The sequence below is a fragment of the Solea senegalensis genome, linkage group LG16 (genome assembly GCF_019176455.1).
Source record: "Solea senegalensis isolate Sse05_10M linkage group LG16, IFAPA_SoseM_1, whole genome shotgun sequence".
Classification (NCBI taxonomy): Eukaryota; Metazoa; Chordata; class Actinopteri; order Pleuronectiformes; family Soleidae; genus Solea; species Solea senegalensis.
The window spans coordinates 19,227,428-19,371,606 of record NC_058036.1 but is presented as its reverse complement, the minus strand read 5'-3'; the positions used below and the strand labels follow the sequence as shown (position 1 = coordinate 19,371,606).

At 43.1% G+C, this 144,179-nt stretch overlaps 6 protein-coding genes across 8 annotated transcripts in view; 3 read left to right on the top strand and 3 right to left on the bottom strand.

Annotated features, from left to right (window-relative positions):
* Window positions 1–35,179: 35,179 nt before the first annotated feature.
* On the bottom strand, window positions 35,180–37,869 carry foxa2 (forkhead box A2). Its single transcript, XM_044047030.1, has 2 exons — window positions 37,555–37,869; window positions 35,180–36,881 (listed from the first exon to the last, which is right to left on the bottom strand). The coding sequence occupies exons 1-2, from the start codon at window positions 37,624–37,626 to the stop codon at window positions 35,670–35,672; spliced, it is 1,284 nt and encodes a 427-aa protein (XP_043902965.1). The 5' UTR covers window positions 37,627–37,869; the 3' UTR covers window positions 35,180–35,669.
* Window positions 37,870–46,977: 9,108 nt separating this feature from the next.
* prkd3 (protein kinase D3) lies at window positions 46,978–81,657 on the bottom strand. 2 transcript variants are annotated; one of them, XM_044047819.1, is made up of 19 exons: window positions 81,361–81,657; window positions 79,546–80,161; window positions 65,078–65,216; window positions 61,167–61,298; window positions 60,900–61,057; window positions 59,942–60,134; window positions 59,089–59,166; window positions 58,784–58,970; window positions 58,241–58,364; window positions 57,949–58,026; window positions 53,748–54,024; window positions 53,183–53,235; window positions 52,797–52,869; window positions 52,613–52,719; window positions 51,798–51,959; window positions 50,358–50,456; window positions 50,009–50,276; window positions 49,369–49,454; window positions 46,978–48,525 (listed from the first exon to the last, which is right to left on the bottom strand). In XM_044047819.1, exons 2-19 carry the CDS (start codon window positions 79,816–79,818, stop codon window positions 48,352–48,354), a joined length of 2,661 nt encoding a protein of 886 aa, XP_043903754.1. In that variant the 5' UTR covers window positions 79,819–80,161; window positions 81,361–81,657; the 3' UTR covers window positions 46,978–48,351. The 2 variants fall into 2 exon arrangements, with proteins under 2 accessions (XP_043903754.1, XP_043903755.1); XM_044047820.1 differs by having other exon boundaries at window positions 59,942–60,131.
* Window positions 81,658–83,312: 1,655 nt separating this feature from the next.
* mocs3 (molybdenum cofactor synthesis 3) lies at window positions 83,313–89,629 on the bottom strand. 2 transcript variants are annotated; one of them, XM_044046765.1, is made up of 13 exons: window positions 89,394–89,629; window positions 88,094–88,229; window positions 87,917–88,009; window positions 87,176–87,296; window positions 86,536–86,610; window positions 86,337–86,454; window positions 86,147–86,255; window positions 86,000–86,062; window positions 85,086–85,249; window positions 84,956–85,003; window positions 84,310–84,406; window positions 84,114–84,221; window positions 83,313–83,567 (listed from the first exon to the last, which is right to left on the bottom strand). In XM_044046765.1, exons 1-13 carry the CDS (start codon window positions 89,490–89,492, stop codon window positions 83,410–83,412), a joined length of 1,389 nt encoding a protein of 462 aa, XP_043902700.1. In that variant the 5' UTR covers window positions 89,493–89,629; the 3' UTR covers window positions 83,313–83,409. The 2 variants fall into 2 exon arrangements, with proteins under 2 accessions (XP_043902700.1, XP_043902701.1); XM_044046766.1 differs by having other exon boundaries at window positions 88,094–88,226.
* Window positions 89,630–90,905: 1,276 nt separating this feature from the next.
* On the top strand, window positions 90,906–97,194 carry qpct (glutaminyl-peptide cyclotransferase). The gene is made up of 7 exons (XM_044046874.1): window positions 90,906–91,097; window positions 92,667–92,813; window positions 93,024–93,305; window positions 94,634–94,801; window positions 95,132–95,231; window positions 96,306–96,422; window positions 96,525–97,194. The coding sequence occupies exons 1-7, from the start codon at window positions 90,963–90,965 to the stop codon at window positions 96,719–96,721; spliced, it is 1,146 nt and encodes a 381-aa protein (XP_043902809.1). The 5' UTR covers window positions 90,906–90,962; the 3' UTR covers window positions 96,722–97,194.
* Window positions 97,195–99,618: 2,424 nt separating this feature from the next.
* Window positions 99,619–130,394, top strand: LOC122782750 (connector enhancer of kinase suppressor of ras 3-like). Its single transcript, XM_044047252.1, has 13 exons — window positions 99,619–99,904; window positions 113,824–113,987; window positions 118,854–119,056; window positions 120,364–120,451; window positions 123,739–123,780; window positions 125,351–125,470; window positions 125,632–125,691; window positions 126,827–126,895; window positions 126,999–127,145; window positions 128,320–128,444; window positions 128,978–129,165; window positions 129,246–129,332; window positions 129,886–130,394. The coding sequence occupies exons 1-13, from the start codon at window positions 99,853–99,855 to the stop codon at window positions 130,179–130,181; spliced, it is 1,641 nt and encodes a 546-aa protein (XP_043903187.1). The 5' UTR covers window positions 99,619–99,852; the 3' UTR covers window positions 130,182–130,394.
* A 7,792-nt stretch (window positions 130,395–138,186) lies between these two features.
* ipcef1 (interaction protein for cytohesin exchange factors 1) overlaps window positions 138,187–144,179 on the top strand; it is a 6,358-nt gene continuing 365 nt past the window's right edge. The window contains exons 1-11 of the mRNA XM_044047253.1: window positions 138,187–138,375; window positions 139,322–139,375; window positions 139,819–139,858; window positions 140,287–140,456; window positions 141,497–141,570; window positions 141,749–141,820; window positions 141,910–141,974; window positions 142,073–142,197; window positions 142,303–142,669; window positions 143,165–143,355; window positions 143,433–144,179. The exon at window positions 143,433–144,179 is cut by the window's right edge and continues 365 nt beyond it. Of these exons, the coding sequence (XP_043903188.1) occupies window positions 139,352–139,375; window positions 139,819–139,858; window positions 140,287–140,456; window positions 141,497–141,570; window positions 141,749–141,820; window positions 141,910–141,974; window positions 142,073–142,197; window positions 142,303–142,669; window positions 143,165–143,355; window positions 143,433–143,633 (1,329 nt within the window). The 5' untranslated portion in view covers window positions 138,187–138,375; window positions 139,322–139,351 and the 3' untranslated portion in view covers window positions 143,634–144,179. The remainder of the gene's footprint in view (window positions 138,376–139,321; window positions 139,376–139,818; window positions 139,859–140,286; window positions 140,457–141,496; window positions 141,571–141,748; window positions 141,821–141,909; window positions 141,975–142,072; window positions 142,198–142,302; window positions 142,670–143,164; window positions 143,356–143,432) is intronic.

The following is a 144,179-nucleotide window of genomic DNA, read 5'->3' as shown; positions in this document are numbered from 1 at the left end:
ACAGACAAACATTCCTGATCACACATAGTGAATCAATAATAGAACGTGTGATTTGTGTTGTTGGTGTTTTCCTGCCTCTGTTTCTTGTCCCCTTGCGTTATTATTATTAATAGATATGTGGGTATAATCCAGTGCCCCGCGCATGACCTAGCAGTTGCAACACTACATGCCAGAATCTGACCTCATCCAAAACCGTGACACTTGATTAATGGGCTCTGAGGTGAACCCTGTGTGTCTGTCCCAGGTCAGTCTTTTTGTGCTGATCCTTGAAGGGAGTGGTCAAGTTGTCCCCAGTAAATTGATGGTGCTTCCAGGAAGGAGGGAGGTAAAATAAGTGCCACACAGAGAGACTTGCTAAACCTCTTTATATATGGGTTTTCTTGCTGACTCCCTGTCTCTCCAACACGCACACACACACGCACACACACACACACACACACACACACACACACACACACACACACACACTCTCTGGAACAAAGAGAAACCACTCTCAGTTGTCAGTCACAGTTTGAGTTTACCTTGATAACTTTGGCATACTGTCAAACTTTAATCTATAATAGGCGTGTTTGCAGAGCAAAGAATCCCTAAGAATGATCTATTTGCTCATTTCTTAGGTCTTGTTTAAATAAATGCATTACATAAACTCTTTCTGTATTTGTTTGTAAACATCAGGAGATGACGTCCTGAGCAAATTTACTCGTGTGTGTGTGTGTGTGTGTGTGTGTGGTCACGCGGCTGCTGAAGTAGCTTCAATTCATAACAGCCAGGGACTTGCATGCACATTGCCATTTGAAGATTTCCCTCAGACTTGGTTTTTCATCAAATGTGAGATGCTTTTGCAAACACTGTGGAGCAGCTTGCTGCAGGGTTTTGAAAAAAAATCACGCATATCTACAACAGCTAGATAGGAAAATATCGATATATAAAAAATGCTCACCATTTATCAAAGGCAGAACACAATTTGAAGAAGAATTCCAATCTGACCTTTTTCACAGCATCTGCTGTCAGAAGGGAAACACACTCCACAGCGTGTGCCATTGTGCATCACAGCGGCTTTTGCAGCCTCACACTGCAGACCCCTTTTTTTTTTTTCTTTTTGGAAATCGGTAAAAATGTGAAATGCTCCGTCATGCTCGGCGTGTTAAACATCCCATGAACAGACTTGCAACCTGCCCTGCCCGCCTGTCTGGTTCCCTGTCTGTACTGCACCTCAGGAGACGGGGATTAGAGGCCTTGGAGGACTGACTGTATGGATGGTGTATGAATAACTTGGAGAGAGGTGACAGACGGGACAGATCGTGTCTCATCACCAATAAAGCCTCGGGGCTCCCATAGGGGACCAGTGCATCACACAGAGAGCTACATAAAGGGCCGCCGCAGACGAAGGCCTGGTCAAGGCCTAAGCTATAGAAGCCCTGACATCTGGCTTTCTTCTATGCTTCACCGCCAACCTGCTACCCCAGTCTGGCAGCTATATGCTTCATTATTGTGCCTTAATACGCTTTTGAACCGCGTTCAAATTTCACTCCCCGATATGTGTTTTTATTGCCAATATCGCTTTCTTTAATATGAGATTGCTGCCGTTAGATATACGGCAAGACGTACCGGCGTATAGCACATGACGCTCGCGGCGCCATTATATGGCCCGTTTATGTACAAAATGTGCAATGTGTGTTGCGTTTTGGCCAACAAACTGTAAAGATGAAATTATGATGAAACAATAAAGGCAGGCTCAATCATTTTGAGGGGAAGATACACAGCAGGTGGTATGAAAATCTCTGACAGAACCCCTGATTTGTGCAGAATTGCGTTGCTTAAAGGATATGGCCACCAGATGCCCATTTGGATGAAAATCTAGGTTTCAGTCTAATCTGTCAATTTTGGAAGCCAAAAACGTGTCAGCTTTGTGAGCGATGCAAGAAACTTTGGTTGTGAACACCGTTCCAAAGCACTTTTTTTACTTTACTAGATTTCAAACTGTCAGGCATGTGTTTACAATTTTATGATTACAATTATATTTTATTAATCTTATTTACAAATATCAAGCCATACCATTTTTTTCTTCTTTTTTGTTCCCTCAGAGTAGATGGGTGTCTTTGTGCTGGGTGCACAGGACCTCAGCAGTCCTCGGAACATAGCCATAGATGGCAGTGTTTTGCCACTCAGCTCTGGGGCTATGAAGAAAATAAATATTGTTTGAGTGAAATACTTTATATTTTGGGTGGTTTTATTTAAGATTTTACAAGCCTGGTCTTAATGGTCTAAAATGGTAATCAGGAATTTTCCTGAATTAATAAAATGCTTAATAACTGAAAAAGCAGATTTTTCCTGTTCTAAATTACACATATTATACCTTTTTTTTATATATATATACTTAAGCCATATATAATTGTGTGGCCTCTAGTAGAAAGGTCAACTGATTTCCAAGATTTATTTATCAATGGAGGGAAATATCATTTTTAATTTAGCTTTTTGTTTATTTTTGACATTTATATTTGCTCTAACAAATTTTATGATAAATTAAGTGTTCATTAACACGGTTCCATATCATTTAATTTGTTGCAATCAAATAGAACATATTACTTTATAATAACCACTGACTATGTAGAAACCAAATGAGGATTAAATGAGGTGAAAATGAGGATTCACTAATCAATTAAATCACCCTGATATTATTCTTTTATTTGTCAAGTTATTGAAGAATTGTTGACAAGTTCTCCCGGAGCAGTCGCGTTCAAACAGAACATTTCCTTGGTCTTTTGCTCCAACTGGGCCAAGGTCGGGTTTTATATTGGACTGAAATCATAAATTGACACTTGAGATAAACAGAATGTTTACTCTCCCCATGTGAGCTGAGGCTGATATGTAAATGCAGCCTTATTCTTTCATCAAATTTGCATTTACCCTCTTAACCAAACACTACAGGGCTCCAATTCAAACACCACTAATGATGGCTGCCCCTTTATGACCGATTGCCATATCGGTGAAAAAGGGAAAGAGCAATTTAGCCCCGGAATGAAAGGAGTAAAGCATAGTAGCTATCTGTGAGCGGCTGACAATAATTGGATCAACTTTGCACAGAAATGGATGTGTTTTGATGCTCGAGTGGCTGACTGGCAATCGGCTGCCTTTTCGCCTATTTATCATTCCCCTTTTATCTGCTGCTGCCAGACCTTTCCACAGCCTCCCATTCCAGGGCCGGCTAATCAAACAACTTTTTAATAAGACTAAACAGCATCTCCTCCACCACCGGAGAACAGAGCCGGGCTTCACAGCACAGGGAGGAGAATCTTGGAATGAATATCAATTAACAACGCTGACATGCTGTTTCATTTGCGACGGGAAGTTTGACACAGTATCAAGAAGATTCCGCTGACTTTGTTTGCTGCTTTCAGATCTGTCAGACAAGCTGTGCTCCACAAGGCCACAGCATTGTGCACATTAGGCCACTCACTTCTCATCAGCAAAAATAAAGAGACGCCACAGTGCTCGGATGGACTTGACTGTTGTGTTGGACGTCTTCCAGAGCTGCAGCAGAATTCACACCTTTCTGCTGCAACGACTCAGCCACTGACGCTTGAATGCATTTGCCTTTCCTTTACATTCCCAACATAGTAATTGTATTACCGAAGATTTGAAGTGCTTCATTGACAGTATGGTCACTTTTTACCCCTCACTATAGTCGCTAATCTGTGCTGGACTCATGGCTGCTTGGCAACGTGGACGGATGACATGACAGTCAAGGTGGTGACAAAAACGCAAGCCCGGGCCTGGTTTCCCTCCTTGTCCCAGGATAAAATTGATGCCTCGCGGCTCCACTGCAAGTTCACCAGCTGCTCCTTGTCCATGCCGCTATAGAGAAGTTAACAAGCTCAAAAGAAGACGAAGAAAAAAAAGTGACAAAATGCAACAAAGGGCAGCAGGGAAGAACGGCGCCTAGCAGGGCTGTCTTTTTAGGGAAGATCTCCCTCTTGGTCCCCTATACCACCAAAGGGAGGGCAAGGCAGAAAAGAGGGACCTTGGTTCTGGCCCTTGCTAGGTAACTGAGGGTCTTATGTTTGGAATGCGTCGCTCTGCTCTTGTGATATCCCACCCTGCGAGTCCTGTGGCCATAGGTCACACAATTTGTCTTTGTTCCCAATGCCTCAATTATGTATTTCCTTTTTGATTTAAAAAATAAAAGAAGCAAAAGAGAAGGGGTGAGGGGGGGAAAAAAAGATGGTGGTGCCCTTGGATGAGAACAACAAACTCACATTTTGAGTGTGTCTGTCAAATTGCTATCTAATTGTTGCAGGGCTGCAGGGGGAGCTGATATCTGCTTTTCTCTCGCCGCCGGCTGCCGGCCCTGCCGTTCACAAAGCCCGGGGATGCCACACACATTCTGTTTGTTCTACATGAGCAAACAGATTGTAAACTGGCTGATAATTTTTGTACTGACAATGTCATTTACGGCTGTCAGCCTTTTGTCTGCTCTGTTTGCTTTATTCAAATATGAACCGAGTGGACCTCCCCTCCACTGCTCACTTCTGCATTAAAATCACATCAATTCTCTTCCATTTTGTCTTATCTGAAATTCATTGGAGGCAATCACTTGCTTGAATGCCCTGCCGTTGCCATGGAGACCGAAGGTCCCGTGTGGACTTCAGAAGGATTAGGAACTTGTAAGATTTAAGTCTTGAAGTACACAGTTGCTTTGTTGCGTCTTCCTTTGATTTGATGGAGAAGAATTTGCCTTTTCTAACTTTGGACCGAGATGAAATAAATCTCTCTATCTATTAGCATCCTCCGACAGGATTGATAAATATTCATCTGCGCCTCCTTGAACTGATTTATCTCTGAATTTGCCAATTTCTATTTGAGGAAAAAAAAAAAAAAAGGCACTCATATAGTTATTTGCCTGACCCTGATCTTCATTCATGAGGCTAGGGGGGGGATCCCAGCAGCACATCAGTGAGAAAATGACATTTTATTCCTACACTGCTCTGCTTCATTTGACGAGCAGCCATGTTTGTGATGAAACTGCGAGCATGTCCATGTGGCGTGCAGAGCCTGGATGCTCCAGTGACGCTTCTGTGCCCCGGCAAAAGTCAATAACTCAGCAAAAAAAAAAGCAGGGGTGCTCGCTCAATGGGTGCTGGCCTCCCGGGGTGTCCCGCGCCACTCCTGAGGCATCCCCCCCCCACCACCTTCCACCCTTTGTTCGCCAAGGTCAGGGCACAAAGTGCTGAGTTTTTCACATCAAACTGTCTGGCTGGAAGCGGCTGCAGATGCTACTGTTTTTGTGTTTGGTTTTGTCTCCTCGTTCCGTCTCTTTCTCTCTCCCCTGCGTCTTGTCAGCGCTGGCTGCCAGGGCCGCTTGGCGTGTGAGGTTTTTAAAAAAGCTGAAAAAACGTGGCCCGTGAAAGAGGGAGTTGAGGCCTTGGCTCCTGCCACCTCATGAATCGGTTTTCCCTTTTTTTTTGTTTTTTTTTCTTCGCCTATACAGCCAAAAGTACAAAGTAAACAGTCTGAAGTAAATGGATTCATTTTTAGTTGCGCCAGGCAGTTTGTGCACAACAGAGAGCTGCTTCTTTTTGTCCCCCTTCACCATCAATGCTAACATTTATTAGGCTACCCTTCATTGTCGGCCATGACGGGCGTTTTTCAGAACTTAATGCATTCCAAATATTTTCTCCACTTTCTCACAAAGGCTGAGAACAAAAGGAATCTTTTGAATAGTTTGTACATTTTAACTAACAAAAGGAGCTGTCTGGATCAAAACACTGAATAATGTTCCTAAAATATGCCGTCGACGTATGGAGGCATTTGCATCTTATTTCCTTAATGGATTGCACCGTGCGCACAGGCCAGCTCGGTGTTTGATGAGACAGCCGGGAGAATAGTGAGGGTGTCTGGATGCTATATCATTCTCCACATAAACCCTCACTGAAAGCATTTCACGTGTTGGGGACGACTGTGTTTTATTTCTTTCTTTCACAGTGTAAAAAGGATTGCACTTTGACATATAATACGATTTATTATTCAATCTGTCTTCCAGCGCCGACACTTCAGCGATATGTCAATCACTTTTTAGTGCCACTTCAACATTCTGTGAAATTTGAGAGGTAAACAAAAGTTGTCTCTGCTGGCGCGGCGTCACCTGGAGCATCTAAACAATCAATGCACATTTGCAACTTGGTATTTACTCGGTGTTGACATCAATGGCAGCCCTTTAAATTAAGGTCATTTTGTCAGATATTGCATGACATTATCACGTGGCATTTTGAAAGGATAACTAGAAGCTGAATTTAAAATAAAGGCACTTATTTCATACGATAATCCTCTCAAATGTTTGGGTTTTTTTTTTTTTCAACATTAAGTTTCCAAAAAAAAAGAATGCATATGTTTATATGATTTACTTGCATATAAAAAAAAAATCATTCCCACTTTGGAGGAACACATTGAGTACAACAGCAGACAAGGCAAACATCCAGCTACTTGCCAAAGCTTTAATTGCACATTTCCTGTATTTAAAGCCAGGTAGTAAGTTTACATCACTTGTTTTGTCATTAACAAGACATTTTAGCCTTGAACATTGCAGATCTCACAAGGCTTCGCCTCTGGAAAGGGTTTTGTCAGAGTCTTGCTGCTGCCTGTCGAGTCACTATTTCATCTATGGAGAGAGGATTATTCTCAAATACCAGCCCCTGTTTGAACAAAAGGAGCTGATGATGGCAAATTAGGCTCGGGCTTTTTCACTGTTGGGAAAAAGAAGAGAAAACTCTAAAGTCTAACATGGTGGTCTCCATTTATTCATAATGATATATTCATCTGCAGTTTACATGATCACAGAAGGCGAACGATCAAAGTCACAGTAATGGAGAGTTAAACCTGTGTTTTAATCAATGGATCATTGCACCGTGAATAAGCCTTTTACTGAGTTAAAAGCTCCAAAGTAGACGTGATAAAACAGCATATGTTACACTTTGGTCAAGGACACATCTCAGTGGTTTCGTTGACAGTCTTTATTGTGCCAAGAGGGAATGGGAAATCAATGGAACTGACCTGTCCAAGCCAGTGTACCTATAGGCTGACTGAGGTCACTGTCAGGAAAGATCTGGCTCAGCAGAGTAAACAGAAAACTTTGAAAGGTCCTCAGGGACATTTCCAACTAAATGGAGATATGGCACATCAATATTGCACACGGAGAGCCGTTTTTAATTTCCTTCACAGGGAACTGGGACAGAGAGAAAAAAAAAAGTTCTGTATAAAAGCAGAGCATGCACAAGTAGATCAAAGATAAAGATCTGACAATGTGTCGAGTCTGATCAGCTTTATCTCCTCTGTCTTACAGCCCTGTGCGGCTGCGGCCGCCGCTGCCACTAGCTGCTGCACAGTTGGGCGCGCTATTGATCTCATTGTGGCTAAAGACACTTCATGTACCCTGAAAGGCCGCTACACAAAGCGGTGACATTGATAGGGCCACACTGAGGTGGGTCTTTTTGTTCTTGCCTGTGTGTGGGAGCCGGACTAAGGATGGGGGTGGGGACAGAGCCTTGTGCTGACCCACACAGGACAACATGTAAAAAGTTCAACAAACGTAGGAGCTGCTATAGAGGACTTTAACTGAACTAGTTTAACTTTAAATTTTGAATTGTCTCAGCTTGGGACAATGACAAATTCACTTTATTTGTTTTTTGGCGGAAACAAGTCAACATTGGGGAAAAAACGGCGTCAAATTCTATATTTTGAAAAATGTAAATGTCGTCCAAATGATATAATCGCGCCCATTGACACAGAACGACTGAAGAAATGCCAAGTTCGACTCTTACAGTGTCAGTAATGTTTGTACATTTTGTTAGCTCTAAAGGGTTAAACCTTTCTTTGTACACTGTCTGAAAGGGAAAGTCAGTTTGCAAAGCAATGGCTGTTGACAGGGCTGCACAAGTAGTCTGCATGTAGCCACATGAGACTGCTGCCTGCACATCTGGCCTTTATTTTCGTAGCTAAGGAGTATCTAAACAGTGCTAAATTCGAAAGCGGCTTTGTTGTTTTAGGCCCAGGTGGAAGGGATGTTAGTTGCACCACAAGGAATTCTCATCACACGCTGATTTCGGTCTTCGGCGCATTCCTTGCCAAACTGATCACTGTCATTAGTGTGCACTTGCTCTTGCTCTTTTTTTTTTTCTTTTTTTTTTTATCTAAAAGGAGTCCATTTTGATGGGATTAGCCATTACTAGGAGCCTTGTTATAGCAGACTTAGTTTATCCAAGTGTAGGAGCCGTATTGTGCTGTTGTGAAAGAGCCATGGCCACCCACATTTCTGGAGTTGCAGGGGATGACTCTGCAGGCAAGGCGTGACTGATGCGTCTCCCAGAGGAGAACATCAACTTCCGAAAGGAAAGTGGGTAATTGATTTGGTGCTTTGTTAATCGCTGCTGGCTAATTGGGCATGCCGTGAGTGGCAAAATCAACATACACATAAGTACAGAATGGGTTTGCACAAGTCGAAACTACCGGGAGAACGCAGCGAGTGTGCCTTTTCCTAGTCATAATGGATCAAGTGATAAAGTTGTTGTTTATCCTGTTGCTGGAGCAGTGAGACGGTGCACTGCGATGGCTGACCACTGGCCTCTTGCCAAAAGCAGGTCTTTTTGTGTTGGTCATTGTAAAGGGTGATAATGCACATTTTAATCCTGAAATTAATTCAACACTGTCTCATTCAGCTTGATAATTTTGGGCCGTAGCTCTGGGCCATTCACTCACTCAGCCTTTCAGCATTTCAATGCCATCCTCTACTGTTTACAAGGCTCTGACATTTCACTTCAGCGGCACATAGGGTGTCCCTAATTAGATCATAATGCTGATCTGCTGTCCTGATTAGCATTGAATGGACTTTGATCAGCGTGTATTATCAGATTACTGTGATAGCCCACCTTTGGATTAAGACAAGGTTCACGCTCATTGTGCTGTCTTGCTGGGAAGAAAGAAGGGGGTGTGGGTCGGCTGAGGATTAAGCCCGAAGCCTCCTTTGTATGCGGGCAATACCACTTTATCAGGGAGGGCTGTGTCAAGCCACGGGGTCCGGCAAAGAGAAGGGGATGCGGGCTGCCCTTTCAGGGGACGTGGTCTTCTGTATCTTGGCCTCCCCTCCAGGCCTCGGCCTCCCTTTGTAGACGCCCAGTGACCAGCAAGGCACACAAGGTATGACAAATCGCAGTGTGGCCTGTTTACCCAGGGAAATAATCGCTAATTTTGGAATAATCATGCCTCCTGCTGACCAAGACTAATTGAACGGTGGTATGCCATGGAGGTGCCGGGGCCATCTTTGCATCACGTCCGCCTTGTCAGTGGTGTTTGGCCAGGCAGCACAGAGTGATTGATCCCCAGGGCCAGAACACGCTATTGAGCTCTGAACATAGAGAGGCGGAGAAGGAAGACAGGAACATAATTAGTCATGAATATGCCTCCATGCCCCTGCTGTGATGATCCTGAGATTTTAGGATTGAGGAATGTTGGATTACCCATCACTGCTATTTGGACAAGCTGGCTGCATTGTGGCGTTCAGGGAAAGTCTGAAGGAAAGATATGACCCAGCCTAACCCTTTCTCCAAAACCAAATTTCATATATATAGATCACCTTTTCATAACCATTGAGAGCACTTGCATTTTTTTTCATTACGATGTGATGCTTCAATCTTACTGACAGCTTTGGGAAAGAGAGAGACCATCCCTTGCCAATAAATGGGTCATTGCTTTTGACATTTCTCACAGCATGAGCCATTTTGAAAACCAGCCCCCCCACAAAAATATCTACGAGTTCAGACTCAAAGAGAGAGGATTTAAGACCTTTCATTCCTTCATTCAGCTGATAGACAAGGTATCATTTCATCTCCTCGGTTATTTTTTACCGTCCAGCTCATTCACTGAAACTGAAAGGGAAGCTTTGAGTGAAGTAATGGAAAATTTCAATCCATCTTTTCTCACTCACCCTTCCCTTTTTTTTTTAGACACAGCTTAATGCCACAAAAGAAGCTGATGCGTGTGTTTCATGCTTTGTTTGGTATTTTTGAAAGACGGGGGGGAAAAAATCCCTCAATGTCTGGATTATTGAAAAGGAGAGAACGGAGCATCTCACCTGCAAAGTACATATCAACTACATTTCAAAAAGAGAAATGGACTTTTTTTTTAAATGCATTTATCTATATGATGCACTGAAAGTGAAATATTCTGGATTAGCACAATTATTGTAACACATGCACATACATAGGATTACAGAGGCATAGGGAAACTGAATGGCTGATATCAAGGTTCCCATCTGCTGTCGGATCAATATTTTGTGCAAGCCTTGTAGGCCTGTCTGTTTACCCTAGGCATCTGTGCCTAGCATACCAACCCAGTGCAATGTTTGAGCATGTGACTGTGTAATAATGGCAGATAGAGGAACTAATAGCCACTGCAATATCTGTAGCTTGACCCAGTGTGCCTCTCCCTAATTGATCTATAGATTAACATCAGACACATCAGTCAGGGGTTAACCTTTTCTGTTAGCTGCACTGTCTTTGCTGTGGATTATCAAGCAATTGGATGGGCTGACAGGAAGAAAGCCCGTCCACAGTCATCATTTTAATGTGTTTTTCGAGGTGGGGTGCAAGGAAAGCGGCAGAAACGCCATAATAACCACAATAAAGAAAAAGCTCTCTTGATATTACGTGTTCTCTGAAGGACAGAATCTGTATCTATGCACAATCTTCCCTCCCGACTTTGAGTAATCTCCTTCAGTAATCTTCCTCTCACAAAGTATCCGTTTCACCAGTATGGACTCGCTGAGGTCAGGCCAGTTCAGCCCTGATCAGCCCCACAGTTCTCCCGGCCTATATGTACACTCGGTTCGGCTATGTAAACTTTGACATGTGGGTGTCAATCTTGCCCATATTTACCGTGGGCTTTATCAGACCATGATTAGTTTCCCGAGCAAATTTGGAGGTAAAAAAGAAAAACACCACGAGCAGTGCGTAAGCCAACACTGCGTGTGCCACTGTTGGACACTGCATATTTACAAGGGTCCTGCTTGTTTTGCTAAGGCTTTCTCTGTAGGTACATGTCAACTGAGGGCTTTTGGAAGAAGCAGGGGTTTATCAACAAGCAAGCAAGGAAGGAAGGGTATGTGGTGCACACCGTCCACCCCGGCAGGTCCATGTCTTTAGCTGTGCTGTGTGACAGCTGTATGATTTCAGTGAAGCCTCAATATCATCAGCGAGTTTGTCCAGCACTGAAACAAACAAGAAGAGGGACTTGAGGAAGTTCATAATGCACTCAACAGAAAAGGAGACGGGTCTATATTAAAACAAGCCAGATGGGATTATTTCCATTTATTGCATTAGGAAAACAACGGCGAAGAACATCCTAAGATTGAACTTGATAGGATTATATTTGTAGACACTGGTCAATGACATACGAGGGCCCTAAGTGTTTGCCTCAAACAAATGGTCCCCACTAAACGTGTACTCAAGCCAGAGTAAATTTGATTGTGGTGAATGGCGAGAGGAGGGGTGGCCTGGCCATTCCTGTAAACACTGGAGAAAGAGAAACATTTGCTATTACGCGGATAAAGCAAAGATGATAATGGCATGCAAATGTTGGCAGATGCAACGGGAGCAGTTTGCTTTTACAGACCTTGAAGAGTCCTCGCAGAATAATGACACCGGTGGACGCTCGGTGGTGAAGCGAGAGAGTTTGATGTGTGTTTTGCAGGGAATAAAATCTTTTTGAAAGCCTGTCATTTTGATCCACATTGGCAGGTAAGTGTGCAGTCCTTGACCTCAGTGGCGTTACAGTATTATGTGCTGAACCTAATCCAGAGTCAACTTCTGTATCCGTGTACAATCCCATAACCATTGACACGGATCTTAACAAAAGTTATTAATGTTGAAGTTGGACTCCCTCACTCCCATGTTACCATCTGGTCTAGACCAATCCGGGCTCCACAGTGCGCGCTGTCACGGTAACCGAGGGAACGCTCGGTCTCTGTTTAATAAACGTAGTCGGACCGGAGTGAGGGTCCCATATTGACCACTCAAGAAGAGATTAAACGCCGGTGACATTTCCGAGGTGGAATTTGCAATTTCCACAAATATGAGGGCGTCCTCGAGCCCGGCATGACAGCACATAAAATCAATACAAATAACCTGAATCCCTAATACCTTGATCCCTGTTAGTGGAGGGATGCATTACAACTAAGACACTGGGAAGTGGAAGACACAGCCCTCCATAACATCCCTCCCCCCCCCCTCGCTGCCACCGCCGGGCTCTCTGCTGATTCCTATCGACTGTCTCCAGGCCAAACACAGACGCAATAACAATTAGGTGGGACTGGCCCAATTCTCTCACACATACACACACAAGTCAGAACCGCTCACGCAACATATTACATATCTGAAAAATGGGACACAAAGACGGTCATATATCAGATTTTATTGTTTATTTACATACACGAGTGTAAGGAAAGGTGACTGGCAGCCATTAGAAAGTATTACATGCCACACAACATGGTTCACAAAGCCAGCATAAACATTCCTATTCACATTCAGACTGTGGAAAAGAGATATCTTTGGGAACACATTGGCCACACCCGTTGTGAGTCATCACACCAAGCGGGATTAGCGGGCTTACCCCAGACTTAGCCGAGGGGAGACGCAGAATAGAAAAAGAGCCCTCCTTCTTTATAACCTTTTTTTTCTGTCTGTTGCAAAAGCCAAAATTGGGGGGGGATTTGACGTCGGTGTACAGGAGCTACTGGGCATGCAGGTTCTGGCTGCCACTGGAACTGGGGAGTTTTTTTATTCTCTAAGCCTTCACAGAAGGGCAGGTGAGGAAAGGCAGGTGGCTCTTTTACTGCTTTGAGAGCAGTTGGCTCCTCTTCAAAGCAGGCACCTGTAAATGTCGCACCACTTTGAGTCTACACGCGGAGCACTTAGAAACAAAGGGATACAACTGCAAGGCGCTGGAGTTGGGGATTTTTGTTCCCCCTTATCAAGCGCGTTGATGTCAGATCACTCACAAGTCTATTCTGCGCGACTGAAAATGTTGTTCGGCGTCGGCTAACGGACTCAGCTGTGCTGTTTCATTTCCTGCTGATTGTGATGTGGCTTCATTACCTCTCTATAGAGGTGATAACAGTGCACCTGCTGTTTCTGCTTCCTGCCTCTGACCACAACGAGGCAAGCCCCTCCCAGTCATGTACCTACAGGTGGCAGCGGAGCCAATGGTCCTGCAGCCGCTCCACATAATGCACACATTTAAGAGCAAATTGCTCTTATCGTGACTGTTTTGTTGATTGTTTCGTTAGCATTTAGGCCGGGAAATAATTCAATTTAAATACCATGATGATGAAAATGTTAGATATACACTGATTAAGTGGTTCCTGTAATTTTTAATCTGCTTTGTGATGGAGGATAAATTATTTAAAAAAATGTAATTCATTAAGTTTGTAGGTGTAATTGTTTTGAGGTTTTTTTGTAATGTTTAAGCATGGTACAAGCACATAATTACTTTGAATGTACTGTATTACCTTATATACAAGAAATATTTCACTAGTTAACAAGCCTCTCTGCCCTTAAATAAGTTAAAACTCACAGTTAAGTTTCTTTAATGATCTGACATTTATCAACTGATGAGTTATTTTGTTTTATTTTGCATAAGGCCTTAAATTAAGAGTTTATCCATGAATTGTGCCTCACTTGCCATGGAAAAAATCAGTTTTTACAGTTTTAATGTCTTGTGTGGCTCGGCAGGGAGATTTCCAAAGCCTAAAACAACCACGACATCACATTTAAAAGCTTATTTACTGGAGACTTAGATTCTCTGATGCATGCTTCACTTTCCCCTCGACAACGGGAAGTGAAAGTTTCCCTTTATGCAAATATCTTCTATATAGATCGTGTCACTTGAGCCACTTTGTAAAAGTTTATTTTTCAATAGGTTTTTAGGAATGGCAGAACCTTTATTGATATAATTCTTCGAAGTATACCATACAGATGCTTACTTTGCATTTTACTGCCCATAAATCATCCCTTACAGACAATAATAACAGCAGATATACTGAAAATCACACAAAGTACCTTTTTATTTAAGCATATTTTAAAGCAAAATAAAAGTCTAAAACTTGCTTTGACGCATCTGAAATTAAAATGAATACAAATTTATTAATATTTAAAAAGGGCCATGGCTAACTTGACACGCAAACACACGACCCCTGCACTTTCAGTCGCAGTCCTTCCTCTTCCCCTTGTGCACTTTTCGCTCACGTGTGCAGTGAACGCCACATATTTATGTGAGTTGTTTCTTTTTCCCCTCGCTCGCCGAGATGAGGGATCACTGATGGATGTGAGAATCTGATGCCGGCCTCTAAAGCTCTGCTGTCAGGAGGGCATTACTGCTCCGTCTTGTGCAGCAGGACAGTTGGAATCCTTCTGCACTGATATCTTAATCTGCATCTTTCAGGAGTGCAACCCCCCTGATGAAGTGGTCACTAGTGAGGGAGGGAGGGAGGGGTTGGCAGGCAGTCCAGGTGACCCGTGACGTTCCCTCGCAGGTAAACCTGCGGTAAATAACATGCCTGGACACAGAGTCTCCTCACTCCTCCCTCAGAGTGTTTGCCGGAGAGGAGATTTTAAAAGCTGTGCCTCCGTTAAAGCCACCATCATCATTACACTAAGAGGTTGAACTGTGGTGGTGTAATGTGTGTGCAGAGTTACCCTGTCTGTTTGAAGGGCCCTCAGCAGAAGTGTGTCTGCTGTTGACACTCCCCATTTAATATTGTTTGAATTTTTCATCAAGATCCCCGGCCCTGTTACAAGAGCCTTTTGTTTTCCAACTTGTTTGTACATTCTTTGTATGAGTGCATGTGTGTTTGCAGAGGAATTTTAGACATTTATTTAGCTTGACATTTATTTAGCTTGCCGCTAACTTACTATGGCTTCACATGTGTCTGCACACGCTCTTATGTCAGTTATTGAAGTAGTTTTACTACAGTTTTTTTTTCTTTTTTCCTGGTCTGTGGTGGTGTAATGGGGTGGGGGATTCCTGGCCCTGGCCCTGGACTGGACATCCAGCTGCAGACATCCCTTTTCCCCTCTCCTATCTTTTGTGCAGGAGACCCTGACGCAGGCTTGAATGCGGGTCACCGCAGGTTACTGACAAAGCTGAGTTAAAAAGGGGGTTTTGTGTGTGTGCGTCTGAAAGCAGTGCACGCGATTAAAAATAGCCTGCCCCTCCTGTCAATGCGTCGTCATTAAAAACAGCTGGGCCGGGCTCCTGTCTGCATTCACCCACGTGAAAGTTGATTCTCTCTTTGTGCCGCTATCTTGTCACAACTCCCCCTTTACTGCCGCCCTTTGTTGGCTGCTTTGTGCGAGCGCCATCACGGAGGCAAAGTCAGCCTCATAAAAAGAGTTCATTTTGGATTCACTGGCCTCCGATGAACACTGGGAACTTTCTTTTTTGTGCCTTCATCCATAAATTGCTGCTCACTCACTGGTCCCTGTCAGTCTGTCTCAAAAGATTCTTTATGGGGCATTTCCTACTCCTTCCCCTTAGACACGTTTTGTCAGTTCACCCATGTAGGTAATCGGCTGAATCACACACTGTTGATTTTGACGCTGCCAGGATACAACAACAATTGAGCCACAATGGCGACACGTACGATCCGCTAATTTTTTTTTTTTTTGTACATGCAAATGCGGCGGCGAGATGTTTTTATTTGCGCTGACAGCAACAGATTTAGTTTAATCAACGTCTATCTCAGCGGGCTGTCAGATGAGCTTGTGCGTCCGTGAGTGTGTTTTTATTTTGCTGTCAGTTATGACACATTAGAGCTTTTGTTGGCTTTAGGATGAGTCCTCTGAGTCTGCAGGTAAAAGTAAACACGCAGGATCCCACCCATGAAGCAGTCGTCGGCTTCAATGAATCAGCTCTACCTGGGCAACGACGCTTCGGGGGTTAATGGAGGAGGAGGAGGAGGCGGATGGTCTCTGTGTAAGGCACAGCCTCCTCTGTGAGACATGAGGCTTTCAGGAAGCTCTCCTTCACCCGGCTTGTCATTTTAACCACCCGTTATTGTTCCCCCACTCGTCCTCCCTCTCCCCTGGGCCCTCTCCTCCTCACACCGTCCGTGGCCTTTTCTGATGCCAAGAGAACACACACACAAGCAAGCAGCGACATGCAGCCTCACATCGACACACTCTCATAAAGAGCGACACAGAACAATCACACACAATCAGAAAGACTCTAAAGGGCTTTTTCTTATCTTATCAGCATTGTCATCGCTCTATCATCCACAACAGCCAATCCTCTTGTCTGATTTGACCAGTGACTTAAAAAAAAGAGGCACTTTTATAGTCGGTGTGGAATAACCTGCACTTAAATAACAGAATAATTATATCCATTAAAGTTACAAGTACAAACAATATATCCACTGTGTCTCTGCATGCATGTGTATTTTAACTATATATTGTATATTTAGGCCTTACTTAAATAATAATACAGCTGTAGTCTGGTAATTTGTATAATAATTGCTAATATTTTTGATTATAATGTATTTTATTAATAATATTCACAAAGTGCAGTATAATCCCACATCCTTTGTAAGCATCTTTAATGCACTGCACCATCGATGTGGACATTATAGAGTGTTACCAACTCATCCTGCTCATTTTCTCCGTCATGTCGCTGCTCTTTTGTTCCGTCTCTCTGTCTGGTCTCTGCTGTTGTGTTGTTGATGGAAAGGATTGTCTGGTTTTATTAATATGACAGGTGAGCCTGCCCAGCTGCTACCTGTGCTCGTGTGTGTGTGTGTGTGTGCCAAAAAACAGCAGCTGTCTCATACACGCAACGCACACATGGTCTCACATGAACCCGTTCACACAGGCATTATTGTGGCATATAGAGTTTTATTATATAGTATAATTTGTTCACAGGATCCTGTGATGTTTTTCAGGCGGCTGGAGAGCAACAGCTGGACAGATGCTCACCATCACTTGGAGCCATATTTGTGCGTTATTACCCTCATATATTACCACGTTGTTTACTTCCTGGGCTGCAAATCACCAATGTAATTTCACCGCCCCGCTGAGATGGCCATAGCGTCCCCTGCTCTTGTATATACACTTTATGATTTGACTCATATGTTGGGGTTCAATACATCCATATTGACTCAGGTAATTGAACACGAGGGACACAGTCTGTAATCATAAAGGAGGCGGTGAATGGAACACAAGCTTCTGCAGGCTGTTCGATGGTCGATGTGCTTTCGGTTGTGAGTGAGAGGCCGGGTCGGGCTTTACGTCTGTCACTGGGCTGCACCTCAGGCGTGACGGTGGCGGCGCAGAGGTCTTCCACCTGAGCAGACTGTGTCGCTCCATTACCTGAGTCCACCACCACCACCACCACCACCCTGTGCACCAGTGTTTCTTTGTATGAGAAAACTATTTAATGATTTTGAATATCTGCGAGCAACACCTGCTCTTTGCGTTGATCCCTCTCTGCTTCCTGTCAAATGAAATGGACTAGTTTTTTGGGTTCTATTATCAACCCTCACAAGTCAATCAATATAATAAAGCAGCCTTTTAATTAAACACAGGTATATTGCTTCTTTTTTTTGTACTGAACATTTTAAAGAAGGCAAAGACAAACACTGCATTTTTTTATTTTTTGACATATACAAACAAAACATAATACATACATTTTTAGTAATAATTCATCATCAACTTTGCATTAAAGCAGCTAAAGGTGCAGTTTGTATAATTCTGAAGCTGACTTTAAATATATCGCATTTCAAATTGCAGTAATTGCCAGAACAATTAAAATTCGTAATTGTAATATCTACAAAATCTGCAGGATTGCGATAGATGTATAGCTGCTTTTTTGAATCTCATCTCATGGGTTAATGTTACACTAACAATTTGGGAACACAACAACTCTCTGTCCTAAATACCTCACACCAGATAAGAGGGGCAAATTTCACAAAGGCTGGAAACAGACCTTGTTCTCTCTGCTTTACATTGAGCTGAAAGGTCATGATGGCATTACTGATCACCGACACCAAAGCAAAATCCTGTCTGCTGTACTGAACCTTTCATTTATAATCTGGCTTTAGGACATTGAAAATATTCCGGGGATATCAGGAAATTTGTTTGGCCATAAATTCTGGGGAAGATTTTTAACTTTTTATTCTATTCTATTTCATTCTAAAACTGTGGTGCTGAGACTTGTGATATCACTGTATCAGTCTTTTTACTTTAGTCCAACCAGAGGCTTGGTGCTCCACGTTGTAGCTGCATGCTTGGATGAGACCTTAGGTTCTGGTGGTGTAGAAACAAAGGTGTGGTGTCATTTCAAACCACAGAAGATCAGTTTAAATCACAGTCTGCACAAGGCTGAAGGTTAGCGGCTCCACCGTCTACTGCAAGTCAATTTTAATCAGTCATGAGATGAGAGAGGCAACTTTAAAACGCCGTTCTCTTTCACCTTTGATTGTGAATCTTTGATTTTCTGTTGCTTTGTGAGACATCAAGGTATTTAAAGTCTCATACAGTACACTGAGTGTCAAGCTGGAAACGACAAATCCTTTGAATAGAGGCCATCTCTGTTTCTTGATCAGCTGACCTTTAAAGACAGTAGGCAGAATAAGCACAAGTCTCCTCCCCCTTCGAGGAGGCGGTGCCTCATGAAGTACATTTTCCATAGACGGGAATATTTCTCCTTTGTAGGTGTGGGCCTGTCAAAAGACAAGAGGTTAATGCGGTGCATTGCCGCTTAAAGGACACTTTTCACTGTGCTTTTCAAAATTTTACCATTGTGCCTGTGCAGATCAAACGGGCCCTTTCAACATGTCGCAGTGTTCCGGCGAGCTTTCATGTCTTACCTCATTACTGGAAAACTTCTCTTTGACTGAGCCGAGGTCTGAGCGGAGTTTGTTCGGACAATGGGGCCGGACGACTTTCAGCGCAACACAATGAGGAGGCAACAAAGATGTTGTCTCCAATCCCTCTCGAGATGCCGGGCCCCCACACTTTACTGTGGCCAACAGGCATGTGAATTACAGTAAGACCCCTAAAAGTGAGGATTTGTAACTCCTCTGATAAGACTCAGCTCACGACCAGCAGCGGCTAAATCCCTGCAGGGAACCAGCGGCAGAACAGGAGATGAGCTCCTCAGAATACATCTGTGCCATTTTAAAGCCCCTTTGATAGACTGAGGAGGAATGAGTGTAAGGCAGGGGTACGTTCAACTTTAAAATATGCTAATTTTAGGGAAAAATATTTATAAGGCTGTTGAAGTGAAAATCTTTTTTTGAAATGACACACCTTTTTTTTTTTTATAATAATAAAGAGAATGTTTTATTTATGCAATTTCCACAAAGTTTCAAAGTTGTTTTTCTTTTTTTCACAAAGTCCCAGCATTTCATGCCAGGGCACCAATACTTTTTCCAATCATTTTTTTTGGGAAATAGAGCAAACAAAACCCTGAGTGAATCCTTGAGTATACACACCCTTCTCTGACTCTGACTCTCTCTGTGGAAGCTGCTTCTGACCTTCTTCTTTCACCAGGTTTCCCTCCCTCTCTCTCGCTCTCGCACAGACACCATTCTTCTCCCCTTCAGTATCTACATACTTGTGCTGCACTCTCTCACACTCTTTAATTCTGTTGCTCACTTTTTACGACTTCATTTCCTCTCCTGTTGATTTTAAATTGTTTGTTTTAAAACATTTTACCGTCCGTCTCGCGATAACTGCTTTACAAGGCTGAGATAATTGCACAGTGTGAGACACAATATAAATATTTGAGTAACCTATTCTTATGACCTGGTGCAAGTAGAAAATTGAAAATGAAATAAATTGCGTCCTGTTGTGAAATTTCCACCCTGATAATTTTCCTTTCACAGGAGCAAGCGCGACGACAAGAGCCGAGCTTTTGTCCCCGTTATCGCGCGCCGTTCATTTGTCTCCCAGACGGAAAGCCATGTTAAGATAACGCCATCCTATCATCTGATTTGTCTTATCAAAGTTGAGCGACAAAAGCTCCGCGGTCACTCTGAATAATCTGTCAGACTGGATGAAAAGGTTAAACGCTCCACACACGCCGCCCCTGTAAAGTTTGGGGTCAAAATACTGCAGGAAATCAACGGCGCGTTGCACGTACACAATTTATTTGACACTTCCAAGTCGTCTCACCACGTTGGGCTCATGCTCAAGTCCTGTATTATTTCTTACGGCCTCCTCTCGGCATTTCAAGTGCAAGAGTGTGCAACCCTTACACAGCGTTTGACACCAGGGTCAGTGGAATTGCCCCACTTGAACTAAAAAAAGACATTTAGTTTGGTTTGGAAAGTGAAAACCAGAACACCATTAATTTGTTTGCTCTCCCACTAGTCATGACCACAGCAGATGCCATCACCTCAAAGAAGTGGTCGGCCGTCCTCACGTTTTATTTGTTTGTTTCTGTGGAGTGTGTGTGTGTGTGTGTGAAGCCGTGGAGAGCGAAGCTGGAGCGGACGCTGGCCTCGCGGTGGGGGACGCGGGGACCGGGGAGAACGCTATATGGAGCTAGCAAACAAGTTAGCTTGTGTCAGAGAAGGGGGGAGGGTTGGGAGGATGGTGGTGGTGTTGGGAGGGGTGGGGATTCATTTAGCCAGGCATAGCTGCTCTTGTTTGTGGTTGTCCCTGACAGCGTCGGCAACGCTGCTCCAAAGCACCTGTGTTTGCTCACTAGCTTTCCCCCAATCTGCTCGAAAAATGCTGTGAGCATGTCACATGGTGGCCAGATAGCCCGGGCACCATGGGAATACAAAAGCCGGGGCTTTTAGAACAGTTAATCATTAATGGAGGTCTCGCTTTTGTTCCCATTCAGCTCCACGCTGACAGAGGCTTTGATATTACATATGGAAGACAGGTTAGACGTAGATATGGCCAAGTACAGCGACAGGAAAGTGCTTTTAGGTCACTTGACACACGCCGATGAGAGAAGACGGTAAGCAGCAGCAGCGGCAGCGGCGGTGGAAAAGTGTCCTGAACACGAACGCCGTGTGCATCTGTGGACAGAGAGAACACACGGGTCAATTTTATACAGCAGTCCATGAACTTTTATGAGTTTTACAATGTAATTGCGACGGCGTTATTGACCGGTAGGAGTGACTTTTCCAAGTATCAGTAAATGATCAATAGTAGAGATCAATAAGAGTGCTGACACTACCACAAACCAAAGAAAACACATTCACAACGACAACATTGTCACTGACGGGCAGGTTGGCAATAAACGGGGACGAGTCTTCCATGGGACGAGTCTTCCATGGGACAGGAGGCCAATGTATATGCATCACAATTAATTACCATGCACTAATCTCAGTTTGCTATCCATCTTGAACTGTCAATGAAAAGTCTCATTTCATGCCCATCAAAGTGGGCTTTAGAGAGGGGGGGGGTGCAATGCATGAACTTGCTTTCATAAAGCAGCACCCTATTTATCTTAAGGGGAGATTAGGTTTACATAGCCGCATTCTTATTAAGCACTAAAAGGGTCAGAGACAAACTCTTATCTCCCGTTTACCTCAGCATGCCAATGGTTCTTTATTGAAAGTTAGTCTCAACCCCACCCTCACTCACCCCCCAGTGCTAATAATACTGTATGGGACTTGGAGAGGACGGGGGGGGGACCACAAACATTTACGGCTGAAAATGCAGCACAAGAGCAGGCAAAGTGGCCACTCAACTCAGGATGCTTGGTGCGCCAGGAGTCAATCATTAACGGAGCACTTTTAGTGATACGCTCTCCCCGCTCGCAGTCCAAGTCAAAAGATAAATGAAGGTTGTGTTTTCGGGGGAACAAGAAAGGCTCCAACTTAGGTGCTTTGGCAAACACTCCGACCCACACGTAGGTTTCTTTGGAGATGTTTGTTGTCGGTGCTCGTGTGAGAGTTTCACTCGGACAATGTGTTCTCAAGCTGGGCTAACAATGGTGAAGTGACTCCGCTCTGTGTTTGCATTCACGTCTTCCTGGATTCTGTTCAATTCCATTTCATTTGTAATTTCACCGATTCATAACGTACATTATCATTATCTCACCTTTCTGCCCTTTAATGTTGTGGCCCCTTATGTTTGTTTTATCCCGTCTTGTGGTTTAATGAGTGGACTTTTAACTCGACATTTCAAGCATCAGCATAAGCACGACTCGTTCTCTGTGTATTTCCATGTAGCGTGATGGAGATTAATAACATTTCATGCCCTCATTGTCATGTATGAGCGTCACACGGCCATAAATCTTTATTTTCCTTATGTGCAGTTTGACTTCTCGACAGTGTGTTTATTTGCTAACCCTGGTCACCGACGATAAGGGCCACTGGTGTCCCCAAACTGTGGCTCGCAATCTCTCTTTGTGACAGCAGGCCCATGTTTTCTACCAACACATTTGCACAATAAGAGGGAAAAATGAAGGACAAAACATAGGTGCTAATAAATCCTCTGTCTCTGCTATAAGGAAATAAATTAAGTTGAGCGGAGTCAAAGGATGGGTTTAACAAGTGTATGCTTCAAACAAAAGTTCCTGTTTCAGGAGTGGAGGTGCACGGGTGATGGATGGCTCGGCAAACATAGCTGACATACCTGCCCAATGCCATGGGCCGGTCACAACCCAAGACTGAGAGGGACATTGTGTGAGTGTCTGTGTGTGTGTGTGTTGCTCTTTTGCAGTTATTCCTCTTCCCTACGAGGCTTCATCTCCCTCCTCTCCTCCACTCAGGCCGTGGGGATCACTTCAGTCAGCAGAGCCCTGTTTGACAGAGACACAGCCTCCCATATAAATCCCCTCGTCCTATTTATTTGATGTGCAGTTCTACTAGGACGCCTTCGATCCGTCCTCAGGGAGCCCGCATCTCAAAACACTCAAATAGTCTGGGTGCGGCGATAAGCCCGGGGCTGGAATTATACTCCCAAATTCCCAAATCCTTATAGAACGACGGTGCACTGCATTTGAAGACACATGGACAGAGAGAAAGCTGCCATAGATGGGTGAATGACTGCAATTTCTATTGTTTTTATTTCATGTGTTGCATGTAAAACATACATGGGGGAGGTCATTTTTTTTCCATGAGTGCAGTTTGAAACGGGTCAGTGCAGTCTGCTGGATGAGTGGGAGACCTTTATGAGAAACACCCAAGAATGTTTAGTTAACTCGCCTGTCACATTCAAGCATGTGTGTCAAAGGTGTTTACAGGGTGTTGACGTTCACACACTGGCAGAGAGGTAATGTGAGTGTGAGCGGTGTGAGCGGTGTGAGCGGTGCGACCGCGGTCCGAGCTGCGGCCTGAAAACGTCCAACACAGTCAATATGGAGCAACATTGTCTTGGGTCAAAATTAACTATTTACTTTTTTAATTGTCTAATTTTACAATAATTGCAAAAATAATTTTAGCTGAAAAACTAAAATATGTGCTATTAAAAATAATGTACATGTAAATAATATACTATTAGAAAGAGTATATTTTAATGTTTTCCTATTTTGTTATTTCAAATATATTATAATACTAAATAAAAAACAGTGTTAATACACATTTTTAATTGTAGTTTTATTTATTTATTTTGCCTGTGAAATCATTTTCAAAATGTATAGTTTTAATTGTAGTTATTGATAATTATATAATTGAAAAACAGAGCTTTTTTTTCTTCCATAATTAAATAAAATCCCCTTTCACTGTTTATCTTTCTCATTACTGTTTTACGTGGTTTTTATGTGAATTCATTTTTATTTATTTTTTTGTGGTTGTAGTAAACGAACAAAATATAATGACTCTGATCATAAATTTCACGATGGAGTCACACGTTATACCACTGATAAAATTAGCTTGATAGTGTGTGGTTTCATTTCCCTTTATGCGGCGGCAATAAAACACAATTATCCAGTCGTATATCCACTCGTTGCAACGGCGAGCAAACATAAGATTTGTAAATAAAAATGTTCACCCAAGCAAAACAGCTGCAATTTTTTTTAACACATTGTGCCTTTGATGTCCTATCATCTGATTTCCACTCATTAAAAATTGTATTTTTTATATAAAGATTATGAAAATGTCATCACATGTTCTAAATTTGGAGAAAATCTGTTAATATAATTATTTAGAATGTGGAAAAGAATATACAGGTATAACAGCATTTTGATTTTCATCATTTTTTTTTTTTTTTAAATACATGTATTTTTGATATTCATTGCACCACAAATGCCAAGAACCACATCAGTCACCTCACAAGAGGTTGTCCTTTGTAGGGCAAGAGGATAAGCACAAGTCTGTCTGTCTGTCTGTCCGTACACGTGACCACCCACTGAGAATGTGGAACATGAAGTGCACATGTCTAACTTCCCACTTGCAGCTTTATACGGACCTACAGGTGACAAAACACCTCGCAGTGCCTGTGCGTCCAGTGACCTCAAGTCACATCGAATTGAGACTCAGCAGCTGAACCACACAGCTAGAAGAAGAAGAAGAAGAAGAAGAAGAAGTCTACAGGTATCACTCAAACCACCTTTGTTGAAGGTAATTGGAGGAGTGTTGTAAGTTTCCTATGACTCACGCAGCTCTTTTCTCCACCCATGAATGCTGGCCGCAGTGAACTAAAACAAAAAAAAAAAAAGTCCTCTCAACTCATAAATTACACAGCCACGGACAACCTTAAGCAGTGTTGAAATGCTTCGAACACAGCTTTATTTCAGCTTTAGTGGAGCGTGACGCTGAGAGCACCACCCCACAAGGAGCTCGGCTCTCACAGGCACAAATAAGACGGCTATTTATCTCGCCATACCTGAGGTCTGACATGCAGGCGAAACGCTGATGGTGCACCAAAGGCGGATGTGAAAACAAGCACTTACTGTTTCCTAAAGATGTTGCTCTTTGGGGTATTGCTTCCATACCTTTGTGTGTGTGTGAACATTGGGCCCATGTGAATAAAAGTCTCATCTTTAAATGAATTTAAAAAATTCTGCCCCCCCCCAAACAAAAGGGCTGTCCTTCCTGGGGCCTGTCTTGGCACAGCCACTGGCACTTTGAAATGTGATCTGACAGATTAAGAGCTTAGCTATTACAATAAACCACTGTGGAATCATCACGGGTTATGTTTTCACTGTGGTGGAAAAAGAACAGTTTTTGCTGTCATTTCTTTGAGTGTGAAAGCGGCTTTTAACACAGGATTGTTACTCTCTATGTACACATTACAGCTTTTATTTAAAATATTTATGTATATACACATATATATACATATGTGTGTGTTTGTGAATGTATATAAAGTGGTTATATATGTGAAAGTAAGAAAATGCTGATGTAATTATTCCCTAATTTGAAGGGTGTTTTTTTTTCTCCACACCATCATATTTCATTGTTTTTATTCATTACCATTTATTTCTCATATATCATCATAGTCATACATATTATTATTATTATTATTATTATTATTATTCTCTTTGAATGATTTATTCTATCATTGTAGAAATCATCCTCAGTCTGACCACCCAGGGGGTCCCTGACACCACAACCTTTGCAGAGGGGGATGGGTGTGTGTGTGTGTGTGTGTTTGGGCAAGTGTCTGCTCACATGCATAAATATGCTCCTACATCTTATGTGTATTGATCCTCCTGTGACATCCCACTAGTCTTGTTTGTTTGTTTGTCTGTTTCAGACACATTTGCCATTGTTATTTTATTCCCTTCAGACCCCAACGGGGAAGCTACGCTTCTTCCACTTCCTGCCACGCAGACAACATGACAACATGTAGTGACTGTGAATACGCATTCGACAGCGAGGACCGCTCAAAGTAAATGCAAACACAAACCAACAAACCAAAACAAAAGAGCACAATATGGATCTCTCTCTGTCGCTTTCTCTGTGCGCCAGAGCCACTACACTTGCTGTGTTTGCCCTCTCTTCTGGCTGGAGTTGCCATTAGGTCATATAATGACCGCATCTCATTTCTCTCTCAAGAGCCCTCAGCAGCGCTCTGCCTTTGGCTGGAAAAGTGCATCTTTGTCGGGCTCTCCACACTATTAATTCCTCTTAAACACACTTTGATATTCCTCAAATTTCCAACCCCAAACTCCTCCTTATTTCCGGCTCTAAAAATGGACAATTCTGTGTCAACTCGGGCAAAAAAAACACACTTGGGTTTCGTTATCGCGCTGTGTGCTTGACTTGTGCTGCCTCCTCTAAGAAGAGAAGAGGGGTCAGCCATTATTCCCCCTCCCCGCCCCCCCCGGTTGCCACCCTGCCTTTTATGGCATAGTGGATGCGATTCAATCCCTAAACGAGTGCACATGCTAAGGTGAACGGAGATACACGTGCGATAACCCGTTCAATTAGACAACGCCGTCATGGCGGGCAGAATGTGGACAGATAAATGACCATACAGTATGGTGTACAATGGGAATTAAAAGTATAGGGCAGCTGGGCTCTTATCTGGCCGGGGAAGAAGAAACCAGGCAACAAAGGGAGGCCTAAGACTAAGAGGCTTGATGCATGGGAAAGCCATGGGCCGGCCATTGTGGCTGCCCTTCTGCTGAGCAAATAGTCCAAACTGTTCATTCCCCATCTCCCATTCTCTCGCCGGTACATTGTTTGTGTCCTTGCATTTCATTCTGACTGGGGAAGATTGCTCTCAGGGCCAGTGAGCAAACAGTCCAGAAAAGAGCCAGCTATCTCCTGCCGTTCCCAGGAGAACTAGCATTTTTATTTCAGCTCCAAGCTGTCAAAGGATTGGAGAGTTTATGTCAGGATCCTGAATTAATTGCTTTAAGCCTCGGGGCCGACGCCGGCGTTTTTATCACCAAATGTTCGGTAAAATGTTTCCTAGCAAATTATGCACCCCCGTCACCCCCGCCCCGCCATTGCCTCGCCTCAGTCGCCAAACATTTGGTATTGGATACATGCAGGATGAGTTTGTGCAACACAAATGACGTGTTAAGTTGTTGTGACAGCACAATGGTATGAATAGTGATGGGCTATAGCGCGGCTGTCAAGGATTTGGTGCAATGAAGGCAAACAGCAAACTTTTGTGTGTGTACGTGTGTGTTGTGTTGGGGTTGTGTTTTTTTTTCCTCCCTGACAGTAGGTGCACGAGCCAAGCTTGGCAATAAAATGAGTAAGCTTACAGATGCCTCAATAAACCATAGCTGTTCAGACATTTGGTGGACGGAACTTCAAAAGGCTCCAAAGTGTCCTCTGAACCGCCAAAGTGACGCCGGAGCACACATCGCTCAATGCCACTGCTTACCGCTAACTGTTTACTTAATGAAAGTCATCATTTTAACCCTAACTATCTTGAAGCTATCAAAAAAACAAAGTAGCACAGTTGAAACTGTTAATGTTTGGACGCTCACACGCTTTTTAATCCTCTGTATCAATCATAAATATCCCTGTTATCCTTTGCAGATTTTTCTTTTTTTCTTTTTGCAGGGAGGGGTTAAGAAAAATGACTAATAATAAATATTATCATACTGGCATATCTGCACGTTTCTGTTTTCGTTCTCTGCGACGCTTTCATTTTCAGGCCAACAACGAGACAGGAGGGGGCGGTCTAACAACAGTCCCCGTCGCTCACACATCAATAACTGAACCTGGAGCCGCCATCTGGACTTTGCTTTTCTCTACTCAAACGCATGCGATTGGATCGCGCGCCGTTGTATTTGCATGTGAAAAGCTTTAGTGATATTCCACCATGAAGGATGACGCCGTGCTATTTGTGTAAACAAGCCCTTCAACAGACTACCTGTCATTCAAGGTGGTTTTTCTCGATAGGTAATATGTCTCACAATTCTTCTCCCGTCACAGTTTTGCATACGAACGTGAGTCAGTGTGACATTTGCATCGATGCATGAACACAACGGTCGCCGACACTTTGACCTCAACGCGGCGGTCGGTTGAAACAAGTCTGAGCGGTTAACTGCGGCCCCCGCTGTGACGACGCTCACCTATCACTCTTCACTCTCTCCTTCTGGTGGCCACTTTAAACACAAGTGTCTCCCAGCTCTGACCAATAAATATGTCAGTTGACTTCTTAATCTGGAAGGATATGAAGTGGCAAACGCCACGATGCCTCTGTCAGCGACAAGCAGGCGAGGGTTAAATAGTGTGCATCAGGGGACTACTCTGCAGTGTGGAAATCAGAGGCGCGTCATCCTTCACCGTAATCTGGTCAACAGCCCTATAGACACCTTCCAGCTTCCCTCGATCCTCCAGCCGAGCATCAGCCTTTCCATTATAAATAGCACGGCCATTTATATGGGATTAAATTGGGGATTAATTTGATTCAAGTCAGGGTATGGGAATTCATTAGTGGGCTGAAAGTGGCAGTATACATGGGGAGAATTTAATTTGAATCCCCCCAAGGGAAACACTATGGGGGCGCTGGGGGCTGCGTTGAAATGGAGGTCTTAAAGACAAGGGGGTGTATTGTTCCTCTCTTTAGATTCGGAGACTCGTAAAGGTGGCGTTTTATTGCTGTTGATGGGATGTTATCAAATCAAGAGCAGCGGTGTTATTGGATGAGAGCATCCTGAAGTAGAGCAGACAGACCAGAGAGAGTTGGGTTTATCTTTAAAGGGGGGGGGGAGAGGAAGGCTTACCCTCACATCTGGCCTCGTCTATCTGCATGGATCAGGATGAGTTCCTGACACTCGCAAGCAAAGACTGAGGAAGTAAAGGCACGCTTTTCACGCCCATTTGGCTCGCACTCGTACGGTATTGAAATGAGCACATTATTTGAATGTCAGTGATTCTCATGAATGTTGAAATGGCATATCTGTGCCGCCCGCCATTTCCGACAAGCTGTGCAGTGTAAAGTCAGGGCATTAAATTCAGCTCGGTCACAGATTACAGAATTCACCCCTGCACAACACCGTCCTGGCATTCACTAAATTGGACAAGTCCCATTGTACGATAGCCTATCACCGCACATATATCTGTATAGGAGAACATATGCAGGACAAAATATTCCGCAGTTTGTTATTCCGAGGACAGCGCTGGGGGCACCGGGCTTGTTTGCCTTTGCTGGGAGAGGAGATTGGATTGGGGGTTTAAATGAATCGCTGGCGCGCCACGTTTATAGGTTTCATTAACTTTTAATGAGTTGGGTGTCCTTCGCTGGGATTGGCTGGCAAAGCTTTGCCTTTACTTCCTGGAACTGCGGCTGAGGGGGAAGTGAGGACGTTTTCGCAGTGTGTTGGCTTCCATGTTGTGGCCATGTGCTGCTGAATGTGCAAATGGGTCAGAGAGAAAAAAAAAAAAAAAAGGCGGTGAAGTGTGTGGTACTATTCCAAAAGCAGAAAACCCCCAGATATCCATCAGCACTGGCAACTGGTGAATCTAAAAACCTGGGGGTGTTGAGCCTCAAGGGGAATAAAGAAAACTTGGAACATCAATCCCAGTCAAACAGGCTTCCCTTTACCACAGCTGACTGACATATCACTTTATGGCTGCTTTGCCAACAAGGTTTGATCTCAACGACGGGCATGAGACCCACTGGGAAATGCCTGAGGAATTACCAAGAAGGAGGGCTTGAAACACGAGTGTGTGCATCCACACAAACATTACCTGACTTCATGTTTTGAGTATCTTTAATCTCCACTCAATATAGTATCTTTCTACCTGGCTGAGTCCACGTATATGGAAGCGGCTTCTTCACGCTCCATGTTTCTCCTTGAGAATCTAATCTCCCTCTCGTCCTCCGAGTCTCGCTTCAGCTGTTTGTGACAGAAAGACAGCTTTTTTGATTTCCATCTCCGTCGCACTAATATATGGAGAGTTCCTCATCAGACATTTACATGATCTCCATGGCCCTTGATTGGTGTCTCCTCCTTCATTAAACCCCCAGTCCGCCAAGTAGGTTGGAGGCCTTTTTTCCTTCCATTTGCACAGTGCCAGACCTGTGTTGCAATACTTTACAAGGATAAACACTGGCCATCCATCCACTTCCAGGCATATAAAAGCAGCAGGGTAGTGAGAGGCACCCGTGCTGGCCTGAATAGATTGCCTTTAGGTCAGTGCACATCCCACCAGCTGCTGCCTCACCAGTACTCAATGGGTATTGTTGATGGACCGCTCTCTTTCTCTCGCTCTCCCTCTCTTAGGACATGAAGGAGTCCTGCACTGGAATGTCACATGGTCGTGTCAGAAGAGTTGCAGACACATCACAGCCATTGGCCGCATTCTCACCCTGTCCATCCTGCACATCCTTCTCTCTCACTCCTCTGAACCTGCGAGGCCCTTGTGCGGCCGTTCACTTTCTTATTAACAGCCACGTCACTTGCTGTAAAACTCTTCAGAACAGTTCATTTGTCATCTTTAGTAAAGATGAAATATTGTTAAAAATATAGGAGGAAGGAGTCCTATTTTTCTGCGAATGAGTGCAAAGGAGAGTATGTGTTTGTGACTGTGATGCACTTCTGTAAATCCCTCATTACACTGTGAAAGATTAGGACTCTTTGTTTAAAAAAAAAACACTCTCTACCTTCATAAGAGTCAACAGACTAACAATTAGACATGAACTGCAGTGTCTAAAATTGGGAATGCAAAATTCCCAAATGGTTAGCCTGCAACTTCAATTTGAAACAAAACAAAAAATATGAATTCAAAATGACTTTTATATGAAATGAAAGAAAGTGTTAGTATTTTCCTAATCATGCGTTCAACTTTTCAAAGATAATGTTGCAGTGCAAGATACAATATATCGATTTCTATCATTCTAATCATTTATATTGACTGAAATTTAAATTTAAGGTCAAATAAATGCACGCCTACACATATTTACATCCTCGAGTGGAGATTTCTGATGGTTTGATTATAACTGTTTATCATTTGTATAAATGACAATTGAATTATGGTCTGGACTGACCGTTTTTGATGTTGTCCAGGCTGCTTTGAAAACTTTAAATGTGTTATTTATTTTGTGCCTCAATTTACTCTCACAATGGTGCACATTTACCAGTAATAAATGCACTGACGATTTGTGAAAGATGTATAGAAACCAAAATTGTCCTTCATATAGTAGCCTTAAATAACAGACTTGTTATTTTAAATACTGTCATAAATTCAAACGGATTTCAATTGGAATCAAACGTTAATATCAACAGACATGTGGAGGTGTGTGTTTTCCCCTCACACACTTCTGTGCCTTAATAAAAAAAGAAGAAGAAGAAGAAGAGAAGCAATAACACCCTGACAGATTTATTGAGTGAACAAGTGCGAATAAAATGGGAGACACATACGGCAGAGGTGGACGGATGGACGGACAGACGGGAGGACGGAGCGTCTCTCACCGGGACGGGGCCTCCTGCTGAGAAACCATGGGTGGCTTTTGAGTTTTGACTTTGTGGTCCCTTTAATATACTGAGGGACGGCAGTTTGCCTTGCTAAGATATGGGATTAGGAGTATTTCTGGTGAAAGGGGAGTTAAAACGGGCTAGTGTGGACGGTCCCTCCCCTGCAAAAGGCTGAGACAGAATTACAGCTTGTTGGACCGGTGTCCCGCTGTCGCCTTGGAGACAGATCTACTTGGGTGTTCCAGTGCGCGGGCTGCAGCGCTCGCTGCAGAGCCTATAGGTGCAGCAGCAGAGAAAGAGACAGAGAGAGAGAGAGAGACACCCTGCGCCACACAGCACCGCGTCTGAATCCCTGCACTGACTTTACACCTGATTTAATAACATGCAGACAGATGAGCCGAGCGCTTTATTAGATGCAGGCCCCGATGACCACACTGTTCTACACTCATGTGCAGGGCTGCCGCAAATGGAATATTCCACATACAACTATTTTTGTTTTTTTTTTCTTACATCTCTTTGATGCGTAAAACTAATGGCGCCCGCGTGCGCCACTCAATCCAGCTGACGCCCATGGGTGGATGCGCGTATGGCTTATACTGTACTGAGTCACTCATTGAACAATGAGGCCCAAACCCGTCTTGCCATTAAAATGCATTGCTGTAGGTACAATTTCTCACTCGGGAGATTTGAGGACAATTATTTAAAGGCATGGACAAGAAAAAGGGGGGCGGCAAATCACTTATTAGATTGGATTAAATTATTAAGGCCTAACAAATAAAAAAAGGATTAGTAGATTTTTATACAGGCTTTAATATTATTTCATGTCCAACAAAGCCAGGTTATTTTTAGGTATAATAAAAAAATTTCAGCCAAAATCCAGAGGTGTTTGTGCCAATGCTCAGTCCGTGTGTGTGTGTGTGTGTGTGAGAGAGAGAGAGAGAAAGCGCACTGACAGCCAGGCCTTAATCAAGAAACATGCAAATGCGCGCACAGAAGAAATGCAGAGAAATCAGGTTAGCGCGGCTAAAAGGGGATCAACAGGCTGGACGGTCCTTTTATTCCGTTGCTATAATAATAATAATATTATTATTATTATTATTATTATTATTATTATTATTATTATTATTGTTGTTGTTGTTGTTGTTGTTGTTAATATTATTATTACGATTATAACATTATATTACAGTATATATTATTATAACCATAATAACACCATCATTATAGTGTATTTATACTACTACTAATAATAATACCACATTAATACGAATATACATTAATATATTATCATATTAAAAATAATTTGAAGGGGTACAAATAATTCAAATTTTTAAAAGTTGTCAATCAACATTAGTATTCTAGCTGCTTTAAATATGAACAAGGGAAAAAAACATATGAAATATTTAAAAAAGCATAAAATTAGTGGTTTAAAAGGGCCATTTAAAATGTTTTTATAATATAAAATGTTATATTTCAAAGCATCAGCTGCAGCAATGATGATATCGATCCGCCGCATGTACTGCAAAAAAATCCATCTCAAGAAGTCTCATATTTCACTGAGCAAGTTAACACACGCGCTGTAGTTTCTCGCGTAGAATTGCATGTTCGCATTTTCTTCATACTGATGAAATGTTGGTGCTTTAATTTAGTTGGTTTTTTTTTGCATCCTCTGCATAAAATAAAATCGATCATTTTCTTTTTTATTATTATTATTATTATTATTATTATTATTTTCACCTTCTCGTGCAGTGCAGCAAAATCACTCAACTCAAAGAGACACAAAGAAAGAAAGAAAGAAAAACTTCAGTCACAATCAAGCCGCAGATCTCGTCGTGCAGCTTTGCGCCACCCTGTCGTAAAAAATCCAATACGTTTCCTTTCTCTCATGAATTTAGGATATCAGCAGCCTCTGCCCCCCCTTTCCACGTCCACTGCACCCCCTCCTCCTCATCCGCGTCCCACAGAGAGCATCTCATGCAGCAGTATAACACATATCCAAGTTATTTTTCTATTTAAAAAGAAAAAGGAGAAGATAATGAAGATGATATAGAAATTAAATGCTTCATACCTGTGCAAAAATAGCCGGTGCTTGTTGCTGGCAAGCCACACAGGAGCCCATTGTAGAGGCTCGCCGTCTGCCTTCTGCAAAGGGCTCCAGACATCACGGCATTTATTTGAGCTCAAACTCTGTCACTGTTGACTTTAGCACAAAGCAAAGATTTCACTGCCCCGCTAGTTAAAAAAAAATGATTATTTTACAGAGATATCGATCAGTGTGCTATAAAAAAAATCAGCTTAGCATTATATGTCTAAAAATGAATAGAACGAAATTTAATGTCTGTGTAAATTTACAGAGTCGCTGCTGCGTCCTATTCAAAGTTTACACTTGTGCAATTCTGTGTGTGTGTGTGTGTGTATGCGTGCGTGCGTGTGTGTGTGTGTGTGTGTACTCTCCCTATATGTGGGCATAGCCTCCACTCCATTGTTTACTGGCTTTGTTTATTCGCAGATCACGCTGTTTAAAGTGCGATCTGTAAAGAGGGTCTGGAGAATAAACGCACACTTTAGGCCGCTACGTGTTCAGAAGGCGAAGGGTGTCATGTGGTGCTGCGAGAGGTGCAGGGAAAAAATGTGCACCACACTCTCCTGGCCTTGGATGTGAGCTCAGCGGGGGAGAACACAGGCAAGAGGAGGAGGAGGAGATGGAGGTGGAGGAGGAAGGTTTGGGGGTGTCCTGATTCATGTGGAAGACAACTACAGCCTATCTTATCTAACAAGAGGGGAGGGCCCGACTACTTTTAAAATAGGCGGCAGACAATGGAGCCCCAGATTGTGGGGATAGAAGTTAGAGCAGCACATTGAAGGCGGCTCTGTTCCCAAATCAGCCTCCTTTTGCAGCAGCCATTCTCCTGCACCACGGGAGCCTGTTTTATGTGACAATGACACTTAATCTTAGTCACTGATCTAAACTGCTGTGTGTGTGTGTGTGTGTGTGCGTGTGTGTAGTCTCACTTATTAACTTTATTGTATATGTGCATGCGCGCATTAAAATGGTTGATGATTAAAAAAAACGTTATTATGACACTAAATGATATGCATAATATCATATATGTGTATGCATTTATGTTAGGTGTCATTTGTATTTACCTCTTGTTTATTTTTATGTTTCTCAGTTCCAAAAGTGTTGGATAAACTTCCCCTTCTATATAATCTATCACTATATATTTGGGATTAATAGAGTGCATAGATTTTATTTGCACTTTATTGGGTTTTTTTTATACTTCTGAATATTCCATTTCTTTCTTCTCGACCACAACAATTTCCAAAGATATGACAGAGAGTGACTGGATGTGCTGGATAAACTTTTCCCCCCCTGTAACTATATATCCCACATTTATGTTTGGGATTAATGGAGAGTGTGTTGGTTTCTGGCTTTTGTTGACATGTTCAGAATTGACAAACTGAGAGCATTGTGCTCAGTGTTGTCCAACAAATCTATTAATCCGTGCTGAAAATATGCGCCTTGTCAAAACAGCACACAGCAACACTGATGGCCAGAATTTAAAAGAAAACAATAATCCTTCTGAGACAGTCAGGCATCTTCCTGCTTGTATGTGGTGGCTGCATGTGTGTTAATGTTGTTTGTTACATTATGCATGTCTTTTCTGTTAGTATGGGTTATTATGCATGTTGTAAAATAAGCTGCTCTTCAAAAATAGTCGTTGTTATTCATTATAAACGAATTCAATTTAGTATTAATGTGAAATATCTCTGCTTACAATGATATGTTGTTATATTCGATTAACAGCCAGTTTTTTATTATAATAATAATAAGAATGGTCGAACACTCATATTCAGGAAACAAAACCAATAACACTTTAATATAGATTCTGTTCTTGTCACTACAAGAATACACATATACAAGCCATAAATAGGAATCACACAAATGATTGAAGAAATCCTGCGAGGCATCATTTAAATTCATGTCGGAATCCTTGATATGCAGATGGAGGCTATTTATTTTTACAGCAAGTTTTCTGTTTGTCTTTGGGTCCATTCCTGAAGCCTGACCTCTGAACAGATCTCGTCACATTATCATCATTATCATTTTTTTGTCTTTAATTATTATCATCATCATCATCATCATCATCATCATTATCATCATTATCATCAACAACCCTTTCTGAAAAATAATTAAGCTACTAACAAACTCGACAACTAAAAACGGTGGGAAACATCAAAAAAATATCTGAAATACATATTGTACACAAACTCTATATTTTTGTTTTTTTTTATACAAATGTACAAATTGAAAGGGCAGGAAAATCCACATCTGGGTCAGTTTATGTGGAGTTCATGATCGGCCTGGAATACACGCCTTGGTAGTAAGATGAGTCAGGTATGGATGAGGAATCCAGAGCGGCTTTCCCCGCCATGGAGCCCATGGAAAAAGCCCCGGCCATCGGGGAGCCGTAGCCGGAGTAATGCATCACCTGCTCGTAAGTCTTAAGGTCCATTTTGTGATGCTGCTGTTCCGACGACATGAGGTTATTAATGGAGAAAGGGTGGTTAAAGGAGTAGTGGTGCTCCGGCTTCAGGTGCGCGTCGTGCGCAAGGACCGAGTGATGCTGCGACATGAGGTGCTGCCCCTGCGACACCGGCGAGGCGGCGGCGGCAGCGGCGGCGGCTGCAGCAGCAGCAGCAGCAGCGTGCTCCGGGCTCAGCGCCTGGCTCGTCTTCATGTCCGACAGAGAGCGCTTGTGGTCGCTGGAGGAGTGGTTGGAGTGCGGGGACTCGTTGCCGTTGCAGCTCTCGGAGCTGCTGTTGGAGGAGCCGCCGTCTCCCCCCTTGCTGCGTCCGCCCTCCTTCACCATCTTCTTGTCGCACTTGAAGCGCTTCTGCCTCCTCAGGTAGCAGCCGTTCTCGAACATGTTCCCGGAGTCCGGGTGCAGAGTCCAAAAGGAGCCTTTGCCGGGTTTATCCGGCGACCTGGGCACTTTGACGAAACAGTCATTGAAGGACAAAGAGTGGCGAATGGAGTTCTGCCAGCGCTGCTGGTTCTGACGGTAAAAAGGGAAGAGGTCCATTATCCACTGGTAGATCTCGGCCAGTGTCAGCATCTTACTGGGAGACTGCTGGATGGCCATGGTGATGAGGGAGATGTAGGAGTACGGGGGTTTGGCGTGTGTGTAGCTCCTGCGGTAGGTCTTTGGGTCTCTGGACCTGTTGATGTTCGACTGTCCGTAAATGGGGCTCATGGCGTTCATGGTGTTGTAGGATGTCAGCGCGTTCATGGACGCGGGCTGCGCGGTCATGGGGCTCATGCTCGGGCTCAGCGCTGCGCTCATGGCCGTCATGCCCGCGCCCATGCCGTTCATGGCTCCGGTGCCGGGCGACATGCCGGTCATGGAGGGACTCATGCCCGTGTTGACGTAGGACATGTTCATGGAGTTGGCCGTCATGTTGGCGCTGGTGCTCATGCCGGGCATGCTCATGTATGTGTTCATAGAATTCATTCCCAGGCCTGTGTTCATGTTTCCAACCGCGGTGTAACACTGTCAGTGAGCGGGGGAAAGAAAGACACTCATGAGTTTCATGGGACACAAGCACATGAAAGAAAAACACACATCCTTATTTTTCTTTAACCCAAAAACACATTATTTATCTTATAATTAACGCATTTAATGCGCAAAAAATGCATTTACATAAAATAGAATCAGAATTAAAACAACCCAATTCTATAGAGCGAGTTCAATAATCCGCTGCACAAATAATAAGAAAGTACATAGTTGATGAAAATGTTGACACTTGACACAAAAAAAAGTGACTGCAGCGCAAATATTTAAATCACATCCGCACCAAAAAGCAAACAGCGCGGGTGTTTGTAGAGTGGAGACGCCGCCCAGCAGGGAATTATAATAATAATCCTGTTTCGAAAATATACTTTTTGGATTCACGAAATTATAATCCGACATAATAATAATACTACTAATAATGATAATAATAATAATAATAAAAGGCGCCCCCTCCTCCCTCCTCCCCTCTTACATGTCAAGCAACTTTGTTAGGATAGCGCGCTGCGTGGAGATGGGGGAGGATTTGGAGGCGCCTCAAGTCAATATTTGATCACAAAGTTAATATTATCTCAGGGCTAATATTGAGTTGTATAAAATGGGATCGGCTTTAGACGAGGGGGGAAAAATATATCTATATATTTAAGGTACCCACCTCGGGCTCTGCGTAGTAGGTGCTCCAGTCGGTGTGTTCGTGTCCTTCCATTTTAACTGCTCCAAGCATCATGGAGGACTTTCTACAAAGCGTGTCCCAGCTGAGGAAAAGCCAAAAGTCTCCCCAATAGCAGGTGACTGGGGACCACTGGGTGCGCGTGGGTCGTCGGCGTGTCCCGTCGTCGAGGACTGGTGCATGTGTGTCTTCCTGCAGCCCAGCAGTGAGACGCGTCTGTCAGTGACTAGAGTTCAAATGACGCTCCGAGCTGCCTGTTAGCGCTGTGATATAGCTCTGTGCGCCAGGCAAGCCTCCAATCCCTACTTCTACGCCTTGGGCCCTATTTGAATAATCTCCTCGCACCTAGATGTGAGACTCCTCAAGCTTCCCCCTCCACCCACCACCACCTCATCCCCCACCCACCACCACCACCTCCCCAATTGTACACCTTCGCTGTCTGAAAAGAACAGTTTCATATGAAAAGCGTCATTATAAACTCATCGTATTGTGTTTTTTTTTTGTTTTTTAAAGGAGAGCCATAAAAGGAATGTGTGTCGCTCCTCCACGGCGTGGCTTCTCATCACGCGCATCCTCACCAAATATGATTAGTCCATTTCATCTGAGCTTAAAAAAAAATCATACATTTTTTTATTATATTATTTGAATTTATAGTCTGGAATTATATAATACACATGTTTTTACTGTTTTAGCAACAGTGTAAATGATACTAAGGTCAAATAATCCAACAACACATGTATCTTTAACAGAAAGAAATCATTATTTGGACAAAATATTTAGTGAAAGGATTTTGCTGCTTTATAAATTGTGTGTTTAGGCCTGTTGTGATTTTAAACGCCCTAAGAAATGGTTCACTGCTATGAGTCTGCATGTTCATCAATTCACATCATTTAAACACGTTTTGATAAAAAAAAACTAAAATGTGTGATAATAGTGATTATATCATCACTTTCCCCCAGATTCTTCACAGTTGTGCTCCAGTAAAATACACAAATACAAATATAAAAAAAGCTGCAGCTGCAGCTTTTACATCCATTGGCATGTTTTCCCTGAATAATGTCGCTAATATTTGCTGATAGATGAGACTTTGTTCTGCTTTACTAACCTGGATGTGTGCATTACTGTTTCCAAACGCTTTAATTAATGTTGAATATGGCAGACACAGCTTCAGAGCGCCCTCTCTCGGTTATTGACTCCAACTGACTGGGGCTGTTTGTGGCACAAGAGAAAAAAGAAAATAGTCCTTTTTTTCCAATTTCTTTGAAATTTAAAATCCACATTTTTCAGAAACAATAAAGAGCATTAGTATAAATTGCATTCATACTAAATGAACGCAAATAAATGAAGGCGTCATTACGCAGCTTATCAAAGCACAAACTCTGTCTGTTTACCCACCGCTTTGCTTGTTAAATAGAATGTACACTTTATATAAACCCTAATGCTTTTAAATGAGTTGTGTTCAAATAGGGGACGCTCTTCAAATAATAGTGGAAACTCCTTCACTTGCTCCCGCTTGTCTCTCTCTACTGTATATTTGTGCGACACAAACATCAAGGTGAGGCTGCAGTCCGGTGCCAGCCACGTGTCACTGGTTGTACATCTATTTGACTGCATATTTACGCAAGAGCATAACTATCAGTATAGAGCCCCATTAGTAAAGGCGAGTAAACCCTGTCGTGTTGACGAGGGACTAACAGAGAGTCTGCTTAACTTGGAAATGAGATCATGAGAAAAAACCTGTGTGTGACTGTGTGTGTTTGAGGATTGAGGACTGCGTCAGTTGGAGAGCAGGAAATCGTCAAATCTGCGCCTTCTCGGCTTCACTTTTTTTTTAAATAAAAAAAAAATAGATTCTTATTTTTTGAAATGACATGTTTAATTCTATGAATGTAATATTTAATAATCAGGTGCACCATATTTGTCGAGCTGCGTCTATCATGTATTAGGGATGCTGAGCATGTATAGGCTCTCGTATAAAATGACAATAAACGCTGCACTCATGAATAATGTATTTAAAAAAATATAGAATATTTAAATTAAATCTGTGTGTGTGTGTTACACCATATGTTGTGTGACTAGAGCAAATATGTGCTGGTGAATGTGAGCTTAAATGAGTCTTCACTGTTGCTGAATTATGACCAAATCTAAGTGTGTGTGTGATTTTTTTCATATACTATACATACATATATATATGTATATATAGATACATATATATATATATATATATATATATATATATATATATACATATATTTATACACAGACCCTCTCTGATGGTCCTTGACCCACTTGACATTGTGTTCCTGAATGAGACATGGAGCTAATTCCACTGTTAATCATCAACCTGCCTCATGGGTCCTCCCACATGGGTGAAGGTCACATTTTTGGATTTAGTCAAAAACACAAACAAAAAAAAAAATGTCACCATGACTCCAGTTTCACCTGTTCTGCTGCTGTAGTGTGTGTGTGTGTGTGTGTGTGTGTCCTCAGTGTCCTCAGTGTCCTCAGTCTCACATGAAGAGCTGTTCTTGTTCTGGTGGCCTTTTCACATGAGGTGCAAGAAAGTTGGGCAACGGTCGGTGTCCTCTGTGCAAGGTCACAGAGGAACATGAGTCTGTGATGTGTGTTTCACAACATCTCGCCAGAGAGAGCTGAAAATGTGACTCGTTTGTTTGGTTTGTCCTTAATAAACCTCATCGTTTAATTTGTACCAATTTTTCTTCCATGGTAACAGAACTCAGCAAATCCTGTGTGTGTGTGTGTGTGTGTGTGTGTGTGTGTGTGTGTGAGCAGATTACATATAAATGTGTCCAGGTCTCAGTGTGGTCGTCCTACTGTGATTGGGACATTTTAACATATTGGTTCTATTTGTACAATCAATACATGATGATGAACAGCATCTGCCTCCGCTGCAACGAAGGATTTGGTCATTTAAGGCTCACACATCACACCTCACACATTATGCAATATAAATAAAACATGAAAAATAAATTTTCTCCAAAAATTCTCATTGCACTCATTATCAAACTTTAAAAAAAAATGTTAAAAAGTCATTTAAAAGTCACAAAACATAAAATATACTGCATGTGCTTATAGGCAGACAACAATGGCAATTTACAGCAATTTACATTTAAGCATTTAGCAGATGCTTTTATCCAAAGCGACTTACAAAAGAGGAATAAGGTAGCAACAATAATACATAAAAGACAATGCAAAAAGCTGGGAATTATGAGATTATTTTAAAAACATTTAGAGAAGAACAGTCTTCAAATTTGTACCCGGATTTAACGACTAGTGAATAAAGAAACATTACAAGACTAAATCTTTGCAGTTGTTTCTGGACATTGGTGTTAAATGAACAACATATATCAACAATTAGGTTTTTAAGCAAAAAAAAAAAATGTATTATGATTTTATTAAAGTAATATAGTAAGAAAGCCAACCCCCTCTTAAATAATCTATCATTTCTCATTACATTTTAATCTGTGCATGTGTGAGCTGTGAATCTGTGATCTACCACTACCACACAAATGAGACGTAAATGAGATGTGTTGTTTCTGGAAGGTTGACTTTACTCCCAGTGCCTGGTGCGTCCGTTCTCCTCTCTGCTCCCCTCAGGCTTGGTTTGCTCATCATTCAGCCTCCATGATGATCATCTGTGTCACATTTCACACGTCCCAGGTGCTAACCCTTCCACTGATTATGATGGGGGGCAAACACTGAGTGTTAAAAGTTTAATGGGTCATTTAAAGAAGTGAAAGCATGACGTGAGTGTGAACAAGGCCCTAAAAAATGACAACCTTTTCTGGCACAGATGCTGCTCAGTGTCTGGGTGCTGGTGTGTGTGTGTGGGGGGGTCTTGCTCTGAGGAAGAGGAGGAAGGATCTCATGGAGCATTCCTTCAAACACCCAGAAGTTGTTGGCAGGAATGTGTTAACTTTAAGTTTCAACTTTCAAAGTAAGCATCTGAAATCTAAAGATTCTTTTTTCCGTGAATGCACTGAGTCACACACAAAAGCACGGGGCAAAGGGTTAAGCATGTGATTCATCAAAATAAATTAATAATAACGAGAGCGTATTCCACTCTCTCCAAGAGAGAGAAAAAAAAATGTGTTTGCTGCCAACTTGCCTGTGGTGACAGTAAACATTCCAGAGCCAGGCTGGAGTTTGGACTTGCCATTATCTGCCACAGCTGTGACAACGCCTGTTGGCCACAGGTTTGTGGCTGGCCACACTGTGTTTACCTGGAAATGAATCTGAAAAGCGGCCCGGACTGGGAAGGCACACAACCCCGGCTAAATAAAAAGTGAGTGTGGTCAGTGCAGGAAGATGCAGTGGGAGGGAGTCCAGAGTTATTGCACTGGCCCCCGGTGCATGGGTCAGGGAGCAAACACACACACACACACACACGTAAACGCACTAAGGACATCCTCAAATATGCACCGTTTGATATTGAGAGGAATGTGGGGGCGAGGGGAATGCCATTCGATATGTTTTCTGTTGACTGTATCCAGGCCGCTGCAGATTGTCATGGTAAAGGGACCCTATGTGTTGACCGCTGCCCGTCATTTATCAAACAAGGTGACAGTTTATCTATGAGACCACAGGAGTAGAAGGTGGAATCCCATCGGAAACACAGAGCACTGAAGAGTGAGTGTGTAAATGTCTAATATACATGAACAGGGTTTGTTTTTATAGATCATCAATGAGATAGAAAAGAGATTAAATCAGTCAAAACTTATCGTTTATGAACAAATGACCACCATTTATAAACAGCGTTAATAGAAAACAAAGTGATTTCACAGCCAGATGACAACATTAATGGACTTTTAAAAGAATAAGACCTTTTTAAAAGGAGCTGTACAGATTGTTATGTAGAAAGAAGTGACTATTTTTATGTGTATATTCATTCTTGATGTGAATTAAAGGTTAATTCTATACTCCAAATTACAAACAAGCTAATATGGATTAGCTTGAAAAGTGTGCTTCCTTGTCTGAACTTTCAAAGCAACATGGGATGGTTTGTGTATTAGAGCCCCAAAGATTTAATATCATCAAATCAGCACATTGTTATTCATTAGTGGACCAACTGCAGAGTCAATACACATTTAATCACAGACTGGAGGCAATTAAAACGGGAGGGGGGCTAGTCGTGCTATGCTAATTAAAGTGCCCGGCTCCCATGGGAAGCTCTGTGTCTAAATATCACCACAATCGAGCCCGTGCCATAATCCGTGATGAGTTATTGCCGTTTACTCTCGGCCCGCCATGCTGTCAGATCCCCGTCAGGGCGGACGAGAGGGCAAACCCAGTGTGATGATTAAAAAAAAAAAATCTGTGTCCTTAATGGTCTTTCTAATCCTAAATGACTCGAGGGACGTGGGAATAAAACACAAACACACCCTGTCCATGACAGTTAAATTAATTAATCAACCGCTCACTGATATGAAATATGGCCGTTTAATGGAGTGCCTTCCCCTGATCGTGACAACGGTCAATTTCCTCAAACGTGTGTCTCTGAGAGGCCTCTTGAGAGGACACACACACACACACACACACACACACATCTGAGTTCTACATCTGAGAGAGGCTTCTTCTTTTCCCATTTCCTTTTTCCATCAGTCACTCAGAGAGTGGGGTTCATATCTGCTGCCGTCTTATCTGTATTCCTGGCTGATGAGGAAATTCAACTTTGGGATTACCTCTGACTGCTGACCCAAATCCATCTCACTTTCATTATCCCCCTGCCTCAAAGGCAGAAAAAAAAACCTCAAGCTGTCTCGGACAGAGACTCACCGCTGTCACATGGCCAATCCCTGCGTCTTAATCTCTCTAACTATCTTTGTTTTTATGCATTAGAATAGAAATTAAAAGCTGATAGAGGGATTCTTTTTTTCCTCTCCCTCATCTGGTCCCACGTTAGAGTCGAGCATTTACGTCCACCAGTCTCCTTCCTGAGTGTCCATCCATATGCAGATGGCTAATTTGTTGTGTTTACAGAGCAGCATAGAGGGGGCTGACAACTCTTGAAGAGGATCTGAAAGGGGGCCGCCTATGTCACCCCAGGAGCCTGGTGGTTAAAGCCTGCCCTCAGAGCAACAACATAAGTGTCCAATCTGTGTTTGCTTACCCGCGGACGCCGATGGCCGAGTCCCGGCCAGGAGCCAGTAAATTGTGGCTTTTTTACAGGCCCTGACAGCTAACAGACTATTGGGAACAGAGGCCCTATGACATGGCCACTCAGCAGATTAGCACCTCATCAGCCTCCTGCAGCTTCGAACAAATAAGGCCCCTGCCTCTTTAAAGAGACAATAGGGCCACCGCCGCTAAACAGCCCCCTGCCAAGACTGCCCCCCGCCCCTCTGCTGCCACAAAACTTCCTGGTATGGTCTTTCTCCAGGCCACAGCTGCATCAAGGGCTCCTTCTCTACGAGTTCCCCCAAGCCCACCCTGACCAGATGTGTGTATTTCAGGTGAGCAAATATTGCCACTTGCCTGAGAGTTCAATGGCCTGTCCTTTTCGATGGGTGGGGGTGTGTATTGCAGGGGGTTCATGTGGCTTCACACGGCAACCGATCCACAGAGCGGGTCAGGGGGGGAATTCTCCCGGCACAGCTGGAGTCAGCAAATCAAACGTACCTATGCGGCTCATCTGCATTTTCCCAGATGAGGAAACCGTCGGCCAGCTTTTTCATTTCCTCTCTCCACAGCTTTCACAACAAAAGGGAAAAAGGACTCGGCGTTGTTGCCGACCAGACACCACACATGCAGCTTTGACCTCGTCCGCCCCTGCAATACACAGTCTAAAAACTCGGACCTCAAGATGTCGTATGTCACGTTTACACTCAGATGTTCTGTACGAGGATGCAGAAGGTTTGATTTAGGCCTTTAACCTGGACAGTTCCCCATGAGACGTCAGTGTCTTCCGTTAGCCGTCCCCATAAAGCAAAAACACACAGGGGAACCATTTCCCATGATCCAACACTGCTTCCCAATATCATGAAACTTTAACCCCCGGCAGCATAAATGACATACTCTGCCATTAAATGACTATGATTTAAAGCATAACGGGCAATTTTACGTGTATTCCCAGCAGATGTACACAATATAACCCCAGTTATTTAGGCCCTTATTCACAAGGTTCACACGCAGGGGAATTGAAAGCTAAACTTGACCACTTGTCATGTTTTGAACACACATTCAAACTTGGATTTAAAAACAACGCGCTGGGACGTTTGTCCTTTGTCAAGAACATGAGACGTAACGCAGCGCTGAACACCAGATTTCCGTGTGTGTGTGTGTACTAAAAGTCATGAATCACTATTTACTGGTCATGACGCAAAAGGCAGCATTGTGAGCGTGAAAGGCCGTGGGCTGAATGTCACTCGCAGGAAAGGCCAGGCTCACAGCTGAGCAGGAGTGGATAAGCTTAGGTAAAGGCTACAGGCCCTGCAGACACAGCCAGCTGTGTATTGGGTCAGAAGATGATGTGTCGGTGTAGACTGAGGACCACCTTGATCCCCGCTGGAAGTCAAACAGAAGTGTGGGTAGCCGTGTCCTGGGAGGCCCTCTGTGCCGTCACAGTGAAATGACACCGGCCCAGAAAGCAAACAAGATCTCTCTCCATCTCGCTCCCAAGCTCAGGCCAACCTTGTCTGGGTGATGGGTTTTTCTGTTGTTCTGTTTGTTTGCTTGTTTGGTCTGGAGCTCATGGATACCCAGCATGGAGCGGAGAGGAGAGGAGAAGGGGAGGAATAGAGGATGTGGTGGTGGTGGTGGTGGACGAGCGTGTGTGACACACACACATCATCGGACCTCCCCGTGAGGTGACGAGAGACCTGCAGAGAAGCTAGCAGGCAAAGCTGCTCCACAAACACACACAGACCTCAGGATCCTTTCTGTCAAGTAGCACAGTTTCAGGTCGTGTAAATTGCATGTATTCAGGTATTTACAGAGTCAATTTCATATGACGTGATGATCATTTTTTTACTTTAAAGTGGGGCCAAAATTAACCAAGAAACCCCCCCCACACACACACACACACCACTTCAGTAGCTTAACCTACAGAGAGTGACACCTTCTGGCAGCAGAGAGAATTTCTTTCTGCATATGTATATATATATATATATATATATATATATATATATATATATATACATATATATATATACATATATATACTGGCCACATTATTAGGTACACTCATTCACTGCATGTTTCCAAGTACATGGAAAATGAAGCTTCAGTTCAATAAGAAGTCTTTTAAATGTAAATTCAGGGGAATCGAGAAACTTTGCAGACCCTGCATCAATGTCACACCCAGATTTACCAATAAAAATCTGTAATTCAAGTTTGTTAAGTTTAGTCACTCATGTCTTGTTTTCTTATGCATTTCCTGTAACCTGACTTCCTCCCCTTGTGTGATTTGTCTGCCCCGCCCCTGATTGCTTTCACCTGTTGCCACTTACCTCATGCTTAAATAGTCATGTTTGGTCCAAGAGTTACGTTGTCAAGTTTTCCCTAGCAAGTTATTTGTGATTCTCTGCTTAAGTTCACTCAAATTGAGATTTGTTTGACCCTCCTGAAGAGTGAGGTATGGTAATGTTTTTTGTTTAAATTCTTATTAAGTTAAGTTTTTGTGAAACTTTACATTGACTTTGAGTCCACCAGTCTCGTGTCTAAAAGCATAACAAAATCACATTTTAAAGGGGAAGACATACAATTTTCCCCTTGCTACAGTGAAATCTCCAAATACCCTTTATTTATCTTGTTTTAAATGAAATCTATTCATTATACAAGCATTAACTATAGATGTATAACACTAGCATGCAACCAGAGGAGGGAGACATTGCTCCACATTTCCTCTCAATGACTGAGGCGGCACATGCTACCTTTGATTATGTTCTGCTTTTATTTTGTCTAACAGTGCTGTTGTATTATTCCTTTATTATTCCTTTTGTCGATGAAGGTTAATGGGGTCACGTGGTCTCGCTAAGACGGGTCACGTCTTTAAATCATTGAGACAAATGGACAGTTTTATCAGGCTGCAGTTAAAACACACGTTTGATACTTGAATCGAATCCACGGCAGCGTTTTTGTCATGAGTGATTTCAAAGTTGTCCACACACACACACACACACACACACACACGTCCACCACCACCCTCTTTAACTGTGTCATTACTCCCTTGTGGCGAGCGGCTGGCTCGGCGCACTGCGCGGTGTGGTGTGGTGCAACAATCACATCCAGCTGCTGAGGACGGGATCTGACACGTGAAACCACTACACAAGCACTCACGCATGCAAACACACACACACACACACACACACCATGATGCAACATACAAGCCCGAGCTATTGATGCACTGAAATCCCTCGTTAAATTCAACAACATGAAGAAATCTTTACATTCTCACTTAAGAAATTCTTTTATTCCATTGGTATGAACTGAAATATACAAAACACTGACACCTGCCAATCCAGCGGCAACAGAGACAGGAAAAGGACAACAGGAAACAGGAATGTACTCCCAAAACACACCAACAAAGCAAACTATAAAACTGTAGCACTATAAACTCCCATGTGAACTGAATTGGACTTTCTTTCCAAGACAAAGGGGGGGCTGTGAAAAACGGGTCCCAGCGACGTCATAAACAAGGAAAGTGGACCCCAGTATTTAGCTCCACGTAAGAAAACAAAAAAAACCTGGGTTGGCTGTGTGCGGCCGTGCAACAAACACATACAGTACATTCATAAAGAATTGAAAACACAGTTTTACGCATAAAATGTCTTTTTTTTTGCTTTGGCTTGGTGGGACACTTTGTGTAGACTGAGGATTTTAGCTTAAAGCAAACACGCAGAGAACAGTGAAGGGGTCTTAACACTTTCTGAACATTCAATCAGTTTATCGTCGCTTTCTAACCTCCTGCTGAACAGAGGTAGTGGCCCCATTATTATTATTACTAGTATTATTATTATTATTATCATCCTTATTGCATTTACTGAACGTTTAAACACTCATTTCAGATAAATAGTTTGGAAAACACTGAAATGAAAACTTAAATGAATGAAATACCTGAAGTCACCGCTGCGTCGCAGTGAATAGTGTTTCTATTCATTCACCACGTTCACTGGTAATATAGTGCAAAAACCTACCACAGTTACTAAAATACATTAAAAACATTACATAGAAAATACATGTGATAGTTCCAGTTTCATGTCAAAGGACAATCTCACAAAAAAAACAGTTCGGAAACGAGAAGAAACTCAAGTTGAGTTTGATCCTCAGACTGTGAATCCCTTGTGAACGGTGCCCTTTACTCCTGGGATGAGATCTCACTGTCTCTCACTGTCTCTCTGTGTGAGACATACTTCACCTCAATTGTATGTACATGAACTATAGTTCACCATGTGTATTTCTTTGGCTTGTGATTGTTCTCGAGAAAATCCGCGGAATGTTTTGACATTGTGCAAAAAGAAAAAAAAGGGAGAACGCGCTTCCTCTCCCTGTGACACTTTTTTAATGCGTTTCAGTTGCGTGCGCCTCCTCCTCCTCCTCCTCCTCCTCCTCCTCCGCCCGATGCTCGTAGCAGTGCATCAAGCCACCGTTTCTGAGTTTTTCCCACTCCTCCGGAGCGTAATTCTCCATCTGATCGGCTTCTTTCTGTTTCCACAACAAACAGTCCAGGACGGGGGGAAAACAAGCGCTCCCAAAGCTTCATACGAAAAGTCCCCTGTGTCGATCCTTTACGGTGCACTCCGTTCCCCCTCCCCCCCCGGGCTGCTAGGGATCCTCTTCCATGTCGTCCAGGTTTGGAGCCATGATGAAGTGCTTGGGGTAGACGAGGCGGTGCTCGTCGGCGTACTCCTCCCAGCGCGCGTCGTCGCTCTCGTGGGTGATGTAGCGCTCGCCTCGCCTCGTCTCAAACTCCCTGAGGTCCAGCCACGTCTGGTAGTCCTGAGGAAACACAGAGAGACGCGGAGATGTGTATTATGTTTACTGGAGCTGAAACAACACTAAATGGATGGACGACTAGATACAAGATTTCCGAATGTTTAAGCTTCTTAAATGTGAGTATTTTCTTCATTTCTTTGCTCCGGATAACAAAGAAATCATTAAAAGTGAATCATTTTGGTTTGAGAACATCAGCATTTCCAGGTTTGACGAACACCGATCAACGTTTATTAAGGTTTTCTGATATTTTATGGACCAAAATGGAAAAAATAATCGACAGATTAATCGATTATGAAAATAACCGTTAGTTGCAGCCCTAATGTTTACATGTAAGCTGTACAGTTGTGTCATTTCTGCCTCCATGTTGGGAGAAAACTGATATTAATGGTATACATTTTCTTTCTGCCATTGTTATCATTTTAAATATTGACAATAATATTGTATTTTCTCATTTTAATTCCTGTTTGGTGACTCTTGTATAAAAATGGTGCCAGTAATGAAAAACAGACAGAGACTGAGTTTTCTCTGCACAGTTTTTGACGCATTTACAGTGAGGTTGAACATGGGATATTAAATATGTATATTGCACTTTTGTGTCATTATAAGAATCTTAAGAAGCGTCACCTACAACCAGCTGTCAATCATTTCATTGTCCACTCATATGTGTCATAGCATCATCTATTTTCCTCCATTTTAAAAAATTGACATAAAAGGAAAATATCTGCTGCTGTTATACATCAAGGTCCTATAGACTTAGAAGAGTCCACTTTGTATATACAGTCTATAACAATGAGTCATTAACTGTGTTCATTTAAAGGTTTAGGGGGAAAAAACAGAATCTGTCACCTGTAACCAGGGATGGCTGAGACATTTGTCCACACTGTACCTCTTCCTCATCTTGACCTGGAGGAGATTGTTGATCAGATCTGTGGCTGTGAAAGAAACAACAGGCAGTAACTGTGTTACTCATCTGATCTTATACAAACAAACTAAAAGGATTTGGTTTTAACACGTTAGCAGCAAAAGGTCACAAAAGGATCACATTAACATCAACAGACATTTCACACTGTACGTGGGAGGGGCTACAGCTCAGGCAGTTGGGGGAGATTTGAAAATGATTCATCTCGACCACAGGCAGACGCGGAGGGAACGGTTCAGACGACCCAGACATGTGGGAGGGGAGGGCAGCGCTGAGGTCACATGTCTGAGTCTCAGTCTGACACACACACACACACACACACACAGGTGTAACAAAGATTACCGCTTTTCTTTTTGTTCATAAAAGTGAACTTTGAATTCAACACATTTCACAAATAATAACATAAGACACTCTATATTGCCTATATCGACACTCTCACACCTACGCTCAATCGAGAGTGTCCAATTTACCTAAAACCACACAGAAAGCAGAAAGTTCCCTTGTTCCAACCGGGGCTCGAACTCTGTGTTCTAAGAAATAATTCAATGAGCAAAAAGACAAAATTACCCTCTGCGGAGATGTCCCTCCAGGGAGTGGGTGGATACATGAAGGCAGCGTTCTTTATCTGGTCGTTGATGTCCTCGTCCTCATTGAAGGGGAACGTCCCGCTCAGGCTGACGTACACGATGACTCCCACCGACCACATGTCTAAGGAGCGGTTGTAGCCTTTGCTGCGCAGCACCTCCGGGGCGAGGTACGCCGGCGTGCCCACCACGGAGCGGCGGAACGACTTCTCGCCGATGATGCGGGCGAAGCCGAAGTCGCACAGCTTCACCTACGATAAAGAAAAAACCATCGGCATCGTCATCATCACGTCCACACAGCAGTGAGGAGAGCACAGCACAAACGTCCTTACCTGAGGAAAGGGCTCTGCAGAGGCCAGCAGTACATTCTCAGGCTTTAAGTCACAGTGAACAATGTTTTTGAAGTGCAGATGTCTCAAGGCCACCAGGATCTGTCGGAAAAAGATTTAGCAACTTAAAGCCAGACGACGACAAGTCTGATGTTGTTTTTCTTTAAACCAGCGTCCAAATGTGTTCATGTATACAATATGTTATATATATATATATATATATATATATATATACAGAGCCATGTTTGTATAATCTGTCCAATAGAAGCCACGGCGCTGCCGCCACATGGAAAAATCACAGCACGCTAATGCTCTTAAGTACTTCCATCTTGACGAGCACCTTCACATCAAGACACACGATCCCCGTCTCATCATCCCATCTATATTCATGAGTACTGGCATGAGCGAGTGCTGCACGCATGTCTGCCCATGGCGCTCTACCAAAACCACAGCACCCCGTCCTGACCCTGGCTCTGACAGAAGCCCTCGCCGCCACATCAGAGCGCGGCCCGCCGCAGCTAATGCAGCTGTTGTTAATGGCTCCGCTCCTGTTCGGGAACCCGGGAGCCACAGAGGCGCGGGGGCCTGCTGCTCCTCTAATCAGCCCCCGAAAGCCACGACGCAAAGCAGGCTGTAATCCCCGGCCAGGGAAGAGGCCGCGATGCCGTGTCGACCGATCCCGTAAACAACCCGAAAACCCTGACAGACACACACACACAAATCTGCTCACCACAAGAATAAACAGGCCCCGGAGCTGGAGCTCAGACTCAGGCTCACAGCGGGCTAACATCCCCCAAAAACAGAGGGTGAAGGGAAACTATAAAGGGAGAAGTCGCTAAATAGAAAAATAAAAAAAACGGGAAGTAAAGAACGATACCATTTAAAAATATATTATTGTGTAACGTTTCATTTGCATTAAAATAACCAGGCCAACCTTTTCCAACATTATTGAAATCGCTGTGAAACGTCAGATGAAGGAAGAAGAGAATGTTGGGTAACAATTAGCCCAGAGTTTCTCCGTCTTTATCAACGTTAGATGTTTTTTCTGCCTGAAGGACAGTGGATCCCGAGGATCAGGAGTGAGAAACGTCGAATTAGCCAGTGTATTGTCTTTTCTTTGTGAATTTAAGCGTGTGTATTCATCACTAGTGCGTCACAACGACTCTCTGCTGTTTGCCGAGCATCCTGCCATCAAAGCTTTGCCCATGAAGCGCATGTGCACATCATCAAAGCTTGATCTTTTATCATTACCTCTTTATTTTATTGAGCTGCAGAGATGATACAATAAGTGGAAAAGGGCAGAACACAAATGTACGTTTATCAGCTTATTTGACCATGATTCCTTCAGAGGGAATAAGGCAACACAGAGTCACGGAGGATTCTGGTGAAAAGTTGGTTAAAAAGTTCACAACATGGCACCAAGAGACGAAGCAATGCACAGACCTGTGTGACGAGGAACTTGGTGATCCGCTCGGGCAGTTTGCTCTTCTCGCTGGACAGGATCATCTCCAGCATGTCGCCGTGCAGCTTCTCCATGACAACAAAGACCCGCTCTGGCGTCTCGAACATGCACTCTAGGTTGACGATACCGGGGTGGTGCAGATTCTGAGGGGACACCAGATGATGAGTCAAGAAAAACTAGCGCTACTGTGGCACGAGGCGTCAGATGTGCTAGTGTGTTTGTCTTAGTTCCGTTCTTGTTTTAGTTTAGGTTTAAAGTCACGTTAAGTTCATGCCACTTTTGGTGTTGGGTTTGATTTTCACTTCCCCTTTTATTTTGGTAAACGTCCATGGCTTCCTGTCGCGTTGTTTCTTCATCTCCCCTAATTCCCTCATGCACTTCACCTGGTGATCCTTACGTAATCACTCGCACCTGCCCTTGATTCCCTCTTCCCTATATAGTGTCCCCAGTCCCTCCGTCATGTGCCATTGTGTTGTTTATGCTTGCAGAGAACACGTCAGAGTCCAAGTCTGTTTTGCCTTTTGCTAAATTAGCTCTAGTGCCAAGTTCTCTTTTGTTTTTTTTTATTCATTTGCTGTGTTATGGTACTGATGATATTTATATGTAAGCCGAAACTACCCCTCAGGAATAATAAAATTACCTTGAACTTTTTGTGGGAGGAGGGGGAATTTACACAAATATTTCTTCCCCAAAAACATGTGGAATTTTAGAAAATCTCTGGTTGTAAAAATAACAATTTTACAACGTGAACAATTTATAGTTTTCTAGGGGTCAGAGTTCATACTTTTTCTCTTACCTGTAATATGGCCACCTCGTTCCTCAGCTGGCTCTCCTGCTTGGTAGGAAACCTCATCTTGTCGATGACTTTGATGGCCACGTCTCTGCCACTCTTTCTGTGTTTGCCTGACATGTAATAGAAATGAATGGTGTAGTGGAATCGATAGCAAATACAAATAGCACGTGGAAAAAGAGAGACTTACCTCCGTACACGATGCCAAACTGGCCCGATCCCAGCACCTCGTCAGAAAAGATTTGGTACACCGAGGCAATGTCCTGCGCAGAGATAAAGTCGTCTGTTACTATTATTACGCTGTCATTTGAAATCAGTATCGCTTACATCACCGTAAATCCTCCAACTTTCGCTCACTGCAGAAGTAAAACAGAAAAATCCCTTCGACAAAGAACACGGCAGCTTCCCCATTCTGTGCGGCTTCCACCGCGGGTTTCAGTGAAAGGCACGGTGTAATATAGTATACTGTCGTTTTCTGATGTCACCACAATAGCTACTTCACAAACACATTGAATGCATGCATGTGCACTGGGCTCTCAATAGAGGGGAGGGGGGGAAAAAGGACGGCCCACTCACCACATTCTCCTGGACCTGGCAGTTGGACACAGAGATGCTGATGGACAACTCCTCTGAAAGAGAACACACATGATGTTGAAGTTACCAGCGCATGAAGCACTTAAGTCAGTCAGTGGTATTGTTTTCCTTCCTTCTTATCGCAGCTGCATGCAATAAGTCACAGGCCCACATAATGAAGCAGTTTATTACACAATAACATCGATCTGAGAGGCCACGTGTGACTGAATGCTGCAAGTATGCACCATGAGAGCAAGTAGCACTAAATATGGTGTGACTTTATTTCATGCTACACACTGAAAGGCCCAAATACATGCTATTAGGACATTTCCGAGCACGACGCACATGTGGATCTTCAATCTATTCGTTTCTACTGTTAGTGCACAGGCTCTGAGAAGTACTCAGAAGTACTTCTGTCCCCGAGTGAGGCTCGCTTTCCTGTCACAGCCGCTGGAGCTCGAGAAACGGATGCTGTCTCGGCCTGTTAACCATTTTAAAAGCAAAGTTGAACTATTTAACGTAAACGTGACAAAATAACATCATCAGAGAGCTGCGATATGTGACTCACTGTGATCTTTGCCCTGTCCAGCAGCACTGGCCACACTGGCCTGGGGCGTGACGGGCATCAGGGCCTGTCTGATGGCTTTCTCCCAGCCCTGGGCGACCTCCATGCCCACACCTGAGGCAGCCAGGGCTGGGCTGTGGTAGTGACTGCCGTTGTTCTCGCCCACGTAGTAGACCATCGTCGCTGTGATGATCTCAAAGCAGTGGAGGTTGCTGCCCTGGGCCAGATGACTGTAGTCTCTGGACTGCTCCACCTGGAGGATCTCGGACAGAGGGATTTCCTGGAGAAAGACGGAATGGGAAATGGGAATTAGTTTTTAATTCTCTCTGAATGTTCCTTTCATTTAATAAACAAGTTCCTGGCAGGAAAAACATTATTTTCATCATCCATTAATCCGTCCATTATTTTCTCGATTAATCGTCAAAAACATCCGTCAAACGTGGAAACGATGATGTTCTCAAATGTCTTTTTTTGTCTACAAACCAACATGATTCACTTTTAATGAATTCAAAGAAATGAAGAAAATACTCACATTTAAGAAGCTTAAACAATCTCGTTTTAATCATGAAAAAAGCTTCAAACCGATTCATCAATTATCAAAATAGATGTCGGTTAATTGAGTAATCGATTAATTGTTTCAGCTCTACAAACATGAATGAAACATGTATAATAGAGCTTGGGATTCCTTTGAAAGAGGTAACCTGAAGAAAACAGGAACATGATAGCACAGTATCTAAGACAACACTTTAACACGCTTCTGGTACCATTTTTATTTTAGTAAGTTGTGAATTTATTATTATAATAATAATAATAATACTATTTTACTTGTATAGTGCTTTTAAAAAGTGCTCAAATACCCACAAAAAAACTTTACACAAATAGGACACTTAAAAACATTAATTTACAATATAAATATAGACACTCACACACACACACAGTTGCCGGGTGCCGATGAGATAATCCAAAGCTCTACTTTCCTCCCTTCCTCTTCTCTCTCTCTCTCTCCCCCTTATGAGCACACTCAGGAGGAACGGTTGTAGCGCACTGACTTTAAAAATCCCCCCCCTTCCCCTTCAAACACGCTGTCAAATCAAAGACAGGGAGGGGAGGGTCAAAAATGAAAAAAAATAAAACACAAAGAATTTCCAGCCAATGGGGGCTCCCGGAGGCACACGCTGTCCCCTCCGCGTGGCTCACCACAGAGTATCAGATGAAGTGCTTGTGGTTAGCGGGGCCAGGTCATGTGAGTGGAGGCCCTGCGGCGGGCCGGAGCGCTCTGGTTTCCTGATTACAAGGCAGGAGCAGCCAGAGGCCCCATCTGAGCATGAGCCGCTGGCGCTACCACGAGCCGCTGAGACGAAAGACACAGGCAGCTACCATTCCTCAACCGGGGGGCAGCGGGTGTGTGCACACAGCGTTTGATTGTGACAGGACTCAATCTGGCAGAGACAGAGAGAGAAGCCCCTTTACCCCCCCCCCACAAAAAGGCTTTCTTCAGAGGAAAAGCCACAAGTACAGGGGTCTCGTCTTCAAACGCGCTGCCGTTATGGCTTCCAAATGGGGGGAAAATGGCTGCCATGCCTGGCAAGCGGGCCACCGCGCGACCACGACTAATCAGATTGGAGGTATAAAGACGAAGGGAAGGACGGTGGCCGCACACTGATGAGCAGCACACGGGAAACTTCAGGGTAATGAAAAAGGAGAGAAATGGAGGAATCTGTGGTTTCTGAGAAGAAGCCGTCTCCGGCACGGGAGGTCATCTCGTCGCACGTTATCTATCTTCCACTCTGAACTTTGCAAACAAGCATGCACATCTCTGAGCGAGCCTTCAATTAGACTCGTGAGGGTCTTAAAACGAAGCCCAGTGCCAAGTGGATCCACATAAAGCCGCCTGTAAACACGCCCTGAGGTAGCCGGTCCCCACTGAGGTTTCCCCTGCGAGGCTTTAGTGGCAGAGTCTGCAGGGTGTGACAGGGTAATTGGGGGAGAAGGGCGAGGTAATTAAGCTTTTCTCTTTTTTCAAGGTTAGTTTCACAACCAGCGTAACAGGGAGATGACAGAAGAATGGGACGACTGCAGACGCTGCTGCTGCTGCTGCTGCTGCTGCTGCTGCTGCTGCTGCTGCTGCTGCTGAACGTGCACAGACTCAAAGGGAAAATCCGTCACATCGCACACACACGTTTTTGTACCGCTCACTTAGAGAGGACACAAAACGCATTCCCTAACTTAACCTTAACCATCACAGCTAAAATGCCTTTACCTAACCTTTAACCAAGTATTAACCTTGAAAAAACCCTTTACAGTTGTGAGGTAAAAGTCCAGGGCCATGACAGATGCATATATACACACTATTTATATATATATATATATATATATATATATATATATATATATATATATATATATATATATATATATATATAGTTATAAGTTTGTGCAGCTATTCTTCTCAGGACACTGCACTAACTTCAAATCTTAACCTTACCTTAAACTAGCTCCTCAGAAATGAGGTTCTGGTCCTGACAAGTTTAGTGTTTAAATAGGTAACAAAGACAATTACACACACACACACACACACACACACACAATCCCACTGCAACTTGACATTGACCACAGTTGGAGGAGGTGTCCCAAAACACACTGAGCAACATGAACAATAAGATGATTACAGACCCATCTCTTCATCTCTTCATCTCACACACACACACACACACACACACACACACACACACACACACGCACGTGCATGTACAAAACCACCAGCACACATGTGGAAGTCTTTACCTAGCAGCCCTGTAGTTCCCTCCCTCCCGTCCTCAGTGTGTAATTACTGTGCTATTAAGCCCCTGTGGCAGTGTAATGACTGACTGTGGAGCTGGCACCGAGTGGGAAGTGTCACACACGCTGCACAACTGATTCCACAAACTGCACTGAAAGCTGTGGTGACACAGAGATACGGTTGTGCAATATGACTGAATAAATAAATAAATAAATTCATAAATTCATAAATAGATCTGTTTATTTTCACTTTCACACGGGGAGATTCCCTGGAGTCTCTCCTCCCAAAAAAGCCCTTCAAATATCCAGTGTGAGCTGATGCACGATGAGGCTAAACATGTGTTCACTTCATGAAGTCTACACAAGAGGCCACGCTGACACTGTGAGGACGGGAAAAAAAAAAAAACCCACAGGGGAACTTTGAGTGATCGGCGGTAGTTTACAGTTGCTGTTCAACAACCACGCAGGAATCCACTGCTTACACTTCATTTACACGCGTCACATGATATTTAAATGTGAATCTGAAAACAAAGAAAACAAAGAAACATCCCCCCCACATGATGACTTCACGGTCAATATTTTAGATGTTTCGATTATAGGGACGTGGCAAAGTGTCCGGTCTGTTTCGCTTCGTGATGATGATGATGTTTGATAATAACACTTAAACACCCACACATGGACTTTATGACTTGCATTAGCACACACACACACACACACACACACATGCCACTGCACATTTTCTCCTACTCTGTACATCTTGTATTCTATTAACATTAGGGACGCTACCACTTTTATGTGTCTGATATCGATACAGATATCACAAACTCCAGATATTAGTCTGATACTTCATTGATGAACAATGAAGCAGTTCACCCTTTCACAACTAACCCTACAAATGTCAACCTGGACCTTTGTTTTGCTTATTTTAACCAGAGAGAATGTCCTGTAACTTTAAGTGCTTCTGTCTGGCAGTTACTTACAATTCACTGCATATTAAAATACTGTTTGAACAATTTCAATATGAAATGAATTATTTTGAAAAACACTGCAGTTGTACACGAACATGTGTTCAATTTGAACAGTATAAAACATACAATAAGTCTCTCAGTGTTTCTTTGTCTCTCAATGTGCAAAAAACAGGCCGGAAAAATGGAAACGATGTACAGGTGTTTCTCCAAATTTTCCAAAAAAGCGACAAAAAAATCAAAAAAACAAAAGACAACACACTGGCAGCAACCATGTGAAAAGTTTGGCTTATGTACGAACCCGACTCAACATACTTTTCAAACATTTAAATGTGGAAATGTTACGTATTAATGTATTAATGTTGCTGTATTTTTGGTCCTAAGTACCGTCACGGTTCATTTGATGCAAAGAATACGACATTAACCCAAGAACAAGGCGGCGATGAGAGTTTCACGCTTACTTTGTAGAACTTGGCTCCAGTGTCGTTCTGGAAGAGACTCAGACTCTTGCTGTCCAGCCTCCAATAATGTCTCTTGCGCTGTTAAATGTTGGGGAAACAAACAACCGACGTTAGTCTGAATGGCAAAATATCACCAACAGTGCAGAAGTCTAATGTTTTAGTTTTTCAGGCAAAATACCTTCTGTGCTGAATTCAACACATGCGAACTGGAGTTTCCCCCAGCACATAGGCAAGAGCTCAGTCCATTTCAGACTGGGCTCCTCTGTTGAGCCTTTGGGGTTATCAGTCTTACCAGGTTGTCCCTGCTCGTATAGTGTACCATCCAGCCCTCCTTCACGAGAGTGGAGCTCCGCCTCTTGGTGTGCTTGATGGACTGGACCACCCGCATGAGAGGGATGTTGCTGCTGGTGGACGGACTAGACGCAGGCACAAAGAAAGATATGTATTTATATTTAATCAAGAAAGGTTTTGGACAAGTATATAATACACATTTTTATTTTATTTTCTAAGCAGCCAGCGTTTCGTGACATATTTCTGTCCTGTGTGTACACGGTAACACTCCTGCAAACACAAACCCACTGCTGGTGCAGAATAAATACAGGTTTCGGTCAGTGGTGGGTTTAAGACACAACCACAAAAGTCCCCGCTTTGAATTAGTAAGGTGACCTTTGCTTACATGTCTTCCGCCGTCATTGTATACCTGACCTAATACCAAAACTAATAAAATATAAAAACAGAACAAGGCTACAGCGCCACCTACAGAACCTTACACGTCATCACCAACAAAAATCCTGACACACGTCAAAGTGAAAGACATAATTATTCGTCTTCATACCTAATCGCCTTGATGGGTTCTTCATCTTTCTCTCTGTCCAAAAAAGGAGAGTCCATGTCAAAAATCCTCTCTTCTGGTGTCGACGGCTCCTCTGAGTCGTCCAGTCCTCTGCCGCCGTCCATATCGTTGCTGTCCACCTCCATCGTGTCCATGGTGGTGTCTGAATCTGGGCCTGGACTGGCCGGCTCTGTGCAGGTGTACGTTAAATATGCAGAGCTCATGAAATCACAAATGCAAAAAAGATGAATAAATTAAATAAATAAATAATAACTGTCAATTTGGAATGAGTTCGTAGTGGAACTGACCTCCGTTGAAGTCCACCTCACCGAGACAATCCCTCGGTACCTTTGACGCACATCGCTTGTGGCAGTTGAATCTGCAATCTAACAAAAGACAGGGGACGATTTATGAATATAAATATATATATATGTTCTAAAATGGATCAAATAAAAATCTATATTAAATTTATGATGTGTTCTTAAACTAAAGTGTAGTGTGTATTTATTTTAAAAGACAAAAAATATATATTATGGTAATTAAACCTCTGTAATAACTCAGATAGACTTAAATTAAATTGTTAATTTATGAAATTGTCCAACTGAATTTAAATCCAAGCTCTCCATTCCAAGTGTAAAATAAAGTTCACAGATTATTTTTGCATGTTTGAAGTTATTCAAGACGAAAACATTGAACTTCAGCAATGGAAGAAGTGGGCGGGTTTTTTACGCTCCGGTGTGGAACCTCTATCGCCCCCTGTAGACTTAAAAATATCAAAACCCTGCCAAAAACACACTCTCCTCCCGACCCGTCCTCACTCTCTCTCTCTCACACACAGCTCTTTGCCTTATGCTGCGCAAGACATTCTTTATTTCTCTCTGCGGTACATTAAGACTTCATCCAGGAAATTTGGAGCTGCATGGTGCAGGAACAGCAGCGGCTGCGATCGACACATTCAGGCACATATCTGACTTCTCAGGTTTGTGAGCTTAATTTTTAAACTAAGTTGGCATTTTGTACTCTATATTGCACATTTCTATACCCTGTGTATATACTATATGTTTAAACAGAGTAATGGGGAAAAAAAGCCGCCAAAATGCTCTGTGTTCTACGGGGTAAATTAGGTGATTACAACTTTAAGAAGACATTTTTCTGCCCTACCTTTACACTGCATGCCCTGGCGAAAAAGACCCTTGAGCAGACGCTTGCAGTACTGGCAGATCGTGGGCCGAGTGTAGGTGTGAATGGCAAAGGTGTGCGGCACCTTAACTCGTCCCAGCACCATCTTCTCCATCCAGATAGGCCGACCGCTCCACGACAGGATCCGCTTCCCTGCCTCCTGATGAGACCTCTGCTGTGGGGGAGAGTGGGAGGATAGAGGAGGAAGAGGAGAAGACGGATTGATGTTAAAGTTGATTAAAAAACATGAGCCTGACTGGAATGAAAATGAGAAATGAAGTCCTCAAAGGGAGTATTCAAATGACAGGGACAGCCAGAGTGAATGATGACATGGCAGCAGAAGAAGAGAAAGAAGTCAGTGGAAAAGGGGAAAAGGAATCTGTCACACTGAGTTAGCGCGAGTCTGCGTAGCATTCTCAATCCCGGTGGTCGACACAATGTTATTAGATTTGTCATTTTTTCACCACATATGTGAATTTACTCCCGTTCTCGTATGAATAAACGGAGCAGCCTGGAAGCTCCCGACAGGAATGGAAAAGGAAGCCGCTCTCATTCTTTCTTTCTTTTTTTTTTGCCCAGACGTGAGCGGTGGACTTGTAATGTCGTTAGCATATAATTATATTTTCTGACGACCTTTTGCGGGGACATAGACGAGAGGAGAATAATCTCTCATGTGTGGGTTTATGCAAAAAGACCTCGGTGAGGATTCTGCCGTTGACCTCTGTAAAGCTCAATTAAATTTCCTGATTCAGTGGTGATCTGTGACAGGGCCCCGGGGATGGGATGCCTCACATTCTTGGCAAGTTCACGTCTGATTAAGGTCCATTTGCGTAAAATAAAATCGTCGCACTCCTGACCTCTTTATTCAGAGGATGATACTATCTTTCCAATGTGTGTAGGTGTAATACAGCACGTCACACCTCCACCAATCAGGGCTCACCTCTTCCAGGACGACCACGGCATTCTCGGCAGGCACCGGCCGCGGGACGGAGAGAGACGGCGCCGGCAGCGAGACGTTGGACAGCCGCCGCTTCCTGACACCAGTGCAGTTGTTTGGGATCTTAAAGGCACAGCGCTTGTGGTAGTTCAGCCCGCATCCTTACAACAAACACAGATGACAACAGTCATCAGAGGGCAGAGATGTTGTTCATCCGTGTGGGCAAGACAAAAAAGACAAAAAGTGTGTGTATGTGTGTGTGCGTCGAACCTTCACATTTGAGGCCCTGCCGCACCAGACCCCACAGCATCTCCCCGCAGTAATCGCAGAAGGTGGGGGCCTTGTAGGAGTGAACGAAAAGGGCATGAGGTCGGATCTGGAAGTCTTCAACCGTGGCTTGAGCTGAAAACAACACACGAGAGCAACAATGTACCGTGTATCTGGCAACTGCTCAGAAGAGGAAACAACCAGGCGACCAGTGCTGTACCCACACTGCTGCACTAGAGGGCGTCACGTCTTCAGTGGCAACACTTCAACTCCGTCATCGCTTGGATAAAGAGTTACAAGGGGGCGGGCGGGCACCCAGACGACACCAGAGCAAAGCAGCGTGATCCCGTTCTATCAATCCATCTTTGTTATCGTGCACACATACAGAACTGTGACTGCGTCTCTGTGTTTCTCTCTCTTTCTGAGTTTCTCTGCCGTTTATTTCAAACAGACTCACTGAGCTCATGGCTGGAAGCGAGTCATGGCTGTGAATCATCAAAGAAGATGAGTCAGCATGTGTGTGTGTGTGTGTGTGTCAGAGGCAGCTACAGCACAGTGCAATCATTTGACCAGCGACCACAGAGGGGGAATGGTTAATCTTATACTCAGGTTAACCTGTGTGGTTGTGGTGGTTATGTCACGTGTGTGTGTGTGTGTGTGTGTGTGTGACTCCTCTGAAGCACGACATTCTCAGCTGGTGTCGCTGCGATGAGACGCACAACTTTGCACAACAAATATGACTGAGTTTTGCTCCACACGCTTCATTTAAAACAAAGAGGAAAAACATGCTCAAAAAGGGGTGAAAAAAACAAACAAACAATTAAGATTCAGAGGCAATAAAACACAGAAAAATGCATCACAGACGGTTACACTAAACCAATCGGATCTGCTCATTTGACGTTTCCACAGATGACTCTTAAAGTCTATAATCACTGCGATGATATTCTGATCATCCGAGAGAACTTTTTTGTCCACTTGAAACGAACGCGGTGGCTGGGCGGGGCCGACGAGCTGCTTCTTAGCAGTCGCAGTGTTACGTAATCATGCTGGTTGTGCTTATTAGCGTCAAACAATGGCAAACATAAACTTTCCATGTGGAGAAAAACAAGTTTGCCATATGAAAAAATGACAGACAGAAAGTATTATAAAACATCAGGTTCACAGCAGGGGGGGATAAGGAGCTTGTGAATGGGTGGGAACTTCAGGGAGTGGAAAAGGCCAAGCCTCGAACCTCATGGGCCGAGATGGCCGGTGCCGCGTCCACTGCGTCCCAGTGTGTTTACACTCCCCGGGTCGACTACAATCACTTACTGCAGGAAAAACAAGCCCTTTGCCTTTGAGCCCGCAGCCAAGAAAAAGCCACTTTGGCCTCCGTCTCATACTGAGATAGATACCGAGGTCATCCCTCTCCCACAGCTGCGGAATCCGGCGACAGGTTGGTTAAGGAGCGCCGAGCGGAAGATGGCGGGAGACAAATTGCGGGGCGCGGAAGAAGGTTCACATTTTCTCGTAAATGAAAGGCTTGGCAACGTGGATGTCTCTGCTCTGCTGTTTCTCAAACAAGGATCAGGTGTCGGACATAATAAAGAAAAACCCACATTTATTGACTGTTGCATATGTAGCATATCACAAATCTTCTCGGGCCATGAAGTGTCTGCGCTCTACTGGCAAAGCTTACACCTGCAGATGGGAGGGATTAAAGTGAGGGAGAGAGAGACAATGGAACAATGACTGACGCAAAAGAGTGTGCACGGCAAACAGACCGTCCAAAACAAAACAAGAAGGAAGTTCTCCAGTCTTTAGTCTACATTCCTCAGCCCCCGATGCCTGAAGCATCAGCCGATCCTGAACCTATACAATCATCCCGTCTAAATCCCTACAAACAATCGTCTCGGCTCGACAGAGAGAAGGAGAGAGGAGGCACAGGTGGTGTCAGGTGTTTCCTCGTGGAGACAGACGGAGCCGAACAGTTACTCTAAGCCCACAGCGGCAAAGAAAGACACCTGTGTAGGCGCTACAATGGTGGCTCAACGTTATAAGGCTTCCCTGAAACTGATACTGGTATAAAAATAGTGGAAGAAGAAGAGAAGATGCTGACTTGAACTGGAACACCCAGCCAGTGGAGTGTGTGAAGAACAGGGCTCATGTGTTCACACCTGTAGGACTGTTTGTTAAGACCGCATGAGACGAGAATGGAGGAAGGGTTTCACTTTACTTCATAGACAAAGCTGGAAAATGTTAGTCTATGACAAAGTTAAAACTTTTCTTTTTGATAAAGCTTATAGTTAGAGCTGGTTCAGGGAAACCTAAACCATCTCTTAGTTATGCTGCTATAGAACTAAACTGCTGGGGGATTTTCCTGTGGTACACGCACATTCACTCTCTCACACTCAGCATTTGATTATGACTTTTTATATGTCATTAACCTTGTCTCTTTCTCTCCCTAGTTTGTGTCTTTCCTTCCTTCCCTCTCTCTCTCTCTGTATTCTCATCATGCAGGTTGCAGGATCAAGATCCAGTTTCCGAGGCTACGCTCATCGTCACCATCATCATTATTATTATTTTGTAATTAAAAAGTCGATATCAGTAACTGTATAAACTTGTAACCTGATACAGTTGTGTATCTGCTGCTGGTCTCCCTCTCTCTCTTCTGTCTCTCCCTCATCTCCCTCTTGTCCTTTCTCTCCCCCCATTTTCTGTCCCCCACCTCTCCACTGTCCCCCATTTTTCCTTTCACCCCAACCGGTCGAGGCAGATGACCGCACATCTCTGAGCCTGGTTCTGTCAGAGATTTCTTCCTGTTAAGAGGGAGTTTTTTCTCTCCACTGATGCCTAGTGCTTGCTCATTGTGTGAACTGTTGGGGTTCTCTGCTCTCTTTGATGTTGTCTATGTACAGTGCCTTGAGATAATGTATGTTATGATTTGGCGCTATACAAATAAAATTGAATTGAATTGAATTGAAAGTACTATATAATATGTGCTGCAAATGCTAAAGGAAACACCCTGTCATGCTCCGCCTCCTGCACTCATGCAATCAGTTCACCTGCGGCGGGAGCACACCTGCTCCCAATCTCAATCATCAAGCACCTCCTTCTTATTTCCTGGCCCTCCAGCCACTCGTGGCCAGACTGTTTGAGGCCTCTGTGTGGCAAACGTCACCGTGCTCTCGTTCACAACTCAGTTCTCTAGTGTTTACTTATTTGCTTGTACTCTGCTCTTGTTAAACTCCTCTGCCTTCACCTCCGCTTAACTCATCAAGTTAATAAAATGTTTAACTGGTTTTGCCAAAGAGAAAAGTGACGATAAGTTGTCTGCTTTACAATCACTGGAAATACTTTACAGTGTTTGGTTCATTTTTCTAATAAAGGCCAAATATTTTGTGGGTGGGCTTAAACCCAGGCTTAAATCTGAAGTTAACTACAAATACCGGAGAGGAGAAACACAGCAGATAAGAAAATAAAACAATCTTATCTAAACAAGTAAAAGGGTGTAGTGCTGAGTGATTCACAGTCATGAGTCAAGGCAAGTTTTTAGGAAGGACTGACAGCAAGTGTCTGACCCAGTGAGTCTGCCCTTAAAGGAGTCGCCACAGGCTGTGTTTGGGAGAAGGTGTGTTTGCTTTGACTAAAAGTCAAGTGTCCTCCAGTTTATGGAATTTCAGGCTCATCTTTCTTCTGTTTTGGAAGCGTGAACGAGCAGAGCATTAACCTTAAATACTGAAACAGAGCTGTGCAAACCAACAAAGACGCTGAATAAATGGGACACAGGTCCAGATGTCAGTCAGTGTGTTGACATGTATGTTAAAACGTCACAATAAGAGGAACAGGAGCTGTGTGGATGATACACGTGTATTTTCCACTCTCACACCTGACATTTGAACACAGTAATCACAGTTGCTGCTGCTGATACATACCAGAGAGCACCACCTCAATGAGGTCTCCTTCGTGGATGTCTTCTGCCGAGGTCAACCTCTGCAGGATGTTCTCGTCACTTAGGTCGTGGCGGAACAGCAGGATCTTGTCGTACATGCCGAAGAAGCCACACTCTGGGAACTGGGGGAGAAGTAAGGAAATGAGTAAAGATCAGATCATCATCAGTGTCAAAGCCTGATTTCCACTCTAATGGCTCCAGGCACAAAGTTCTGCAGCCACAAACCTCCAGCTTCACCTCCTGCCTTCATTTTGACCATGGATTCGATGAAGTTGTTGATATGATTAAGGAAGAGCAGAGTTTTTACTTTACTTCAACTATGAGAGTGAAAGAAATGGAGGAGGTCAGAGGTCAGAGTGTCGTTTCAACCAATCGAGAGACGGTGACCGCAACATCTGACGTGTTCGCGACACAAGAAGCCGATATTAACCCTGATAAATAACAGAAGTATCATCAAAACTGAAAGATAAAGAAAAACACTGTGTGCCTGACTCTCATTTACAATGACTTCTATAGTATTAGTATGAGGACTATAATGAAACCTAAGGCTCAGGACAGAGTTCCTCCATATGTTATTGTTTATTCCCTTCAAACAAATGTGCTACAGCAGGGGTGTCAAACATACGGCCCGCAGGCCAGAACCGGCCCACTAGAGGGTCCAATCCAGCCCACAGGAAGATGTCAAATACTATATTATTCAGTCCCAGAAAACCTGTGACCAAATGTTTCGTGTCCTCTTGTAGATTCACTGTGATCTCGCACACGTGTAAATAGTAAAACTTGGGCATGATATTGTTGAAATCGCACTTACATTTTAGGTTGTTTATCGGTTATTATGCGATTTCCAGCCTGGCCGAGAGATTTCAAACATCTGTCTCCTTCGTTTGCTCACGTTTGGGCCAAAACAAACGCAGACAAACCAGGTCATGAACTGTTGAGTCGAGTGCGCTGACATAAGGTCACGTGACCAAGGAAAGGGGCGGAGAGGAGAGCGGGCGAATGTGACATGCAGGAGGAGGTGGTAAACATCCTGAGAGGAGTAGAGGAGAATCAGCACACAGGAAGTGCAGCGCCAGTCAATACTGAGTCACTTCCTGTGCTAAGGGCAGATCAGTGAGAGCAGAGTTCTTGTCGCAAGTATAAGCCTGCAGAGAGAAATGATGGCCAAAGCAAGGGTGCTGGCTCAATGCAGAGCAAGCTGGTACAGGAGGATCCACCAGCTGTTTCCTTCTCAACCAGGGTCACGCACACAATGGGCAACAGAAAACAATGCCTCCGTGGCCCAGGAGCAACGAGGTTGGCACGGTGTCTGGGGCACAGGACGCGCAAGACACCTGCAGCCCGCCGTGTGCCAAGAAAACACGGATACAGAGACGGCAAAACAGATGGTGACAGTGGACCACGCGCATCAACAAAGTCAGGGGAACGAAGCGTCACGAGGCAGCTACAGTGGCGTGTTATGATACTTCAGGCGTCAGAGAGACACTCCATCAAAGACATTTTAAATGACTTCATATACAGCAATGAGCTTTGAAAGCACCACCAGACCTAGACGTAGCATTCTTCTTCATCATTGCACCTTCAGGAGCGCGAAGTCCGACGCGGGAATCAAACCCAACAATGCCGAACTGTCGATGAGTTAAAACGACTTACGAATCCTGAAAACACGTGTTCATCTCCAACATTTAGCAAAGGACATTTCTTCAAATCTCAATAGTTAAAAGAGGAGTCTGGTGTATTTAGCGACAGCCCTGCTGAAAGCTGCCGATTGTGAGCTGGATAATTAACTGATTCTAATGATGTAGTTATTTTTGAAACCTAATTTTCAAATACTTAAGTGACCTTTTTAATCATTCAAACTTGCCAAAGTCACACCTTTCTGCAGGTTAACAAAGCCGAGATATTTTTCATCATTTTAAGCACACTTTAATGTTCCAATTCATATCATTTATATACTAAATAGCAGCAGTAGCTTAAAACATGTTGATGTTAATTAACATTTCATCCAAACCATTGTCAAATGAGTTTTCACAATGCTAATTAAGCCTCCACATGACTCTCACTGTGTTTCCTCATCAACATACAGTAGAGGTGATTAGATCTTGTATCACCAACACTCATGTACTGGCTGCAGACAGGAAGTGAATCATTTTATATCAGGGTTGAATCACGACTTGGAAAAAATGCCAAGAAGTGACCACAAAAGGTTAGTTATGCTGCTCATAAAACTCTGCTCTTCAGCAGTTTTGTCTCTGTATGCACACAAACGCTCCCTCAGTCAGGTCTGATAGTATTGCTTGACAATCCATGTCATAGCTGTAACTATAGTTAGTCAAACGTCGTTGAATCAGCAGCAACTGGGTTTCCAAATGAAAGACATAAAGGAAGAATAATAACTACTATAACAACATAAATCACATCTGAGTTTTAAGATTTAGGATTTCAGCTGCATCAAAACGAATGTGGACACACAGAGAAGGTCGTTTCTATTAACACAGGAGGCTCCTCAAGTAGAGCTGCAACTGACGATTATTCTCATAATTGATTAATCTGTAGATTATTTTCTCGATTAATCGTTTGGTCCATAAAATATCAGAAAACCTGGAAATGATGATGTTCTCTCAAATTCTCACATCTCACTTTTAATGATTTCTTTGTTATCTGGACATTTAAAGAAGCTTAAACAATCACAAAGCTTGTTTTAAATCATGGAAAAAGCTTCAAACCGATGATTAGATTATCAAAATAGTTGTCGATGGATGGATTCATTGTTTCAGCTCCACACATGAGCACATATGAACACTTCCATCTAAATCCTGTCTCCTTGGGAGGTGATTAATGCTGTGTGACCCAAACCATCCCCATCAGCGGCAGGCGCTCGGAGGTGATGGTGGGGGTTATGTGTGTGTGTGTGTGGCGAGGGGGCGGGGGCATCCTTCCTGAGACGGCTGCAGTGTCATGGTGGGGTTTTCCTCCACTCGCCTGCTCTCAAACACACACACACACACACATAAATTGCGATCCATGCCCAAATCTAGCCAGCTGAGTCACCTCCTTTCTGCACGGAGTGCAACACTTTCCACTGCTGCACACACACTGGGTCCCATTCCAGAGCAGGAGCATCTGCAGGCCAGAACGGAACGACTGCGAGGCCAGAGGACACTTCTTTTTTTCCAAGGCCCATTAAAAAGCAAGAGGAAGCCAGATATACAAGAACAATAGATCCCTGGTTTAGGGCACATTTTAATATTATGTCGTTGAGATCATGGAGATAAAAGCGCCATAATTGATGACTAACCTGCGGGGGCATGAGTGGATAACACAGGAATCCCTTTGTTGGCACATATTCTCTCCTCCCTGTATAGAAAAACAAACAATTCACCTCCACCATGCTCCCGTACACGTATGCACCCACACACACACACATCCATGTTTTTTGAAGCTCGGGGTGACTAAGAGCGTCTTTTGTCACTTTCGAACACAAATCCACTCAGCGGAGCCGCCGCGACCACACACGCACACCAAAGACCCCGGCGCCGCGGAGCTGTGTGTGAGGTCCACAAGTCAGGCTGCGGGGACGAGTGGAAAAGGGGCTTTGCAGTGGTAAGCTTTTGTTAAACGCACTAATCCACCATTGATATGCTAAATCCTGTTATAAGGAGAGAAGGGTGAGACGCAGGGGAGTGGAGAAAAGAAGGGAGATGATTTGGGCCGTGGGGGGGGGGTGGGGCCAGGCAGCCTGGTTTCAATAACCAACAGTGCCACTTGGCATTGCATTGCAATCATTTGTACTACAAAGTTCCAAAAATGATAAATGAGAGAAATCCATCATGGGCATAATAACTCTTCCTGTTTACACCCAGTGATTAAATGTGACATTATAAAACAAGGGGGGCGGGGCAACAAGGCGCTCTGCTATCACTACACACAGAAACAGAACCGACGTGCCGAGGCGCTCGGTCACCGAGGACGACAAGGACTCATGTGGAAATAGAATAGCGTGCACATGATTCCGTGGTTAGACGCTTGGAGGTGGGTGGCATGAAGGAAGCGGGGCTGAGAGCAGCAGTGCAGAGGCTCTGACAGATGGCCATGTGATTACAGTGAGGAAAAAAAAGTATGCTGCTCGACCTCAGGCTTCCTCACACCTTTATTAGTCTGGCACCGGGCCACGCAGATGTGGACGGCAGCGGCTCGCGCGTGAGCTTCGGGGTTTCAGGTTCGATCCTGGAGGCGACGGGGCGAGTAAAACACAGCAGACGCATGTTCCGTATTTGTTTGGTCTTCACGAAGATAAACAACCAAACGGGTGGCACAACTATCTGTGTGTATACAGCAGGTCAAAGGTCAAGAAGCATGTACCCAGACAAACTGCAACTAGAAACTTTTCACGGGCCTTTAGAGGGAGGTTTTCATTGTCATGTGACGTGTTTTTCATAAAAGTGACCCCTCTATGCCGTTCTTTAGCCGCGCTCTGACTTAATAAATGTCTCCTAACAATCTCCAGGGGTCAGACTCTGTCAGGTCAAAGAGTAAACAACACGTAGACCACATAAGAATGACTGTTTTGGTGTGTCAGTGCACCTGGAGACCATGAGAAACTTTAAACATGTTCTTCCACTTTATGCCAGTTTTGAATCCAAAGTCCAAGTGAAGAACTGTGAATAAGCAACAGGGTCGACTTCTGAACTCGGTCCAAACCTAGCCTGCGATTTAATAAAGCAACATCACTACAAATGACCGAACATAAATATGTTTTATCCAGTCAGGAGGGAGGAGGCTCCTCCTCTTCTTCTTCTTCATTTAGCTTGAGGTGGCGAGATAAAGACAAAACAAGGAATCACAAGATCCGTATTATACAAGGTGTTTTTATTCACCAGATAAATAAGTCCATTGATAAGCGATAATCCCGCGTTTATCTAATTCACCGATCACACCTACATCAGGAGACACAGGGCTGTCCGCTGTTTGTGTTGCCTGAATCCTAAAGGGCAAAGAAGTCCATATTTTCACACTTGGTTAAAAAAGCTCCTTGGATTTAATAGACAACATGTGCCGCATCAACACGCTCTCGGTCCTCAGTCAGTCGTGAAACACAGAACGTTACGACGAGCGCGGCGTAGGAAAACAGTGTTTTTATGTCGAAACAATGTGGGAGAACATTATTTGACGTTGAGCTGCGTGTCAGTGACCACAACAGAGGGAAAAAACACACTTTCAAGGACTCGTCAAAAACCAACGCATTGGAAAATCCAATTATGTGCTCACGCTAACCTTGGGGAAAAGCTGTGTAATTACTTTGTTGGGGCCACATCAAACACCAGTGTGGAAAACTGTGTTAATTTATTAAAGTCAACAGTGGAATTGTATTTGTTTTTGTTACATATTATTATTATTATTGTTATTATTATTATTAATGCAATTCCGAGCAAGAGAGAAATACATGTGTGGCGAGTTAAATTATTCCTGCGGCGTAATAATTCTTCTGTCACTTTAAGTGAGGTATCACGGTGGAAACACTCAAGTTTTCCACCGTGTTGTTCAACGTGAAGTGTTTTCGCTCCTGCTTTTACAATTTCCATATACTATGGTCGCACGATTTCGTCATAAATCACTTTAATGGTGCAACATATACTTACTGTACATTAATTAATAGCCACAACAAAAACACTATTAGATTTAGGGAAATAATAACAATTAGTATTAGAAAAAGTAGTATTTCTTTCATTAGGAGTCTTAGAAGTGCTCAAGTTGTGCCATAAATTCAATATTGTATGTCCTTTCCTCAAGAACACGGCTAATGAACATTCCTTTAGATTATGGGGTATGGACGCTGTTTCACGATTGCCGCGTGGCGTCTCGCACAAGTCGTTTTATACAGAAACAACAAGTGGCTGTTCCAATAAATCAAATTAAAGCTGAACGCCCACAGCTACTGTAAGGCATGAAACAACAACAGAGCTGTTTGGACTGGAGCAGGATGGAAAACACAAACCTGGCATCATTGCTACAGAGTGAACAAGCATTTCTTTCCAAATAATGTTGGACTTGTCGCAGACGACATGTGCTTGTATACAGAGATAATAACTCTCCATACACTGGCCCTCGCTTATTTTTACAGGCTCACAGTTTAGATTGTGAATTATGTGCGACATTAGCACACACCTTGCATACGCCGCACATGTTTCTATTCTTATTTTTTTAATAATAAGAGGATAGAGCAACCATCATCCTATCACCTTCCACAAGAGCATAACAATCATTTTAAAAAACTAAAAAAGAGCTCCTTCTGAGTGAGAGTGAAGCAAGTCTTCGCTTAAAGTCCAGTCGATATCAGCATCCCTGACACTTTGAAAACATGTTGAAAACACGCGCAGCACAAGCTGAAAACCCTCACGGCCGCTCAGCTGTGACTCTTCCTGTCTTCCTGCACAGCCGACGCGCTCTCGCGCCGCTGCTTTGTCTGTCGGTCAACACGATGACAGGGCAACGTTATTGTGTGACCGACATCTGAAAACGTTTATTTTTGTGTGCATGTTCCGTAGATGTGCGAACATCCAAGCTTGGCTGGGACATGACTGAGTGGAAACATAAGAAACTCAGTGGTCTGAAGAAGAGCCAAGAGTGTTTTGATTACAATTGTCTATGTATATTTTAATTCTGTTTTATTTCTGTCCATTTTTGTTATTTAGATTAATTTTGCGTCATAAATTGTGGGGTTTTTTTTCTGCGAACTATAGATCAAAACTAACACTTTTACTTTGAAATGCTGCGCTATGTCATCCTAAGTATTCTTAATTGCGACATCAAGATGTCATTTTAATTTCTAATCACTAAACTGTTCATTTTCCCCGAATCATTGGACTTTTTTCACTTGGCCCGGCCCCTCCTGAGCAGACTAGAAGTTCACTGGTCATTTTGAGTTTGAGGCCCCTGGTGAACATGTCTGTATTCACATTCTGACTGAGCTCAGGTCCTCAGTGTATATTAGGAGACTTTACACCTGTCATCCTAAACCTATATCAAACATCTTGAGACTCTTGAGATGGTTTTCAGCCAAATTTCTCCTCATCGCTGTGCAGCTTTCCAAAGAAAATCCCTCAATTATTTCACCAGGATCTTGACTATTTGAATCTGGAGAAACAATAGACCTCCGTGGTGATTGGACCTGCTGTGCAGATGCACTGACGTGAAGTCGGGATAATTGTGGTGAGGTCACGTTTTTGGTTGACTCTTTAACACACATCACAGGAGCTTTCTTCTTCCTGTCCCGCACACGTGTGCATGCATGACTCTAGCATGTAATAACGGCGTCAAGAGGCCGGGCGGAGAAGAGGAAGGCTGAGTCACAGGATCCAAAGCCTCTCACAGGAAGAGAGCAGTGTGATCTAAAACATGCTTGGCCAGGCCCCCGCACACTGCTGCTGCTGCTGCTGCTGCTGCTGCTGATGAGTTACAGCCCCGCTGCGATCCTCCGCCTCAGAGATATACTGCAGCGCACACTTCATTACCTCTCTCTGAGGCCTGGATAAGCATATATAATAACTGCTGAGCTTCGTGATTAAGAAGGACAATAGCTGGTTCCTCTGTTTTTAATTTGCCGAATTGCGAGCTGTCACTTTCTTTAAAACGGACCCCAAGACGCACTTTCTGAGAAGTTTCAAGCACATCGACAAGGAAAAGCCATTTGAGCGCGAGGCACATGCGGCCTTCACGGGCAGCGCTGCACCACCAACCACAGCAGATTGGAGAGCAGAGAGAGCAGAGGGAGAATATGGAAACAGGGAGCGGCTCCGAGGAGATTCTCAGTGAACAAGACGCGCGTCGTGCTGAGTGGCAAAGAAATCGAACCGACGTGCGTCTCATTAGGGCGACACGTTTCCAAAGCTATCAACGAATCGTCGTGTGATTGCACTTCCCCGGCCGCCTTCCTGTCAGTTTGACAGGAAAGGCTGTGAAAACGACGCAGAATAAGACGTTCTGCAGCCGAGCTGCACTGCAGGGATCAATAATACCACCATCACGTGGTCTGTTGCCATTAGGCCGCGTTCAAGCCCTCTTGGCTCAGCGTTTGTCATGGCTGAAGTCCTCCGAGCACGCCGAGTCTGTCAGTGAACGCATTCATGGTCGTTAATGAGTAAATTAGTAAAGATAAAGAAATAATAACCTCTCTCACTGAACCGTGTCGTGCCCTAGTTGCAAATCTATGAATGGAAAAAAAAAAGTGAAGTGCTCTTAAACCACCACGTGTGAGGTGGCTTCACAAGGACAAAGTCACAGGAGCCCCTGAGTATTAAATGGCTCTAAAGTAGAGTAGTTGTGCTGCCTTCCACTTCAATATAATCACAATCAAAGCCTCACTCGGCGGGCATTAGTCCAGATTGGAGTGTTGGAGATTATCAGCCGCCCACCGGCTGAAGTCAAGTATGAAGGGTGAAGGGCATTTGGGCACTGGGTGGACGGAAAATCCACAGCAAAGCTACACTCGGTGGCAGGAGCGGCTCTGCACTGATGGTTTTGGCATCAGACATCAGGAGTGAGGTGTGGCCACAACCGCCCCAACCAACCCCCCCCCACCCCCCACTCCCTCCGTGTCCCATGTGAGGCTTTGCCAACAGGCCGGTCCCTCGCAGCCAACCCCGGCCCCTTTTCCCCCAGAGGACCACTCTTCTCCACTCTATCATTCTGTGACTCTTGTGGCCGCGGCCGTGCACTCTGCCTTGCCACTTTACATTTGAAGGAGAGCGAGGCGGCAGAAATGTGCACTGCAGATGGTAGAAATTACGAAGCTCACTTAACTTCAGAGATTTTTTTTCCCCCCCTTTTCTCTCTCTCTCTCTCTCTCTCACACACACTCTCTCCACCTCGTCTCTTTTCCACAAAGAACTCCAAATCTGCAGAAATTGATAGATTCCTAGTGCAAGGAGGCTTTTAAGTTGACGTTATTTCAGCATTCCCAGTTGTGATATCAATTTTGTCAACTCCACGACTTTGGAATACACCAAATATGCCTGCAAACCAAATAAGGCTAAGGCCACAACAGTGTGTATTCAGAACCAATACTAACAGTGGATATTTTGATTCAGGGGTGACCTGTTTTTTCTACAGAAGGAGCTGAATGTGCTTTCCAGGAAATGTCTGGCTCCATGTTATATCACACATAAAGCCCTGTGCTGTTGGGATCTCCTCTGGGGTGAAATGTGGCTGCCAGCGCCATAGGAAACATGCAGATGTGGCCTTAACTGTAGAAAAGAGGGAGGGAGGGAGAGAAGAAGGGGGGAGAGAGAGATGGTGTTGATTTATTTACCGCGTGTTTCAGTTAGCTTTGGTAACTACCGTCCCTCCATTTTCCATCTGCACCCTCCTTTCGGGCTATTTTTGCTTCGCTCTTAAATTTTCACTTGCACTTTTCTGTGGAGAGATTATTCCCAGACCAGGTCCAGGTCCAGGTCTCTCTTCTTAACGTGATGAAAACTCGCATGAAAATTGAACACAATTGCCATGAGCTACAAAAGAGAAAAGAGATTACTCAAAGCTTTAGAACAAATCCAACTTGTTTAAAATACTCACATTTTTTACTGTAAATTGTTCAACGTAGCCTGTTTCAAACTCAAAACAGCCTTTGTCTCACTAATTACAAGGGCAGATGTACAGCCCTAAACCAGAACTGGTAGTTCCAGCACTGACTCGGGAAACCTGTGGCTAAAGCATCTGCTTTTCACAACATTTCCAGCGACAGTGTCTACGCAGCAACATCCTAAAGACAATGACATATTCATAACATCAGTATTTTCACCACCTATGAATGTCAAATCATTCATTTTCCGAGCAATCTAATCCCAACCATCCCGAGCGGGCGTCACATCATCCTCCAAAAATGCCTGGGTGAAGAGGAATGTTCTGTAGCTGTCTGTCTGTCTGTCTGTCCAGACTGACCAAGTCTGGGTGTCGTTTCTCAGGGAGTCGTGAACTTTTGCCCCCGCCGCTGCTCCCTCGCAGGCTGCACGGGAGGACTTGGGCGACACCAAACAGGAAATGTTCAACAAGTGGAAGCTTTGGGATGTTTATCTCGCACCATTCATCAGGCCCCAAAAAACAAAAAAAAAAAAACAGACCGAGAAGTTGAAAACTGACTCGTTAAAACAAGGCTGGCCTGATCTGGAGTCGCGCGGGGCCGTCATGGGTCAGATCTGGGCTAGATGGTACCCGATTGGGGCGGGTGACTGGCTCCTTTCATCCTTTCTCACAGTCCTCAAGGAGCCTGGCCAAGAGTTGATACCCATGTGCCATTGTTTTTAACATTAAAGTCTTAGGATCCGGTTGTCCTGGACTACAATTGACCTTAACTGCAAAGGTTTGGCGAATGTGGTCCAAACCACTCCTATCAACACTCATCTCAGATCAGCGCAGGAAACGGAGAGAAAGCCAATCTAGTCTGCGGACTCTGCCGAAGTCATGTGGTCGAGCCTTTAGCAGGAAGAGGGAATGAGCTGTGCAAAATCTATACAATACAGAGCTATTACAACAGGCGTCATGGCTCCCTGACAAACAATGAGACTGATTCAGAACCAGACGGGTTCAGAAAAGATATGAAATGTCGACCTTGAAGCCATAAAGACCACTGCACGCAAACATCTGGACACTTTACAGCTGTACAAGTCCATTCAGAGTGCATCTGCTACAGCAGAAAAGTCTGTAAAGGGTATTTCTCTGCATTACATCCTCAATAAAAACCCTCAATTTAAAATTGGATATGCGCTATTGACAGATGTTGTTTAAACCGAAAGACGTCACACTCTTATATTTTGGCAAGGCAGCAAAAGTGGCGGGTTCCAAAAGAAGAAAATTAAAAATGTACCAAAAAGCAACAGTGCAGCACATTAGAGCTCTCTGGTCTGTCCTTAAGCTACGGTCACAAGCTTTGAAAAGAAGATGTTGAGAGTGAAAGAGAAAGATACTGCAGATACCAGCAGTCCAAACAGGGGTGTAGTGTTCTCTGAAATAAGAAGTGTAAGTTTAACAGTCGCCCACTGGAAAATGGAACTACACGTGCAAGGGAAACGGCGCGCATGCTGCCCGTGTCTTTTAATAAAGTACATTATAAGCTACACTGATTTATGGCACTTAAAGTAGGTGTTTTTTAGCTACAACACCAGTTTTATTTGAATAACTGGTCAGTGAGCGGTAGGAGTAGGGGTTTTGTTTGTGTGTTGAGGAAAACCTCCGCACAAAACTACATTTGTCAGGGTCACTTGCTCTGACTCAGATAAAATAAAGCCGAGTAAGGCCGGTCACTATCTCTAATAACACACTTTACACACAACTGAACCCCATTCTGAAAGTTCACAACAGCTGACACAGCAGAAAAGCTGACAGTGACTGGGGGGATAAATAGGGATAAGCATCCATGTTTGTTGCATGCTTGGGTGGTGAATCACTGAGTGATGCAGGCCAGCTTTCAGCGGAGGAAACGGCAGCATGGAGGGAAGGGGGGGGGGTTATACACTTCCAGCCAGACTTCATCTCCACACAGATATTACCACATAAAGTCTAAATCTTTTCTTTTTTTTTCTCCCCGGCCTCCCGTCTGCTGACAGGGACCCGAGGTTCTGCTGAGTGGAGACTTCCTGGGACGACTGTCAACGGCTAAGCTGGGGTCAGAGATCTTCAGCTGGATAAGTCGTCCGGCGTGAGTGGACTTTGTAAAAAGGCTCAGCGCTGTCGTACATATTTCAGAGCAAGAAGAAGTGGGGCGGGGATGGACTGGAGAGTGCAAGAAAGGACTACAGTCATATTTTCCGTTGATATCAAAGCCACATGGCTGTATTTCACCAAATAGTTGACGCGGTGCATTGCGTTTGGTGGAGTCTAATAGAGGAAATGCACAATAATGTAGATGATGAAGATCCATAATGTTTATTATACATTAAACCTTTACGACTGTTGACTATAAATTAAATAGCTCATATAGTGAAGCATCTTTAGACAAATGAGTGTGATATAAAGTGATTGACAGTAATAGACTGGCACACTCTGATGACTCTGCGGCAGATGATCAGCAGTTACTCACCGCGAGCGCTCCACTGCTGCTTTTCTTTACGGGTCATCTTCAGAGCATTGCATTTCACACTCTTTTCCTGTTACAGATTCTTGCAACTGTGCCAGTGTTACGAGATCCGAGCAAATATGCGCAGTGATGAGATTTTCTGCTCTGCAGACCAGAACTGTTCATAACTAGCTAGTGAGAATCAGCAGACCTCGTAAAGAACAACAACATTACCGCACTCCTCTGGAATGTCAACTTGGACAACGCGGAACCAGAGGACACAGACTCGGCACGGACGCTGCAGCGTCTTCGCTGTCGTACACTTGCTGTTTGTTCATCACAACTTTATTCATTTAACTCTTTTGTCATCCCCCGCGTACACAAACACAGCTCTGACCGACCCAAATGTTCAGAGCCCGGAGGCTGATGAAAAGTGCTTCGTTTAATCACCTTCTTTTTTATCCAGTCAACGATAATTACAGACACAAATGGAGTAATCATCATTATTCACAAGAGGTTCAAAAAAAAACGGGAACATGTGGATGCACACAAGAGCCATTTCATTACTCTAACAGGCTTGGCACAATATTAATCCCTCACTCTGTACGTAAAGTGAGTATCTCAGTACGTAAAGTGAGATACTCGGTACGTAAAGTGAGATACTCGGTACGTAAAGTGAGATACTCGGTACGTAAAGTGAGATACTCTGTACGTAAAGTGAGATACTCTGTACGTAAAGTGAGATACTCGTGTGAGATACTCTGACTCTGTACGCACCTGAGCTCTCAGCGTACTAGCTCTCGTAAGTGAGATACTCAGTACTCTGTACGTAAAGTGAGATACTCAGTACGTAAAGTGAGATACTTGCTAACAACTAGCTGCATACTAAACTGGAAACCACCTTACACTAATCAGCTGGACATTACGCCCCCTAGCAGAGCGGAGGCAGACACACTTCATTCATTAAATCGATCAGTGGAGCAGCATAGTCAAGTTACAACCACAGCTGTGCATGGAAACAAAGTGACTATTTAGTTTATTTGTACCAGAGAAAAAAACCTTCTCATAACTGGTGTCACAACTTTACATGAGACTGCTTCAAATCATTCATTCATTCATTTTTAACCACTTTATCCCCCTTGAGGGTCACAATGGGGAGCTCCTTAGCCAAGACACCTACACCTACAGTTGGTCAAGCCAAGGTTCGGAACTTCATGCAATATTTTTTACTGCCGAACGTTTCACTTCTTCACATGGGATGTGTTTTGGTCTTGTTTTGTGTGTTTAGCAGAGTCATGGACATATTTCTCTGCCAGAGAAAACCCCTTTCTCATAAAAGGTATTACATATGCGGTGTAGTTTCACAGTGCTTATCATTACACAAGGCCACTACACAGTAGAAAATAAAAACGTCTAGTTCAAGCCTCAACTTCACTTTGCACGTTATAAACAAACACACATGCAGACACAGACCAAGAACAACATTAAAACTTGCGCCATTGATTTCCACTTTACACAGCGATATCATGTTGTGGCCTGTATTTGTGTTTAAAGCCAATTTCTTATGGTGGAATTATTACTCTGGTGACATAACAACACGTTAACGAAATCATGGAAAATACAGCATTTCCAATAACAACAGCAAAAGTACCGGCACGCATCGTGTGAGTGCCGTAACTTTACACCACATTGTAAATAAATGATGCTACTCGCTTATGTCATTGTGTCATTGTGCACATGCTTCCGAAGTGTTTGACTCATTTTGGGGCACGAGGCCCAGAAGTCTGCTTTGGAAACAAAAAAAAAAACCCAAACAGACGAAACAGGATAAAAGACGGCAGAACAAATCAGTGCATCGTCACGTTACACTGTGTTACTGCCTCCAGGATTACTGCTTATGTTTGATAACAAGGCAACAAGTAGGAGGTTTGCATGCGTTATGTGGAAAACATTTCACTTCAGTGGCAGAAGCTCAGCTTCCTATAAATCATCGTCACGTGTTGTATTTGCATTTCAATGCTAACTAGAACTAGTTCGTTCAGAATCCTGTAGCAGCTCGGCGGTGATTGGACAAATGCGGCAACATCGACACTTCCAGAGAAGCTAAGCTTCCGCGTATTGATTGGAGGAAGTGTCCGAAAGGCGGAACCAGTTTTTGACTGACAGCGTTGCAGAAACACATGACGATAGCTGCTGGTCGTTGTGTGTTATTTGTATGGCAATATGGCCCATTGTCGTTTGTAACGCACTATTGTGGCATTTCACTTTGACATAAATATCGTCGTTCCTTGTTCTAGTTGTTCTTTATTGAAGAATTTATGTAGAAATAACTTCAAACACCAGCGACTGCCACTGTTCAGAGGATATTAGAGAGAGAGAGAGAGACAGTTTGATGAAAACATTACCTTCTGGTCCACTATAGAGCACACAAGGTCCTTCACAGCAGACAATGACAGGTCATTGGCCTCCAGGTTCACCGTCTCTCTGGTCAGTCCGATCTGCAGCAGGAAGGACACTCCATGGAACGAGCTGCGGGAGTTGGTGGGGCTGGGGGCGCTGTGACTGCCGTTGGACAGCCGCGTGTAGAGCGGTCCGGGCAGGCTCGGCGGCGACGGGTGGTGCGGAGGGAGAGAGTGGACGAAGGCTCGAGGTAAGGACGGGGGAGAGGAGGCAGACATTGGTTTTCTTCCAATAGCAACGTGGAGGCGCTGAATAGTGAAGGATTCAGAGAGGGGTCATCCAGAGGAGCGCAGCTGGACCTCAGGGGATAACCTCTTGTCACAGTGACTAAGCACCGTTTGTTTTCGTCAAAAGTGACATTGTTTTGAAGAAGATTAGGAGGGTAATAACCTGTCAGCCCGCCGGATTTCACACACCGCACACTCATTAAGCGAGAAGAAGGTAGAAGTCTTGGAACGGTCCACAGGCTTGTGCCGTAAAGTCGCTGCCGCAAACTTCATAACCTGGACTGGCGTTCCCTCTTCTTACTGAAGTCAGTAATCCACTCTGACCACAGGAAACCTGTCTCACACACACACAGACAAACACAGAGGGTTGTTTTTAGCATGAAAAAAATTAACTCTTCTTCTTCTTCTTGCTGTGTGAATGAATCCACCGCTTCTTTTTTGCACTACAGACACAATTTGTTTCAGCCAATACAATTAAAGCACTCATATAACGAAGACTTCATATTATTATTTATAATAAGAGTTACCTACGTTTTGTTTTCTTCTGCAAAATCATTTCTATCATTAATACGTGTGTCGGTATTGGTCAAAATCACTGGATTATTTATCAGAAAAGGGGGGAATAAGGACGTGTTTCATATAATCTGTAACAATATAAATAACATGTATGCATACTTAAGTAAGCATGACATGTTGTAAAAAGAGATGTGAGACACAAATATGGATATTTCTATGGTTGATATCGATCTTTACAATTTAGGGCATCCAATAGCTGATCTATAATGCAGATTTTATTGATTTATTTCCCTTCATCTGACACAATACACCAGTTTAACTCATTTCTTAAAGTAACATTGACATGTATGGCTTTTGGAATATACATTTCAACAAGTTCCAGTGCACTAAGCAGCATTTATGAGGTTTCTGAGAACAAAAAAAGTGTAATCATGTACAAGTAAGTATGTAATAATCAGTCAACGCCAATCAACTATTGATACTGATGAATATCACACGTGATAAAGTGGTTATGGTGTTGCTGTAGCCTTGCACTGTGACTGAGTGAAGGCTACTTCCCCAGAGTTAGCTTCAGGCTAACCATGATAATAGACTGAACCACAGTCAGTAGCTTTAGCCGCACAATATCGACCCTTTCCTCGCTGTTCGTAAACATGACTTAAATAAACAAAACAAACACAAACCAGAGCCACTACATACAGCCTCTGCGTCCGTGCGTAAAACTGCACAAAGAGACGCGTAAAAGCGATTCTTTCCGCGTGTTTACGAGAACTCAAACTCAACAAACATCTGGAGCCAGAGCTCGTGAACATCTGCACCCCTCCCACTTATGATTGGCTCGCTGGCACAACACAAGCCCGAGTAGCAGAAAGCCAGCAAAACAAGTTATACAACCCGCTCACTGGACACGGGAGAAGTTTGAGAACCGTCCGTCCGTGTGTGTGTGTGCGCGCGCGCGTGTGTGTGTGTGTGTGTACACGTCGACAGAAAGGCTTGAGAAAAAGACAGAAACTTTACCTTCACAGTCGGCGAAGGGCGCGTTTCTCTCCATTGTGCGCGGACTGAAGAAACTTCTCAACTCCATCAACTGCGGGCAGCGGCGCCAGAGCTTTGAATATTCTGCTCCTTTTTTCTCTCGCGTGTGTGTGTGTGTGTGTGTGGAGGAAAGCGCAGCGTCGCGTCCTACAAACGACAAAAAACGGCAACTTTTCTCTGACACGCGCGCGCGCAGTGGCTCCCCGAGCAGTCCATTTCGACTCTCTTATCGTTGATTCCAGATTATTGTAAATTCATGCGCATCTTATTATGCTTCCAGCTGTGACTACTCCCCGTGCCTGGCGAGAGACAGAGCAGCGTCCGTGGGGCTGGGGCTTGAAGTCTTTTTATTACCTCCGCATAACTGACTTTCCATGTGTGGGGAGGAAAAGTTGAACTACAGTCGCAGTGAAGCAATGGCGCCTCCGATGGAGCTCAAAACCAACGCGCATGTGCATTTCTTTTCCGTTATTTTAACTTGGCCATGAGTGCCAAGAAAGAAAGAGAGAAAGAGAGAGAGAGAGAGAGAATCGTTATCCCACACGACCTGGTTTGGTTTGAAACAGGCAGCTTTCCACACTGGAGTCCAGGAGGCCCAGGGGCCCTGAGGGGTTTCTTATTCCCTGTGTCCCCACTAGAATGATCCAAATGTTCCACATGTGTCAGTGAAGGTGTCAGGACTTTAGCTGTCCTCAGAGTCTCTTCTTAAAAGAAGCCACTTTGTTATCATACAGACTCTTATTTATAGTAGTTGTTGGTGTCTCCATGTTCTGTAATTTAACTGGGATGTCTGGGATACTGATACCAATATCCGAGCTCCAGTATCTACGGATACCAAGCTGTTAATACACGTAAACAGCTAAAACATAATATTCCACCTGTATAACACATATTTTATTCTGTGTTGAATAAATTTAGATTTTTACTTATTTTAGACCGATATTGATAACGAGTATCGCTCGTATCAGCTGAATTATTTGTTTTACTGTTAAAACATCTTGTTACTTTAGTTTGAAAGGTGCAATATAATGTCTATAATGTACATTATACATTCAATTTCAACTTTTTTCTATAGTCTTAGTGTTAATATTGTTATATATTGTACTTTTTTTGTTTTTCTTTTTTGTTTATTATTTATTATCTTTACTGTCTTTGCTGCTTTAACAATGTAAATGTCCTATCTTATGTGCATTAAAAGCATAATAAAGGTGCTACTGTATGTAGATTATTATATATGTAATAATAATAATATACGTTCTCCTTTTCAGATATTTTTAAAAACAGTTTCCAACATTTATCCTGTTCTAATTAAACCTATGTGCGCTCCTTTGTGCTCCCTCTGGAAACTGAACGACCTCTGCCTGTAACGATGTGCCGATGTACGAATACATCTCCCCAAGTTTGGTCTGCTTAAGATCGTTTAATAGTGCCTTCATTGAGGGTATTTGAACTGTTTTTTGCATCACATGTGCTTGTTCCGCGAGCACAAAAGCACGCTCTCAGGGAAAATAGTAAACACTGCCAACAAGCTCTTACCATAATAACCTTAGGCACCGATCTGGGTAGCCTAGAAGTCAAAGCAGAGAAAATTCTTTCCGATCCCTGGCACCAAATCTTTGACTACCTACAGGCTGCAGGTAACTTTGTCCAGAAAACAGTCGATTACCTCCTTACATAAATACCTGAAGGGTAACATTAGATGGTGATTTCTGTGTGTGTGTGTGTCTTTGTGCCTGAACCTGAACAGTGACAGTTTTGTCCAACGAGTTAATCAGGAACAAATGTAATTTGTTTTTATTGTATTGATTTACAAAATTCCCCCGAAGGCAACACCCGACTCACATGTCCCCGTGCAACACTGTGACATGTGAGAGGAGTGAGTCGGGTTTAAAGAGTGTGGGTGTAATGCATGAGATACACCAGATGACTCAACATGTTTCAAAGCTGCTTTATTGTTACATATAATGCGTGCGGTACAATGTACAGACGAGAACTCTGCACTCGAAACAAAGACGCTGAACAGAACCTAACCTAATACTGTGGGAATTTGGGATCGATGAGCCTTGCCCACGCCATCAGTCCTCCGCAGATGTCTTTGACTGTGATACCGTCCAACTCGGATCCGCTCATCTCCTCCAGAACCTGCACCGCCTTCTGAGAGTCATTGCCCAGCTTACAGATCACGTACACTGCAGGGAACCGCGGAGAAGAAAGCACACACGACGAGGGACTCAATAGTCAACCGAGCTTTAGATTTGACATATTTGAAAGAGCACACGGACAACGAGAGCTCGGCACACAAGAAGTTCAGTGCCACTGTCGGATAAATGTTTACGACGACGCAGCCTTGAGTGTGCAAGAGTGAAAGATAGTAGTCGATCAAGGCTGCAACGAGATAAAAACTCACCGGGAAAGAAAAGAATTGCTGACGGGCTTAAGTTTACCACATTCATTCATTAATGAAGCATTAACCATACGAATAAAGGCTTTCTAGTATAGAAAGAATAGTTTCTCTGTGCCTAAAACTCACCAAATCTATATTTAATCCAGTGGACCACCAAAATAACTATTGACTATTAATTGCTCTAAAGCAGGGCCAGCTGCTCCGGTTACCTAGCAACGTCAATACAACCTTCTACTAGGTGTCCTGAATATGCACAAGCGGCTCTTCCTCCGTGTTCCTCCTTTAACGACACGCACAGATGCCGGATGCTGGTGTTTGTCTGACACGTTACCTGGAGGCCGGCGGCTGCCTGGCATCTGCTGTCGTAGCCGAGCGATCGTCTCCCGAAACGACTGGATGTCTTGGCTCTTTCTCTCCTCCAGACGTGAGAGTGGGATGTCTGGCACCAGCATAAGGACAAGAATCAAACTGAAGCTGGACAAAGAGAGAGTGAGACTGCGTTTTGTCTCCATCGCCAAAAAGGATACTGAGAGAGGAGGGCAGGTGGCATATGTCAACCTCCACAAGAGGGCGCACATCCAGCAAAAGATGGGGCTCTTTCTTAGCCAGTATAATTTGATAATCCTGGAATTATAATAAAAAACAGCACTTAATGCACTTACACAATCAAATCCAACTTCATGCGAGTCTTTGATTGATGTCCACAGTTTGACAGGAAAACCAAAATGACCCAAATGCTGCTTGGATTCCAACTTTTTTTTTTTTTAGAATAACACGACCATTTCGACTGCTTTTCCTTAAATCACAGGAAACAACGCCGTTTCTATCCGGAGCCCTTTTACACAATCTCGATTACAGCTCAATCAATCATGATCCCCATCTCTGCGCTTAATGACTCAGCGGGGTTTTGAAAGCGCCAATGCTGCAGAAATATAAACAGATGCAATCCACTGCCACTCGCTCGCCGTGCCAAACAGAACGTGTTATTCTTTCCCATAGAAAATCTACAGGCACATTTTTAAGTCATTTCCCATTCGGGGCTGGGTCGGCACCGAGATGTAATCACGTAGTTTATGAATGCACATAAAAGAACTGAGAAAATTATGAGTAATCGGCACTAAATACGGGGAGTCACGCAGTGGCCGAGTGTTCTGGAGGACATGCAGGGCCTACCTGCACTGAGATCCTCTGATCCCTGGAGAGGAGGTTGAGTCTGCGGCACTGAAACGCACGAGAAATCAAGGCCAGTTGATGTAGGAAATACTTCAAAAAAGAGAGAAGAGGTTCATCGATAACAACCAACCTTATCTGTGGCAGCAGAGCCACAAAACCTCTCGTAGTCCCCCAGCGTAGTAACACTGGGGTTCTCTCCACACACGGCACAGTTTGCCTGCTTGGGCCGCAGCTTGATGGACCTAAATCTGGCGTCCTGAGCGTCAAACATCAGCAGCTGCTGGCCAAAGGACGCTGGAACGATCAAAGTCAAGGAAAAGCTTGGATGGATGGATGATGCAAAATACAGCAACATTCCAAAAACCTCATCTTCAGAAAAGTTGTGACACTTTCTCCAAATACTAAATGGAATGTGTTGCATTACTGAACCTTAATTTAACAGATCAAAGTACAAAGAAAAGGTTTCCAGTGTTTTCACTGTATTTTGCAAGTATATAAAAAAGAATTTGGGTGGCGGCTCACCATTTTGTGCCAAACTGCACGACAGAATTCACATTTAGTTCAGAAATAATGTTTCTCAACACAAATAATACAGGTCTTCCACCATCTACAGACCAAGATATTAGAACATATTCAGGTAGTCGAGGGAAAAACTACATGTGTATAAAAATAGGTGTGTGTGGAATCCAGGCCCTCAGGAGGCGCTATAAGAGAAACTGCTCTGCTATTGTTATGTGATGGATGTAAACACATGGGCACACTTTGAAGTACTTTGGAAAATCCTTGCCACTTTACACACAGGAAATGAAACCTGAATATGAAATACACAAAGAGGAAGTCCATATGTTAACAGTCCAGATCTGTCCGCTGCTGAAAATGTACAACGACCACAGAAACAACAACGACCACAGACTGTTGAGTAACTGCAACAATTCTATCTTCAATTCTCAAACAATTCCAATTCTAATAAAAGAAAAACGGTGATGTGACCTTGTGATCATGTGACCTTGTGATCGAGGCAGCTACTGCAAAGAAAAAGGATACTTCCTTGTCCAGATGCAATCTTGATGACTTCCAAAGCTTGCAAGCAGCCCATTATCCCTGGAACTAAAGGAAAAACGGACAACGTTACAAAGAAAGCGTCATTTACAAAGACTCGTCGTGTGTATAACGTTACAGAAAAGGACTCACCCACTCCTAACACCCCTCCGTCAGAGCAGTTGGTCACTGTCTCTGGAGGTGGCGGCACTGGGTACAGACATCTATAGCAGGGGCCTCCGTGATAATTATACACCGTCAGCTACGAACACACACACACAAATCATTTCTTTACTGGAAACAGCGACGAGGGCAACAAACAAGGGCTCTCTTACTTACTTACCTGACCCTCCATCCTAAGTGCACTCGCCGACACCAGAGGTTTGTCACTGAGGACGCAGGCGTCGTTCACAAGGTAGCGAGTGGGCACGTTGTCGGAACAATCGGCCACAATGTCGTACATGAGGTCAGCGGGGTTAAGGTGTCAACACAGAGTTCATGATAGGCAACGATGAGGGAATATTCATGACTTTTGAGGATACTGTTGAATGAGCTGCAGGGCATTTCCTGGCGACAGCTGCAGGTGGTAGGGAATACACTCCACAGTGGAGTTCAACCTGGACCCAAAAAAAAAATACAACTCATTGCAGAATCATGCTGGTGTTTTAGTTAAACCGAAAGCAAATCACAAAACAAAAACATGAAAGCCTTGAATGTGACATTGGGTCTGGGTCACATGTCTCTCCTCTCTCCCCCTCTAACTTCCTGCTCTGTGTCTGTGATATAACAAATAAATAACAAGTGTGTAATGTGCACACAGCAGGACTCATGAATTAAAAAAAATGAACAATAAGAAAAGAAAGAGGATGTGTACTGTATGTCATAAGTCAGTGAAATGGCGCCCCCATGTGGCCGCTGCTCTACACTGCGTGTGCTAACCACAGTAGGCCCCACTGTGAGGGAGAGAAGCCGCCTCTGAAATAGCATGTTTACACAATATTTGCAGACTGAGGAGAAATACACGACCAAATATACACTGCGGTGAGACTGGAGTGCGCCAGCATGCACTGCACGGCAACACGCCGTGCATATAAATGCAGCTGTGTGAAGAGAAATTAATCTCTCAAGTGATCTCCAACACAGGATATGTAAGAATACATTTACCCCTGAGCTGTAGTGTACCTTCTTAATGCAGTGGCTGCAGACAGAGCCTTGGCCCAGCCCTTGTTCTCCTCGCCATGCAGCACCTGTCTGTGCAGGTTACTGAGCTCCACCTCGTCATAGTCGAGCAGACCCAGGCGTCCTGGAGAGACAGTGATGAGCAGGTCAGTCTGAAGCCATTTACAACTAAACTGATTTTGTAATTTTCTCCCAAAGGTGTTATAATGAACACGGCTGCTCCCTTTTACTTTCATTTTTCCACTTATCCCCACTTAGTTATGCAGTAATCAAAAAAGAAAACCAGTCATAAAATAAATATAGCTTCTGAATACACTGAACAAGTATATGTACTATATGTGAGGAATGTAAATACATTATTTACAAGCATCTGGATGCCAGACTGTTAATTTTAGATAAACTTGGCCTCTCACACCTAATGTCTAAATATTGTTTAAAGCAGGGGCCTCAAACTGAAACCACTGAATGTCTAGTCTGGTCAGGACGGGGTCGATCAAATGAAAAAAAGTCTAACTTTTTGACATGAAAGTGTTTATTTTAAAATGGAATGAAATACAGTTCACAATAATAGAGCGTATTTATGATGCAAAATGAATCTGTAGATACAGTAATACTTAGATATAAACTGTCGGTCCACATGAAATCAATTGGGGGGCACAAGTTTGAGACCTATGGTTTAAAGGCATTTATAGAAGATTTAATAAGTTGTTTCATTTATCACAAGGTAATGATTAGGTCACCTACCAATGCCCGCTGCAGCGAGATACTGTGCCAGCGGGCAGCCGAGACCTCCACAGCCAACAACCAGCACGGATGTCTTGGATAAGTTGAGTTGACCTGTGGACGGTCAAGACGTTACTCCGACGTGTTCAGTGACACAGAACTCTACATCAGAATAACGTGGTCTGTGCTCAGCCTTACCTTGAACACCGAGCTCCGGTAGAAGCAGTTGTCTGCTGTAGCGCATGATGTCGTCATTGCTGAGGGCCTGTGTGGCTTCCAGCCGGGATAGAGGCGTCACTTTTTTGTGCAGCTCCAGAACTGAGGTATGACTCTGCTGATACCAAACCATGGATAATTATTATTTCAAACAAAATACCGTAGTTTGTAGACCTGAGCTATTAGACCCACATTATTATGTCTGTAGCTGTTCATAAACGTACATAATAAGACACAACTTGTATTTTGTTGTGATAAACTTCACAGTTCCTTTGACATTTGAGATGGATGGAGGGATATGACAATATAATGATATGATATAGAATTGTATATATTCATATAGAAAATTAAGACTCATTAAAATAGCTATTGTTTGGGTTACAGTGTAAAACCCACTGATTTGTAAATTAAGCTTTTTTCACTTTGTGGCGGCTCACTTTCACTTTGACATTTTTACTGCACAGTTTAAGAGAAATCGCAAGTTAAAAGTCCCACATGTGCACTTTCTAATTGAAAAAATTGTGACTTTGAGATGCAGTAAAAACATACATTACTCACTACTAGCACTAGTGCATCTATGATTACTAGCATGCTGTAAATCAAACATTTTAGCTGTACAGGTTGAGAAATTTCAAATTAAATGTCCCACGTTTGCACATCTCAAAGTTGAGAATATCTTTTTAAAATTAAAAAGTGCCAATGTGGGACTTTTAACTTTAAATTTCTCTAAAACTGCACAGTAAAGTTTCCAATACACTAGTAGTCATAGACGTCCAGAGCACAACTTTGTCAGTCTTTTCCAAAACGTTTTTGTTTTTATTACATATTAAAGTTTAGAGTGTTTTTGATTAAAAAGTGCCAATTTTAACTCGAAATTTCTCAAAAACTGCACAGTAAAAATGTCTGATTTCCAGTACACAAGTTGATATCAATGCGATGAACACACACGTTATCAGTCTTGTTTAGAACGTATAGAGAACTCTCTTTATACTGTTAATAGGGATATTGGTATGTGGGTATTCATTATTTTCCCATTCAAACGTGCTATTAAACGTACAGACAGACAGACAGACAGTGCTTATCCTAACAAATCAGCTTGATTCATTGGTTCACAAGCTTTTCACAGTAAAAGCCTTTGCAAAGAGGGCGTTCAAATTCAGCGTCAGAACGAGTGTTATAGAGACTGAGAGAATCCGTGTAATACTACTACCGTTCTGAAACCAGGTGGTTTATATACATGTTTAAATAAACGCCAATTTGACATGAAAGGAAACGTTCAGACCTCTTCCTTGAGTTGAGCCAGTTTATTCTTCAGAGCAGCTATCTCCTTCTCTTGCTCTTTGAGCTTCGCTTTCAGAAAACAAACCTCCTCCTGAGACATGGCTGCCGGAGAGCGCAGACACACAAAACAACCGCGATAAATAAATAACTAACTAAAATAACGCGGACTGTCAAGAAAAGAAGACACTACTTTCTTCGGAACCGGATGTTTACAAGCGTCGCATGAGGCAGCGCACTTCCGGGTTGACCACGTGAAACGTAACCACGTGGTAGATGACGTAGAAGCGCTGATCATACTCTGGTATTGAATAAAGTAAGGAATAAAATAAAGATAAAAAATATTTATTTATTAAAATGTGTATAAATCATGAATGATAGATATTGAGTTAAATAAATATGTGTTTGTATGATTTACTCACTCACCCATTGATCATGTAGACACAATAAATATGCTAAAATTAGGATTAGATGAGATTATTCCAAGTAAAAATGTATGGTGACCAGCATTGAAAGCATGTGATGGGTTCATTTAGATTAAATTAGATTATAACGTCATGTGATGTGGCCCTCAAATGTTGGTTAGTATGAAGGTATTACATTCTTTGTGTGGACACTCATAGACATAATGCATTCCCTATCCCCATCACAACTAAAGGCCTAACCCTAACCTACTAACCTACTTCTAACCCAACCCTAAAACCAGGTCTTAATCCTCAAAAAGGCTGTTAAAGTTGTGTGGACCAGACAAATGTCCTCACAAAGTCTAAATGTCCTCACAAAACAACCACAAAGATAGGTTTGTTTGACAGTTGGTCCTTAAATCCAGGTCCCCACAACATGTGAAAAACCAGCAACACACACACCCAAAGACTTGTTTTTATACCTTAGTGAGGACACAACATGGACATAATGCATTCCCTAGCGCCCTAAACTAACCTTAACCATCACAACTAAGTGCCTCGTCTGAACCCTTACACTAACACTAACCTACACCCAATTCTAACCATAACCCTAGAATCAGGTCTTAAACCTGAAAAAGCCCTTTAAAGATATGAAACACATACACACTCATAGTCTGGTTTCCATTACTTCAGAGGACATTGCTGTACATTTCCTGGAGTTTTACTCTAACCTTAACTCCAACCCAAAACCACATCCCTTACCTCACCCTAATCATACAGCATGTCTTCAACTTTAATGTACAACTGAACGTTAAGGGTTTTTTTTTCTTGTTTGTCGCCATACATAATTCAAGCCCTGTTTAAACAGACTTAGGTCCCCACAACATGAGAAATACCTGCACACACACACACACACAGTTTAGTGCCTCTGCATTGACTTCATTAACTTGCCTTGACAAAGCTTTATTTAACCAATTGCATGAGTATTTTTATGAGTGTTTAAGCCAGATGAGGTCCTGAGGAGGTAACACACACACACACGCACACACGCACACACACGGTGACGTGTTGTTGAGACCTGCCTCCTGCATTCACATGGTCAGAATCAGATGCTCCTTGCACGGCAGACGAGAGACTACTCACACACACACACACACACACACACAGGAATGTGGAGAGCAGCCATGGCTGAGCGGAGCCGCTACTTCTCCTTCTCCTTCTCCTCAGTGCGCGTGCTTTCCGCCGTGGCCGCCTGCGTGACACTCATCCACTTCTCCGATGCCATACCCTGGACTCAAGAAAAGGTAAATAAATGAATGGAGAGAGAGAGAGAGTGTGTGTGTTGCTGTACACGCTGTGTGTTTGTGAATCACGGTGTGGCTGAGCCTCGCTGAGTGTGAGCCTCTCTCACATGATTGCTTTGCTTTGCTTTCACAATTATTTTTGGAATACCAGTATGAATGAATGCACACATATCCACACTTTTATTTTTAAATAGAAATATAATGAATTGTTTGAAAACTTTGTTGTGATCTCTGCACGTTTCCTTTTTAAAAATATTTCTTTATAAGAGACAGTGCAGTCTTTTTGGTCTCCATATCCAGCTCCTATACAGTGTATAGGAGTATATGATGAATGTCATATAGCGCTGTGTATAGTATATACAGCGCTATATGATGACATCCATGGTGTTCAATCAATCCTCTGCACAGTTCTTGTTGTGTAAAATCTCCTGGGATGCACCTGGGTATGCCTGGCCACTAATGTCCCTCATTTATGTTCATCTTACTTACCCCTCTCTTCTCCTTTCCCCGTTGCTATGGCAGCATAGCCATCATCATCATTGATCCTCCAATTGCAGAGCTTGATATTTATAGACCTTTAAGTGGACCCCCCCAACCCCATAACCCTCTCTGAGCTCAGTGGAGCCCCAGCTCTTTAAAGGACCGCCGCGTACTTGTGACCACATAATGATAACCGTCGTGTGCACTGCTGTAATTACATGAGTCAGCCAATAGTGGTATGTTGTTGTCTCATATTTTCTGAAACAGGAATTCATTTGAAATGAACAGACGTCTTAGACATTACTTCTGCGATTTCCCTCGATGATAAAGTTCCTTCTGAAAACTTAGCCCCGGAGTAGCTCGTGATCACTGTCTAACACAGGCGTTACCATTGTAGTTGTTTATGAAGCAAAAATGCTAAATATATCGCGGTAACTTCAGTATCTTGTGGATTTGGGCTTAAATAAGTGTTTTTTTAAATGAGGTCTGGGCTTAATAGACAAAACATGAATTGATGAATTGAAAAAAACCTGGATTAGCTCAACCTTTGATTCTTATTTTGACCACGTCCATGTTTAAGCACCGTACAGCCAAAGAGACACACACACACACATGCATTGACTTGTTACCACGACAACAATGGCTCTTAGCAGCTGAACTTTGAGACCAAATAGGAAAAAAAAGAGCCATGGTATAGAGATGGATCAATATGTTTGTTTTTCATGAGCACTGACACACACACACACACACACACACAGCTCCTCCAGCTATGAATCCAAATCCATAGTGCGTTGCCCAAATCGCACAATCAAGCTGCTTCTTCTTCCCACAGCAAAAGTAAAAGCATGTTAATGTTAAATAAGGTAACGCTCTCTTCAGTGTGCAACTGAAAGCAGCTCAATCACCGTCACTTCACTACAAGCCCATGTGTCTCTCACTGAGGTGGTGACTTCAGTAAAACACCAGATTATCACAAGATTTGAATGAAAATACTGGGTTTCTGTGCATTACTACTGCACTACTACTGCATGTGGGTGATGTTACACAGAACAGACACTGAAGACAGACTCTGTGTGTGTTCCTGTTCAGCTCCAGCACCGAGCCATCACGCTAACACAGGATGAAATCCGCACGGCGCTGTCTCACACCGATCTGGACACGATGTGGCAGAGCTACCTGAGGCCGCTCCTGATCACCAGGTACCCGGGCTCTGAGGGCAGCCGCACTGTGCAGGAGGTGAGAGTTTCTTTAGAAGAACCTGCAAAGAAAAATGTTAAAAAGCAAAATAACGTGTTTTAGTTGCAGCATCATGGCATTTTAATTCATTTATATATTCAAAAAGCTCATTCTTTTCTTGCTTTGCTACTGTGAATCATAAAAGAAAAAGAGATGTGTGCAGAAGTCTTCAGTAATATGTTTATGTCTGTGTCCATCTCGCCTCTCCAGCATATCAAAACCACCCTCGGTTCCCTCGGAGCAGGCTGGGAAGTCACCGAGGACAAGTTCATGTCACAAACGCCCTACGGCAGTCGGCCCTTCACCAACATAATCGCCACCCTCAACCCGTCGGCCAAGCGCCGCCTGGTTCTGGCCTGTCACCACGACAGCAAATATTACCCGCCGCAGTGGCACGGGGTGGAGTTCCTCGGCGCCACAGACTCCGCAGTTCCCTGTGCCATGATGCTGGAGTTGGCACGAGCTCTGGATGAAGAGCTGAAGAATCAGAAGGTAGCAGTGACGTCGTTATATATACTACAACTGAGCCTATGTGTGTTTCTGTTAGGAGTGTAAAAGCCAAACATGTGGTAGACTGGACCAGATCCTAGTAGGAAAAAGCAATGATTTCAAGCTGAGGGGAAATAAGATGGTACCTATGGAGCATATTTCTCTGACTGGTTATTCTATAGGAAGAAATGAATGATTGGATTTTGGTGGTGATCTGGAGACTCAAACTGAGCAGCCTTGGTCTCAGTGTTTTCTTCCTCTAGTTTTGTTTTGATCCAAATGACTCGTGAAAACACATGTCGTTTGTGTTAGTCATATTCTGTGGTGCAATGATCCTTTAAGTTTTTTATCAATGAAAAAAAAAATAGTACACAAGGAAGTTAGTTATTAGGAGACTGTTTTCAGCACTGGATAGGAAAGTGTTCATGTCAGGAGGATGTATAATTTAATTCGATTTTACATTTTTATCACCCCGATATCCGATCCAGTGATTTTGACCAGTTACGTATTGATACCAATACTGACCGATACTGATTCCCATCCCTAGTCTGTTTGATCTACACATGATAATTGTTACATCTTATCCACTTTTTATTGAAACAAAAATGCCATGGTTTAAAACACTTAGTATTCACGGAGCCCTGAACGCTCCCTGTGTGACAGCATGGAGACCTCTCTGTCGGCAAGACAATGACAGGGCGTGAGACAGACGACTTCAGCTGTCTGTCACAAGGCTCGCAGCCGGAAGAGTAGGAATCCCTCTGAATACAAATACACGAGTTACAGTCCTGTACTGAATGAAACTCATATTTCATGTGACGCCACCCAGGGTTCTCCAGTCCAAAAACAGGCAGAGGTTCATTAGACTCTCCAAATCAGGCATGATCCTTTATTATGTTATTATGACTATATCTGACTCCAGATGTGATAGAAAGGCAGATTTTTTGTCATTTTTTTAACTCCTATGTGACTTAGATTTGGTTACATTTGTATGTAACTTTTAGTGTTTTTTTAAAAAAAAAGGTCTTTCTGGACCATTTGCCTCCGAAAATCTTCACATTATCAATTGTGGCCCTCGTTAAGGTTAAGGTTTGAGTGAATGTTTGCTCTGTCTGTTTGTTGCCCTTTCGCCCTGTCAGCTGATTGGTTAGCCTCATGTAGAGGATAAAGTGGTCGACAGTGAATGGATGAATTGGTGGTTTTCTTTTCCCTGTTACCCTAATGCCACTGGAGGGCAGCAAAACCCTTGGATTGAAAGTGGCACAGTAACAGTTCATCACTCACTCACTCATCCTCTACCTATCGCTTTCTGTTTTCCCTCCCAAAAACAGAGCTCCAGCTCCAAACTGACCTTGCAGTTGATCTTCTTTGATGGAGAGGAGGCTTTTTTCCACTGGAGCCCCATAGACTCCTTGTACGGCTCTCGCCACTTGGCCCATAAGATGGAACACACCCCTCACCCTGCCGGGGCCACAGACACCAACCAACTCCACGGCATAGTATGCAGTCTATCACTTCTACTCATCCTTAAACTATAGCTGACATTAGTGGAATCACTATATACAGATATACAGATGTTGCTATAGGAGCTGTTTATTTTAGGGTCTATGATAACAAGGTGTCTAGGTGTTAATTGGGGTATACAGTGTTTCCCTATACCAGTCAGACTGAGATAGTGCAACAGCTTATCAACACATAGAGACATTCCCGCGTGGACAGGCACAGATAAATCAGACGGTATCTAGTGTCGGTTTTTCATCACGATGTGAGACAGCTCGGCAGCATCATTCACACCCTTCTTCCCTCTTCTTCTTCTTCTTCTTCTTCAGGATCTGTTTGTGTTGTTGGACCTGATTGGAGCTGCTGAGCCACGCTTTGGCTCTTATTTCCCCAACACAAAAGCCTGGCTCTCCAAACTGCAGAACATTGGTAGACGAGCAAACCTTTTTACTGTTACTGTAAAGACTGTGTGGGTCTTTTTGCTTGTATGCCATCGTACTTACATTAGTCACATTACAGACAGTTATCATTGAGTGAAGGTCATTGTACCAAATGTGCTGACAGTCGTGTTGTGACTGCACTGTAGACCACACAACATCTGTGTTTATTTCAATATTATCTCCATATTCAAATGTCTAAACACTGGACTTGTGTTACACATTTTGCCAACTCGTATATTTAGATTATCCTTTAAAGTTTCCAACAATGATTGAAACTTCAAGCACACGGTCCATGTTATTTCTGTCCTCCACAAGACGAATGTGGCAACTTTTCAACACTTTAGATAGATATTGTTATTATTTAACATTAAGAAATGAAAACTCCAGACATTAGAAACAAACACGGGAGAACATCACTCTCAGAAATGATTATTCACAGCTGTAATAATGCAGTGGACAAATAACCCAGACAGAGTCTTATAAGTGCTGTTACTCAAAGTAGTAAAATTAAGAAGTGTCAGTACTGTGCTCACGAGAGACACTTGATTAAAGACTCTTAATACCCCTTTATAAAAATTGGCTGCTTCGATAATACACACCAAAAAAACAAAAACTAAACAAAGGCAACATCTGAATACAAATATTTCATCAAATTTGTGCTGCTAGTTCACGTTATCACCACTTTCTGTCCAAATGTTTTGTTTTTTTTTACATTAGAACAGAAATAGGATTATCTTTGTTGCCATTGTAAAATAAAGGGGAAGGTAAACATAAGTGAGCTTCTTCCTTCTCCTTATTGAACATGTAGGGAACTTTCATTTATCTAATAATGATTGATTGATTGTGGAGTAAAAACTGTTATTTGGTTATAATTGACGAACAGTTTCTTTATAACAAGAGATAACACAGTATCTAGTAGAACTGAATACTTCTTTTTGAGTTATCTTTGATTAGAAGGCAAACAAAAAGAAATGGTGTGTTACCATGAATAGAAATGTGTATTTCTTTGGATTTTAAGAATGTCTTGGCTAATGTCTTTGTTCTCCTTCCAATGCAATCTCAGAAATACGTCTTCACTTAATGAACCAGCTGGAGAATCATCCTGACCGAGTGCAGTATTTCTGGCCTGAACATTCACTTGGCCGCGTAGAAGACGATCACATACCATTCCTAAAAAAAGGTACACACACACACACACACACACACACACACACGTGTAGAAACGATGACGTGTAACGCGTCAAGTCTGTTGTCTGATTCCCACTCTGTGCGTGTCTGTCAGGCGTGCGCGTCGTCCACCTCATCCCCTCCCCCTTCCCGTCAGTGTGGCACACGTTCGACGACAACGAGCAGAACCTGGACCGCTCCTCCATCCAGAACCTCAACAAGATCGTACAGGTCTTTGTCCTGGAATACCTCAACACAAGACCGGCCGTCCCCGCAGACCCCTCAGACCCACCGCCCCCTTCACATCCATAGAGTCCTGTAAATGCCCAGCATGCAACTCTGTGTCTGTTAATGTCTCACTGTAATAATATTAGTGATATTTTATAGACTGGCATTTAAATACCAGCAAAAAGAAAAATCATCATGGAGAACATGAAACATGTTTCATTTTGATTAAAAAAGATGTTTAAGTTAAGATTTGTCCTATGTGAGTACATATATACATTATATATATATAAGTATTTTCTAGTGTGAACAGCAAACAGGATCATCTGTGTTAATTACACTGCTTTCAGTATATCAGTCGATAAATCATGACCACGAGCTGTTCCTTTGTTTTCACAATTCTCCGAGCATTCGGGGCACGTGTTCTATACGAGTTGCAATAGGAACACAATCTTAAAACTGACCGTTCATACCAGAACATGCTGCAAAACAAAGGTGGCAACACTGTCTCCCACAGTAAATCTGTTCAATGTATAAAAAAAGTAAACCTGTCAGTGGCAGGAAGTGGGTGTATTTGTATTATCACAACATATTTAGGCACTTCATATCCTGTCATCTAAGATAGTGAAGTGGATAACTTCCTGTGCTGATGTTTCACATGCCTGCCTTTGTTTATACGTCTGCAGTGGCCCAATCTTAACGCAGAGCCCAGAATAATACACAAGGCCAAAGCTGGACTTCCTGGATTTGGGAGCAGAATAAATGTCAGCTCGGAATACAAAGCAGGAAAATGAAGCTTGGGCGCTGTGACAAAGAAAGGTGACCTTTTTGTATGAGGAAGTGTGGACATTTTTTTCTCTGATTGACCTCATACTAAAGCAAAAATAGCTAATGCCATTCGTCCACCTTCCTCCTTTAGCTCTCAACCCCCTCTCAGCCTTGAAGCTCGGGCCCTCTCCTCCTAAGCAGACCAAACAATCCCTCCATCCCTCCGCCTCACCTCAACAACAATCCCATGATTCATTTAATCCTACCAGAGAGGACCTCCCCTGAATTCCACACCACCCAAATCCTATTCACTCGCATGAGAAGTGAACGTCTGCTGGGGTCAGAAATGTTTATAGCGTACCGTGTTCCTCTGTTTTTGATAGAGACTAAATGTTTTACTTCTTCAAAGCCCCATTAGTCAAGACAGGTATGTGCTGTTTGCACATTTTTCCACTCAACTGAACTGAACTGAACTGAAGTGAACTGAACTGCATCTCAGCAACAGTTTTCCCCGCTGATTCCTTTATTTAATACCACACAGTTTTTTTTTGTTTTCCGTCTCTGCCAAGTCAAAGTGCCGTGTTACCGAGCTCCTGTCAACCTGTCAGTTATCATTAAAACGGCTCAGGCTCAGACGTTAAGTCTCATTTAAGTTGTTGAGTTGAAATGATTAAATGACTTTAATTCGGCAAAGTGGAGGAAAGCGGCATGTTGGAACGGGGTATTCATAATTTTTTTGTTTTGTTTTGTTTTGCCTGAAAGCAAAGTGATGCTTCACCCAAGACGTTTAATAACAGCTGAGCTTTAATCTGCAGCTGATTACAGTGCGGCGTGTGTATAGTACAACAGCCTCCAGCTGAGTCATGGGAATGGTTGGGACTCTCCAGTGGAAGGTATGTTTCAGACTGTTGAAAACAACAAACAAGGAAGGCTTCATGTAAAACAAAATAATAAAGGCATGAAGCTAATACTGAGCACAATTGCAACATCTAAACAGTGTTAAAAAGCCCCATAGTAAAGTTTTACTTTATTTACCTTTCTTTTCTGAAACATTTTAATAAACATTGTAACAGATGTGCTTGTTTTAATGGATTTCACTTGCCTTAATATCAGAAGTTTAATAGTATTTAAATGACAATATCATTGTCATATATCACCAGTATTGTAACTTTAATACAAAATTCACATAGGGACACATAGAGACTAGCAGAGCCAGGAATTGAACCCTCATGAACCCATGAGACAGCTCATCCTACCACTAATCCACCATGGCTCAATCCTTACTCTTCACTTTTTTTTAATACTTTTACTTCTAAAACTTGAGTATATTTTACATCAGAAAATTACTTTTGACACTTAAGTACAGTAAATGTAATATATTTATACAGAAAGTGATTTTCTGGTAACATACTTGTACTTTTACTCAAGTATCACCTTTCAGGTACTTTACGCAAGACCGGATATCGCCTGACGATAACAACAAGGAAAGTATACTTCATCCAGTTAGTTGTGTTGTTGGCCAGCTATATTCTAGTTTCATTATTAAACTGGTGGATTAGATAAAATCAGCAAGTCACGAGTCCCTGAGGAATGTGACCTCTCAGCCTACTACTACACCAAAGCACCAACAGAGGGCAGTGTTCAGTCACTGTCAGTCAAATGGACAGGGGGAGAAAAAGTTGACATTAAGCTATTAAGACTGCAAATATAATAATAAAAAATATATTGATTTTATCTAAGTGTAAATTATCATCACTGCCCATCCATGTGCTTTAATTGCTTGCATTTACAGGCTACAAAAGTACGAACTGATATTGAAATGTCAGTTTATAATATGGAAATGATTAAAATCGTGTATATTAATCCATGTGTATCCATATTTTTTCAGGAGTGACTAAACACAGTGTTGAGTTTACACGCCTCCAGTTTCAAACGAGGGCGGCGAACACACAGAAACTACCTACTAGCTTACGCTGCCTTCAAGTGCTCCATGTAAATCCATACGTGTTAAGCACATACAATTGTTAAAAACCACTAAACACTTAGATTTTGGTGTAATATTAATAAAAAGGAAAACAACAAACTATATCAACCACTATGTATTGTTTTAACTGCGCTGAAAAGCAGGTTCTTTCAGTGTGTGCTAGCTCAGTGCTATATAAATCTGGTTTTCCGAGTGTAACCGGCAGCACGTGAAGGCAGCACGGATCTCGGACCGGGAGCTGGGTGGGTGAGGAGCTGCGTCCGTGTGGGATTTCACTTCACATCCACCTCCACTCCAGTCATGCGTGTACACAGTCGTGGAGTGAGTGGACACGAACAGGCGAACGGCACCGAGCAGTTACGAAGAATGTGACAGCACTTCTTTTTTTCCCCATTCCTTACGTGAAAGTTTAGCGCAGCTTTTTCGTTCTTCTTTTGTCTCTTAAAATATTGTGTTGGAAGAAACCATGGAGCCGATAACGAAGTGGACGCCGACTCTGGTAGTGGAGTGGATGAAAGGTAGGCTGTTCGGTGGAAGTTTCTTATTTTTGACATAAACAGTAGCGGCACAGTAGTTCCTCTCGCTTTTTCTCCAGCTAGTTTCGTAGAAACTGCTCCCGTGTGTCAACACGCATACCTCCTCCACAACAATAGGATTCTGCGTCTGCTTCTACTCTCACTTTACTAAGTTAATTACACTCAGCTGTGTTGTCTTTTCTTTAATATCACTATCACTGCTGTCTATGTCACTCGTTTATTTTGAAAACTATCTTTATTGAACTAGTGAAGAATGACAGCGTTACTCTCGCCGATTTGACCTTTTTTAATGAAGCAATGCTGATATATAATTAGGTTTAATGACTACATTCTGAATCAGATATTCAGATTATGGCGTTTCACACGAGTTGTTATCAGAAAATTCCATACTTGTTCTTGTTTACATGTTTGAAATGTGACATAAAGTGCTGTGTATGGTCAACCTTTCACCATTTGATAACATAAGTAATGTTGTTGTTTTGTCAGCTAACATTGTTAGCATCATTAGTTAGATACACATATATGGAGTATGGGCAGAAGACTCCATCATTCCCATTTACTAATCTAAAAATAAATAATAAGCATGTTTTGCAATAGTTTTTTTGCTTCATATACATACCTTTTTTCTGTTAAACCCAGACAAACTCCACATATACTATGTGATTATTTATTTATTAAGGTAATGAGAAGATGCTGCTCACATTGGCAATTTTAATTGGGTTACTATCGGTCCATAATGGAGGAAGTCATAAGATAAATAATTTGATTAGCACGGTTCAATGTACAGTCAGACCTGTGTTTTGGTGCTTTTCAGGGTTTGACACCCCATAACAACCCACGCCTGACATGTATGCTCACTATGTTAATGGCCTTGTTACTCTTTGAACCCAGGTTCAGTCACAGCATAGGTATGTCTAGTGAGGTAGTGAGGGACACCAAATGGTATTTGAAGTATGAAGTCGTTGCAGCGCTATCATTCCCCAACATAAGCCGTTGAAGTGTGTCTGTATGCGACTACAGAGGCTTTTAGTTTATGTGTGTGACTAAGCGGTTTGTCTTAACTCTACTGTCACATGCATTTGTGACTCCTCCCGAAACAAATCATAGGTGATTTCCTTTTAGAGTATTTATGTCATGGCAAGCACCTCTGTTGTTGTTTGGCGCTGTGACAGGGTTGGTGTTCCTGCTGATTGAGGCATGTCCCCCCCAGGTGCGTGGCTATAGTTCAGAGCTGAAGGGGATTGTGGAGGGGTTAGTGTCAGTGTGTGCAGGGACAGCAGCTCAGCCGAGGCGTGTTTGGATGGAGGATCAGTTGTCTACACGGGCCCCAATGCCATCCGTGTCCTGAAAAACTGACTCGGCAGATTTCTTTGCAGCCACTGGATTTGCAGACCCCTGTCAGACTGACATAATAGGAGTGAACTCGCTGAAATGACAGTAGAACATTCGTGGGATTTAGAGATGAGCACATACGACACTCTGTACCATATTGTGGTTAACAGCTTAGTAGTTTAAGAAATGTGGAATGACTGTATTGACTGATGTTGGTGAGGACTCGAGGTTGTAATATCTGTGTCAGACACGAGAAGTGGTTTTGAGCCATTGCTAATGGGATGGTTTCATATATCCTCAACACATAAACTTGCTTCAGGGACATTCTGAACACAAGGTTAGCTTGCAGTGAAACATCCATTGCTTTCATCAGTGTGTTCCAGTGGATATTCAGCAAAGTGGACGATGCGTCATGACACGGTCATCCCCGCTGAAACTTAACTTTCCTTACTGTGATCCAGGAAAGCTGAATAGTCATTCGCTTCACTTAGAGACGCCGTCTATGGGTGTACACCACAATTGCTTTGTGAAGAATTTGACCTGCAAACACGGCAACAAAACTGACGAAGCTTCCAAATGAATTTCAAAGTGCAGTAGTGCTTTACATCAGAAACTAAACTGTTTTACATATAACACAGATCGGTGCAGCTCTGTGCAAGGCTAATGTAATTATTTTCTTTATTTGGAGTGTGTTTATGCCATAAACGAGAGGATCAACAGTTGCTAACTCCATGTCCATGGAAGGAAAAAGACCTTGTTGTGTCCTTGGTGAACACTGTACAGCACAGAACCCAAACATGGCATATAAGAAGCCACAGATGTTGTGTGATTGAAGATTAAATTGTGTAATCCTCCTTCCTCCTTACCCAAGACAAGAAGATCAAAAACCCTTGTTGAGAGTAGGGTCATGGCCTCATGTTGACCTATTCACACCAATGGTAAACATGGGTGTTTCCAGAGATGTTGCCCCCACGTCCTAGTAACCCTGTGTGGAATCATGCTCTCATTTGCCTCAGGTTGTTTTTACCAGTAGGACAGGGACTTTTTGTGTATTGGGACAGTTGCTAATCACGTGCATTGTTCAAGGGGATCAAGCAGTGGTTGAGGGAGGCCTATTGCTGGTGAAAGGCCTCTTGGTTCTTGTACTGTTGTAGATTGTTTGGAGATTGGAGATGCCCTCAAGCACATTTCCGAAAACCACAAGCTTGGATCTTTGAGCTGGACCTGTGGTGTGTCGCATGATTAGTGTGCCATATGTCATGTGTGTGTGTGGTGACTCGCCTTTAGGGAAACATGCACTTTCCGAAAGAGAGTTAAGATGTCACAGCACAATAGGTTTCCAGTAATTTAATGTAGTTTTCAGTTTGTGTTGATTGACAAATTAAGCACCAGTTTTGAGGTTGAATTAAAAGAGCAGTGACATTAATACATTGACCTACATACCCGTGTTCACCAAGTCAAAAGTCATTTTCCAAATATAGTCCTGAATGAGTCCACATGAGCAGAGCTTCAGCTGAGATGTGCTGGCACTGACCAGGGAATGTTTAGCCTCAGCTCAGCCAAATAACTTCTCATTTACAAATGCGCTTCCTTTTTTCCCCCTCTGCTTATCCACTTTGTAGTAACTGGCAGTGAGACTGCCAAGTTTTAACAACAAGGCATCACAAACATGCAAACCTACACGACTACTGTCTGACTGAATGGGTTTGTTTTCATGCTAAGGCTATGTACAGTTCACTACACACTGGACACACATTTTTTTAAACACTGGTTAATCAAGTTTCAAAGCCACATATATGGTAGGGAATCAGGAGCATGAGGTCACAAGTCCGGCTGATCTAGTGCCATACATCTGTTTCAAGCCGTTTAAGTTTGGATAATTTGAATGATGCTCCGATTGCACGTGTCTCCCCCATGAATGGGCATTCTTGATAACCAGTTGTCTGCTGTAGATGGTCAGCTAGTTAGGTGTTTATTTGATGTCATGTTGGTGGAAGCATATGACTTGTAGCACGAGTTGTCTGTGGCTGTATCCTGCTTCTTAAGAAGGTTGTCAGAGTGTAGGGTTAGGCACCATTCACATTTGAAACTGATTCGGTACCTGGAGTAGGACTGCACCATACTGCAGTGAGTGGGGTACTTTCTCTGTGGATGTGATGAATGGCTCTTCTGTCAAATGGTTCCTCCTTCCTCAAGAAGATTTTGTTTTTGTCAGTGTCCATCTGCCAGTTGGTTTGTGAGCAGGATTATGGAGAATTTATTTTCATGAAAACCTTGTGGAGGACTGGGGTATTAGATTTTGGCGAATGCTGATATATTTTGGTCTGAATAATGGGAACAATCCAGTAGTTCTTTTAAGCCTTGATTGGATTCAATTGGGGAGCTCTACTGAATGTACATAATGAGTATTATGAGTTTTATCTACAGAAATGATAGTGAAGTGTGGGGAATGACAGCCCGTGATCCTTACCTGACCTAAACTGCAGTGTGAACCGACATTGTGCAGACACCTCACCCTTATTAAGACATCCATTGCCTCCGTTTTAGTGCTGGCTCCATTGAACAAGTGGAGGTCTATGTTTGGATAACCACCACAGGGATCATTAATCCAGTTTAGCAAACCCTTATGCTGCACAAGCTGTATGTATTCATCACATAGTACTTGTGTTATGCTATTTCAGACGTGGATTTAGGATCGGTGGAAATCTTTTACGCCCCTTTTGGTGGCCTCATGTGTACAAAGACGTAACCAGGTTCAATCATTTGTTCAAATGAAAATAAATCTGTTCTCAAAGTTAAAACTCCTGTCTTTGTCGTTTACCAGTGGTAAGCCATCCAGCCATTCATCCTTTAAAATTGACCTTTTGTGTTCTAACTGTGTTACTTTTCCATAGAAAATGGCCTTTCCAGTTCTGGGGAAGTGCTGTAAGAGGATTCCCCCTGGGGAGAGATAACTAAAAGGGACTGCCATGGTTTTGTTCCTGTCGGCCCCTTCGCGGCCTGTTTCTCACACGGCCCCACTGTCTCAGCCTTATAGCCTCAGGGGTTCCAACATATGTTAACTTCTAGAGAAACCCTCAATAGTTATTATCACTGTTGCAAGTGACAAAGGCAAAACAGGAGAGTGTTTTTGATCAGTGGTTTTATATAATGGCTAAACGTTGAGCTGCAGTTGTTGCAGCTTTAGTTCTGTTTGCACAGCACACAGTAATGGTCCTTCATGGGTATAGCACTTTATCAGACTTAGGACTTTTATCAGTTAACAGTATCAGGCTGCATTTGCCTGCGTATCCAACGGTTCTTCTCCCAGTGCCAATGGAGGAGACCAAGCCCCACTCTGGCTAACCCCTGCCAACCTGCGATGGACCTGTTTGCTTTTCATTCAAATCGAAAATATGCATTGCAAATCTCCCTGGTAATCTCAGCTTAGCAGGGCCTGCGAGCTATTTGGCCCCGCTCTGCCATAAGAGCATTGTCCTGTGCAGCAGTGTGACGTTGAAGCTGTGGGTGTAAAAGCTCCAATCTGAGGTGACACGGCGAGAGTAAATACGGGTCACATGCTTCCTGACCCTGCTTGCAGGGACGGGAAGTGCGTGCACCTGTCTACGTCCACTAGTTTTTGAGCTTGCCTGTCATTTCTACTTAAAGACAAAGTGTCACAGTCCTGTGCTTAGAGGTATTCGGTGCTGTGAGGTCTCAAATTGCTGCCGCAGCAGTTCTATGCTGGTGTTAGTATTGCCCATCGAAGCACTGCTAATGCAGTTATGCTCAAATAATCACAGGACACGAGAGGAATGTAGTCAACTGGTGTTTCATTTTCTTACTGAGCTGCTCGGGGAACGAGCAGTCAAAACAGGTCATATTCGTCCTTTGTTGCGTTCGGGACCACCAGTTGCTTTTAACGGATTTAAAATGCTGAACCCAGTCGGAATGATGGTCCCCCCCGAGCCGACCAAATAAACACAAAGCTCTTTCATCCTGCGACCAGCTTACACTGTAATGGACTGCAATGTCATTATGATTATGAACTGATCTGTACGTTTATGAACTGCTACCCACTTGTGGGTTACGCTGGGCAGTTGGGAGTGTGCCAGAGTAGAGCCTGTTCTGAACATGCCCAGACTAGTTCATATTTTCCCAGTCCTCCACAGAGACCGACTGAATTCCTGTCTGGTTGTTAACCCATTTTTTTAAAATTCCAATCCTGTGGTTAAACTTTAACACAACTCTCGGACTTTCATTTTAGATTGCATTTTCCTGATATGGTGCTTGTATCACATTAGAGCTGTGTTCACGGGTTCACTTGCTTGTGAAATGTGATTAAATCTGCCAACTATTTTGTTGACTGGTTGCACTGGGCCTGATTTATGTTTCACATCATTGATGAACTCATGGGCCCGAGGCTCACCATCAGAAAGGCTTCCTGTAGCCCAAGTACATGGAAGTATGAAGGTGGTTGGAATTAACAAGGAAACTATAAAACATCTGGAAGATTAAACAAAGCTTTATTCCCTTTTTGTGGTCATATGTATATTTGGTTTTCCAAAGCACCCAAAGGCAAATATTACTCTATTGTGAAGAGGCCATAAAACAGACGAGTGAAGCACCTGTGCCAGGTGTCAGTTTTCATTTGGTTACATTTGAAAATCTCGTTGGGATTTCAGTGAAGTCACACAACACCAGTCGAATCTGGAAAAACTACCCCACCGCTTGCATATTTTCTCATTTTCTCTCAACAGTCATATCATTAAGCCTTGCGGGTTAATATAAGTTAGCTGTGACTGATCCACCCCGACATGTTTTGTTGGAATTTGTTGTGAAACCTTTTAAACTCACTGAACCTAGAATCATCTGCTGGCTGCAATGTTGCCAGAGGCTAAAACCTGACAAGCCTCATGTCATTTTTCAGCTAAGTTGGACTCGGCGAGTTTAAAATAAAACATACTGTATTTTTTTGTTCCAGGGATCTCTCCTCAAATAGGTTGTACAAAGGACATTGGAGCGATATGTTGGTTTTGAATTTGTTTAAGCAGGGAGTGGCCCTGCTCCTGGACCAGGAGGTACAATTGTTGGAGATTCTATAGAATCCCCGCTTTTGTTTTTGTCAGTGTAGACACCTGGGAAAGCCTCCCTCCTGCCCGTAATCGCTGCCTGTTTGTGGCACATTTGTCATAGGAATATGACTGTCCCTTTCTTAATATGTCATGGCTGCAAGGGAGAACAACAGGTGCCGGCGAGAATACAAACAAACCTCATGACGCGTCATGTCAACAGCATCCCTATCCAGAACAAGCAGTGTGTGTCCGTCCATGTGGCTGCGTCGTGGCCTGCAGGTGAACCACTGTCGCTCACCACTAGCTTTCATCGGAGATGACTCACCCTTCCCCCCACCTGTGGTCTTCTCACAGCAGGGAGAACAGGATCAGCTGCCCACGGCCAGTCGGCTGCTGCCTTGTTGTGTTTGACGCAATTCATTCAAGTGTACGTTCCATTCGTTCCCCCTCTGTGATATTAAAAGGAATTAGTCACTGAAAAGCTGTGTGGAAAGTGAACGACTTGTTGATTTAATGGAGTGATTGTGTTTATTATTATTTTAAGGCCAGCATATGTTGGGTTTTTTGGAGGATGGACAGACCAATGATGCTCTCAGTCTTTTTGACCCTGTTCCCATGCCCTTAAATCGTCTTCACATATTTGGATTTAGGTCACTCACTCCTCCACTTTATCATCATCCAACTTCCCCCAACCTCTTCATGCCTAAAATGCAGACATAATCTGCAGGATCTGTCCTTTTTGCCTTGTAGCTCGTACTTTTTTTTTTGAAGACTGATTTGCCCTTTGGGGATTTTTATGGCCATTAGCAGCTTCTTATCCAAATATGCTCACGGGAAATCCACATGAGGAACAGAGAAAGTAGAACTGTCTGCTTGCCTGTCTGTCATGTATTGTCTTTTTTTGTAAAAGCCATAAATAAAGCATTGTCATACCACACGATATGAGAACTGATGACAAAGTTTTGAGATTGCTGCGTCTACTTCAATCTTCCCATGGCAAACTAAATGAGCGGGGCTTATTTCCTCCTCTAAACCTAGTTCATCTTTATTGTGGTTTCCATAGGCAGCTATTATGGTGTTGGTAAATTGGTCTGTAATCAGCATGCAGGGCCACCCTGCTTATGTGCCATACATGTGATGGGATGAAACCACTAAAGAGTTCCCCTGCTTTTTTTTCCTCAACCTGTTTGTGTCTTAGTGGCTGTGACTTTGAACCCAGGTTTAGATGCCACTTCTTAAAAAGTGGTAATTTTTCATTCTCGTTTTTCCTTGTCTTTTTCTGACTCTGCCCTTTGTTCTTCCTCTCCTTGTCTCGTTCCCTCCATCGCTGTCTCTTTGCAACAACCCCTTAATTATAGTTTTGTCTTCAGCAAATGAAGCAGAGTGAGTGTTTTAGATGTCCTGTTGACACACGAGCGGCACTGTCAGTTACACAACACCCCATCATCGGCAGCAGCAGCATCTCCCAGGCCCACACAGAGCGAATGTCATTTTTACTCTCTGGTTTCATTGGGAATAGAACCGGAAACTTCAAGACCACTCCTGAATTCCTGCAGCCTCTGTGCTGAGATTTCAAGACACAAAAACTGTGACTATCTTTGGACACTTGTCAACAGGCGGAACCACAACAATATGAGCATTGGAGGGGCCAGGAAAGACGGAAGATTGTGGTGGGTGGGGATGTAGACATAGGGCTGGGAAGACAAGGAGGAGGGGGGAGATTGAGACATTTTTAGGGCTTTGTTGTGTGTTTGTGTTTGTGGTAACAAGCTGTACTGTGACCGGGCAGAACACTGATTGGAAAGTGATGTGTGTTTACATTGTCCTGAGAGGTGAATGCTGCAACCCCTGCATCATCAGAGTCATGTGACGAGAGCTGCAAATAACAATTATTTTCATAATCGAGTAATCTGCCGATTATTTTCTTGATTAATCCATAAAATATCAGAAAACCTTAAAAAAATGTTGATCGGTGTTCGTCAAACGTGGAGATGACATTGTTCTGAAATGTCTTGTTTTGTCCACAAACCAAAATGATTAACCTTTAATGACTTCTTTGTTATCCAGAACAAAGAAATTAAGAAACTACTCATTTAACAGTTAAAATTTACATACATTTAAGCGAGCTTAAACAATCGGAAAGCTTGTTTTAATCATGAAAAAAGCTTCAAACCGATTAGTTGATTATCAAAATAGTTGTCGATTAATTTAGTAATCGATTAATTGTTTCAGCTCGACATGTGACTCTGGCTCCGACCCACATCGCTATCAAACATCACCTCTTAACCCTCTCGTCAGTCAGCGTAAGACTGAGGCGTCCGCTGCTCATACGTTAAAAAATTCACAAGTTTCATGAGACGCCAAACAATGTGCCTGAGGTTGTGTGCTGCTGTAGGTGAGGATTAACTGAAACCTAGTTGCCGGTGTGCTTCAACCGCAGCAGCCCTGCAAACTTTGACCCCTGTTTCTCTCATCAGTCGTCATCCATCACTCTGTAAGAGACAGAGCTGCTTTTGTCCGCCCGTGGAAGGACTGGCCTCAGCTGCTTTTTCTCTCACTCAGGAAGCCCCCACGTGGGACATGTCATTGACATTTTGTAGTCTGTCCATGTTTCAGATTAGGGTATGTGAACTGAAACACTCTTTGTTAGCCAGAGGAAGCAATGATAAGATTAAAACGTGGGACACACGGGGTCACAGGGCAGACGAGTACGACAGAAGTGATCCTTACGCCGTCCAGTAAAATGCTGCGTCATCTGCATACATCCTGATTCAATAACAAGTAGTGAATTTAGCATTCTATATATTATTGCAAAGACTGTTTGAACTGCAATACACGTAGAGTGTTTCTTTTTGTTTGCCTTAGAGCTTACCATAGAAGTAGATAATGTTTTGGTGTTGTAATTATTTTATTTCAGCATTTTTCTCTAAATATACGCAGCCGTGCACAGTGTACTCAAATCCCGCCTCATACTTTGGCTTGGCAGAGAAATGAGAAGACACTTATGCTGCATAACTGCAACGAGACATTGCAGTTAAATAGTTACCTTAACATTTTAAGAGATTTTCATGTATTTATGTGTAGTGGGGTATGTTTTTGTTTAGAAATGCAGTAAAGATTTTATAGGGGACATTAAGATGTTCATTAAAACCAGCATCTTAATGCACTTCATGTTTCTTTTTCTGCATCGACTCGGCGTCTCACTGTCTGTGTGTATGTTTGCAGCAGCACATTTGAAATTGTTGTTTATCACAGGTCAACAGCATTTTCACTCACAATGACACTTTTAAAGAAGAAGACGATGGAAATCTGTAAGACTCTACTGTACATGGAACACAACACGCTGATTGAGGAGATGTAGAGCAGCATTGTGTAAACTCCTATCCTCCTTTCCCATTGGAAGGGCTTGGCCGACTGTGTGTACAGGCTTTGTTGTTGTCCTGTGAAGTCATGCATTATTAGAGGATAGCTCAGCAGTTGCCGAGAGGAGCTTTTTCTTTCTAATTACAACACGGCCTGGTCCAGCCAGGAACCATTGTGCCCAAGTGCTGTGAGTTCCCACAATGGTGCAGCTCAGGCGGAGAACAATGAGTCAAATTCCTGACCATTCCCCACAGGTTCAGAGGCCAGGCTGACAAATAAAGACAGTGGAGTTACAGTGGCTTTGCCATTCTACACCCAGCCGCTCTCCCACTGGCCACCCCAGTGGGGATATTGTTTACGTTTGTGCCCATGTTTGTGTGAGTGTTTGTTGCAGGGTTGCCACAGCTCCCACGGGGGAGTAAAGCTGGGGGGGAGGAGAGAGAGGAAGAAGGAGCTCTCTCGCTCTTTTTGTAAGAGGTGTAAGACTGATCACTCTTTTTCTAATGTAATCAAAACTCTGAGAAAGAAAATTTGGCACTACCGAGAGCACGGCACTACTGAGGGCATTGTTGACCTGCAGAGGACAGAACACTGAGCTTTTATAAGCCGTCGCTGTCCAAACCTGTGTGCTGGTTTTAAACAGATTTATTGAATAGTTGTTTGGTGATGTAGGCTGCACATCTTAAAGGTCTAGTTCCACTTGTAGCATACATCCATGCTTGCTTTGCCAGCTGTCCAGAAATATGGCTGCGTCTATGACTACACACAGTTGTGTTGTTAACCTGTTTGACACATAATCACTGTTTGCTGAGTGCGCGACGCTGGGTGGTAGGAAAGACCTCACAGTGAACAGCAGGTGCCATACATCACCTGCTGCACTGTTTATTTATTGATCACCGACGCTGATTATTCAGATATTATCTCTCATAGTGGGAGGAGCGGGGGTCTTTTTTACTCCACTGTTTCATTTTCTGCATTTTAACTCTGATCTGGATCCAATTTGTAAGATTGTTCAGCCTTTCAATGCGTACAATCTATGATACATCTGAACTTATTCCTGTAAATTTTAATTTCTTGTGTGAAAAATGTTGGCTGGCTTCAACCAAGGTTTTTCCATCTTAAAGCCCATGTGACCACGGTGCTGTGTGTCTCAGTCACACCCACTTGCTCTGGTTTGAGGACATTTTGCCAAGTGGTTCACAGAGGCCATTAAACTCCTCCAAATGTGTTTCATCCTGTGCAGGCTTTTGAAAAGCATTCACACAGTCCTGCCCCCCCACCCCCCTTCTGAAGTCACAATAATGTGACACTCTATCTCTTTTATTACTTTCTCTCCCCTTAATGAAAATTGATAGTCTCACACACACATACACACACCCCAGAAGCCATTGATCAAGGCCCTATAAATGTTTTATAAGCCCAGTGGTAGGGACACCCCTCTTTTTTACAGAAGGTGTCGATGGTGTGGTCCACAGGGACACATTGCTGTGGTGTACTCCTCTGAGGGCCCCTCAAAGTCAAAGCATTTCTGTCTCCAACACACCACCACACATTTACTCTTCTTCTCAGTCACCGCTGCCATCAGGATAGGTGGAGTTAGCAATTGTTCCATTTCAAAGCCAATGCAGATCAGTTTGGACCTGACATTTCTAAACTCACTGAGGCCTGACTTCTTGGATGAGGGATAGATGAAGACTGAGCTGGAAAGCAGCCCACAGGAAAGGAAAGGCCCTTCATTCATCAAAGATCCCCCCACTCACTCAATCACTCACTCTCTATGTTGTTTCTTTCCAGTGCTATTTTTCCATATTGACGTTGTGCGGTTTTACAGCAAGCTAATCTGAGAAACACACAGTTTTCAAGGCTCTGTGTGTTATATTAAAAGCTGTAATGTGCTCTTTCTAGTTTCTTCTTCTGTTTTTATTGAGTGTGGTGGCACCATTCCACAGGAAATGGCTTTTTTTAACACAGCAGGATGCAGAGACTCTGTTCCTTCTGGGGTCCAAGTCTTTGTTTTCATCTATAATTGCATTAAGTGACTTGCGCGGTGTTTGAATTTGGCTTGTGTTTTGTGTTGTTGTGGTGTGAGTTTGGGCCAACACTCGTTCGTTCCCTTTCCTGCGATCCACAGTGAATTCATCTGCAGGCTGCCCGGCTAGTCAGTGGTTAACTTTAGAATTATCTGAAGTCCAGCGTGTGAATTAGCATACCAAGGAATGAGAAAAATCCAACAAACATAACTGGACTTGACTTGTGTAGCAGCTAATGTTTAACGAGCCGTGATGGATTTTCCGCTAAGATTGAGCGGAGCTCTCACATAAAATGCTGTCATATTATGTGAGCTTTTTAATAGATTCAAAGGGAGTCCTTTGTAAGTAAAAGGCTAAAGTAGTCGAATTTTTTAAAGTAAAGTACATTTTTTAATAAAATTACAAATCTACAGCCTCTTACCCCAGAAATATTAAAGGTAATTACTGTTACTGACTTAAATTAACCCATAACTTAAAGTTTGTTCATTTTTGTAAAGTTACACCCCCTCAAACTCAGCTAATTTGCCAATTTAAGGTAAGTTAAAACAGTTTGATTCAGGTTGGATTGGCAGCAGCCAACTGCCTTTTGGATTCTGATTTGATTTTGGGTTTGATTCTGTTTTGGATTGAAGGTGACTTGTAAATAACATGTTGAGTCAGTCATGTTTACACATGCCGTGCAAACTCGTTTTGTCAGCGGTTTTACTCGACTCACACACATACAGTGTCTCCCTTTTTTTCCCTCTTTTTGAAACCTATGCACAGACAAGTAAATATCCAACGTACAATGCCTTTTATATGGATGCTGTTAAGTTAAGTTAGGTTCTTATTCCTTAAGAAATCAAAGAACAACATTTTCTCATTAGATTTTGTCGGTGATCCTGATATGGAGACTGAGCAGCCTTGGTGGAGCTCTAATTTGTTGTTGTGTGTGTGTGTTGTGCAGCTGACAGGTTTTTCAGCAGTGCAGGGCACAGGGCCATGTCCCTGCAGCTGCCCCTTCTCTGTGCACTCTTTGACTGGGAGAATGATGGCACTAACTTGTGCACCCGCAGCACGACGCACACATAAACACACACACAAAGGCTCGTTATTCGCACTGTTGTCTGGACACTGGGTTGAATGGACTAGCGAGTGGTCAGGGGGACACACACTCACACACAGCCTGCGCGTTTGTGAGCTTGTTTAATGCGGTGTGTGTGTTGTACATAACTCATTCTATAGGATCAGAAGAGGAGTTGCTCTAGTGCAGGGGTAGGGAACCTATGGCTCGGGAGCCAGGTGTGGCTCTTTTGATGATTGCATCTGGCTCGCAGATTTCGGCTTTTCAGATAAAACATAAAATATTATCACTTGTTTTAATCCATCCATCGATTTTGGAAGTGGAGGAAACGCAAGTGAATGACATAAATGCAGCACCGTTCTATTCCCTGGCTTTGGATGAGTCAACAGACGTAAGTCATTTGTTGCAGTTCAGTGTGATTGCAAGATATGCTGCTGGTGACACACTGCGTGAAGAGTATTATAACAACATTATTTAAAAGAATAAATTCAGAGGCTTATTATACTCACATTTAGTTAAATTCAGTCTTAAAATATATTATATGGCTCTCACTGAAATAAATTTGCAAATATTTTGCTTTCATGGCTCTCTGAGTCAAAAAGGTTCCCGACCCCTGCTCTAGTGTATTACTAAATATATACGCTCCAAAGCAGTTGGAGTTAACACAACTTTCCCGACACGTTTGTTACTGCAGCTTCAAGCGGTAACAAGTAGACGCCTCTGACACACACACACACACACACACAAATACAAATATAGCCCTCCATTGTTTAACCAGTCTAACAGTCTTAGAAGTCTCAACCGTTACTCTGTTTATAGTCTGTTGATCTAGCTAGGAGCAAAGATAGGACCCACCTGTTCCTTATCTCCACTGTGTCTACACACTCACTCACACAATATTGGGGCCACAAGCTAATTAGAGTGACAGATACAGTAATTGAGCTGAAGTTAGCGCCGTGTTTATGTTTGAAATGGGAGCTTTCTTTCAGAAATGCGAATGTTAAACATTTGTCTACTGGATTTCCTCTCACTTTGTCTTCCCCCTCTTTGCATATCCAGGTTTGGACGACAGCCTGCAGCAGTACGTCAGCAACTTTGAGCGGGAGAAGATCAGCGGGGAGCAGCTACTGAAGATCACGCACCAAGACCTGGAGGAGCTCGGCGTGGCCAGGATCGGACACCAGGAGCTGGTGCTTGAGGCGGTCGATCTGCTCTGTGCTCTGGTCAGTGGAGTCCATGTGGCTGTTTTTGGAATGTCTTTACAGGCGCTTTACATCCTCCCTGCCCTCCCCCCTCTCTCCCTCTCTCTCTCTCTGTCAACTTTCTGGTTCGGCAGCTAAAAGACGTAGTGATGCATATAAGGGCTCATCTTTCCACACACAGCTCACAGCAGGGTGTGGAGGCTCCATGACACACGGAGCTGCCTGAGGACATTGGGGAGAAAGGAGTGTCATTTAAGCACCGTTTCTACTAAGCGGTGTAGTTTGGGTGGGTTTGATACCCACAGCCATTACTTATTGTCCCTCTTTTGGGGTTACGTAGCAGCACAGTGGTGGAGACACACTGCATCCTGTTAAATGATTGACAGGAGATTCATCACTCACTGTCAACATTCCGTTCCTCAACAAACGGAGTGGAATGGGAGAAGCGCAAAATGTGGCGTTATTAAAAATCTGGCTTATTACGATGGAGAGGATTCAAAGCCATTTGTGCTTCTGTTGTAACGTATAATGTCGGCGTGCAGTAGAGATTACTGAGAGGCTACACTGTGACGCGCACTGTTTACGTAGCTGATGGAGCTATCGTCTTACACACCACGTCGAGCTGAACTGTAGCCTACTATACCTCTAGAAGAGGAGCGATCAGCGATTATGCAGTGATCAGTGACAGTTTGAGCTGTTTAGATTAGATTAGATTACAACTCTTCCTTTGTGAATATAACGACTCTGAATAAATATCTAATGGCGCTTATTTTTGACAACAGGAAATGCGATTGCAATATGATTCGCGATATCAGAGGGAATGGTCATTTTTTACATCATTATTCTCATTTTTAGAGCTGCAACTAATGATTATTTTCATAATCGATTAATCTGTCTATTATTTTCTTGATTAATCGTTTGGTGTTCAAAATATCAGACAACCTTAAAAAAATGTTGATCATGTTCATCAAACTTGGAAATGATGATGTTCTCAAATGTCTTGTTTGTCCACAAACCAAAATGATTGACTTTTAATGATTTTGTTGTTATCCAGAGCAAAGAAATGATGAAAATATTCACATTTAAGAAGCTTAAACAATCGGAAATCTTGTTTTAATCATGAAAAAAGCTTCAAACCGATTATTCGATGATCAAAATAGTTGTCGATTAATTAAGTAATCGATTAATCTTTTCAGCTCTACTAATTTTCATTAAAAAAAACATATTTAAAAGGATTAAGGTGTGATATTTGTGCAGCTATGTGTTCTCTTCAGTCGGTAGAACAAGACGTGTAATAATAATTCATCTAAAATGATATTTTGACACATTTTGGCTTGAATAAATATTGCGTTCCCTTGAAAATTGCAGTAAGCTGTAAGCTATTTAGATAAAAATTTGATTAATTGGTCAGTCCTACTCCTTACACATGAAACACATTTATTTTTAAAGATGTATTTATTCTTTAGCCTCCGTCCTCTTTAGTGAAATGATGGTCAGTTTCGTGCCTTCTCCTCACAAAGTTCCGCTCTCATTAGTCTCTCTAGGAGCAAACCGACAAATGATCTGTCCGTCATCGCAGCGCTGCCAACACTCTCTCTCTCTCTCTCTCTCTCTCTCTCTCTCTCTCTGCGTTCAACTGGTGAGCGTGAAAAGAGCAATGAAAACCGTCCATGCTTCAGCTGACAGGGAACCAGGTTTTCAAGCAGATGGGATCGATTTGGAGTTTTATCACATCCTGTGCCATAAACGTCCCAGATTGTGGACGCGGTGTCAGCGTTTCTCTCTCTTCAATGCTCGCTTAAGCTGCTTTACATTAATCCTTGAGGGGCACGGGTATTTTTACCCCGGAGAAACTTTTGTCCACCTAAAGACCCACAATTTTTGATACCACTAATTGTAAAGATTTCATTAATTTGCGGCCATTTAAATGGGTTTGCTCGGATGTTTAACGAAGCACCCGCAGATTTGATCGACTGTAATAACACACACGTCCTCTATCTAACCTCCTTACCTGTTCCAAAACGGACACCTGGAAGCACTTGGGTGTCTTCTTTATATTGAATATATACCATAATGTACATCATGTGGGCCGTAACCTCTTTTACCATCCAAGTAATCAGGCCCAGATTTGTGTTCACCCCGCAAACCTTTATATCTCATGTTACATTTTGTCTTGTGATGTTATTTTAAGAAAATCCCTGCATGTGAATTCTATTCTCTTTATTCAAATATTTGCTGCTGCTGCTGCTGCTGCTTTGTCATACATACTGTAATGTGTGTTTTTGTATTTTGTAGTATTGTGCAATTTAATAAGATGCCTATCAGGTTCATTGCATTTTCTTGAAGCTTTTAGGAATGTTGGACTCTCGGCGACCTTTCACCTCTGATTGAAGCTGTGTGGTAAAATGTTTTTTTTGTCCGTTTTGGAGCCGCCATATTAAGAGCGAGGACTCAGCCTTCCTCAGACCCCTTGAGAGGAAGTTGAGGCCCCCGATTCAATTAGCTTTAACTGTGGCAAGGTCACTGCTACTGCCAGGACAAAGAAAACCTCCCACTCCACTTGCACTATCTGCCCCGACCCCCACTACTTTTGTCCCTATTTACCTTTAGTTCCTGCTGACACGGTACATGTACATCTGTTTTTGCCCTTGACTTAAATATCATTTCAATATTTAAACACAAGTGTGCATGAAATAAAGATTTCACCTTCACGGAAACGTTAACGTCCTGTTTGCAGATCTCAACCTAAATCATCATGATCGGTGGCTTCACTTACATCCCCACAGCACTTTAGGAGAAATTTATACTCCTGCTTCTCTTTGACTCAACAGCTTTCAAGACCAAACTGCTGTCCTGGGACAAAGAAAGAACATTTCAATTAATTTTACTGGGAGGCTTTGATGCCTTCTGCAGAGTCAGTGTTGAAACCCAACACTTCCTTATTTGCTCTCAGACCCCAGTGGGCGCACTCATGATAGTACAACATGCATGTGAACACACAGCATTATGTCAGATCTGTAAATGTACTTTACTATTGCCTAGGGGTAGAATCGTCTTTACATGGTGCTTTTTTAGCAGATGCACACACTCTCTCTGTCCAGTCAGATCCATGAGAGCCTGTGGCAGGGGCAGAGAGTGCTGTGTTGTGGTAACCAGTATCCATTTCCCCTGCAGACACTTATATCAGTCCATGGGCTCTCTAAAAAGCCTCTTGTCATCTTGATTCTAGATTAACTCGCGTCTATTAAAAGGCATGTAAATTTGGCTTATTTTATTGCAACCACAGATTTGACTCAGGCGTGGGTCTCTCTTCAGCTGGCAGTGTGGGACAAAGGCTCGCTGGACATCTGTGGGCCCGTCAGAGCTGCCGTGACTGTGTGATTAGCCTGTTAATGAAAAAGCCAGTGGAGACGTTTGATTTGGGGAAAAATGCTACCAGTGCGCAGTGTGAGCTAACGGCTGGATGAGAAACCAAAACCATCAAATGACTTCCCCTCTCATCTTTTTCCGTTTATCCTCTGATCATGTTTGATTCTTTTTTATGGTGTTGATGTGAACGTGGGGCAGGGGCAAGACTGCAGCCTACGGCTACCGTTTGACTCATTCACTGATTCCTTGGCAGCTGCAGTGAAGTGATTTGTATGTTTTTGGGCGCACGTTGGAGCGAGGCAGTAACATAAACATACACACTATAAACAGTCGCAGATTTACTTTGTTTTTTTTGCCAAGCTACTGTAACATTACATCACACGTGAAGCAACCAAGTAACCTCAAAAGTGCAAGGCCACCCCTTTTCTGCTTACCTTAAAGCAGAACATCAGTTTTAAAACTGTTAAATAATTCATTCAGCTCTGCGACAACATTATAACCGGTCAAAGTAATGTATGACTTTTAAAAAAATTGGCCTTGATGTGCATGTTTTCAAAGTATAAGTAACTATGCGAGGTATGGCAGAGAAAAGAAAGAAGCCAAAACAACGAGCAAGCACTTGGCGAGCATCAGTGGAGAGGAAACAAACTCCTTTCCCTCCCTGCAAGAAATCTCTGGCAGAACCAGGCTCGGAGAGGTGCCCTATAAGCCTCGGCCGGTTGGAGTGAAAGGGAAAAATGGGGGGCAGGGGAGAGGTGGGGGAAAAATGGGGGGAGAGGCCAGGAGCAATTAAGGAACTAAAGCCTAAAAATGATGAGTGGGAATCTTAATCTAGATATGCACAGCCATTTGTTCCCAAAACCTTTCAAGAACAAGGTTTTTAGACTAAATAAGGGTACGGATGTCAACTGTGACTCCAGACTCCAGATCTTTTAACCGTGCATTAGTTGGGAGCATCTTCTACTGGAACCTCACTGCCGTGCCTTGGGACCCTTCTCATTTCAAGATACGGCCAATCTGATGTGGCCATGTGCAGTCGCAGACACGACTTTACTGTGTGTATCTTGTAATAGCTCAGTACTCAGTACTGCGACAGCTGGGCTGCACTTTACCTAGAGAGAGAGAGAGCGGGAGCTTGTGCTGCCCTTTGCATATGAATAACCTATAAAGTGCAGGAATGCAGAAGCAGGAAACAACCCGGCCTCAAGAATGCAAACTTTGCTCTGCTTGATAGGAGTCAGGTGATGGCACATGTGCACCCTTGTACAAATCCATAGAGTGAGGAGGAATGTTCATGCCTGTTGCACTCTCGTAGAGTCAAGTGCATTTAAATCACGTCTGTCAAAGGAAAAAAATTACAGCCATTCATTACACAGGAAAAAACACGCTTTTGTCCTTAGGGACAAAAACGGTTACCTCCCAGATTTAGACAGTAAAAATGCGGCTGTTTGTGTGTTTTTTAAGTTTGATTAGAGCGACGTGTCCGTTTTAAACTGTTTACCTTCGTTTCTTTTTCAGAACTATGGAGTGGAGACGGACAACTTAAAGAATCTGGTGGTGAGGATGAGAGCTGCCACCAACACTCTGCACATGGCCACGTGTGACAGAAGAAAAAGCCCGGCGTACGACGGCAGCACCTCGCGCAAGCCACCCAACGACTTCCTCACCTCGGTGGTGGAGCTCATCGGAGCCGCGAAGAGCCTCCTGGCTTGGCTCGACAGGTAATTAGACTGTGCCTGTACCTGTCTTTTCATCACTGTTGTCAGTAATGTGTGTGGAGGGGGTGGAATTAATCCTTCTTTGTTTGGATATGATGTCTGTATCCCGTCTGCTCTTCTGATGACCTGTTCTAAAACACATTATACATGAATAATTATCATTTTTATTAATTGAATGATATTTGTTTAAAAATCTTTACACCTACCTCTCTGACCTGAAAATAAATAAATCATATTATTTACCAAAACGTAATGGCAGTTATTCTTATATGTTTTTTCTTTCAGCCGATACTGCCTTTTTAAAAACATGAATTCACATTTTACATGGTTTTATAGAGAAATTATATATTAAATATTCATATTTTTTTATTAACTCTCTCATTTTAGTACTTAGTCAGTGTTAAAAAGTTAATATGAGGTGCTAATGTGCTACACACAGGCTTATTAAGCAAAACATGAGGTATGATTACATCCCATGCATTCACTATGATTTTATAGCTTGAATCCTTGACTATGAGAATACAGCAAAGGAAACTCTCCAGGAAATTCACAGCAGGTGCAGCAACTTTCCTGCCTCCTGCATGCCGGACCCAGGCACCGCCCCCTTTTTGCCAGATCATTCCAGGAAAATGTGAACGTGTTTGACACGCACGACTCCTGTTGTTGTGATCGGAAAACTCTCTCTGTCTGGAAAAATTGTGTCTGTGCAGTAGTTTTAAATCGATCCACCTGAGCACTTACATATGTGTGCATCTGTCCTTTGCTTCACCAAGTAAGAAACAAGTTATGGTCTCCATGCAACATTTAGTCGCCCCCCCCCTGCCCTTCCCACATCGGCCCCCGCCGCTCTGCTCAACATTTACTCAGTTTTAATCTAATGCGCAGAGGCACATGTTGATATGTTGGTTTAGGGGGAGCTATTTTAGAGTATGTGTGTTTTTATATGGAGTCGGGGGGGAGAGAGGAAAAAAAGGGGGGGGTGCACCAGAATGGTGACATTCTTGAATTACAACCAAGTCTGTCTGTGGCTAGTCACCCACACACAGTCATCAGAGAGAGGTTCACTGCATCTGCTGTGAAGCTCAGTGTTATCGCTGACTCCACGTTACTGCACCATTATTTTTATATATATATATATATATATATCCAGTTTCTCCGTTTTATGAGTAAAGGATGTGATTAATATCAAACTGTTTTTTTAATACATAGATACTGAAATTGTGCAGTGAAACAAAGTTCAACACGGCTCCACCGCAGTCCATCACCGGATCCTAATGTTCTCTCTTTCCCCCTCTTCTGTCCGCACGCAGGACGCCTCTTACAGGGATCAGTGACTTCACAGCCACCAAGAACAAGATCATTCAGCTGTGCCTGGAGCTCACCACCACAGTTCAACAGGTCTGCACGCTCGTTAGTTCAACAGCACACATGTAGACAGCCCCGGGGACACACACACACACACACACACACACAAAAACAGCTTTTTCCACCACTGAGCCCGGGGGCAGAGACACGCAGGATAAAGTGTAGGAGAAGAGAGTTATGGGAAATGTGGTCTGGCAGCACGGCGTAAACCTGAAGCCAGAAGTCTGAGCACATTATTGCACATGCTGTTGTTTTTCTTGGGTTATTTTCCTCCCCCGTGCTTTTTAATAAGGAAGAACCCCCTCAGTGCTGGGGCACTTAATGGTTAACGTCGCTTTTGTGTCTCCATTTTCATAAAAAAAAACAAAAAAAACCCCACTGGTGTTCTTTTAACAGTGGCTGCCAACATTCCCCAGGCTGCCGTTCTTCTTCTCCCTCCATAGCCATGTGGTTTCTGTTCTTGCCTCTCCTCCAAGATGCTCGCAGTGGGAGACCAAACTGTCTGAGGAGCACTTCCTGCGTGTAGGTTTTAGCGCCGCAGTGAGGAGGTGGTCCATCTGACGGCCAGATAGATCGCTAAAACAGTTCAAACGGAGCATCAGCAAACATCCACGATGCAGTGTTTTCAAAGTCTCCTGCAGACAGTTGCTCCAGCGTTGCATCACGGCTGAGTTGGTATTTCTTTCGTCAGTTTTTACTCAACCATTAGATCTTTCTTTTTCTTTTTTTTTTTAAAGGCAGCTGGAGAGCGGCTTTCCCTTTCACAATTCAGTATGTAGAGTTTTCGTCTCACCGTCTCGAGGCTTTGTCGTAAGCACCGCCGGTGAAAGTGGCCGGTCAGACCACAGGTGTCATTTTGTGGAGGCTTATTACATCAAAATAAATTCCTTTCCCAGAGTGCCTGTTTCCCCCGCTAGAGTCTGGGATTTCACCACCTCTGGTGATTTACTATGGGCGTCTCGGTCATGGTCATCCAGCCGGGTGTGGGGTATACATTTCCCACACTGCCATGTGAGATAGGGAGGTTATGGCGGAGAATAAACAATCGTGAGGTGCTGAAAGAGTCTTGTATAGCTGGAGTGATTGGTTTTCCTCCTGCAGCTGGAGAAGATATGGAGGTTTGGTGTGTGTGTGTGTGTGTGTGTGTGTATGCCCCCCCCCGCCATTAGTTTTAAATCAACTCGTAAAATCTAACCAAAGCTGCCATTAAAGCATTTGAACTTTCACAGAAAGTTACAAGATATTTGACCCTTTTTAATGAAACCAGTCGGACCCCCTTCTTTGTTTTTTAATAAGAAGCAGGCAAGCACATGAGCTACTGGTTAATATAGTAGGCTGCAGAGGGGACTGTATCACCACGGCGATTCATTTAATAAAGGGGGCGGGGGGAGCACAGGGTTCACTCGACTCGTTCATGAACTTCAGACAAAAATCAGGGCTTATTTAGATCGCACAATTTATGTGTTCTGCATGAATGAAGCCTGTGTCTACACACAATGTGACGCCGCAACAGAACTCCAGGCACATCGCAAATCCCGTCTGTATTGAGGTCAGTCTCTTTCAAAGAATACATATTTCAGTGATCTCCTCGTGGCGTTTGTGTGTTCCAGAATTTTTGGACGTGTTTGTTTTTCTCCTTTTATTGTGAAGGGGGAAAAAATACTGACAGAGATTCCGTTATTGAGGCCAAACGTGGCAGTATAATGATAATATTTGCATCATTTATTGATAGAGTAGGTCAAACAGGGGTGTTCGAGGACCAGGTATATGCACATATTCTTCTCTAGGTTAAAAGGCACTGTGCTACTTCATTGCTCAACCATGTAAATCCACCCTGGTGGAAGATCAAAGGCTCTTGGAGCAGCACACACACACACACACACACACACACACACACACACACACACACAGTCATCTGATCCACACTGGCTGTGAGATCCAGTTCATAACGTGCCGGATCAGTACACCCAGGGAATTGTCCCCTCAACCTGTCTCGGTGCTTAGTTGTGATCTGGCTCCAGTCGTCGTAGAAGATACGGGATTATTATTTTTCCACATCACAAAGCAGATCTCTGAAGGATTAGATCTGTGATATTATTTTTTTTCACATGATTTGACGAAACGACGCTTCAACAAAAGAGAAACCTTGTATAAATGGCAGTGCATTGAAATGTGTATTTTTAGCTCTCTGCCGTGGGCTCAGTCAAGTCATCCAACACTGAAATATGTAGTCGCCTGTCGATGCTCACAAAACCTAATTCACCCTGAAACCACCGTGTGTTTTTGGCTGACTGTAGAAAACATATTATTGTATGGAAACACTGCGAGAGAGCGTTACAAATGATGTTGAATAAAAAAAAACATTTCCTGCGTTTAAGTAAAAGCAAATATGGAAAAGTTAAATTTGTATTAAAAGAGCTTTGTCCTTCAATTAAGTTCTCAAACATGGACGAGACAGAAGAAGCCTTTTATGGGAAGTCATCGCTCATGGCCTCAGACGTTCATGCAAATCGTGTCATTACATACAAACTCCGCCGACAGCAGGATAAACAAAGAGACGCTCCATTTCAGTCCGGCGGAGGAATGTGCAAGCTGCGGAAACATGGAAGAACTTGCTCGACGTCGCAGTTGATGTCCGCTCGGTGGATTCACAAAGAGCAACAGAGCGGGCTTTGTGCAGACGGCACAGGCACATGCACATGCACGCCCCTGACAATGTGATGTGAGGGCCGCGACACCAGTGTTCCCTTTATTTAGTGTCACAAAGGCTTGTGGCTGGTGAGGGCCCTGCAGAAATGAGAGTTTTGACAGAAGCATTTCACCTGTGTTTTGATGGATTGGCTTCCCTTGGGCTTTTCCCATCCCAAATAACAACACACCTACCGTAGACTGCCCCCCCCCCAGCCCCTTTTAACCACCAACATCAACACAGTTGTTGCCTCAGCTGTGTCTGAACGTCCCGTCTTTGTGATTCAGCTAGACCACAGCTACTGTGCTTTATCTACGGCCTTTTTATTCCATGTTTCCCACCATTATGACGCTTCATATGGTATTTAAGCTCCGGTATATTTTACTGAACCACACTATGCAATTATAGCATCCCCCCAGAATGTAGGCAAAGGGGTGATTTAAAAGTAAAAGCTGTGTATTTGTGGCTCTTCTCCATTTTCCTCAGTTCTATATCCGGAGTCCTGATTGCATCGTATTTACCCGACCCCTATACTTTTTTTTTTCCTCTCTGTGTAGCCATTGAACAACTTTCCTCCCTGTTGTTTGCTGCTCTCTGGTCTAATCTGTCATCACTTTCTTATGTGCGACAGGACTGCAGTGTTTACGAGATGGAGGAGAAGATCCTGGAAGTTGTAAGTACACTGTATAATCTCTCTTTGTTTGCCAAATATAAACGTGACAGAGACTTTGGATTTCTTATGTAGTGGTGTCTTGTATAGGTTAATGTCATGAGTGTGAGACACGCAGCTAGAGCAGTTTTCTATGTGAATAGAGCACACAGGTTTATAGGACTGCCAGCAGAGGAGGCCATCAGTCACTCTTTCCTGTTTCTGACACTCTCCAGACTTCTTCGGTGGACACTGGGCTTCCTTTAGCACTTTGTTTCTCTCTCTCTCTTTAATGCCGAGATCACACTACACACTAGGAGCACAATTATAAGCCGTCACCCCTGAAAAATCAGTCCTTTTATCCTATGAATGACGACCAAGGCCATGTCTGAGAAGCCTTACAAGTGTCCAGACGTCTGGCTGATGTGGTCTGATAGATTAGGGAACACATATTCATCATTGTTTAGTTGCTTATTAGTAACATATTGGCTCTTAATTAGTCATTATTAAGTACCTATTAATGAACTTATACTGCATGGCCTCATTATACAACCCGTAAGCCGTTAACTAAGAGTTTTCCCTCAATGACCTCAGAATTATTGATTATTAGAAGTCAGTAAGGACATTGTTGTATATAAATTATTACTGATTGTTAATAGTGTCCAAATAACTCTAAATGAAGTCTTTGTTACTTAGAATATGTTCCCCATACTTAAGTGGCATCTGGATCACTTCTAACTCACTAGTAGTTGAACACTTATTAACCAACACATGTTCCCTAATCTAAAGTTGCCTCCTCTTCCTTTTCTTGTGATATTACCACCTTATAAAGTCTGTACTAAGCAAAGCATACTGAGATCGTAACTCATATATAACAACGTCCGAGATTATTCTGAGCTTCTGAGATTATTGAGGGTAAACTCTTAGTTAATGGCTTACTGGTTATATGATAAGGCCATGCAGAATAAGGCATTAATAAGTACTTAATAATGACTAATTAAGAGCCAATTTATTACTAATTTGCATGCTGCTAATAAGCAACTAATTAATGGTGAATATGTGTTCCCAAATTTAAATCTGATCGTCTAATCTGAGTTTAGTCGCCATTGTAACGATGAATTGCTCCTCCTTTTTTTTTTGCTGCATCCTGTTTTGCTCCAGTTTCTGAGTTCATCCACATAAAATGTTCTAAAAGTCGAGGGAAAACAAAACCTGTGCCACCGTGACGATCCGTCTGATGGTGACAAATGAGAGTTTTTGTTCTAGAACAAGCAAGGCGGTGTGCACAGGACTGATTTTAGTGCTTTATTATGTGTGCACGAGTGCACTAATGGTGCCCTTTAGCCCTTTAAACCAGCTCTAAACATGAACTAACACACTCAGTCAGCAAACACGACAACAAACTGATGAGGGATGAGAGCTTTATGTTACGATATTCGGGCGAAGCGGTGTGACCTGACTTGTTCTAACCTGTGCGTGTGCAGCTCATTAGAAGCGTCGTCAGAGGATTTCACACACCAGTTATGATCAAAGCGAGTCTTGTGCTTCTTGTTTTCCTCATGAGAGTGTTTCGTTTTTGTCTGTTCCGCCACAGTCTAAGATTCTGAACAGCATCTGTGATCAGACTGTGAGAACCACCTCTGATCCCCTGATGAGCCAGTCGGCCTGTTTGGACGAAGTCCAGCTGACCAATATCAAACCAGGAGAGGGTTTGGTAAGGCACAACCTTTTACCCCCTAGTCCTAATCTGAGTGTCTGCTTCTTCAGGAATCCCTGTCAAAGCATGGCCCCTCCAGTACTCTAAGTAGTCTAAATCTGAGAATATTGTGATTTTACCAACAAAAAAGTGAAGTTGTCTTGTTTTTGCTTTTTTAGGGCATGTACATCAAGTCTACTTACGATGGATTACATGTCATCACAGGAACCACGGAACATGTAAGTTTATCAATATGCAGACACACAACAATAATATACTCAGCCTCTATCTGTGCTGGAATTTATTTTATTATAGCAAAAACAAACACAATCTGAAGCCATTTTGATCAGGTTAAGACATTTTCCATATTTCATCATTTGTCATATGTGGGATTAAATGGCAGATCCAGATAATCCAGGCAAGGGGATGGTGCCCATCTTAAATTTATAATAACTGATATGTTCACAGTTTATTTATGTATATGCTTTAAATCAGAGGTGTCAAACTCAAATGACCTGGGGGCTAATGAGCATCTAGTCTGGTCAAGAGGGGGCTGGTCTAGAGAAAAACAACTGTTCAGTAGCGAGTTTGCGATATAAGATATTCATGATGATATTAGACAGGATTTCAAAGTAAAATGTGCTTGTTTTGATATAAAATTATGTATACTTCACAATAAAAACACATGTTATGATGCACATTCTATTCTCATGTGGGCTCACTCGGATAAACCTGGCACTAAATGTCCAGAAAACATTCTTCATTTTATGTCCGAAAGCAACTTGATTGTATCAGAACTGCGTCTTTTTATCTAATTTCTATGATCATAACTCATATTTTTTGGCATCGTATCTGATAAACGGGTTGAAAAAAAAGCATTCTCATCCTCCTCCGTCTTCCACAAATAATGCTGGGGGTGTAAATGAGTAACTGGGGGGAAGTTAAGTATTACTCATCTATAAAGGGACTCGTTCCTTTACTTACTATACCATCACAAGCAGCGACCACAAAAAAAAGAAGTCCCTACCTGTTTCCCGACACTGAGACAACCGGTCTGTGACTCATGCTGCAGCATCACTGCCACGGTTGGATCTTCACGCATATCCGGTTGTTGATTGTGATTCAGGACCTGAATCATCGGCATTAATCACCGGTTGATCTCGTGTGACATCTGTGTGACATGAGGACGAATTGAATTGATATTCGTCGGAGTGGAACTTGTTGAGTTGTCCGCTTAAATCAGATTATTTTGCTTGTGGAGTGGAAATGCAAAGCAAACAAAGTCATTTACACCATGGTTTTTCGTTGGACAGAACAATTGTGCTGGCTGTAAATGTTGTCTGTCAGGATTTGAAGTGTGTGTTTGTTGTTTAGTCGCCTGCAGACCTGAGCAGGAAGATACACGCAGGGGATGAGGTGATCCAGGTTAACCAGCAGACAGTGGTGAGAACTTTATTTATTTTCCTTCTTTTTTGGATTATTATTAAAAAGAATTTGATTGAAACTGACTCGGCTTGTGTCTGTGTGTCCTCTTCTTGTTCATCAGGTGGGCTGGCAGCTGAAAAACCTGGTCATTAAGCTGAGGGAGGACCCCAAAGGCGTGGTGCTCCTCCTTAAGAAGAGGCCCACAGGCACGACAGGTTTCACCCCCGCCCCACTCAAAAACATGCGCTGGAAACCTCCGGTGCCTCAGGTACACACACACACACACACGAGTACACATTCGAAACATCAGCAGAAGCCTTTGTCATTGTCAAACAATTATCAGATTTTTAGGGAGTTGGTTCCTGAAACAACAAGTTGAGGCAAGTGTCACAGAGCCACCCTGAAAACGCTGCAGCGTTAGAGGGGTGATGTCATTCAGCTGAGGAGATAAAGCTGTGCCGGCTTATAGTGTTAGTCCGGGTTATTATACAAACAAACAAACGGTGGAGATGTTGCCAACAAAAGAAGATATTTGGACGTTTGATGAAGAGGAAACCGGCTTAAGTGGGTATTGTTTGTAAAAAAGAGTCGAGAGCAGCTGGTAAATATCGTGACTCTAATCCAATTTGCTCCTCTTCCTCAATGTGAACACATTAGAATCAGCTTTCGACCATGACAGACAATGGAGCCCGTTGTAAGCCAAACTCTGACAATGTCTCGTCGTATGAGGCCGTTTATTTTGTTTCATAGCCCGAGAAAGGAAAGATGAGCGTGTATCAGATAAGAATTGAGTTTCTCCGAACAACAAAAGAGCCTCTCAACAATGTCAACATGTCCACCAGCATCTTGTTTAAACAAGCGCTGAGAGGTATCAGCGTTGGCCATCTCAGTTCTCTCTGAAAATAAGGATGCAGAAGGCAAAACAGAGATGAATCACTCACACTGGCACTGGCTTTGTAATATTATATAATTTGTGCACATACGAGCTATTTGAAGAATAATGATTCACGAGATCCCAGATCGGATGTTCAGTACGTGTCGCTGTACAATCACATGTCTTCTTTAGGTCTGATGAGAACGGCGGGGGAATCAAAGTCAAGGCCACAGTGTTGTTAAGTGTTTGGAGACATAACTGTGGTCAATGAATACAGTTTTAAGTGCACGTCTCGCAGCCTATTTTGGACCTCACTTACAATCTTTCCATACCTCAAACAAGAAGGTTTATACCCGAGGAGACGCACAAGCACTTACATGTCTCACCACATCTAGTAAACTCCACCCATTTAAAAGCCATATTTAAAAAAAAAAAAAGGAAAATTCAGACGAGGTCCTGAATGTGAAAAACAAACAAACAAACATAAACGGAAGTGAGGTTTTCAATCGCCGATTCTTAAATGTTGCGTGAAGTTTTAACGTGATGAACTGTGCTGTATTTTCCCCAGAACAACTCCTCGCTGATCAGAGCTCAGTCTCCGTACGGCTCGGCTAACGGGTCGACCAAAAAAGAGAAGCCAGCTATCGTGGACTTGTACATCCCCCCTCCCCCGCCGATGCCATACACCCCAAGGTGAGCTCTCGTGTTTCATCTCCCAAATCTAGATTATCAAGTTTCATTCATTCATCAGCGAATGCCTTAAGTTAAGGCATTAAATATAAGCTGTAAAAACAAGGGTGGAAGCCCAACCTCCACACCACAGTAAGCAATCCCACTCAGAGCCCACTCAGACGACTCTTGCCACACTTCATCACCCCAGCATTTGAGGCTGGTGAATAATGACTGTGTCCTGGGCCTATTATGGTCTCACATCTCTCTCCTACTGTACTTTCTGTTCCGCTTGTCGTCAGCCCACTCTGTTCTGACCACTTCCACCGCAGCAATCGCTGCTTCCTCTTCGTCTCCGGGAGAAAGACAGAATGTGCTCAAAAAAAAACAAACATGTGCAGCCTTGTCACATTTTATATAATTCCAAGGCTGCTATTGTGACATCACTTGATCTCAAATGATCCTAATTATGGGTGTTCTGGCTCCTAATTAAACCCTGTGGATTGGCATGTTGTGCCGTGACAAATGACTGAGTTTGGTTTGTTCATCCCCCGCAGAGAGTTGAGAACAGAATCCCTCTCCAGCATCAGCAAAAGACCAAAGGGCTCCGAGTCACCAAACTCCTATCTGGACCAGGAGAGCAGGAGACGCTGCACCGTCGCAGACTACGACAAGCTCAGAGTTGGCTGTCCCATCGAGGCCAACGTCATCCAGCCCAGGATGAGAGAGCACAGGCCTTCACGTGGTCAGTACACTGTCAGCAGGGGATCCTGTGGATGTTCTACCACTAAAATAAATATTAATGATGCTGCTCTGTGCCTCTAGGTAAGCCGCGGCCCCTGTCAATGCCCGTGGATACTTGTGTTGGAGTGGTCGATCCCTACGCCAAGCCTTGGGCACAGGGAAGGAAAGGTATGTACAATAGTCCTTTTAAACCTTTTGTTATTCCAATTTAAACAAACGCTTTTGAGTGATCGTCCTGAGGAGTAAGGGGTTAAAAGAGTTTGTCCATGAAAGTCAAAGTCTAAAATTTTAGGATTTTGACTGGAAGCCATTGTAAAGCAGATAAAATTGGGGTAATGTGATCCCACTTTCGCGCACCTGAACGACCTGCAGACGATTTAAGGAGCCCGTGTTCAAACACGTAAAAAGAGTCGAATTACTAATCCAAACGAGATGAAACAAAAGCAGGTGTACTGTCGTCAGCTCCAGGTCAGAGTTTGAGACAATGTTCTCATTTGTGTGCTTGTCTGTCACATGTTCTCACATTGAAAATAACGAGTGTCGAACCTGTTTTTACGGATTTCTCTTGTATTTCTCATCCAAACAATGTCAGAGTCAGACAGACGGACGTCCCTTGCATTTATAGATGCAAGGGCGTGGCATGTGTGACCTCTGGACACGCAGATGTTTGTGGACGTTTATGTCCTGTCGACTCACCTGCTCGTTGTCTCCGTTGCTTCAGGTGACGACCTCCTCTACAGATACCTGAGCAACGAGAGGATCCCCACCATCGTGGAGGAGGTCCCCTCGGTGTCGTCGCCCTACCGGCCCACAGGCGGCGAGCGCCACCTCATCCGCGTGGACCACATCCGCGGCAGCCGCTACTACTCCAACTCAGACCTCCACAACAGCGCCACCATCCCCTACCCGGAGGACACGAAGAAGGCCCCCGCGGCGCCGCCGGTCTCCAAGCGCGCCACCGCAGAGCGCTCACTACTGGTCAGTTGGATCACGCGGCTTAAGCTATTGACTCACTGATGATGCGCTTCCTGTCCGGGGCTTCCTGTTCCTGTCTTGTGCCTTTGATGTTTTTTAACGTCCGGGCCGTGTTTTTTTTCGGCAGCTTCGGGCTTTCTCACACTCCTGTCTCCCCCTGACCTCCATATTTCCCTGGTGTCACTACCACTACTGTCAACTACTACTCCTCCTCAACCAAACTTGCTTTTGTAGCACTCACTACATTGCGTCATCACCCCTTTAACACAGCCCAGAACCCCATCTCTGCCTCAAGAGGACACACTCTGTTCAGGTTTAGAACACTCCTGGACTCCTTGTACATAAGTGATATAAGTGATATTTGGGTTGAAATGCTCTCTGGTACCATTATTTAAAAAATCTCAGAACACTCACATATCACGTCATCTACTTTGTTTGATTTTGATTATATCTGCACAAGTAAGTTATAAGGATTAAAACAAAGTGTTATTACATTTTCTTCTATTGTGAACAGTTACATTACCTTCTGCCAATGGTTGCCTCCTGTAAGCTATGCATTTTTCAAAACAAAAAAAAAGATTTTAAAAGTCCCTTTATCTGACAATGCTGCTTTGGTTTGGTGAAGGGGATTTTTTTTTTGTCATTAGCAAATATTTGTGCTGGTTTAAAGCTATGCACTATGTTCACAAAACTCTGGCTGAAGGGGCCTGTACATGCAGCTGGTTGACTGTAATGACTAAGTCTTCTAAAAGCCAGTGTTTTTAAAACCAATCATTTAGGGTTAACACAGGTTAAATGGCCTCCTGTTAGCTAATGCTATGGAAAGACCTCATATCACAAGAGACAAAATGACAGTATTATTATTATTATTATTATTATTATTTAAGACAGTTCGGAGAAGAAGTGTCTGTTGTTGGGTTTTTTTTTTTGTTTTTGTTTTGCCTTTTGTAAAATTTGAATAGCGTTTATTAAAAATGTCAGTTATTTCTCTGATATTTTGTATTGTCTTTCTTTCTCCATTGGGTGTGGAGTTTTTGTTGATGTAGCATGTTGCGCTCACAGCAGGCGGCGGCGCTCGCTAACCTGCTTTGACCTTTTTAAAGGTGAACTCCTCACGCTTCTGTTTTTAAGCCTGCACTGAAACCAGAGAGCTCGTATCGGGACACGTGTCCGATGCGTCTCAGCCGTTGACGTTTAGGTAACCGCTCGTCCCTTCTTTGATAAACCTCAAAATCCCAGCTGTGGGCACCATATGGTCAAAGAAACCTTATTCCTGCACATATGTTGTCTTATTAAAACATTTAAAAGTCAGGTGTAGGATTACTGCGCCTGAAAGCTTTTGCCATTTCCATCGATTGCAAGCGTTTGCCTGGGGAAGGATCGACACCGTTCATCACAGAGCTGAAGATCTGACGGCCGTTAAGGAAGACCCGCCGCCACTCTCACCTCCTCTCCCCCTGTGTGTCTTTGTGCATGACTTTACTGATTTGAGATGGGCCACTTTTCTTATCTCTCCTCCTCCTCTTTTTCTTCTTCTTCCTCGTGTCTTGCTCTGCCCAAGCTTGCCAAGCTCTAGTCGCCTGCGGTCCTCACTAATTTGCACTTTCTGAAAAACCTGTGGTCTGCTAAAATACCACCTGCACTCTGCTCAGCCCACTGCTAAGCTTGCTAACCGCTAACATGGTGTGTGCCTGCACGTCCAAAATGTCTTGCACAGGAATGAATTATTGGTCTGGGTGGACTGACTGTGCATGTGGAATCATTTGTTGTTAATGAATCACAAACATCGTAATAGTGGTCGTCGAGAAAATAAAACCAGAGCAGCTCCATGTGCAACATGTGTTTTCTTTATGTATCACAGGGGCCTGACTGGTACTCCAGCAGTGACTTCCTCAATCGGTGAGTTGCTCTTCCTCCTCCCTCCCACACACACACACACACACACATATATAAACTCTATAGGTCACCAGAGAGGTGTAAGAGCAGGGTGGGTCTACTGCTCATGCAGGGAGTGACAGTAAGCTGTGGAATCTTTACTGTCACAGAGTGCAGGGTCAGCGGCAGTGGGTGGGCCACTTTTATGAAGACACAAACACATGGTGACAGCTGTGAGGTCAAAACAATGGAGTTATTGTCCGTGTGTAAAGGACTGTTTTGTGTGTGTTGTCAGCCAAGAAACAGACCAGTTTGCAGCGATGTCTTTAATCACTGATTACAGAAAAACATATGCAAAAGACACAACGGGAGAGGTCAAGACGATATTTACAACAAAAACCCACAAAGAATAAATCAAAGGGAGGGGCAACACGCAATACACATACATTAAAATCAGGTATGACGCACATAAAGAAGATAAAATGAATATAAAAAGAAATATTTTGAGTAATTACACCAATTTTAAGCCACAGGAGTGAAGAAATTCACATCTGGAGTCAGATAACATAAAAACAAAATAGACAGAATGAGTTTATTTATAACAGGTGTGTTGAGATTCTGGTTTTAAAGCATAACTCGTTACCAGCTGAGCTAATGAGTGACACGTGATGAGTTATGTCTAAGTCCCTCCCAGGCCATGAATAAAACATTTTAGATTGAGAATCTTTGAAACTGTGGCAACGTTACATTTAAATAATCCTGCCGTGCTGCAGCCTGAGAATAAACAGAAATAAAGATTAAGGATTCCTTATAAATTTGCTGACTTGATTTAGTACAGTGGCCTCTGCATACCAGTCATTGCATAGTTAGCTTAAGCTTGGAAATACAAAACAAACACTCTGGCTGGCTGACAAGATAGAAAAGGCTTATTCTTAAGCTACAAAAACCATATGATTACTCACTTATACAAACATGCATAGTCTTTTCTGCCATTAAACTCCAGAGTGGACAAATTAAAACAAAGATTTTGCAGTCAGTGATGGTCATTATTATTTTTTTATTATTATTATTACCTCTCATGTGTGACCACCTCTCGCCACCCACACCCCCATGATGATTCACATTCACAAGAATCTCCAGAAATGTCACTACCGTGACAAAACCCTCATTCTTCTGCGCGTCCAAACCAACTATAAATAACTCCACCCCCCTCCGCTGTGAAATATGACGACATGAGGGTTGCCATTCGACCTGAGGAGGTGTGACTCCCCACGTTAACACCGTGATCGATGACTCAATGCCGGCCATTCTATTCTCAGAGCCTCACACACACACGCGTGCATCACATCCGGTGTTGTTTTGTTTCTTTTCTCCACGCTTGATCAAAACATGTTTAGAGTACATGGAAGAGATGCTGTGGTGAATCCTGTGGATGCAGCTGTTGACTCATCTGCGGCGTGTAACGGTGTAACGACGGCAGTGGAATTTGACTGGCGGTGAATTTAATCGAGTGCCATATCGATTAAACCCCCCCCCCACTGTGACAAAGCATAAAGAGCAAAAGTGTGTGTCGTATTTTCAGAGTTGCAAAACACAACAACGGCAAACTAGCAATTTGACCAGCAGACAATGACGTGAAGATTTATGGATGACAGGAGGAGGAGAACATAGAAAAATGTCAGCAATCAAGAGGCAGGAAAAAAAAAAAAATACCCAGAGACAATTTCATACCCTGAAATTGCAGGGTGAGGCCCCAGCTGAGGTGAATCGAGTATTTTGAGCATTGGGAACAAGCTTCTTGTCTGCCCATGCTGCTGGGGCTGGTTTCCAAATGTATTATCAGAGCAGTGACTTAATGCCAACAGCATTACTGTCGCCATGGGATCCATTTAGTTTCCAGCCAAATCAAAGTGAGACGGATTGGAACGTAGATAAAGATAATGAACGGTTATGAATAAGCTGTTGTAAGTCATGTGTCAGAATTGTCTGAAGCCAACGTTTACTGTAACAGCACTGCTACCGTTCCCTTTTAAAGTAGCCGTCTGTTGACTTGCATTGTCTCTGCTGTGTTTTCCACAGGTATAATCAGCCACACGTACGATCCTGGACCTTCTCGCAAGCAGTAAGTCACTATCAAGTGTAAAAAAAAAAGAAATATATGCAGTAATCCAGTGCGTGACAGCATCTGCACATGCTGCAATGTGAAGAATGCCACTGCAGGCCTCGGCTTTGGCAGACGCAGATGAAATTAAAACCCACAGTTGGAGGCCACTTACATTTCACACTCAAATATGACAGTATCTGACTTTCACAATTTCAGTTTGCAGCCAAATAACTGGAAAACTACTACTACCATCAGGCTCCATAGACAACCGATTATTTTATGTCGTATTTAGATTATATTCAGGCTCATAAAACAGAGTAAAGTCCTCCTTCTCTTCCCCGATGAGTGTAACGTCCCAGATTACTTGGATAGAGTTTAACGGCAGTTGGCGTTTAGCGGCATTTGGCATCCGCAAGAGTCTTGAAGTCTGGAGGAAAGCAGCCAACATCCATTAAATCAAAGCAGCTCTAGATACTTGGGCTCAGCTTGTGTGCTGTGTTTGGTGCCAGTGGTTCACATGCTAACCTGAACATTCAAGTTGTTACATGTAACTTTTATTCAGAGCGCTGCCTCACTGAGCGGCTGCGCGGCTGCACGGTCTCACCTGATCTGCTCCTCATCGAGTCAGCCCAAGGCATAAGCCAACTACGCAAAAACATTTTAATAACATATTAGTTCATCTATATGTTACAGAAGGATATTAGGGCCACGTGTAAAAAAAAATGAAAGACCATGAATTGAGATTAAAGTCTGAATTCTGAGATTAAAGCCAGAATCTCAGATTAAAGAATTCTGACTTTAATGTCGGAATATAATCTCAGAATTCTGATTCAGAATTTTTATCTCAGAATTTAATCTCAGAATTCTGACTTTAATCTCAGAATATAATATCAGAATTCTGATTTTTAATCTCAGAATTTAATCTCAGAATTCTGACTTTTAATCTCAGAATCTAATCTCAGAATTCTGATTTTAATAACAGATTATAATCTCAAAATTCTGATTTTAATATCAGATTATAATCTCAGAATTCTGAAGAAAAAAGTTAGAATTCTGAGATTAGATACTGCCCTCTAAAGTGCAACAATTAAAGCAAATTTAAAGTGTTACATTGATATCAATAATAGTCCAGCACCGGCTACTCCAAGATGGTGGGAGAGGGGCCCCCAAAATCAAATGAACCCTAACCCTAACCCCTGTGCTTGGAAACAAAGTACAATGATTACTGGGGTAAACAGAGTGTTGCTCTCCTGTCTGTACATACTGAGACGCTACACCAACGTCAATCCCTCAGTGACACAAACCACACATGCACCTCCAAAAAGGTCAGCTGGATTAAGCTCATAGTCAACAGTGACAAGTGGACAAATCACATTCATGCTGATTTATGGCCCGGTGCTAACTTGTTGTTGCACCAAACAAAAAAAAACCCTTGACCTTGACCTTGTCGACATTTATACACGACAAAACATGTTTGTATGGAATAGTATATGACATTTGTTCTTTGGAATGTGCCTTTATACCGTCTTCTTCTACACAGGATATTGATTCATTTTGTCCTATAATGACGTAAAGACTTCATTTAGCATGATCTAAACTGAGGTGACGAGAATCAGATATCATTTCCAGCCCTGCTGCACCCTCCTCCCCCATTTACACTCTGTGAGTTTCCCCCACTGAATAATAGCCTCTTTCACTCCTCTTCTTCATACACACACAGTTTCTGGGAGGGGGGGTGGTTGTAAAGGACATTAGCTAAGTGCCATAACAATTCTCAGCATGGCTCGTGATGGGAGATTGAGTGCCACAATGGTGTGACCAATCCGCATTCCAGTGAATCCTTCAGGCCTTTGACACAAGTCGCAGGCGAGATTACCTCACATAGACCCACCTTCACTGGAACTGCCCCTTTAAATCACCCTAAAGTGGCACGCTGAGGCTTTTTTCCCCCTTAGTACTGAAATGAGAAGGAAAGTGTTTCACTTAATTCAACGCATTTAATTGAAATGTGAAAGGAGGAGCGGCTCTTTTGCTGGAGGAAGTTACTTAATATGGATGAGAAGGACAAATGAGAGGGGAGGCAGAGAGGAAGCTACGGTGTGAGAATAAAAGGAGGGGTGGTGGGGGTCTCCCCCATTCTCTCCACAGCACAATAGCAAGTGGAAAGAGAGAGAGAGGAGGCCCCTGTTTGTTTCAGTAGAAATGCAATGCAGACTATAATAACGCAGGGCTCAGGAATGTGTCTGCTGGTTTTTACCGCTTTCCTGGCACAGATTCACGCAGGCCCGAGCATCCAGGCCTCATCTCTGCTTCCTCACAGCCAGAGCGCTCATGTTGTTATGGTTGCAGGCTGAGACAGCGGAGAGCGTTGATAGCCAGGCCGCAGCTTCCCCGCAGCTACGAGCGGCCTCTGTAACACGAGACACTTGTGTTTTTGTCTCCTTTACACAGAAAAATCAAGACTTATTTGAAGTGATGTAGGTGAATAGAACATTCAGTGTAAGTCCTGTGAAAGTTATTTAAGCATAAACTAAAATTTACCAGTGTTGTAATGTAACAAAGTTACTGTACTTAAGTACAAAAGTCACATATCTTTATTTATAAATGTGTTATTTATATTTCTAGCAACGTTTCCTGCACTACATTTCCCCTAATAATCTCTGTTACTCGTTACTACCAAATAAAATCAGAAGAAGAAGAGTTGGTATTATGGTCTGTATTTATATAGCACTTTTTTCAGTCTTGATGAGCTTCTTTATTTACACTACAGTTATCACACATTCACATGCTGCAACATGGCGTTAAGTGTCTTTGCTCAAGGACACATATAGACTAGCAGGGCCTGGAATTGAACCCCACAACCTTCCAGGTGAAAGACAACTCGTCCTACCACTGATCCACCATGACTCAATCCATCCAAACACCTCACTTTTACTTCTAAAACTAAAGTACATTTTATATCAGAAAATTACTTTTGATACTTAAGTACAGTGCATGTCATATACTTTGAGACTTTAACTTTAAGTTTGTTTGTTTTTTAAAGTCACTTTCTGGTAACATATTTTTACTTTTAGTCAAGTATCCCCTTTTAATGCAACTCAATCAAGTCTTTGTTGTGGCCCAGACTGAGGCAGGGACGACGGTGACATCTAGTGGATATGTTTGGTAACTGCAAGTACTCTCGTAAAGAAAACCTAAATTTAGTCAAAAATACACACACACACAAAAGTACCACACATTTTTAGAGCTGCTTTAAGTTTAGTAACACTTTGTTTTTGACCTACTTTGGAGTAACGGGGTAAAGAATAACCCACCTGGTTCCTGGTTTCGTGGTTTCGTGAACGCACCTGGATTTCTTCTTCTTCGTTTTTTTTAACCGACATGTTCGCGAAAGTTTGGTCAGACTTTGAGCAGAACTTTCGGTCCAAGCTCCTCTCGTTACGTTTATGGTGGAAGGTAAAGTGACCGTATAAAACATTATGTTTTAGTTTATTTATTTACTTATTTATTTTTACCATGGATAATCAGTTTAAACTAATTGTTCTCTGATGGTAGTTGTGGTTAATGTGGTTGCTAATTTGTATGTATTTTGCTGCTAGCTTACCCTGTTTTGGCTAAAAACCAAATCGTAAAAAATAAATAAATAAAAGGTTATATACAAATTAGTATTCATTTATATTTACTTGAAAGGGTTGTTGTGCTTCTGTTGTTACTCTGAATAACTGCTGAACTTTTAATGAAGAGGGTACAAAATTAAAAAAAGGGAAAGATAATATGCTGATAGCATAATGGCCGCCATCTGCAATGACGGCTATCAAATTGTTTTTATCACAGTTTTATTTTGAATATAGGGTCAGTACACACCAATTGACACTAACATGTACTGTAAATGTGCCATATTTTCTCATTTCCATAAAAATAACAAATGTAAATATCAGTTTCAAAACAAAACAAAACAAAAAAACACTTTTATGTCTGCCAAATACAATTAAAAAAATCCAACAGGAAGTAGGTTACTAAAAACAGGCTGCCTCACAGTCGCACTTGTGCTGAGGTTGATGTGGTGATCAAGACAGGCAGTCACATCACTCACAATCATGCATGTGATGTGTCTGTGTTGTGCAACACACACACACGCACAGATGTGCAGTGATGCACAGATGAAGCTTTAGACAGAAGTCTTCTGCTGTCTCTGTGTGAACTCTTGGGGAGTCATAGAGGATAACAAGGTGAAACTGTGGTGCTTCAGAGAAGCAGGTATGGGTGTTTTCATTCTTCTTTTCCTGTTCTCACTGCACTGCGGACTTTTGTGCACTGGCCTTGTGGCGAATGATTGAATGTGAAACAACCGCAGCGGCATTTCAACTCCGGTTTCTTGTGACCAGACCACCACCATCTGTGCTTTCATATTTTCAGAGACTGATGTTGAGTTGTGTTTACTGGCGTAAACACTGACCTTGTGTCAGGACCAGTAGACCTCATAGAAACCAGAACTCGGTGCAGAAACTCATTTCTGAGGAACAGAGCAAAGAAAATTTAATTGTGGTTAGGTTGATTGTTGTTAGGTTTAGGTATTAATCGGACGTGGTTAGGGATGAAACTTTGTGTTGGCTGTCCAAATGATTGGAAGTCAATGAAATGTAAGAAAAACAGACTTGGAATCTTTTATCACAACATACTTGGTTGGTGTCTGTAATATTCCCTGTGCTTCATGTAGTTCTGTGCCTTTACAAATCAGGAACTAAAGCACACAGGGGAAGTTAGTCAATACTGGCAACTTGGGTTTCACAATTTCTATTATGTCACAGTTCATTGACGATCCATTTCAAAATATAAGATGTTTTTTTTATTATTAACTGCAGAAGAATCCTGTCCTCCTCATTAATAGGATTACTTTATGTACGGTACGTGTCATGGGTTGGTTAAAACTGCTCACAGTGACCCTTGTGTCTTATTTACTGTGTTGCTCATCCACATTAACTCTCCGTTGTCTTCACCCTTCTTTTCTTGAGAAGAGGAAGAACAAAAAAGAGCAAATCTAGAAACCTTGTGCCTGGTGTCAGTCCATGACGTCACTTCCTTTTTTTTCTCATTGTGGAGCAAAAAATAAATCACTCAGGCATTCTCAGTATTCATCTGTGGGTAGTAATATTGTCAACCTACACATTTGCTCCTAAGTTTTATCTTTATTTTCTTTCAACAGGCTGCCTTCCCCATATCTGTGTCCCCTTCTATGGCTGCGGATGACTACAACCCTGTAAGTGCTTCTTCTGCTTTTTGTGTTTTTTAACATTTGCTAATCAAGTGGCTAAAATGTTCTTGCTGGGATTGAGACACCCAGCGGTCCTCTATTCTTTATTTTTTCTTTTATGTAAAAGTTAAATATTAGTAGTTTGTAATTGCTTTCTCTTTATTTTTGTTCGTTAATTGAGATTCACAAGGCCAAGGGAGATCAAAAACAAGGCAGAAAGTCAGACATGAGACCATTGAAGAGGTGTTAATGAGAGCAACTGTAGACACATAGAAAGAACAGCAGTGAGGAGAGAGTGAGTGAGTGAGTGAGTGAGAAACAGGATGTTCCCGACAGCCTTTTGTTCTTCATCGTCTTCTCTGCTGTGGGGCTTTGAGATGACTGATGCGATGCCTATCTTTCCTGTGAGTCTGACCTGACGTTGTCATCTCCTGTCCCTTCTTCCACAGGTCTCCCTCCGACACAAGTCCAAGAGGAAGAGCAGAGGAGGTAAGCTGCCACCTCGTGAGCACGTCTCATCACTTTGTGTGTGTGTGTGAGTGATTTTGACCCTCCTGTGGGCGCACAGGCGCGCGTGTGTGTGTGTGTGTGTGTACATTTGGCCCCTCTGTGGGCGTGTGTGAAGTGGCAGGTCAATTAGCATGTGAAGGGGTTGTAGACAGCGCTTAGTTAGTTTCACTTCAGGCGCTTCATCTACTTGAGCTCTGTGTGTCTGTGCTCTTGTAGAAAGCAGTTGTGAATCTTTGTGTTATTGTGGATGGATTTGTGATAATTCCAGGTAGGTTAAATGTAACACAGCTCCTCTGAATTGATTGATTGATTGATTGAGACTTTTTTGCTTTGCTGTAGCTTCACTTTCCTGAAGTACAAAAAAGGGGGGGGCGAGGTCCTTATGCATTTTGTGTTTTCTGCTTTAGGAAATGGTACGATGAGCCGAAGACGAATATCGGTCAAAGAGCTGGGTCAGCCTGACCACCAGGGCTGGCTGTACAGGAAGAAGGAGAGCAAAGGCTTCCTGGGCATCAAATGGAAGAAATACTGGTTTGTGCTGAAGAAGACCGCGCTCTACTGGTACACCAACCAGCTGGTGAGTGTCCTCTCTGTGTCCCAACCACTTTCTCATCAGCAGAAGCCATTTATCATGTAGAAGTGGTCTGTTTCTGTTTCTGTCTCTTCCTTAACCACACTCTCTCTCTCACTCTTTCTCACTTGCTCTCAAATTCAAATGTCCTTTACCCCCACGAACAGAAGTGTATTTAAGCACATTTTTCCAGTTGATACTGAACGCCGCTCAGTAAATTGTGCGGGCGAATCTGAAATGTTCAATTTAATCAATTTTAAGTCGTTCAGCAGCTGATCACACTTGTGGGATTGCGACCATTGCGACACATTTGCTTTCACCTTCTGTTTCTCTCTGACCTGCTGCTGCTGCTGATTCTCTCTCACACACACACTTGTGGTGTACTTCAACAACAAAGTACTGCTTCCTACTGTACAGCACTGGCCTAATTATGCCTCAGAGATGGTTGACATTCATTTTTTAAAGCTTTCTTTGCATCTATTGCTGCAGTCAGTGAGAGTTTTCACTTATTTTATTTCACTTTAAACAGATTACATTTTACCTTTTATATCATCTTAGTTCATTCACTGGACTTGGTTGCTTAAATTATTAATTAAGTGTTATAAAAACATTTAAACACAGCTTGAAAAATCTGTGTCAGTCTGAATGGGTTGTAATTCAGCTTGTTTTGCAGCAGGTTGGTTGATGCAGTTGATCATAATTATTTGAACTAGGAGAACAGTTTCTTGAACGTGCTTCTATGACTTACTGGCATTTAACACATTAAGACTGTAACACAGATGAGTCACACTTGGTTTTCACACAGCTGTCTCCAAGCAACCGCCAGTGCTTCCTGAATGTGACAGTGTCACTAATCGCCCGCCATGCCCGGGCACAGGCAAACGTAGCTGACGTTGATTTTGATTTACGGGCACAGTGACTTCACTCTTATCTACCGTCTATGTCACGATGAGAGAAAATAGACAATGTGGAGTTGGTGTCAGGAAGTGGTTTGATCACGTGTCGCATGTTTTTTAACGCCCGCTGTTTTTCAATCTGTGTCACAGGCAGAAAAAGCCGAGGGCTACATTGACCTCACCAACTTCATGATTGACAGAGCCATAGAGTGCAAGAAGAAACAGTAAGCCCGTGGTTATAGACTGTCCTGTAATAACTGTCGAGGTGTCTGATGGAAAAGTGTACAGTAAATAAAATCTGCCTCATGATTGTTTTGTTCCTCAGCAATCAGAAATATGAAAGACTCACAGGTTTTTTTACAGCTCATCTAAACTGCTCTCCATTCACTTATTCCCCTGCAGTGCGTTCAAAGCTTGCCACCCACAAGTCATGATGTTCTACTTTGCTGCTGAAGGTCACGAGGAGATGAACCTGTAAGTCGCACAAAAGTGCAACACAGTATTGTTCCACGTTTTTCCCGTTTGCCACTCAATAACTCAGTTGAATATTATTTTTCTTGCAGATGGTTAAATAAACTTGGGTTAGCCTCCATTCACTATGAGCCAGCGGAACCGAACCCAACAGCCGGTGAGTATACAGACATTTAAAGATAGATTTTAAAAGTTTGTTTTCTCCAACAACAACAGTACAGATGTTTTCTGACACGCACACTTTTGGATGTGTAGAGTGTTACAGTGAAGCCAGTGACCATGAAGAGGCTGAAAGCACAGAGATCCCTCCTCCGCCATACTATGAACAGACCCTGCGGAACTCTGTGGATGCGTCCGGGCCGCTTGGCAGCACACATCAGGTGAGTCGTGTGTCTGTCTGTGTGTGTGTGTCAGCACTGCACCTGTCATGCACTGAATACTGGATGTTGTTTTCATGCCAATCCTGTGTACTGTGTGTCTTTCAGGGAACCCTCCCTCCCCCGTACTCCGCTGCAGTCCCCAGCGAAGCCAACGGTTCGCTCTCGTCACCAGTCAGTACGATGACATCGCAGAGCTCCGCCTCCTCACTGGCCAAGAACCGGCAGTCCTGGCTAGACCTGGTCTCGCAGGCGTCTCCTCCTGCCGGGGAAACGGTGGTGGTGGTGTGCTCGGCTCAGATACACACAAATCAGCCCCCGAAGGAGGAGATGGAAGAGGAGGAGGAGGAGGTGGGAGTCTCGCAGGGTTTGGAAATCCTGGCTCCCCATGGCTCATCAGGGACAGGCTCTAATGAGGAAAGCCCTACTGTGGAGGCGGAGCCACAGATAGTGGTTATAGGTGCACAAAATGAAGGTGAGATTTTCAAATATTTTGATTGTTTTTAAGGAATTAAAACAAGTTTCCTGATTTTTCAGCTCCTTTTTAAATGTGAATATCTTCTGGTTCTTTTGCTCCATGTAACAAAGAAATCATTAAAACTGTATAGTTTTTGGACAAAACGAGACATTTGAGAACATCTTCCTTTTCCAGGTTTGACAAACCATCTGCAACGATTAAATGATTGTTAATCGATAAATCGGTTTGAGAGTTTTTTTGTTTTTTTTTTTAAAGCTTTCTGATTTTTCAGCTTCTTAAAGATGAATATTTTCTGGTTTCTTTGCTCCATTTGACAAAAAAAATGATTAAAACTGAAAAGACATTTGAGAACATCATGATTTCCAGGTTTGGAAAACACTGATCGGCATTTTTCAACATTTTCCTACATTTTATGGACAAAAGAATACTCGATTAATCGAGAAAATAATCATTAGTTGCCGGTAACAATGACGCATTTTTACCTTGTTTCAGTGGATCGTGAAAGCGGCTCGGATGAGATGGAGAAGCTGTACATTCATCTGAAAGAGGCCAGTCTGTCGCCAATAGGACATCGCAAACCCTCTACTAAAAGGGAATTCAGGGCCTCCTTCGTTAAGCGCTGTAAAAACCACGCCGTCAATGATAAACTGCACCTTATCAGGACACTCAACAGCACATTAAAGGTATATATTTTTAATTTAATTCTGTTTTTCTGCTGCTTTTCCACCATTTTTACAATTGTTTCACTTTTCTGTATCAGTCGAAAGAGGCGGACCTTCAGACACTCGAGCAGGTGCTGCTGGACCAGGAGCTTACCTCACACAGGTTCAGAGAGTGGAAGGAAGCCAACGCTCCCTTGGTGCAGGAGATCTGTGTCAAACAGGACCAGCAGGTGGCACCAGTGGCCACAAAAGCTGCAGCGTCAGCCGACGCTGCTCCTCTGGTGGAGACCAGTTTATAAAATCTCCTAATGACTGTGTATTCGTGCACATACTGATGTTTTCAGCTGAGACTACTGCTCCACATCCACATGGGACTGTTGTACTGCTGAACGGCACCTGGATCAATGAAGAATTGTCTTTTTAGAGCCTGAATTGGGACTTGGTATGAAAAGCAGGTCGCATAGAAAAATGTGACTCGTGTTTTTAGTATTACTTTTACTGTGAGATGAGCAAATTTGAACTGTTTTTATGATGTCATTCTGTAGATGTATGCATAAACTGTTGTAATATTTTGAATGATGGACAATGATGAAATAATGGATCCATTGTTCTGTGCATGAAAAACCCTTTTGTTTGTTTTTTTTACAGTTTGTTTCATCTTTTTTTATTTCCTCTGTAGTGAACACATTTGTTTTTTTAAAATTCTGTTTTTAGTGTCTTATTGGTGCCATGCACCATCACCGCATGTTACAGAGAAACTGTTGTGAATGATTGATGTGTGTGTGTGTGTGTGTTGTCCCACTTGCCATAAAGACTTTACAGACTGAACACCTTATTCTTAGAAG

What these genes read in the sequence shown, in the direction of transcription:
- qpct (XM_044046874.1), top strand. Translation starts at nt 90,963, where the DNA reads ATGTGGAGAGCAGCCATGGCTGAGCGGAGCCGCTACTTCTCCTTCTCC. An exon ending in AAGAGCTGAAGAATCAGAAG is followed by an intron (nt 93,306 to 94,633) that starts GTAGCAGTGACG and finishes TCCCAAAAACAG; the next exon opens with AGCTCCAGCTCCAAACTGAC. An exon ending in CTCCAAACTGCAGAACATTG is followed by an intron (nt 95,232 to 96,305) that starts GTAGACGAGCAA and finishes ATGCAATCTCAG; the next exon opens with AAATACGTCTTCACTTAATG.
- mocs3 (XM_044046765.1), bottom strand. Translation starts at nt 89,492, where the DNA reads ATGTCTCAGGAGGAGGTTTGTTTTCTGAAAGCGAAGCTCAAAGAGCAA. An exon ending in ACCGGAGCTCGGTGTTCAAG is followed by an intron (nt 88,010 to 88,093) that starts GTAAGGCTGAGC and finishes GACCGTCCACAG; the next exon opens with GTCAACTCAACTTATCCAAG. An exon ending in TCTCGCTGCAGCGGGCATTG is followed by an intron (nt 87,297 to 87,916) that starts GTAGGTGACCTA and finishes CTGTCTCTCCAG; the next exon opens with GACGCCTGGGTCTGCTCGAC.
- foxa2 (XM_044047030.1), bottom strand. Translation starts at nt 37,626, where the DNA reads ATGATGCTTGGAGCAGTTAAAATGGAAGGACACGAACACACCGACTGG. An exon ending in CCTACTACGCAGAGCCCGAG is followed by an intron (nt 36,882 to 37,554) that starts GTGGGTACCTTA and finishes GCTCACTGACAG; the next exon opens with TGTTACACCGCGGTTGGAAA.
- prkd3 (XM_044047819.1), bottom strand. Translation starts at nt 79,818, where the DNA reads ATGTCTGCCTCCTCTCCCCCGTCCTTACCTCGAGCCTTCGTCCACTCT. An exon ending in CTGGAGCCAAGTTCTACAAA is followed by an intron (nt 54,025 to 57,948) that starts GTAAGCGTGAAA and finishes GTCTTTCTCCAG; the next exon opens with GAAATCCCTCTGTCCGAGAT. An exon ending in CCAAGTTCCTCGTCACACAG is followed by an intron (nt 50,457 to 51,797) that starts GTCTGTGCATTG and finishes TTTTTCCGACAG; the next exon opens with ATCCTGGTGGCCTTGAGACA.
- LOC122782750 (XM_044047252.1), top strand. Translation starts at nt 99,853, where the DNA reads ATGGAGCCGATAACGAAGTGGACGCCGACTCTGGTAGTGGAGTGGATG. An exon ending in TCAAACCAGGAGAGGGTTTG is followed by an intron (nt 125,471 to 125,631) that starts GTAAGGCACAAC and finishes TTGCTTTTTTAG; the next exon opens with GGCATGTACATCAAGTCTAC. An exon ending in TTGGGCACAGGGAAGGAAAG is followed by an intron (nt 129,333 to 129,885) that starts GTATGTACAATA and finishes CCGTTGCTTCAG; the next exon opens with GTGACGACCTCCTCTACAGA.